Here is a 121896-nt window from a genome sequence, read left to right on the forward strand (position 1 = left end):
CTCAGGTACCAGTGAAACATCTGGAGTTTTCAACTTGCATACTATATCTGAACATTTCTGCCATGATTCATCAGACACATCCGTATACTCAAAGTTTCTGCCACTTTTTCCAGGTACTCAAGACAAATATTTTCTAATTCACAGATTTTAGCAAAGTAATGAAATATTATACTTAATTACCGGTATATCATTTAACTTTGGTTTTTCTCTGAGTTTCTCTTTTTTTTGTTGCCCATTTTGATTGGTGCACTATAGGATATGGATATACATGCAATTGGACTCTGGCATGCTTTGGGCTTTTTTGTAAAAAGAATCCTGTTCAATTCTAATAAGTAGGTGTTTTGGTTTGGCTTGGTGCTGCACAGCACAGCAACACAAGTAGGTTATTTAGTGCTGAAGCAATTGGTGCAATAGCGGACCCTGACTTGTCCGATTGCAGGATTTGAACATGCACCTTTTTGGTCATGAATCTGTCATGCTAACCATTGATCCTTGCAGTAATCATCATGTCACTTGTCACCTTGATCTGGTTATGTCTAATCTACCTATATATATCCTTATATTGGCAACATGTTTTATATACATATTTTTTCAAGCTTCGATTACCTGGGTCATTTTCATTCCTTTATTATGGGGGCGGCCTGAGTGGCCGAGTGGTCTAAAGTGCTCTCTGTTACGGATCACTGCCATGTCACCTCTGTGTAGGTTCGAGTCTCGGATTCGGCCAATGTGGATATGTGAGAAAGCTTGCCAGTAGCTTCTCGAGGGTCGGTGGTTCTTTCCGGGGTTTTCCTGGGTTCTTCCTCCACCATTAATACTGGCCGCCATGTATAGCCTATCGTGTGCTGAAAAATGGCGTTAAACCCTACAACAACAACAACAACTTTATTATGGTTGGTTATGAATCTGTCATTCATTTCAATTCAGTTTATTACTTTCAGCACAATGTAGGATATAGTTTTAACACTCATAAAACTCATTGATAAACATTGTTGTTGTGCATTTACTGACATTTTTCAACAGACAATAGGGGGTTATACATGGCAGCTAGCATAACTGTTGGAGGAAGAACCGTGGTAAGAACCACTTGAAGCCACTGGCAAGCTTTCTCACATACCCACATTGGCCAAGTCTGAAACTCAAACCCATGCAGATAGTGGTGAGATGCAGTGATTAGTAAAGGCGGGTGTATTAGACCACTCTGCAACCCATGACCCCTCCAAGATAAATGGTACATTCTGGAGCATAGAAATAAAACTGTTATGAATATTAATGTCACCCTAATTTTATGGCAGGCTGCATTCATCAAAGTTTTAGAGCAATATGCATTTGTAACAAAATAATTAGAGGAAGTTCAAATTTAAAAAGTCATACTAATTATCTGGAAAAATTAGTGATTTGGTTATTTCATAATTTTAGTGATTCTGGGGTCAACAAGAAAGCACAATTTTAAAGGTTTAAAATCCTGTAACATCCATCCCTTTACTTTTCAAATAAATCTAAGAGAACAATATAAAAATAGACAATCCAGGTACCAGTATTTGTTTCCTTGTGATTACCTATCTGTTTGAGAAACTTTGTTTGATGAATTTGTCAATAAAGATTTTTTTAAATCCAGATCTGAATAAAATATTTCTTGTTAAATGTACAAATTACTACAATACTGTATATACTTTTACCGTTTTTGTTTGATGAATTGTGCTGATATTATCTGTGACATAAAAATATCTAATTATTTATTAGACTATGAGTAAGATAATGATAAAATACAGAAAAATGAAGACATTTATAAAGGGGATAGATTTTACATAAAATGTTAATATTTCAATACAAACTTTCACTTTAATGTTTTAAAATCAATTTTTGTTCTTATTCATGCATAGTAGGTACATAAGTATAATAGGAACTGGTAAGATCATTGTCTTCACCTTGCTGAATAAAATACACATGCCGATTTTTTAATCACAGATTATTATTGTGCAATTTTGTGCATTTACTTTGCAATGAACTATGTGTAACAGTATTATTGCCCTTTGAATTATGGCTATATGCATGTAAAGGTTTGACAGCAAATAGTACAAAGTATGAAAACTAAAAAGTATAGAAAACAAAAGGCAAAACATAAAATACTTAAAATACATAATTCAAGTACTGACATAAACTAAAGTCCTAGACTTCAACTGGAACATCATCATGGTATGCATGCATTCCAAGTCAAAATGCTACTTCCATTAGTCACTTCTTAAAACATGAAGTATGGTTCATCAGGCCTATTCTACATCCTCCAAGCCCAGATAATTCAGGAAAGGCAGTAATATGTTTATATGAGTAAACTGTTATTCATTTTTATTTACTGCATATTACATAATATGATCATGTAACTGAATCATTACTTGGATGGCAAAATACAATAGTCTACTGAATGGGAAGATATTTACATATTTTCATCAAAACTTATTAACTTCTGACAACTTTCTAATGTAAATGATGCTAAAATCCTTTTGATTGACATATTGATCACAAATGCAATTCAGAATTATTCATTGTCCTTTGTATATGATCTCCCATATCATTTGCCATTTATCCACTTAATACTATGACATCATCCAGGACAACCATGAAAGACCTAACTTTAAATGCAATGAACAACTCTGAATATTGCTCAGGGCAATTAGGGTTAGAGAACTGAAAGAAGGATTAAAGAGAATCGAATGAAATAATCCGTTTCCCTGTAGACTTACCAAATAAGACGCTGACAAATAAAAAACTATATCTGAATTTGTTTCCTCCAAAATTTATTTTCCTCCACCATGCCACTGAATCGTCATTTTGCTGGACAGGAATCTCCTTGAATTTACTGTAAGCAAACTCCGCCATTACTGACCAGAAGAAGAGCTGGGACAGTCCAAAGATGGAAACAATCATTATGAATCTTGATTTGTCATACGAATAAAGCATAACATTGTTTGGGACATTAGTTTTAATTTCAAAAGGGTGAATGTCCGTTTTTCTTTGGGATCGAGCATAATCTGATGCATTCTGTGAACGAATTACTCTGATAAATTTTGTGGAACAAAAACGGATATCTCTCCATTTAGCAGTAAATAGTTGCTTTGTCAGGTAATTCCACAACATTCCTCTCTGACACCTAGCTCCAACAAATCTTAACGTATTTGGTAAAAATGAAATAAATATTACCCTTAAACTTTAAGAAATGTTTGTGGGTTTTTTCTGTCTTTCTTTCCCCCCAGCAGTCTACACTATGCTGATATTGGGCTCCAACTTGGAATACGCCATTTCTCGAGAAATTGCGCGCAACAACTTGGAATTTCTAATTGTTGCGCTCTTTCTCGAGAAATTGCGTGGTCGTTGGCTCCAACTGCCATGACAGTTGACTGCTTTTCACAGTTTGTAAAAGAATATATTCCACTTTCTCAAAATTGTAAACCAATCTGCTTATCGAAATCATAAAGCTGAAGCGAGAAAACTGTTTTCTTTTTCGTCATACGTGCCCTAACGGGCGAAAAAGACGTTAATCCAAATAGTCAGTCTGTTTTCTCTCAATGATTCGGAAGAAAGCTTAGCAAATATACTTGGTGGAACAAAGGATTCAAAATAATTATATATTCTAAATTTGTATTATAACACTGATTTATAGTATTTGTGAACTACGAATACATCTTCCCAACGAGAAGAAATTGCTGTTGAAATAACGCAGATTAAATGTATCGATACGTTTTAAATCAGCAGTACCATTGACTTTATTTTAGTCATTTGTCAATCTTGTGACACATCGACCAAAATTTAAATGATTCAGCATAGAGTTGTTGAGTGTATTTTACTAAAGCTATAGTAGAATTTATATGAATTCACTCTGTCTCGAACTGCCCATTTTACTGCTAAACTGTTAAATAGACCAGACCCTGAACATTTCAAGGCTGGTCTACAATCACTTCAACCTCCCAGTCTAATAGAATAACAAGAACTGAATGGGCACCAGAGAGAACAGGAGCGAAACACTGAATACAAATAGTTTTTGTTGTATTTTCCATTTATGAACTCAATCCAAATGAAAGATGTTTCTTATCTTTGACGCGTATAATTGGATACAAAATTGAAGATCACTGATGTGAATAAACCAACAGGAATCATATTCAGTGATGTGTCTCTCCTGCTTCGCTTGTGCAGTACGCAATCCAAAAACATGGCATTGCCATTCTAGCAAGAAATGTAGAATATTGCATGCAATGTTTAGTTGTTATGGGCATAAAAGATTTACTTAATTTGCGAAAAATATATGAATGCTGACCATACAAGCAACAATATCTAGGAAATTTAGTTACAAACAATGATACGTGTCTCGGTACTTTGCCAAAGTAATTATAATCCCTTGATATATCCAACTGTTATAACGAGAGAGAGAGAGTGAGAGAAAGAGAGAGAGAGAGAGAGGCCACATTTTTTTTTAAACAACAAACTACTCGCTTTATTTACTGCTCTAAAATAGCAGGTCGAAAATGCTTTATTCTTTGGAGAATACATTACTGTGCATTAAAACTAGTTCATCCCATCGGCATTTAACTTTCCTGTGGCCTGGGGGAGCAGCGGGCTGTGTTGTGGGGGAAAGAAACCCGTGTAAGGCAACTAATGTTGTTTATTCGGAAATGAAACGTCTGTTAAAAGAAACATGTAGGAATATTGTCTGGATATTACCTATCCAATAGTTTTCATTCTAAGATTATATATGAACTTAATTTATAAATGTATTATATTGGGTTACTTAAAGTGGTATTGGTGTGGGACAAAAACGCCTTTTCAAGCAATGATTTGGTTGGGATGAACCCGTTTTGAAGTATTGGGCCTACACTATTTTGCGGTTTTTCTACTTCTCAACCGTAAGTAGTGAATGGGGTCACCCTAGCGACAATGGGAATTAGCATTACAGACCCCCCCCCCCCCCCGTCACTCTAGCGACAATGGAAATTTAACATGGGGAAAAATCGTGGGTCACTCTAGCGACAAGGGAAATTAACATGGGAATAAATCGTGGGTCTGTCTAGCGACAAGGGAAATTAACATGGGGAAAATTGTTGGGTCACTCTAGCGACAGTAGTGAATGGGGATACTAGAGCCTCAATGGGAATTATCATTACAGAGACCCCTGGGACACTCTAGCCTCAATGGAAATTTAACATGGAGAAAAATCGTGGGACACTCTAGCCTCAAGGGGAATTTAACATGGGAAAAAGTCTTGGGTCACTCTAGCCTCAAGGGGAATTGAACATGGCGAAAAAATCGTGGGTCACTCTACGTACAAGGGGGAATTTAACATGGGGGAATAGAGTTTGGGCTTGTCTAGGGACAAGGGGAATTGAACATGGGAATAGAGTTTGGGTTTGTCTAGGGACAAGGGGAATTGAATATGGGATTTTTTTTTTAAATTTAAATTTAAATTTAAATTTAAATTTAAATTTAAAAAAGGGTAGGCAATGGAAAGGCTATCTCTTTTCGAGAAATATGGCTGGCCCTGAAAAAGTCTTGGGTCACTCTAGCCTCAAGGGGAATTGAACATGGCGAAAAAATCGTGGGTCACTCTACGTACAAGGGGGAATTTAACATGGGGGAATAGAGTTTGGGCTTGTCTAGGGACAAGGGGAATTGAACATGGGAATAGAGTTTGGGTTTGTCTAGGGACAAGGGGAATTGAATATGGGATTTTTTTTTTATAAAAAATTTAAATTTAAATTTAAATTTAAAAAAGGGTAGGCAATGGAAAGGCTATCTCTTTTCGAGAAATATGGCTGGCCCTGAAAAGGGCCTTTGGGTTTATGTTAATATTAATATTAACATAGATGGCATCTGTCACATCTACTTTTTCTTCTTCTTAAACTCCTTCTAACTGCCGGTCCATACACAAGTACCCTCTTGAGACATCCTTGTCTTTCTATGTAAACTCTCCTCATCCATTGACTAGTATCTGTCCTATCAACAACAGTCCACTTGGACCTGACATACATGAGCATGTCCGTCCTAAACATCATGGAAGACACAAGGGTGGATGACTCAACTGTGGTCCACATCTTGAAGCGACGAGAATAGGTGAATCAATGCAGTGAACTGCGCTTATTTATAGGTACAGGAAGGATTGAAACGGATTGAATTCATTCACCAATCCCGAACACGCGTTACAAAATTCAGTCAGCTCGCATCCAATCCGAAGAGAGCAGTCTGTGACGTCACGTGGTCTATATAGATTCGTTAGCGCTTGTGTGCAGTCAATCTATGCGACAGTGATTCAACATGACGGAAACTCAGAAAACGATCCATTGGGGTGCACCAGCAGGGGAGACTGCCCAAGGGAACCCGGACTTACTTTCAGAAGAGGTAAATTGGGATTTTGTGGATTTTCTTACCTCGCAAGAATTTGTTCCGGAACCTTCGTTGCCTTCTTCATTACCGCAAATGGAGAATTTTAGACAGAGACAGAAAGAAGAATTGGAGAAATTTATGCAACGACAAAAGGAAGCGGAACAAGCTTTTCTCCTACAGCAACAGCAACAGCAACAAGAAGAGGTAAGAAAAAAACAACAACAAGAAGAAGTAGCAGCAAAGAAACAAGAGGGTGAAAATCAAACGGCTACGGTACTGTTGGACATTTTAGCGGAGTTAAGAAGTCTGAAACAAATGTATCAGACTTCTTTATCACGACCGAAGAGAATACGACCTGCCCGAGCTAAACACGCCAACCCTGTGACTAAGCCTATCGTACCACCCTTAGTGATTTCAACCCAATCATCAGAAGTAGGCCTTGGCCGTGGCAAAGGCTTAAGGCAGTTAAAGTTGATTGGTTAAACTCACCCCTACACCACCCACTTCTCTCGAAAAGAGATAGCCTTTCAATTTGCCAATAACTCAGTGAACCAGAGTTTGAACCCTCTAAACCAAGTTCACCACCCTTAGTCAACCCTGAAAAGTACTATCACATTCGAGAGACGCTAAAGCGCTCCTCTAGAAAATTTAGAACCACGGCTTACAAATACACGGTGAAGTTTAAAGATTTCAAGGCCGACGTACCCTTAGAGAAAGCAGAAGGGTTTATCACCGAGATGTGGGATTCTTTGCTCACTGCACTCAAGCGACAATGTCAACCCAAAGAAGACGATCGCTTGACACTATCCATAGATCACAACGGTTTGAAATCCCCTGTTTGGATCGAGTTTAGCAGACCCGCAGAACTAACCCCTTCCAAAGTCATGGACAAGATTCAACACGTACAACAATCTAATGATCAGTTTGACATCACCGATGGTAAAGCCACACTGAAAATGGCCCACGTCTCTCCTCCTCAAGGGACTGGACGCAAAAAGATGTTATTGGTGAACGAGCTTCGCAGCATTAAGCGTAGCCTTGTCCAAATTCACAATCCTCAAGACCAGATGTGTTTAGCTCGAGCCATCGTGGTGGAACGAACCTATGCCAACAAGAACGACACGGCAGAATGGAAAAGAGCCTGGAAAACTATTCGACAATCGGACCGAGCCAAACAACGAAACGAAGCAGAACTCCTGTTGCAACAAGCTGGTCTGTCCATAGACACACCCTGTGGCATTCCTGAGATGCAAAAATTGCAAGATGCCCTAGCTCCACGATACACCTTGAAAGTGCACCCTCAAGAAGTGCGTGGGCCTCTGTTGTTTCGAGGCCAAGACTTTAAGGACGGAAAATACATTCACCTTTATCATCACGATGACCATTTCGATACCATTACCAGTATCACTGCATTCCTGCGATACGGTTATTATTGTGAGAAATGTGACTATGGTTATAACAATCGAGAGCAACACAAACATTGCGGATGGAAATGCCCAGGATGTTTGGCCTCTCCACCCTGTCTGAGCGAAGAACCAGTGCCTTGTTCAACTTGTTTGCGCACGTTTGTCAGCCCTACCTGTTACCGACAACATTTGAAGACGCAAGGTTCACAGAAGAAATGTGCTTGTCAACTCCTGAGATTGTGCCCTACCTGTGGACAAGATATACGTACCAATAGTACCAAGGCACACGTATGTCGGGGAAAGAAAAAAATGTCACATTTGTCACCACATCGTGGACTTGGAACACCAATGCTACGTGCAAAAATACCAACCCCCATCAGAGAAAGAGGACGGTCACAAGAAGAAAGGCAATTTCATCTTTTTCGATTTCGAATGGATGCAAGAGACTGGCATTCACATTCCTAATTTCTGCGTGGCTCATCGAGCGTGCGAGAAGTGCATTCAAGAACCTATCTTCAGTCATTGCCCTCACTGCAGCAAGATTCCTGGAGGGCGTGAAAAAATCTTTCGGGGACCGAACACGTTAGCCGATTTTGCCCGATGGGTCTTAGACCCCATCGACAAGACGTGGAGCCAAGAGGACATCGAACGTTACGGAGATTGTCATCGTCATGCCACGGTGATGGCTCACAATTTCTCCGGATACGATGGACAGTTTCTTTTGAGGTACTATACGGAACAAGGCACCGAGCGTCCTAAAGTGACTTTGAACGGAGCCAAAATCATTTTCATGCAAGTGGGACAAGTACAGTTTAAAGATTCGATGAGTTACTTGGCCATGCCTTTGAGTCGAATGCCTAAAACGTTTGGAATGACAGGAATGGCTAAAGGGTACTTTCCACACTTTTTCAATACGGAAGCCAATCAACACGCCGTTCTACCCCATTTACCTGAGGCTCACTATTACGACCCCGACAACATGCGTACCGATCAACGAGAAGCTTTCTACGCTTGGTACAAGGCTCACGCCTCGGACCCCTTCGACTTTCAGGAAGAAATGTTAAAGTATTGTCGTTCCGACGTGGACATTTTACGACGTTGCTGTGGAAAATTTCGAGAACTGTTCATGGAACACGGAGGGGTCGATCCTTTGAAAGAAGCTTGCACCATTGCCAAAGCGTGTTCCTTAGTGTACCGCCAACGATTCATGCCTGAAAACACCGTGGCTGTCATCAGTCCTCAAACGACCCACTATGTCAAGCGTCAATACTCGGTCAAAGCCCTACGTTGGTTACATTACTTGTGCGACAAAGAAGATAAATGGATTCAGCATGCCCGCAACGGAGGAGGCGAAAAGACCATCGGAACGTATTCGGTCGATGGCTGGGACTTAGAAAACCCCAAGATCGTGTACGAGTTTAACGGTTGCTTATTTCACGGATGTCCCGTCTGCTACCCTGACCGTGACACTAAAAATCAGTTTTTACAACGGACCATGGAAGACCTGTACCAGGACACTTGTCAGCGACGCCTAAAGTTAGAACAGGAAGGATACCAAGTGGTGGAAATGTGGGAACACGAGTACGATCACCGTATGAAAACCGATCCCGAGTTTAAACGCCTCGTGGAAAGTTACCAGTTCATGGACCCGCTGAACCCGAGGGATAGTTTGTACGGAGGAAGGACCAATGCCACCTGTTTGCTGTACCAAGCCGACGAAGAGAAAGGAGAAGAAATCAAATACTTGGACGTGTGTTCGCTGTATCCCTACGTGTGCAAATATTGTCGCTTTCCTCTAGGGCACCCGCAATTGCTGACGGAACACATCGACCTGAAAAACATTCGACAATACGAAGGCTTGATCAAGTGCAAAGTTTTGCCTCCCACGAACCTGTACCATCCCGTCTTACCTCACCATTGTCAAGGCAAACTGATGTTTCCCTTGTGCCGTACTTGTGCCGAAACGTGCAACCAAGATCAGCCTTGTCATCACAGCCAGGAAGAACGGGCCTTGACGGGAACCTGGGTCAGCGTAGAATTGTTCAAAGCTATGGACATGGGATACCAACTGTTAGAAGTGTACGAAATTTGCCACTTTCCCAAGACACAACAGTACCACAAGGGTGACCCTACTCAGAAAGGCATTTTCACCGACTACGTGGATGCCTTTTTGAAACTGAAGCAAGAAGCCAGCGGCTATCCTTCCTGGTGTCACACTCCCGAAGACCAAATACAATTCAAAGAGAAATACTATGAACAAGAAGGCATCTCTTTAGACCACATCGAGAAAAACGAAGGCAGGCGATCGTTTGCCAAAGTGATGTTAAATTGCTTGTGGGGTAAAATGGCACAACGACCGTGTTTACCCAAGACGGAATATTTGACAGAACCTTCCCGCTACTTCCAGATGATTCACGACAAAACCAAATACATGAAACACGTGGACGTCGTTCGAGAGGATTTGATCTTGGTCAATTACGAAGAAGATCTGGACTTTGTACAAGACGACCCTTTTGGAAATGTCATCATTACGGCTTACGTGACAGCTCATGCTCGCTTAAAATTGTACGAAGCTTTAGAACTGTTAGGGGAACGCGTCCTGTACTTTGACACGGACAGTTGCATTTACATCCATCACCCGATTCAACATCACCCTGACATCGAAGGAGACCGTTTAGGAGCCTGGACAGACGAGCATCCCGACGACAAGATTCTAAGTTTCGTCAGTGGCGGCCCCAAAAATTACGGCTACGAATACCGGGACAAACAAGGAGAAGTGCACACGACGTGCAAAGTGAAAGGACTGACTCTGAATCATCGTACCAGTCGAGTGGTCAACTTTGGGGTATTGAAAGAAGCCTTGCAATCGGGAGAGGATGGAAACTTGAAAGTGACCACCTATCAACCGAACAAGATTGTACGTTTACCCACTCACCACATCGTCAGTCGACCCTTGGAAAAAGTCTATCAAATCGTGTACCAGAAGCGAGTGAGACTTCCCAATCACTTTACGTTGCCGTACGGTCACGTTGGTATTGGTCTGTATATGAAAAGGAACCCTAGGCAAGATCGATAGTTCATTGTTCATTGAAGGAACTTACCATGTCGTTGACGAAGAAGAAACCAGATTGGTTAGGAGTCAAATGTTGGACATCACCGAGACCAGGGTTTTGAGGCTTGGACACAAGAGGTGGCCCAGTATGCACGAGAGTTATTCAAGGAAAAAAGTTACTTTTCAACCTGTGTTAGTGACGGTGCCAGAAGAACCCGTCACCCAGGACAGGACTGTCGTGGACAGGCCTGAAAGACCCTTTCGGGAGGACACTTGTGTGACCTTACCCCCAACTATAGAACTGGTTAGAACTTTACCCAAAACATGTGGTTGTTGTACAGACACTTGTTTTTATTCCACGTTCATGGTTATCATGTGCCTTTTATTCTTGTACTTAAGCCTTTGGCTTTTATGTATTTTTGTCTTTCGTATTCATGTTTGAAAAAAACATTCAATAAACGTGTTCTGAAAAAGTATATAAACTCTTGTCTTGTTTGTTTTTCGTGTCACAAGTGACATTCCTCACACTATGGCTACCTCTGCTGTCTCTGCTCCCTCTTCCTCTACTGTCAAAGTCATCGACGAACACTTAGATCGTGCCAGTTGGGAGGCTTTGTATCTTCGCCATCCCTTTAACATGCTCATTACTGGACCTAGCGGTTCTGGCAAAACCGAATTCGTCAAACGTTTGATCGAACAAAAACATCATTTGATCGATCGACCACCTCAATGAATCGTGTGGTGTTACAAAGAGTGGCAATCGGCGTACAGCCTCTTGCGAGAAAGTCAAGGCGATTCCATCGTGTTTGTGGAAGGCATTCCTAAAGAAGACGACGGCATCGTCTCTGACTCCCGTCAAACCCATTTGGTCATTTTTGACGACATGTTAGGAGAAGACGAAGAAGAAATTAAACTGTGGTTCACGCGCAAAGGGCATCACCGTAATGCCAGTGTCGTTTACATCACCCAAAATTTGTTTCAACAAAGTAAAGCCCATCGCACCATCAGTCTCAATGCGCATTACGTGGTCTTGTTTAAAAGCCCTCGAGATAAATCGCAAGTGCAAGTCTTAGCCAAACAGTTAGGAACGCCTTGGCTGACTCAGGCGTACGACGATGCCACTCAAACTCCACACGCCTATTTACTCGTCGATTTGAAACCTACGACTCCCGAGGATTTGCGATTTCGTACCCACTTGTTTCACCACTGGTGCCAAGACGGAGGGCCTGTCCTGTACACGTCTCCGTCCTCGACTTCATTTCACTCCACATAAAAAAAAATCTATAAAAACCTGAGACCCTTTTTCGTCTGTCTCACTCTCAGTGCGAACATGACGTCCCTTCAGTCGCATCTTCCCGTCAAATTGATTCGTGCCTTGTATGGCATCAGTCGAGAAAAAGATCCACAAACACGAGCTCGTGTCTTAGAAGCTAGTCTCAAAGAAGTCTTACGATGGTTCACGGTGACGGCACGTCAATTACTCCAAGGAATCATTCAGATTCCTCATCAAACCAAACGCATTTTCGATCGAAACAAAGTCGCTTTGGTCCAACTGGCCGATCCCCGCGTCGACACTCAAACCAAAAAACAAATCATTTTGAAACCTGGAGGGAGCGGTACTCTAGGAGGGGTCATCATTCGCTCACTTTTAAGATGGTATCCTAATGCCCCCAAAGTTATCCCCAAGACAAAAGTCCAACGAAGTCCCAAGAAGAAGAAAAACACCAGGTCCCCAAAGAGAAGAACTTCTCCAGTGGCAGGACCCTCCTCTGACCAGACACCACCACCCCGGAAAAAGAAAAGAAGCCCCCAGAAAAAGAAACAGAGAAAAAGTCCCCAGAAAAAGAAAAGCCGACAGAAGAAAACTAGTCGCAAGAGAGGCACTTCGGCCAGGACGCAACCTTACACTCGCAAACCACGATCTGCCACGGCAGTGACTGCGTCTCAGGCATCCTCACGTTCATCCACTTCTCCGTTAATGACACCCAGAACTGAAGAGTACTTGGAGACGTTGATCACACCAAGAACTTCTCCGTTGATGACCCCCAAAAGAACTTCCCCAGTGGCAGGACCCTCCAATTTAGTGGCAGTGGCTGCTGCTCACAAAGTACCTTCTCCCAAAATCAAAGTCCATGAAAGATCGGGCATGTTACAAAGTTTACTGGATTTGTCCAAGCAAGAACTGGCTCGATTTAGTCCGTTGCGTACCCCTGCACGACGTATCATGCCTGTCCTCAAACTGATACGACGTAAAGACAATCAGTGGCAACGCGTTCCAGTATAAAAAAGGTGTGTGACCGAGTAGGGTATCAGTGTTTTTTTGGTGCTCCTGAAGACTCAAAGATGTCACCCTCCAGAAATCCCCAAGGAAAGAAAAGGAAAGGACTGCCACCACGTTTAGCCAAACATGGGGACATGTTATCTGTCCTGTCCAAAGCTTCTCCACCTCTACGAAAAAAACTCATTCAAACAGCCTCCAAAGAGGTCATCGATACCGTGTGCGAATGTTGTTTGAACGTTTTGAAAGGCACGATCCCTTTGTCCAAACACCAGAAACAATGCTTAGGCAAACATCGTCACGTTCTTCGCCAAATGGTTCAAAAGAAAATTCCCATTCGTCAAAAAAAGAAGATGTTGGTCCAACGTGGAGACATTTTGCCTCTCTTGTTAGGCCCCATACTGAAAGGAGTCTTGGGAACCATGTTGGGAGGACTGGTGGGAGCAAGATAAAAAGGCCCTTGGAAGTCCCAAGATCTCAGAATCGACCCCTGACAACCCATGGAAGGACGAAAACTAGCTTTAGTGCCTTACAAACGATGGATGGAATACCATCGTTGGCAAGAACAACGCACCCCGCATTTACCTCCCAATCCCAATTTGAGCGAGATGTCCCAGTTACAACACGAATTGCAGTCCTTGATGGATCGCCAAGATTTGTCCGAAACAGAAAAATCGCAAAAGTACGGTCAACTCTTGCAACGACTGCAACTCTTTCACCAGAAAGCTTTAGACGAAACAGCTCTACCCACTCTGAAAGATTTTAAGACCTTGATGAAAAGTCCAGCACCATCACCAGTACCAGTACCAGTACCAGTGACCAAGACAGAAAAAGGAAAAGAAGAAGAAGGGTTTCAAACTCCACCAGAAAAAGTACGCAAGTTAACAACACCACCTACCTCCAGAATTGGATGGATTAAAAAGATGATGGCCACCCCTTCTTCATCACAAGAGAAAAAGAAAGTGAAGACAGAAGTGAAGACAGAAGTGAAACAAGAACCGATATCCCCCGCTCAGACATCCTCCTCCTCTTCAACACCTATTGCCGGTCGCACACGCAAAGCATTGCAATCCAAGAAAATACCCCAAGAGAAAAAGAGTAGCATCCTCCAAGAGTGGGTGCCTTATTAACACACCAACCAACACAAAAAAATGGAAAAAGTCTTAGCCAGCATTTACTACGATCCCTCCCATCCTGCAGGTTACGCAGGAGTTCAAAAATTGTATCGTGCTGCCAAAACGCGACTGAAAAGTCTCCGTTTACCTCAAGTGCAACGATGGTTACAAGAACAAGCTACCTACACTTTACACAAACCCATTCGACGCAAGTTTGCCAGAAGTCGCACCCGAGTGGAAGGCATCGATCATCAATGGCAAGCCGATTTAGCCGATGTCTCTCATTTGGCCAGCTACAATCGTGGATACAAATATTTGTTTTGTGTCATCGACGTCTTTTCCAAATTTGCTTGGGTGGTACCCTTGACTTCCAAATCGAGCAGCGAGTTAGTGCGAGCCCTGCAACGGGTGTTGAAACAAAGCGGTCGTCACCCTCTTCGATGGCAAACGGACAAAGGTACCGAATTTCTGAACCAAGCTTTCCAAAAGGAATTAAAGAAACGTGACATTCATTTTTTTACCACCGAGAATCCCGAAACCAAAGCCAGCATCGTGGAACGTTTTCAAAGCACTTTGAAAGAACGCATGTGGAAATATTTTACGCATCACCACACTCTGAAGTACATCGACATCTTACCGCACCTGGTGCAAGCGTACAACCAATCTTACCATCGAAGCATCGGACGTGCCCCGCAAGAAGTGACTCCCGACAACGAAGTGCTGGTGTTTGAGCGTCTGTTTGGTACGTCCCCGACGAGGGCTGTCCCCAAGAAAAGTGGAGAGTTGGCCGTAGGAGATTGGGTGCGCATTGGCAAAACCAAACGCACTTTTGACAAAGGTTACTTACCTAACTGGACGACCGAACTGTTTCGCGTCACTGGACGAGTGCATGGCCGTCATCCTGCCGTCTATAAATTGGAAGACATGAACGGAGAAGTGCTCAAAGGAACGTTTTATTTGCCCGAGTTACAACGTGTCACCAAAAAAGAAGACGACGTGTACGACATCGAAAGCATTCTCGAACGCAGAACCCGTAAAGTGGGCAAACGACGTGTCAAAGAAGTCAAAGTCCATTGGAAAGGATATCCGCCCAGTTTTGATTCTTGGATCGACGCTTCGCAAGTCATCGACTATAAAAAGAAGTGACCATCATGCCTTTTCACACAGACGCAGCTACGTCGACCACTCCTCCTTCACCCAGTTCTTCTGTGCAAGATTTACAAAAACAACCCTTGTGGGTGTGGTGTGGAGAACGTGTGCCTAAAACGCAAATCGTCTTTTTCTGCCAAATCTTCGTGGTGTATTGTGTCATCGGGGCAGCCATCGCCAATTTGAGTTTGCAACAAGGAGACAAACAATTGTGGACCATTTTATTGAGCAGTTGCATCGGTTACCTGCTTCCTAATCCCTCCCTGAAATTCACCTCGAACGGGAACCCCGGGAACCTTGTGTCCAGTCCCAGTGCCAGTCACCACTTCAACCACAACCAGAACCCCATTTTAGACGGAGACACGCCTCTGACGTCCAGTAACCCCTCGGACAGCCACAGAACTCTGGAATTATGAGTCACCAAAGCCAATTTTACTTAACTTTACCCAGTGACAGTTCCATGGAGGTGTTTCCCAAGAACACGTTGTGCTGTTACACGGCCAAATTACCTCAGGCCATCCCCTTAGATCACGAAGCCCATTGGGAAGTGGCTTTAGTAGAAATGATTCACCCGACCCAAGTCCTCAATGTCCTTCCCAATGAAAATTTTTTTGATGTGGAAGTTCATGACGAGCAAATGCAACAGTGGATGGATAGCAATGTCAAATATGACAAGAAAACCCGTACACAAAAGTACACCACCTATCACTTGTTCATTCCCGCAGGCTATTATTTTAGTGGTCAACATTTGGTCAGCACCATAGCCTCCAGGTTTAATGTCGTGTTTCTGAAAGCTTTGGAGCATGTCAACAAAAGTGTCACCATGGAGTACCACAAAGCAGCTCGTCGCTTCTTGATGAAATTTGAACGAAGTAAAATCATGTCCATTTTATTTTGTCCTGAATTGTTTGACATGTTGGGCGGAGACATGGACATGAGAATGGCCATGCTCAAGAAAAACGAATTACCCATCGTTTACGAGAACGAGTCTTTTAGCAAGTTATTTCGTGCCCCGGTAGAACTGAACCAAGGACTGAATTTGATGTTCGTGTATTCCGATGTGGTGGAGTACAACGTGGTGGGACACACCTCCGTACCGTTACTGCGTGTCATTCCTTTCAAAGTGGATTCTGCCACGAATGCTGACGAGGAAGGTGGAAACACTTACCATGTCCACCGCGAATTTGTCCATCCTCACTATTTGCCGGTCAGTAAGTCGTATTTGGACACGGTCAACATTGCTATAAAAGGAGATCTGGGACAAAATATTCCATTCACCAAAGGAAAAGTCACGGTGAAACTCCATTTTCGAAAACGGTTCTCTCACGACTCTTAAGTCATGTATCCAGTGTACCGAGGGGTTGCTCGACAGCGAGGACACGGCTTAGGAGATATGTTAAAATCGGCCTTTCGTTCGGTGGCCCCGGTGTTGAAACCGATGGTGACACGCGGATAGCACGCCTTGAAAGATGCGGCACTGACGCAAGGCAAAGAATTTCTCCAAAATGTCATCATCGACAAACAAAACCCTAAAGAAGCCTTCATGAGGGCAGGCAAAAATGTCTTGCTGCAAACAGGCAAAGACATTTTAGGCCAACGAGAAACACCTATAAATGCCCTGCACGCTACCGAGTCAGGCATTCAGCAAGGACAAGGCAGAAAGAGACGACGAAGAAAACACCCTTTCACCAGACTTCAAGCGAGAAAGGCCAAGAAAAGAAGAACCGTTCGAGACTTAGACGTTTTCGATTATTGAGAAAAGAGACAAAGAAATGATGCACCGAGAATCTCGCGCTTGTTCCAAGACGGAACTGGATCTGTTTGCCATGCCCCCCACGATGATGACGATGCAAGAATCCCAATGGGTGGAATTTCACCCCGTCTCCTCACTGACCTATTCGGCTCCCATCGAGTTTGAAATCAAAGGACAGCCCGAAGATTACATCGATCTGAATAGCAGTTACTTGTACCTGAAAGTCAAAATTCTAGATAAGACTGGAGGTGCTATAGACGATGAAGCAGTAGCTCCCGTCAACAATTTCATGCATTCCTTGTTCAGTGGAGTGGACTTGTACTTGAATAACAAACTGGTCAGTAGCAGCATGGATACTTACCCTTATCGTGCCTACCTGGAAAATCTCTTGACGTACGGAATAGATGCCAAGAACACTCATCTCAATGCCTGTGTGGTATGGGAAGCTGACGAACCTACCAAGTTTGAAATATTGGAAACTGATGAAAAGAAAGACAACAATGATGGATTTGTAGAACGAAGAAAGAGAATCACGGGAGCCGACACAAGTTTAGAACTGATGGATCGTTTGCATTTGGACATGTGGTTGCAAGAAAAATATTTGCTGAACGGGGTGGATGTCCGCCTGAGACTGAATCGTAGCAGTGCCGCTTTCCATTTGATGGCTGATAGTGACGGTTACAAAACCAAAATCCTAGAAGCCAGACTCTACGTACGCCGTGTGGAAGTGTTACCTAAAGTGGGAAACGACATCAGTCAGACGTTGAGCAGAACGACCGCCAAGTATCCCATACGACGCGTGGAAGTGAAAACCTTCACCATTCCCAAGGGACAGCGATCCATGATCGAAGATCATCTGTTCCAAGGACAGTTACCCAAACGTTTGATCGTTGGTATCGTCGAGAATACAGCCTTCAACGGAGCTGCCGAAAAAAATCCTTTCTACTTTCAACACTTTGGCGTGTCCAAAATCGAAGTCAGTCGCGATGGCAAGACCTTGTGTACCCGACCTTTCGAACCTGACTTTAAAAAGAAGAATTACTTGAGATCGTACTTGTCCCTGTACGAAGCCACCGGACAGTTAGGAACCAATACCAGTCACGGTATTACGTACGAGGATTATGCAGAAGGATACGCTTTGTGGGCTTTCGATTTCACTCCAGACCAAGGCAGCGACGAGGGACATTTCCACCCTAAATAATCCGGCCAGATTCGTGTGGAAATTCAGTTTAAAGACCGAGACCCTGATGAAACGGTGAACGTCATCCTGTATGCAGAATTCGATAATACCATAGAAATCAACAGTTTGAGAGAAGTCATCCTAGATTACTAGAAACCATGGAAGACTGTTATCCCTCTTTACCTAGTGGAGAAACTTTTAGTGTTGGATTATTGTTAAAAAATGTTAGAGTTGTTGTTGTTTAGTGTTAAGTGATTTTTGAATAAAAAAATGTTGTGTTTTGAAAAAATTGTTTGATGTTATATTGTTGGATTATTGTTAAAAATGTTAGAGTTGTTGTTTAGTGTTAAGTGATTTTTGAATAAAAAATGTTGTGTTTTGAAAAAAATGCCTTTGTCTTTTGTTTAGCTATAAGAATGTCGGATTGATGCTCTTTCATTTCTTACTATCCCTCTCATGACACTCACTAAACGTTGCGACTCAAAAACCGTGTGGGGGATGTTTTCCTTCACGTCCGCGCTTTGACTTTAAGAACCGGGGTTGTTTCCAGTCTAACCATCCATTGTCGACTCATCCTCCTACGAAGATGTGCTCCAAACTAGCTAAGCTCAACGAAGCCTACGTGAATTTGCATAGGGTCAGACACAGTCTGATACCGAAGCCAGAAGAAATAGAGAATGTGAGAATGTTAAAAATCACTGAAGACCTGATAGAAGAGCTCTTCAGAGAAGAAATGAACAGGGAAAAAGAAGAATGGACAGAGAAGTACAGACTTCAGAGACAGCAGCAACAGCAGCAACAACAACAACAGCAGCAGCAACCTGAAGCTGACAGAGGCTTTGTCGATTGTCGTATCGACACCAAAGAGTTCTTCTTCTCTTTTCGAAGAAGCAGACCTATCGCCAGAAAGTCTATCCTCAGAGGACATCGCATTCTTTGAAACTAAAAAAGAATGCCATAGCAAACAAAAAACAGCCCTTTTCAGGGCTACCCAATACTCTAGAAAAGAAATAACAGTCCATTTGCCAATGTGTGTAGGTAGAGTAGTGTGAAAATAAACACTAACTCTTTTTTAAAAAAATGTGAGGGTATGTGTTTGTGTGTTTGTGTTTGTAAGTGGTTAAGTAAGTTGGTATGGATAGTAGATTAAAATGATGTCTTTTTTTTGGTGTTTGAGGTGTAAATTTGGGGTTAGATTGGATTGCTTTGTGTATGTGGATAGTCTATTGAAGTGATTTATAAAAAAATTTAAAATAGTGATGGGTAGCATAAAAAGTGAGTGAGTGTTTCTTTTAGGTCCGCGCGTTGTTGTTTTTTGGTCATGATGTAGGTAAGATCAATTTTATGTTTTTAGGGGATGTTTTCCTTCACGTCCGCGCTTTCACTATAAATTGAAACTCGTTCGGCAGTCCAACTACCCTTGTTGATTGATCAACACCAAAAATGAACACGAGACTGGAGAAACTGTTGGAACTTCATGTGCATCTGGAATATGCCAGGCGCCTGTTGAATGAACTGGCCGCGGAAGCCATTGTGGAAGACGGAAGGATGAGAGAGGAGGAGGAAAGATACAAAGAGGAGGAGAGAAGATACAAAGAAGAGGAGGAGGAAAAGGAGAGAAGAAGAAAAAATTTCAGAATCCCAGAAACCGAAAATTGGGATTCTGAAGCCACATATCCTGCCTCTGCTCTCTCCCCCAAAAAGGTAAAAAGTAACTGGGGGACAAGATGTGTATGTGGCGCCAGGCCTGGAAGGTGTCACCATTAACCAGGTGTCCATGAAGTTCCAAAAAAAACAGCCCTTTTCAGGGCTACCCAATACTCTAGAAAAGAAATAACGATCGATTTGCCAATGTGTGTAGTAGAGTAGTGTGAATATAAACACTAACTCTTTATTAATAGTGGGAGTGTGTTTGTGTGATGCTGTTTGTACGAGCAAAGGTATGTTTGTGTGAATAGTAGATTATGGGTTTCTTTATTGCTTATTTTGTGTGTTTGTGTTCGTGTTTGTGTTTGTAACTGCTCACGTAAGTTTGTGTAAATAGTAGATTATGGGTTTGTTTATTGTTTCTTAGCGTATGTGGAGAGTATAGTTTTGGTTTTATTATATGAAATGAGAAAGTAGGGGGATGTTTTCCTTCACGTCCGCGCGTTGTTTGGTCATGATCTAGGTAAGATCAATTTTATGTTTTTCAGGGGATGTTTTCCATCACGTCCGCGCTTTCACTATAAGAACCCACAAAGTTTGATGTTGGAACCATTCTAAGGAATAACTGAGACAAAAATGACTCAAGTATCAGTTCTATTTAATTTATTGAGAGACATCTATTTCTGGATAATGGATGTAGAATATGTTTTAGGAAGAATAGAAGAGGAATGGAGGCATGGAGATATGAAAGACTTTGTAACGAGTCAAGTTCAAGGCCTAAAGACAGCAAGAGATATCATAGCAGGGATGATTGAAGAAGAAGTCAGTAAGTCAAGAGGCTTCATTAACCCACCTTACTTCAGAGTGGGAAGTTTGAAGGAAGCAATGGATCATGTCATCCAAGTCCGGTGCTTCCTAGAAAAAATATTGTACTGGACAGAGTGGAGAAATGTAAAATGGGGATTGGAAAAGGTGAAGAAAGGGGAAGATCTGATGAGAAAAGTAATGGAGGAAGAAGTAGAGAAGATTAAAGTGAAATGGAGGGAAGAAAGAAAAGATGTGGAAAGCAAAAAGAAACAGACAGAGTTTGAGAGGATGAATGAGAATTGGATCAAAGTCCAGGAAAAGTTTAGAGCCTTGGGCCATCCAGACTGGATGCCAGAGGAGAAAAAGAAGAAGAAAGGAATAATGGAAAAAGTGAGGACTTGGTGGAAGAAGGTAAGGAGTTAGAAGAAGAAGAAGAAACCCAAAGGCCCTTTTCAGGGCCAGCCATATTTCTCGAAAAGAGATAGCCTTTCCATTGCCTACCCTTTTTTAAATTTAAATTTAAATTTAAATTTAAATTTAAATTTAAATTTAAAAAAAAAAATCCCATATTCAATTCCCCTTGTCCCTAGACAAACCCAAACTCTATTCCCATGTTCAATTGCCCTTGTCCCTAGACAAGCCCAAACTCTATTCCCCCATGTTAAATTCCCCCTTGTACGTAGAGTGACCCACGATTTTTTCACCATGTTCAATTCCCCTTGAGGCTAGAGTGACCCAAGACTTTTTCCCATGTTAAATTCCCCTTGAGGCTAGAGTGTCCCACGATTTTTCTCCATGTTAAATTTCCATTGAGGCTAGAGTGTCCCAGGGGTCTCTGTAATGATAATTCCCATTGAGGCTCTAGTATCCCCATTCACTACTAGCGACAAGGGGAATTTAACATGGAACTATAGTGTGGGTCTATCTAGCGACAAGGGAAATTAACATGAGGAATAGAGTTTGGGTCTGCCTAGGGACAAGGGGAATTGAACATGGGAATTATTTTTTTTTTAAAATAAAAAATAATAAAATAAAAAAAAGGGTAGGCAATCGAAAGTCATTCTCTTTTCGAGAAATGTGGGTGGCCCTGAAAAGGGCCTTTGGGTTTCTTCTGCTTCTAATTTCTTCTTTTTCTCCACCAACTTCTTATTTTCTCTCCTACACTCTTTCTCTTCTTTTCTTCCTTTTTTTCTCTTCTTTCTTCTTCTCCTCCTCTTCTTTCTTCCTCTTCTTATTTTCTTCTTCTTTTTCAATTTTTTCATTCCATGCTCTTATCCTTATCCTTTCCTCTTCATCCTCCTTCTCCTCCTTTATTTCTTTCATCACACCACTTATCATGTCCTTTACTTTTCTTAAGTTATTAATCTCCATCTTTACTCGATGGGGACTATAAGAATAGTGGTCTTCATTTAGTCTCACTAGCATTTGTTCCATCATGCCCAAATTGTCCAGGACGTCTTGTAATGTTTGCATTTTATCGAGGTGGTTTGAAGCCATCTTCTCTGTAGAATGGTTTGAACGACGAATACTGTGGGTTCTTATACGAAAAGCGCGGACGTGATGGAAAACATCCCCTAAGACATAAAATTGATCTTACCTAGATCATGACCAAACAACGCGCGGACGTGAAGGAAAACATCCCCCTACTTTCTTATTTCATATAATAAAACCCGAACTATACTCTTCACATACGCTAAGAAACAATAAACAAACCCATAATCTACTATTCACACTAACTTACGTGAGCAGTTACAAACACAAACACACAATCACATACACTCACACTATGAAAAAAAAGAGTCAGTGTTTATATTCACACTACTCTACTACACACATTGGCAAATTGATGGTTATTTCTTTTCTAGAGTATGGGGTAGCCCTGAAAAGGGCTGTTTTTTTTGGAACTTCATGGACACCTGGTTAATGATGGCGCCTTCCAGGCCTGGCGCCACATACACATCTTGTTCTCCAGTTGCTTTTTACTTTTTTTGGGGAGAGAGCAGAGGCGGGATAAATAGCTTCAGAATCCCAATTTTCTGTCTCTGGGATTCTGAAATTTCTTCTCTCCTTTTCCTCCTCTTCTTTGTTTCTTCTCTCCTCTTCTTCTTATTTGTATCTTCTTTTTGCCTCTTCTTTGTATCTTCTCTCCTCCTCTTCTTTGTTTCTTCTCTCCACCTCCTCTCTCACCCTTCCCTCTTCCACAATGGCTTCCGCGGCCAGTTCGTTCAACAGGCGCCTGGCATATTCCAGATGCACATGAAGTTCCAACAGTTTCGCTAGTCTGGTGTTCATTCTGGTGTTGATCAATCAACAAGGGTAGCTAGACTACCCAGCGAGTTTCAATTTATAGTGAAAGCGCGGACGTGAAGGAAAACATCCCCCTAAAACAAAATTCATCTTACCTAGATCATGACCAAACAACGCGCGGACCTAAAAGAAACACTCACTCACTTTTTTATACTGCCCATTCCTATTCTAAAAATTTTTTTTTCATTAATCACTTCAATATACTATCCACATGCGCAAAGCAAAGCAATCAAACCCCAAATCTACTCTCCCCGCACTTCAAACACCAGAAAAAAAGACATGATCTTAATCTACTATCCATACCAACTTACGTGAGCACTTACAAACACACAATCCTATACACAAACACATACACTCACACTAGAAAAAAAGAGTGTTTATATTCACACTACTCTACCTACACACATTGGCAAATCGATTGTTATTTCTTTTCTAGAGTATTGGGTAGCCCTGAAAAGGGCTGTTTTCTTTGTTTTTTTGTTTGCTATGGCAATCTTTTAGTTTCTAAGAATGCGACGTCCTTTGAGGATAGACTTTCTGACGATAGGTCTGCTTCTTCGGAAAGAGAAGAAAAACTCTTTGGTGTCGATACGACAATCGACAAAGCCTCTGTCAGGTTCAGGTTCCTGCTGCTGCTGCTGCTGTTGTTGTTGTTGCTGTTGCTGCTGTCTCTGAAGTCTGTACTTCTCTGTCCATTCTTCTTTCTCCCGGTTCACTTCTTCTCTGAAGAGCTCTTCTATCAGGTCTTCAGTGACTTTTAACATTCTCACATTCTCTATCTCTTCAGCTTTCGGTATCAGACTGTGTCTGACCCTATGCAAATCCACGTAGGCTTCGTTTAGCTTAGTTAGTTTGGAGCACATCTTCGTAGGAGGATGAGTCGACAATGGATGGTTAGACTGGAAACTGCCCCGGTTCTTAAAGTCAAAGCGCGGACGTGAAGGAAAACATCCCTCCACGGTTTTCGAGCCGCAACGTTCAATGAGTGACATGAGAGGGATAGTAAGAAGTCAAAGAGTATGAATCAACATTCTTATAGCCAAACAAACGACAAAGGCATTTTTTTTTAAAACACAACATTTTTTATTCAAAAAACACTAACCAACAACTCTAACATTTTTTTTAACAATAATCCAACATTATAACATCAAACATTTTTTCAAATCACAAACATTTTTTTCAATTCACTCTCTACTTTAAACAGGGTGACAACGTTGTGAATGAAATTGTGATTTCCACTGTTGGAAGTCATTAGGCCATTGATGGACACTACGTTTCCTAGCTTGAGACAAAAGATAAGCATAATGGTCACAAAACCATCGATCTACTTTCACATCGTTTCTTGAAGAAGAACGAGGATCAAAATGAGTCACTAAATGTTCTAAGGAATAACCCAGGCTGCGATGATGCAGAAAATACACACAGTACTGTCCACACACCAAGGAATCTGTGCCTTGTAATTTCACATTACTGAATCGGGTGGTCTGAGCATTTCTTCTCATAAAGTCAATGATATCGTCTTCCAAAGGGGGCAATCCGTACGAATCGAAATATTCCACACATCCTTCTTGAGGTAAGTAGACAGCTACCCATTGGGTTCCTGGGAGATGACTGTCGTCCGTGTTGATGACATAAGCTAGATGGTCTTGAGGTTTGCGATGAGGGAGTTCATCTTTAGCACAGACGACAGGATTCCAAGAAGCCGTATACGAACTGTGGTTCAAAAGGTAATACAGTTCCCAGGTATCCATTTGTGTGTTGTTTTTTTTTTCTTCACAGGTAATAATAAGTCATCAATTCGATCCTGACGTTTTGCTTGAAAATGTCTGACAAATAAACGTTTCTTCGTTTCGTCTCCTCACTCTGATTCAGGAGAGCCTCGATACGATGGATCTCTTGAGTGGTTAATGGTGGACAAGAATGTTTACGCAAGTCTTTATACCACTGATGCAACACGTCTTCGTCCGAGATGAGACTCCAAGCATCGTCCAGATACTCGTCCATTTTTTCTTCTTGACTCAGCATCAGGCATTTATCGTGTTGAATTTGACTGGGATGATCGTTTTGACATCCATAGCAATCTTTCTTGATCAATTCCGTCATTTTTTCGACCAAGTGTTTGGCAAAACAGGAGACTAAATGGGCTTCTTGTTCTGGCCATTTTGACTTCATCATGATCACTTCTTCTTTTTCCACGGTCTCCTCACATTTCATCTCCAAAGTTTCTCCACTAGGTAAAGAGGGATAACAGTCTTCCATAGTCTAGAATGACTTCTCTCAAACTGTTAATTTCTATCGTATTGTCGAATTCTGCATACAGGATGACGTTCAACGTTGGATCAGCAGGGTCTCGGTTTGCAAACTGAATTTCCACACGAATCTGGCCGGATTTTATAGGGTGGAAATGTCCCTCGTCGCTGCCTTGGTCTGGAGTGAAATCAAAACCCCACAAAGCATAGCCTCCTGCATAATCGTCGTACAAAATACCGTGACTGGTGTTGGTTCCTAACTGTCCCGTGGCTTCGTACAGGGACAAGTACGATCTCAAGTAATTGTTCTGGGTAAACTTAGGCTCAAAGGGTCGGGTACACAAGGTCTTGCCGTCGCGACTGACTTCGATCTTGGACACGCCAAAGTGTCGAAACTCAAAAGGATTTTCGTTGTGAAGTCCATTGAAAGCTGAATTTCTGACAATACCAACAATCAAACGTTTGGGTAACTGTCCTTGGAACAGATGATCTTCGATCATGGATCGCTGTCCAACAGGAATCGTGAACGTTTTCACTTCCACGCGTCGGATCGGATACTTGGCGGTGGTTCTGCTCAACGTCTGACTGACGTCGTTTCCCACTTTGGGTAACACTTCCACACGTCGTACGTACAGCCTGGCTTCTTGGATAACAGTTTTGTATTCCTTGTTATGGGCCATCAAATGGAAAGCAGCAGTGCTACGATTCAGTCTCAGGCGGATATCCACCCCGTTCAGCAAATACTTTTCTTGTACTAAACTTCGCACCTTGCAGAATTTTATTTCTACGTGTGTTAAACCCCACATTGTGAGGATTGTCATCTTTTGTCAGGGCTGTGTCGTTAAACGTGCCTGCCGTGTCAGGTTTCCATACCACGCAAGCATCCAGATGAGTATTCTTGGCTTCTTTTCCGTAGGTCAAGAGATTTTCCAGGTAGGCACGATATGGGTAAGTATCCATGCTGCCGCTGACCAGTTTGTTATTCAAGTACAAGTCCACTTCACTGAACAAGGAATGCATGAAATTGTTAACAGGAGCTACCCTATCATTGGCTCCAGGATTGCTGTTGTCCGTTTTGCTCACTTTGACTTTCAAATACAGGTAACTGCTCTTTAGATCGATATAATCTTCGGGCTGTCCTTTGATTTCAAACTCGGTGGGAGCTGATTCCGTCAAAGAGAAGACGGGATGAAATTCGACCCACTGAGATTCTTGCATCGTCATCATGGTGGGGGGGGGGGCATGGCAAACAGATCCAGTTCCGACTTGGAACAAGCACAAGACTCTCGGTGCATCATTTTTTTCTCTTTCTCAATAATCGAAAACATCTAAGTCTCGAACGGTTCTTCTTTTCTTGGCCTTTCTCGCTTTAGAAGTGTGAAGTCTGGTGAAAGGGTGTTTTCTTCGTCGTCTCTTTCTGCCTTGTCCTTGCTGAATGCCTGACTCGGTAGCGTGCAGGGAATTTATAGGTGTTTCTCGGCGGCCCAAAAGGTCTTTGTCCGTTTGCAGCAAGACATTTTTGCCTGCCCTCATGAAGGCTTCTTTAGGATTTTGTTTGTCGATGATGACATTTTGGAGAAATTCTTTGCCTTGCGTCAGTGCCGCATCTTTCAAGGCGTGCAATCCGCGTGTCACCATCGGTTTCAACACCAGAGCCACCGAACGAAAAGCCGATTTTAACATATCTCCTAAACCGTGTCCTCGCTGTCGAGCAACCCCTCGGTACACTGGATACATGACTTAAGAGTCGTGAGAGAACCGTTTTCGAAAATGGAGTTTCACCGTGACTTTTCCTTTGGTGAATGAAATATTTTGTCCCAGATCTCCTTTTATAGCAATGTTGACCGTGTCCAAATAAGACTTGCTGACCGGTAAATAGTGAGGATGGACAAATTCGCGGTGGACGTGATAAGTGTTTCCACCTTCCTCGTCAGCATTCGTGGCAGAATCCACTTTGAAAGGAATGACACGCAGTAACGGTACGGAGGTGTGTCCCACCACGTTGTATTCCACCACATCGGAGTACACAAACATCAAATTCAGTCCTTGGTTCAGTTCTACCGGGGCACGAAATAACTTGCTAAAAGACTCGTTCTCGTAAATGACTGGTAATTCGTTTTTCTTGAGCATGGCCATTCTCATGTCCATGTCTCCGCCCAACATGTCAAACAATTCAGGACATAATAAAATGGACACGATTTTACTCCGGTCAAATTTCATCAAGAAGCGACGAGCTGCTTTGTGGTACTCCATGGTGACACTTTTTTGGGCACTTTCCAAAGCTTTCAGAAACACGACATTAAACCTGGAGGTAATGGTGCTGACCAAATGTTGACCACTAAAATAATAGCCTGGGGGAATAAACAAGTGGTAGGTCCACGTTTGAGTTTTGTCATTATAGGTTTTCTTGTCATATTTGACATTCTTATCCAAGTACTTTTGCACTTGCTCGTCATGAACTTCCACATCAAAAACATTTTGATTGGGAACGACATTGAGGACTTGGGTCGGGTGAATGATTTCTACCAAAGCCACTTCCCAATGGGCTTCGTGATCTAAGGGGATGGCCTGAGGTAATTTGGCCGTGTAACAGCACAACGTGTTATGGGGAAACACCTCCATGGAACTGTCACTGGGTAAGGTTAAGTAAAATTGGTTTTGGTGACTCATAATTCCAGAGTTCTGTGGCTGTCCGAGGGGTTACTGGACGTCAGAGGCGTGTCTCCGCCCAAAATGGGGTTCTGGTTGTTATTGGAGTGGTGACTGGCACTGGGACTGGACACAAGGTTCCCGTGGTTCCCGTTCGAGGAGAATTTCAGGGAGGGATTGGGAAGCAGGTAACCGATGCAACTGCTCAATAAAATGGTCCACAATTGTTTGTCTCCTTGTTGCAAACTCAAATTGGCAATGGCTGCTCCGATGACACAATACACCACGAAGATTTGACAGAAAAAGACGATTTGCGTTTTAGGCACACGTTCTCCACACCACACCCACAAGGGTTGTTTTTGTAAATCTTGCACAGAAGAACTAGGTGAAGGAGTGGTCGACGTAGCTGCGTCTGTGTGAAAGGGCATGATGGTCACTTCTTTTTATAGTCGATGACTTGCGAAGCGTCGATCCAAGAATCAAAACTGGGTGGATATCCTTTCCAACGTACTTTGACTTCTTTGACACGTCGTTTGCCCACTTTACGGGTTCTGCGTTCGAGAATGCTTTCGATGTCGTACACGTCGTCTTCTTTTTTAGTCACACGTTGTAACTCGGGCAAATAAAACGTTCCTTTGAGCACTTCTCCGTTCATGTCTTCCAATTTATAGACGGCAGGATGACGGCCATGCACTCGTCCAGTGACGCGAAACAGTTCGGTCGTCCAGTTAGGTAAGTAACCTTTGTCAAAAGTGCGTTTGGTTTTGCCAATGCGCACCCAATCTCCTACGGCCAACTCTCCACTTTTCTTGGGGACAGCCCTCGTCGGGGACGTACCAAACAGACGCTCAAACACCAGCACTTCGTTGTCGGGAGTCACTTCTTGCGGGGCACGTCCGATGCTTCGATGGTAAGATTGGTTGTACGCTTGCACCAGGTGCGGTAAGATGTCGATGTACTTCAGAGTGTGGTGATGCGTAAAATATTTAGACATGCGTTCTTTCAAAGTGCGTTGAAAACGTTCCACGATGCTGGCTTTGGTTTCGGGATTCTCGGTGGTAAAAAAATGAATGTTACGTTTCTTTAATTCTTTTTGGAAAGCTTGGTTCAGAAATTCGGTGCCTTTGTCCGTTTGCCATCGAAGAGGGTGACGACCGCTTTGTTTCAACACCCGTTGCAGGGCTCGCACTAACTCGCTGCTCGATTTGGAAGTCAAGGGCACGACCCAGGCAAATTTGGAAAAGACGTCGATGACACAAAACAAATATTTGTAGCCACGATTGTAGATGGCCAAATGAGAGACATCGGCTAAATCGGCTTGCCACTGATGATCGATGCCTTCCACTCGGGTGCGACTTCTGACAAACTTGCGTCGAATGAGTTTGTGTAAAGTGTAGGTAGCTTGTTCTTGTAACCATCGTTGCACTTGAGGTAAACGGAGACTTTTCAATCGAGTTTTGGCAGCACGATACAATTTTTGAACTCCTGCGTAACCTGCAGGATGAGAGGGATCGTAGTAAATGCTGGCTTTTTCCATTTTTTGTTTGTGTTGGTTGGTTTGTTAATAAGACACCCACTCTTGGAGGATGCTACTCTTTTTCTCTTGGGGTATTTTCTTGGATTGCAATGCTTTGCGTGTGCGACCGGCAATAGGTGTTGAAGAGGAGGATGTCTGAGCGGGGGATATCGGTTCTTGTTTCACTTCTGTCTTCACTTCTGTCTTCACTTTCTTTTTCTCTTGTGATGAAGAAGGGGTGGCCATCATCTTTTTAATCCATCCAATTCTGGAGGTAGGTGGTGTTGTTAACTTGCGTACTTTTTCTGGTGGAGTTTGAAACCCTTCTTCTTCTTCTCCTTTTTCTGTCTTGGTCACTGGTACTGGTACTGGTACTGGTACTGGTGATGGTGCTGGACTTTTCATCAAGGTCTTAAAATCTTTCAGAGTGGGTAGAGCTGTTTCGTCTAAAGCTTTCTGGTGAAAGAGTTGCAGTCGTTGCAAGAGTTGACCGTACTTTTGCGATTTTTCTGTTTCGGACAAATCTTGGCGATCCATCAAGGACTGCAATTCGTGTTGTAACTGGGACATTTCGCTCAAATGGGGATTGGGAGGTAAATGTGGGGTGCGTTGATCTTCCCAACGATGGTATTCCATCCATCGTTTGTAAGGCACTAAAGCTAGTTGTCGTCCTTCCATGGGGTTGTCAGGGGTCGATTCTGAGATCTTGGGACTTCCAAGGGCCTTTTTATCTTGCTCCCACCAGTCCTCCCAACATGGTTCCCAAGACTCCTTTCAGTAAGGGATCTAACAAGAGGGGTAAAATGCCTCCACGTTGGACCAACATCTTCTTCTTTTGACGAATGGGAATTTTCTTTTGAACCATTTGGCGAAGAACGTGACGATGTTTGCCTAAGCATTGTTTCTGGTGTTTGGACAAAGGGATCGTGCCTTTCAAGACGTTCAAACAACATTCGCACACGGTATCGATGACCTCTTTGGAGGCCGATTGAATGAGTTTTTTTCGTAGAGGTGGAGAAGCTTTGGACAGGACAGATAACATGTCCCCATTTTTGACTAAACGTGGTGGTAGTCCTTTCCTTTTCTTTCCTTGGGGTTTTCTGGAGGGTGACATCTTTGAGTCTTCAGGAGCACCAAAAAAACACTGATACCCTACTCGGTCACACACCTTTTTTATACTGGAACGCGTTGCCACTGATTGTCTTTACGTCGTATCAATTTGAGGACAGGCATGACACGTCGTGCAGGGGTACGCAACGGACTAAATCGAGCCAGTTCTTGCTTTAACAAATCCAGTAAACTTTGTAACATGCCCGATCTTTCTTGAACTTTGATTTTGGGAGAAGGTACTTTGTGAGCAGCAGCCACTGCCACTAAATTGGAGGGTCCTGCCACTGGGGAAGTCCTTTTTGGGGTCATCAACGGAGAAGTTCTTGGTGTGATCAACGTCTCCAAGTACTCTTCAGTTCTTGGTGTCATCAACGGAGAGGTGGATGAACGTGAGGCTGCCGGAGACGCGGTCACCGCCGTGGCAGATCGTGGTTTGCGAGTGTAAAGTTGCGTCCTGGCCGAAGTGCCTCTCTTGCGACTAGTTTTCTTCTGTGGACTTTTCTTTTTGTGGGGACTTTTTCTCTGTTTCTTTTTCTGGGGGCTTCTTTTCTTTTTCCGGGGTGGCGTCTGGTAAGAGGAGGGTCCCGCCACTGGAGAAGTTATTCTTGGGGACCTGGTCTTTTTCTTCTTCTTGGGGCTTCGTTTGACTTTTTTCTTGGGGAGAAGTTTGGGGGCATTAGGATCCCATCTTAAGAGAGAGCGAATGATGACCCCTCCTAGAGTACCGCTCCCTCCAGGTTTCAAAATGATTTGTTTTTTGGTTTGAGTGTCGATGCGGGGATCGGCCAGTTGGACCAAAGCGACTTGTTTCGATCAAAAAAGCGTTTGGTTTGATGAGGAATCTGAATTATTCCTTGGAGTAATTGACGTGCCGTCACCGTGAACCATCGTAAGACTTCTTTGAGACTAGCTTCTAAGACACGAGCTCGTATTTGTGGATTTTTTTCTCGACTGATGCCATACAAGGCACGAATCAATTTGACGGGTAGATGCGACTGAAGGGACGTCATGTTGACGTTGTGTGAGACAGACGAAAAGGGTCTGAGGTTTTTATAGATTTTTTTTGTGGAGTGAAATGAAGTCGAGGACGGAGACGTGTACAGGACAGGCCCTCCGTCTTGGCACCAGTGGTGAAACAAGTGGGTACGAAATCGCAAATCCTCGGGGGTTGTAGGTTTCAAATCGACGAGTAAATAGGCGTGTGGTGTTTGAGTGGCATCGTCGTACGCCTGAGTCAACCAAGGCGTTCCTAGCTGTTTGGCTAAGACTTGCACTTGCGATTTATCTCGAGGGCTTTTAAACAAGACCACGTAATGCGCATTGAGACTGATGGTGCGATGGGCTTACGATGATGCCCTTTGCGCGTGAACCACAGTTTAATTTCTTCTTCGTCTTCTCCTAACATGTCGTCAAAAATGACCAAATGGGTTTGACGGGAGTCAGAGACGATGCCGTCGTCTTCTTTAGGAATGCCTTCCACTAACACGATGGAATCGCCTTGACTTTCTCGCAAGAGGCTGTACGCCGATTGCCACTCTTTGTAACACCACACGATCCGTTGAGGTGGCCGATCGATCAAATGATGTTTATGTTCGATCAAACGTTTGACGAATTCGGTTTTGCCTGAACCGCTAGGTCCAGCAATGAGCATGTTAAAGGGATGGCGAAGATACAAAGCCTCCCAACTGGCACGATCTAAGTGTTCGTCGATGACTTTGACAGTAGAGGAAGAGGGAGCAGAGACAGCAGAGGTAGCCATAGTGTGAGAAATGTCACTTGTGACACGAAAACAAACAAGACAAGAGTTTATATACTTTTTTTCAGAACACGTTTATTAAATGTTTCAAATATGAACAACACGATAGACAAAAATACATAAAAGCCAAATAGTTATGTACAGGAATAAAAAACACATCAAAACGATCAAAGTGGAATATAAACAAGTCTCTGTACAACATGTTTTGGGTAACCAAGATGTCCTAGGGACAGTGTGTAATGTTCTTACAGTCTCTACATGAGGTATTGTCACACAAGTGTCCTCCCGGAATGACCTTTCAGGAATGTCCATGACAGTCCTGTCCTGAAGCGAGTGGTTGTTCTCGGTGACAGGTTCTTCTGGCACTGTCACTAACACAGGTTGAAAAGTAACTTTTTTCCTTGAACAACTCTTGTGCATACTGAGCCACTTCTTGGGTCCAAGCCTCAAAACCCCCCTTTTTCCAGTCGCGAACATCTGTCCAATGGGGGTGTAAGTCACAAGCGACACACACATCGTCATACACGTCTTCGGTAGCTAAAAGTTGACGAATCTTTTTTTCCTGTTGAGGTCGAGAAGTATCCAGATGAAAACGCAAGGCTTTGAGCAAAAGGAGTTTTTCGTGACCATTTAAGGCCATGGGGGTATGGTAAGTACTGATCGTAAAGAGTCCACAAGGAATCGGCTGGTAAACGAAATCCCAGAAAACAAGTCACTAAGACACACACCACTTGTCGACCCAAATTGAATGGATACAGTTCTTGTAATAATCGATGGTAATGATCCACGGTTTGAATATGGTCATTGAGTTCCTTCCACGGAATCTGTTCAATCACTTGTGACATAAGCCGTGGCATGGATTCCTGTTTTTATGCTCTCTTTTTTTCGGAAGCAATACACGTACATTCTACCCAGACATCTTCGTTCTACAGTAGGAAATCTAGAATACTGTAACCTACAGTTCAAACTTCGATTAGAAGTTTTCTCTTCTACTAACGTAACATATGTTGGTAATCCTTTAACTCGTCTTCCTCAATGCGTTGCTCTAGGTGAATCTCGAAGTAACCAAAATGATGAACATTTCGTTCATTCACTAACTCACTAACAAGGTCTGACCACTGAAAGAATTTCTGACGAATCAGTCCTCTTATACCATTCAGGTACCAGTGGTTAAAGATCTGGTGACGTAACGGATGCAATTGTTCTTTACGTTTGACTTGTATTTTCACCAGCTCTCGCTAAATCCTTTCTCTCAACTCCTCAGGCAAGCCCAAAATGTTCTCTTGTAAAGTATCCATAAGTATATACACTGTTTTTGGAATCCTTGGGTGGTGGCCAATATCCTCGTTTACCTTTGTGCCTGATGTAATATCCACTCTTAATCAGTCTTCTTATACTTTGGAACAGAGCATAATTTAAAAACGGTTGAATAACTTTGCGTTTGCGTTTCACTTGTATTTTGATCAGTTCTCGGTAAATGCGTTCTCTCAACTCCACAGGCAAAGCACGAATGTTCTCGTGTAAAGTATCCATGAACAGATTATGGTAAGTTACTTCAGTGTCTCGGTCCCACTAAGGGTAAGTAATGACAATTCGGTGACCATCGAGCATGTTCTACGTAGGCCGAATCTTGCGGTTCCCAGTGGTGAAGTGACACACCGCAACTGAAGCACTTGACTTTATCTCCTTCGCCCAAGTAGAAAAATCCGGCTCTGGCTAATTCTTCGGGGGTCGGTCCTCCCAGATACTTAGGCCATTTTCCTTTGAACGATTGAAGACGATTTTCAAAGTCGCAGTATTCCGACAAACGCACAGGAAACGAATATTCGTCTTTCACAGGTTCGTTTCCATGAGGGTTGGGTGACATGAACAGGAGTTTGCTCAGGGCTGGATGACATCCGTAGGGGGGTAGACATGAAGGTGAACATTCCCCTTTAAAACGAAACCCAGTAAAATGTCCAAGAGGACGAGCGGCATCACTTTCGCATCCCTCCGGTTTGACACGCACAGCATCACTTTCCATAATAGGGGTAGTGACACTAAAGTTCCCATGATGCTTTACGGCATCGCTAAGGCCACAACGTACAGCATCGTACCCATCGCAAGGCTCACAATCGCATTCCACTTCAGAAGCCCCACACTTGAATTGTGCCTTTCTAAACAACTTGTTTTGTGTTTCTCTGAAAATATTCATCTTGTTCGCTCGGTCTTGGTAGTCACAATGAACTATCGATCTTGCCTAGGGTTCCTTTTTATATACAGACCAATACCGACGTGTCCATACGGTAAGGTGAAATGATTGGGAAGTCGAACTCGCTTCTGGTACACGATTTGATAGACTTTTTCCAAGGGCCGACTGACGATGTGGTGAGTGGGTAAACGCACAATCTTGTTCGGTTGATAGGTGGTCACTTTAAAGTTTCCATCCTCTCCCAATTGCAAGGCTTCTTTCAATACCCCAAAGTTGACCACTCGACTGGTACGATAATTCAGAGTCAGTCCTTTCACTTTGCACGTCGTGTGCACTTCTCCTTGTGGGTCCCGGTATTCGTAGCCGTAATTTTTGGGACCGCCACTGACGAAACTTAGAATCTTGTCGTCGGGATACTCGTCTGTCCAGGCTCCTAAACGGTCTCCTTCGATGTCAGGGTGCTGTTGACTCGGGTGATGGATGTAAATGCAACTGTCCGTGTCAAAGTACAGGACGCGTTCCCCTAACAGTTCTAAAGCTTCGTACAATTTTAAGCGAGCATGAGCTGTCACGTAAGCCGCAATGATGACATTTCCAAAAGGGTCGTCTTGTACAAAGTCCAGATCTTCTTCGTAATTGACCAAGATCAAATCCTCGCGAACGACGTCCACGTGTTTCATGTATTTGGTTTTGTCGTGAATCATCTGGAAGTAGCGGGAAGGTTCTGTCAAATATTCCGTCTTGGGTAAACACGGTCGTTGTGCCATTTTACCCCACAAGCAATTTAACATCACTTTGGCAAACGATCGCCTGCCTTCGTTTTTCTCGATGTGGTCTAAAGAGATGCCTTCTTGTTCATAGTATTTCTCTTTGAATTGTATTTGGTCTTCGGGAGTGTGACACCAGGACGGATAGCCGCTGGCTTCTTGCTTCAGTTTCAAAAAGGCATCCACGTAGTCGGCGAAAATGCCTTTCTGAGTGGGGTCAGCCTTGTGGTATTGTTGTGTCTTGGGAAAGTGGCAAATTTCGTACACTTCTAACAGTTGGTATCCCATGTCTAGAGCTTTGAACAATTCTACGCTAACCCACGTCCCCGTCAAGGCCCGTTCTTCTTGGGTGTGATGGCAAGGCTGGTCTTGGTTGCACGTTTCGGCACAAGTACGGCACAAAGGAAACATCAGTTTGCCTTGACAATGGTGAGGTAACACGGGATGGTACAAGTCCGTGGGCGGTAAAACTTTACACTTGATCAGACCTTCGTATTGTCGAATGTTTTTCAGGTCGATGTGTTCCGTCAGCAATTGTGGGTGCCCTAGAGGAAAGCGACAATATTTGCACACGTAGGGATACAGCGAACACACGTCCAAGTATTTGATTTCTTCTCCTTTCTCTTCTTCGGCTTGGTACAGCAAACAGGTGGCATTGGTCCTTCCTCCGTACAAACTATCCCTCGGGTTCAGCGGGTCCATGAACTGGTAACTTTCCACGAGGCGGTTAAATTCGGGATCGGTTTTCAAACGGTGATCGTACTCGTGTTCCCACATTTCCACCACTTGGTATCCTTGCTGTTCTAACTTTAGGCGTCGCTGGCAAGTGTCCTGGTACAAGTATTCCATGGTTCGTTGTAAAAACTGATTTTTAGTGCTACGATCAGGGTAACAGACGGGACATCCGTGAAATAAGCAACCGTTAAACTCGTACACGATCTTGGGGTTTTCTAAGTCCCAGCCATCGACCGAATACGTTCCGATGGTCTTTTCACCCCCTCCGTTGCGGGCATGCTGAATCCATTTGTCTTCCTTGTCGCACAAGTAATGTAACCAACGTAGGGCTTTGACCGAGTATTGACGTTTGACATAGTGGGTCGATTGAGGGCTGATGACAGCCACGGTGTTTTCAGGCATGAATTGTTGTCTGTACACTAAGGAACACGCTTTGGCAATGGTGCAAGCTTCTTTCAAAGGATCGACCCCTCCGTGTTCCATGAACAGTTCTCGAAATTTTCCACAGCAACGTCGTAAAATGTCCACGTCGGAACGACAATACTTTAGCATTTCTTCCTGAAAGTCGAAAGGGTCGGAGGCGTGAGCCTGGTACCAAGCGTAGAAAGCTTCTCGTTGTTCGGTACGCATGTTGTCGGGGTCGTAATAGTGAGCCTCAGGTAAATGGGGTAGAACGGCGTGTTGATTGGCTTCCGTATTGAAAAAGTGTGGAAAGTACCCTTTAGCCATTTCTGTCATTCCAAACGTTTTAGGCATTCGACTCAAAGGCATGGCCAAACAGCTCATCGAATCTTTAAACTGTACTTGTCCCACTTGCATGAAAATGATTTTGGCTCCGTTCAAAGTCACTTTAGGACTCTCGGTGCCTTGTTCCGTATAGTATCTCAAACGAAACTGTCCATAGTATCCGGAGAAATTGTGAGCCATCACCGTAGCATGACGATGACAATCTCCGTAACGTTCGATGTCCTCTTGGCTCCACGTCTTGTCGATGGGGTCTAAGACCCATTGGGCAAAATCGGCTAACGTGTTCGGTCCTCGAAAGATTTTTTCACGCCCTCCAGGAATTTTGCTGCAGTGAGGGCAATGACTGAAGATAGGTTCTTGAATGCACTTTTCGCACGCTCGATGAGCCACGCAGAAATTAGGAATGTGAATGCCAGTCTCTTGCATCCATTCGAAATCGAAAAAGATGAAATTGCCTTTCTTTTTGTGACCGTCCTCTTTCTCTGATGGGGGTTGGTATTTTTGCACGTAGCATTGATTTTCCAAGTCCACGATGTGGTGACAAATGTGACATTTTTTCTTTCCTGAACATACGTGTGCCTTGGTACTGTTGGTACGTAGGCCTTGTCCACACGTAGGGCACAATCTCAGGAGTTGACAAGCACATTTCTTCTGTGAACCTTGCGTCTTCAAATGTTGTTGGTAACAGGTAGGGCTGACAAACGTGCGCAGACAAGTTGAACAAGGCACTGGTCCTTCGCTCAGACAGGGTTGAGAGGCCAAACATCCTGAGCATTTCAATCCACAATGCTTGTGTTGCTCTCGATTATTATAACCATGGTCACATTTCTCACAATAATAAACATATCCCAGGAATCCGGTGATACTGGTAATGGTATCGAAATGGTCATCGTAATAATAGACATGAATGTATTTTCCGTCCTTAAAGTCTTTCCCTCGAAACAACAGAGGCCCGCGCATTTCTTGAGGGTGCACTTTCAAGGTGTATCGTGGAGCTAGGACATCTTGCAATTTTTGCAACTCAGGAATGCCACAGGGTGTGTCTTTGGACAGTCCGGCTTGTTGTAACAGGAGTTCTGCTTCATTTCGTTGTTTGGCTCGATCGGATCGTTGAATAGTTTTCCAGGTTCTTTTCCATTCTGCCGTGTCGTTCCTGTTCGCATAGGTTCGTCCCACCACGATGGCACGGGCTAAACACATCTGGTCTTGAGGGTTGTGAATTCGGACGAGACTTGTTTTGGTGTTGCGAAGCTCGTTCACCAATAACATCTTTTTGCGTCCAGTCCCTTGAGGAGGAGAGACGTGGGTCATGTCCAGTGTGGCTTTTCCATCGGTGATGTCAAACTGATCATTAGATTGTTGTACGTGTTGAATTTTGTCCATGACTTTGGAAGTGGTCAATTCTGCAGGGGTGCTAAACTCGATCCAAACAGGGGATTTCAAACCGTCGTGTTGTATGGAAAGTCTCAAGCGATCGTCTTCTTTGGGTTGACATTGTCGCTTGAGTGTGGTGAGCAAAGAATCCCACACTCCGATGATGAACCCTTCTGCTTTCTCTAACGGTACTTCAGCCTTGAAATCTTTAAACTTCACCGTGTATTTGTAAGCCGTGGTTCTAAATTTTCTAGAGGAGCGCTTTTCCGTCTCTCGAATGGAATAGTATTTTTCAGGGTTGACTAAGGGTGGCGAACTTGGTTTAGAGGGTTCGGATTCTGGTTCACTCATGTCCTCTTCAAAATCACTGGCGTGAATTTGTGCCAAGACTTCAGCTCTGGTACGAGGCGATATATCACGTTTCTGCCTCTTACTTTCTTCTTCTTTCTTCTCGAATGAATAGGATCGTTTCATCTTGAGTGCAAAACGTCAAATGACTCAAGTTCAAACACCATAGACTAATTTATAGTCATGGCAGACCAGCGTATATAAAAGGGTGTGTGTCTTGTCCTTTTACTATTCATTTCACTCTCAAACCGAGCACAACGATGGAAGAGACTACCCAGATGGAACGTTTCATCAGAGCTTTGCGAGGGGTCATTAGAAAATTCTCTTCAGACCAGCCGACGGACTACTCTCCTGCCTTTCGAGATAAAAGTCAAGATACTTGCTATATCTGTCAGAAGAAAGGGCATTGGTCTTCAGAGTGTCCAGACCGTCAAAAAAGAAAACAAACAGGGGCTAAAAAAGACAAAAGTCAAGATACCTGTTATTATTGTCAAGAAAAAGGACATTGGTCTCCAGATTGCCCAAAAAGAAACAATAGGAGTCAGAAGAAAAGAGGGATTCTTCAGAAGAAGAGAGGGATTCTTCAGAGGAAGAAAGCAGCCAGGTAAATAAAGAGAAACAGGAGAAGAAAAGAAGAAGGGAAGAAAGTGAAGAGGAATAAGAGGAAAAGCCTGTAAGGGTAAAGAAATTTAAAAAACAGAGAGAGTAAACAAGGAGACAGAAGAAGTGTATGAACTTTTTAAAGTGCTCTGTTGTGAATTGTGAATTGGATTATAACTATGGATAAAAGAATACATTAATTGTATAAGGTAAGTGTCTTTGTGTTTTGATTTTAAAATAAGAAGCTACACTCACGCACTCATACACAGACACGTACTATAAGGGTAAAATGGTTTGTATGTTTTTGTTGATTTTTGAGTTATTGGCAATTGAAAGTGTATTTCTTTTCGAGAAATGTGGGTGGCCCTGAAAAGGGCCTTTTTTGGTGTAGGGGTGAGTTTAAGCAATCAACCTTAACTGCCTTAAGCCTTTGCCACGGCCGAGGCCTACTTCTGATGATGATGATTTGGTTGAAATCACTAAGGGTGGTACGGTAGGCTTAGTCACAGGGTTGGCGTGTTTAGCTCGGGAAGGTCGTATTCTCTTCGGTCGTGATAAAGAAGTCTGATACATTTGTTTCAGACTCCTTAACTCCGCTAAAATGTCCAACAGTTAGGACTGGTCGGCCTGGTGTCAGGATAATGTGACTGGGTGGCACATCATGCAACATGTCTGTAGCATGATGCACCAGTGCTAGACATCACTATAAACTGCCACACTGCAGACATCGTAACGATATGACTGAAAAATTGTTAAAGCTGCGTTAAAATCCAAATCTCACACACGCAGAAGGATGTTCTTGTATAGCTTGCTGGCCAAGCTAATACAATCATATTGAATAACATTGAAAGCGTTTGAAATGTTTCGCAGTACCGCCCATTTAAAGGACAAAGTTACATTCCAAATGCCAAAATGTATACCACGGCAGTCTATTATTAATGTGAAAATCACCGATAATCGCAGTTTCTTTTGGGCTATTCCGTCAGTTATATACCATTGCAAATTGTTAATGTTAATAAGCCAAGAAAGTACCTTCAGGACCTTGATGAACCTAATTTTACTAGTGTTGACTATCCCGTTAAGATTAGTCATATTGCAAAGTTTGAGCGCCACAACGAAACTATCGCAGTTAATGTCTTTGGATGGAAAAATCGCCTCTTCCAGCTGCATGAGGAAATCAGGACACACTCTCTGGCCCTATAGCAGCCTTCAGCTGTGACGTCACGCTGAAGCGGCCGATAAGAAGGCATAAATGACTCAATATGTCTGGGTAAAAGACCTAAACAGTACGGTACACATCTACAACAAGACCCGAATATTGGTGCCTGAGCGTCTTCAGCCAGACTGAAATATTGGGATGCCACGATAAAGGCTTCCGCTGCATAGGTGAAAAGTTAAAGCGCGTACCCCTACTGGGGGAAATGTAAAAACCTCGTAACGTTTGAGAACCACAACTGCCAAATGCGTGTTCCATACATCATCTATGTGATCTCGGAAACGCGCAATATTTTTGTGGAGCCTTACTAACAATCCAGATAAGAGCAGCATTAGAGAAAGTCGCTGACCGACTTCCATGTAATTATGGTCATCCACTGTCATGGGATATCAAAGAACATGGTGTTATACCGTGGTAATGAGGTTCTGACCACTTGTACCAGAGCCTCGAGTGTCAGAAGAAAGTAGAGGAATTCACTGAAGTCCATCGGCCATGATCTTCAACAAAGACAACCCAAAGGCTTTTAAGAATGTCAATCATGTGATTCGAGTCGAGCGTTCTTGGATTCGTAGTGTGCCTGTCACGTGCACGTAGGAAAGCAAGCATCTGTATATATATATATATATATATATATATATATATATATATATATATATATATATATATATATATATATATATATATATATATATATATATATAGGTACAAAATATTTTATATTACCCGTTATAGCGTATTTATCGTACAATTCACTTAACACCGCGGAGTATTGAGTACTCTTTCAGGATGGAGAGGGGCGCTATTTAATATGCTTTTAGAACGACAATGTATTATTTGGCAAATAACCTTTGACAAAATCCTTGTCGGCAATAACCTTTCGTTCTTGGTATTTAAGGATCTCTATTAATCTGCTCACCAGACCCTCACCCACACCCACACCCCAAACAAAATATGCGATCTTCAAAAGAGATCAAATTTGTCGCAGTACATTATTCGGTCAAACAAAGTCCCGAAAAGGGTGCTTACCCACATGCCATTTAGACCCAGACCATCAACTACCGATCAAGCCGATTAAAGTTTTATATCACGCTCTTCATAAAGGAGTTATATTGTACATAAAGCTCTACGATATGCTAATTTGATGATAAACTGCTTGCTGAAATTGACGGACGACATAGTACCCAAACAAGTGCCAGTGAGTTGTTTACATTATCGATAGAATGAACGAAACTCTGATCTCCATGTGTACTGCCTCGGAATCGGTTTAACCTACATCAGCAGCTGATGAACCATCGATACTGGTAGAAGCGTTTGTCACTGACAAAATCAAACTGCAATGATAATAAGTGTTGTAACCATTAATACTGATAGCGGGATAAAAGCGTCAATAATAAAGTAATCCATATACCTTTAGCTTTGTTGGTGTTAAATACGTAACAATTCTAAATCATTACTAGTGGCAGAGTCAGTAACAACCTAGTCACACTGCATGGAAGCCCCCTGGAAGACGTGGAGTCCTTCACGTACTTGGGCAGCATTATCAACCAGCAGAGTGGCACAGACGCAGACGTCAAGGCAAGGATCGGAAAGGCGATAGCAGCTTTCATATACCTCAAGAAAATCTGGAGCGCCAAAGAAATTTACTTGACTACCAAGATCAGACTGTTCAACTCCAACGTGAACTCAGTCCTACTGTATGGAGCAGAGACGTGGAGAACCACCAAGTCGACCGTAAAGAGAGTTCAGACCTTCATCAACAGCTGCCTAAGAAGAATTCTTCAGATCCGCAGGACAGACACCATAAGCAACACCAGCCTGTGGCAGAGAACATACCAGCTTCCGGTAGAGGACGAGATGAAGAAGAGAAGGTGATGTTGGATAGGACACACCCTACGTAAGCCGCCAACCAACATTACCAGACAGGCATTGAGTTGGAACCCTCAAAGCGAGCGGAGAAGGGGCCGACCAAGAAACACCTAGCGACGCGACCTTGGGGCGGACATCACTAAGCTGGGTCACACCTGGAGTCAGCTCGAGAGAATGGCACAGGACAGAAGTCTCTGGCGATATTTTGTGGGCGGCCTATACCCCGGCAGGGGTGAGGGGCAAAACTAAACTAGTGGCAGAGCTCTGTAATCGCCCCACATTCAATTCGCTAAGCAAACGTCTAAGTCCTAACAATCATGTACAAACTAACTGTAGTTTTAGTCGTACATTACTGAACTTGATTTAATTCATGTTTTTAGAGCGAACGAAAAGACATATTTGATTATGTCTCGATATAATGGATACACATTCCAAATCTTGACAGTTGTAAACGCTCATTAACGCTCACCTTGCGTGCCTGCAAGCATCACAGTTAGATGACCAGTGCCTGTCTGCGTTGTATTTTAGTGTGTTATGTTTCAACACCCGCCGTGAAACGGATTTATTGGGTCACAGTTCTGGTCAACTTGTCAACCATGAGGCAAAAGCGTACCAGTAACAAGCAGTTTTTCACACGCACGCACACGCACACGCACACAGACAGTCACTCTCTCTCTCTCTCTCTCTCTCTCTCTCTCTCAGCACTACTTCCATGGTACCAACATTTTAGAAACTTGACTGACCAATATGACTAATGCATTTGACGAAATCCCATTATGACTGATGCATTTGACGAAATCCCAGTATGACTTATGCATTTGACAAAATCCCAGTATGACTAATGCATTTGACGAAATCTCAGAATGACTAATGTATTTTACGAAATCCCAGTAAGACTAACGCATTTGACAAATCTCAGTATGACTGATGCATTTTACGAAATCCCAGTATGACTAATGCATTCGACAAAAGCCCATTATGACTAATGCATTTGACAAAATCCCAGTATGACTGATACATTTGACGAAATCCCAGTATGAATGATGCATCTGAGAAAATCCCAGTATGACTAATGCATTTGACGAAATCCCAGTATGACTGATGCATTTGACAAAATCCCAGTATGACTAATGCATTTGTCGAAAACCCAGTATGACTAATGCATTTGAGAAAATCCCAGTATGACTGATACATTTGACGAAATCCCAGTATGAATGATGCATTTGAGAAAATCCCAGTATGACTAATGGATTTGACGAAATCCCAGTATGACTGATGCATTTAACAAAATCCCAGTATGAGTAATGCGCTTGAAGAAATCCCAGTATGACTGATGCATTTAACTAAATCCCAGTATGACAGATGCATTTGACTAAATCCCAGTATGACTAATGCATTTGACGAAATCCCAGTATGACTGATGCATTTTACGAAAGCCCAGTATGACTAATACATTTGACAAAAGCCCAGTATGACTAATGCATGTGTCGAGATCTCAGTATGACTAATGCATTTGACAAAAGCCCAGTATGTCTAATGCATGTGACGAAAGCCCAGTATGACTAATACATTTGACACAAGCCCAGTATGAATAATGAATTGTGCTGCACAAAAAATAGTTGTCTCAGTTTAAAGATGGCGACAGGCCTTGGTCAAAATTCCAATGGTACAATGTTGAGCACATTGAACCATCGTGGTTTATTAGACAAAAATTTAATAGTATCGCGTATTATATTTTTGGAAGACGGATTTATTACTCTCCAATTTGACCGCAACCGCACCGGCCGACCACCTGAAGACGGTAAAGAGAGATTTGATGAATCCATATTTTCCTGGTTACACTTGGATCAGAACTGCAGTCGTGTTTGTCTTCATGCCGACCAGAAAGCGTTCCACCTGGAGGAAGAGTGTAAAGATGATCTGACACTTCAGAATTAGTTATCAGAGCTCATTGAACAAAAACATTGATTTGCAGTCTGTCAAACGTCAACTTTAATATGGGAGAGGATGATTATAACTGCTTTGGAGGGACAAAAGAGCTCAAGGCGATGACTAGTTATTTAGAATTCGAGCCTCGTCCATGCAAACAACTTTCCAAGAAAAGATTTTTTTTTAAAAATCCCAGAAGAGGGTGCTTTGTTACTTTAGTTTATGTTTTACCATCTCACCTGTGTGGGCCATACGACTTGGAAACTCGAAGTAATGCATATGGAAATGTTAGAATGACTAACCATTGGTCGTCAGAAGGTGTCAACATTCAAAATATTTAACACATGGCCAGAAAGGGATGGAAACTAAAATCAAACTTTTGAAGAAACTTGGTCAATCGAGATGGATCTGTTGTGATATTGACTGTGCTTTGGTGACGCATGCTCTTATTCGTCTCGGTGTCATTTCCATGAAAATGTCGATCCGTATTAGTTTCATAACATGGCAACATAGTAGGCATTGACCGAACAAATGAGGACAAATAACGCTATATATTTACTTAATATCAGACATTGTGTGAATTATATCCCTTATAATTACTTATTTCTGTAATACTAACACTAATACTAACACTACTAATACTAATAGTAGTAGTAGTAGTAATACTAATTTCTTTCCTGGTTTCTGAATACCAGTTGTAGTTGTGTCCAACTGCGGTTAGAATACTGTTACTGAGTGTATGGACATGGGGAAACAAGTGTTCTGCTACTGAAAGTGTGTCTATAGCTTCAATAGCATCCAGTCTAACCTGCCAAGATTTGTTTATTCTTCTATGTAGTTTTCAGGTTTCTCTGATGCAGTGAAGGCCCTACAAAATTATAAAAGATGAAATAAATGACATTCTGTTTTGCACGATATGTCTGGACCATGTATATAAAATTGCTTCGCTAGTCGCTGTGTTAGAGAATGTGTCGGTCTCTATCATATGATGTCAGGCTTTACATAGGACCCAGTTATGCAATTATGGTCTTGGACTGTGATTGGCGATAGCATCGCTCTGACTAGGATGTCTCTGAGGATTTCCCGCCTGCAGTAGGTTACTGGTTTGATCAGGAAGATTGATTATTTAACATAGCGTGTGATACGATATCCACAACAAATATGACTTCCATATATGAGAGACAGAAAGAGAGAGTTTCTCCACCTCCACCTCCACCACCTCACCCCACCCCAACCCCAAAATTAAAATTACTTGTATATTAATTCTGTAATTTGTATATATAATTAGCATTTTATAAACTACGATGAACGATATACACTCAAAACACACATACATACTAGCTAAAAGTAGATCGGAGTCAAAGGTAGACTTATTTGGGACTCTGATATCTAACAATGTGTATTTAGGGACATATCGATCCAAACCACGAGTTCCTAATTTTAACAATGATTCAAGGTCGTAATCCACCTGGCCACAACCAGCATGGCAATACGTTCGTGTCGATAGCTACATATATATATATATATATGTGTGTGTATATTACCTGTCTATAGTTCACATGGATAGTGTGGTACCCAGCATAGATGATAACAGAGGATGTAAGTAATAGTAAAATTTATAAATACACACACACACACACACACACACACACACACACACACACACACACACACAGGGTAGTTATTGTACTTAGAATATTGACGTGACGTGTTCAGAAATACAGTCAGTATATTGTTTGACCCGGCAGGTCAGATTTCAGGTAATTTGACTTAAAGATTTTCGACAATCCAGCGTATGATGAACATATTTTGACTAATACAGGAAAGCATGAAATAACGCAGGGAATTGAAAAAGCAGTGGATATCCGTACGATTATATAGCTGGTTCAGAGCATACAACGAACTCTCGCCACCAGTGACTCTTCATAAGAACCGTCTGTTGATAAATGACCAAGAAAATATGAGACCCTTTGTAAAATATTGGTTAAGGCAAAACAGAATAAAATTATTTCGCTTGGAAAGCTTGGTTCTGAAATGAAAGATTTCTATTTTTTATTTGTGCCACTTTAGTTCTTAACGTTTTCGACTTAACTGAAATTCTTTTAACGAATTTAAAATAGGAATGTTTTAAAAATCAAGATAAAAATCTGATTCTTCACTTTATTACATTTTGATGTAGAAAATTACCCATCGAGATCAAATATGTTTACCGTTATTTGATTAATTTTATGATCTAAAATGTCTTTAAAGTATTCAAAAACAATATAGCTTCAAATTTTAGAATACCGAAAGAATTATGAAAAAGACTTTACCGTGCATGCTGTTTGACAAATTTAAGATACAATAAAGCAGAGAAAAGAGGGGAATATTTCAATGGTATGTGCCACATTGTTGGAACATTTATCAGAATTAATATCCATTTCAAAATTAATTTAACATTTTAATAAACAACTATATGTAAATTTCATAATATTTGAACATGCAGCACCAAATTTCAGCTTTTTTTAAAGATCTTATATTGATTTTAATAGCTAACTTTAACATATGCACGTTTCCCAACAGTTACACCTTTATATGATGTCAGTAATTATTTTGATTTAAACAAAAATGTGCAAAAACAATTATGTATGTGATATATTATTGATCAAAGCTTTGCTATCCTAATATTTATTTTATTTTAAATTTATTATTAAAAAAAGAAGCTAAATGTAATTTTTCGAAATATTTGATAAACCTCCATATTGTAACTTTTTCTTGTCAGGTACCGTCTTAAATAGTCACTTTTTAACATTTTAAAGTTTGCACTCTTTTACGCCTTTCTCTTTTGCCGGTAATTTATTTTCTTATACTTTTAAAAAAGTAAATGTATTATGCCGAACTGCCGCAAGCCATAGCCAGCCCAGGTAATTTTGGAAAAGGCTTCGTCATGCTTAATGTCCTACCAGTAAAAATGTGCTTCAGAAAATGAGATACATGTGTTGTATGCTACTTTTTATCGCACATTTTTATCATTAATATTGATTTTATTATGGAAATTTAAATTTTTGTAAAATGTTTATTAAAGAACTAATGTTAATTTTGATAAACTTTAAATATATACTCTCAAATAACACCTTTTCAAAATTATGAATTTATTTACATAGCAACTTGATAACATCAGGGCGTTTCCACACATTTAGTAATTTCTTTTTTGGCAGTAATTGGATTTTTATTTTTTTTAAAGCAAGGAAAAAATAAATCAGAAATAAAACTATATTCACCCCAAACTGCCGCAACGCAAGGACAACCCAGAGATATCAAACAATACTTTAGCAGTCTAAGTTTTTGGTAAGCAAATAAGTATTTAGAAAAGAAGAAACGTTGATATTATGGCGTGTTGTACCTTTTTGGCAAATGTTTGACAAAGAGAACTGATCTTATTTAATTAAAATGTATAAATATAAAGAAACAGTTATTGTTGTCAAAATTGTTTACCATATACGCACACGTTTACATTTTCTACCATAATATAATATAGCCACGTTTTAATATCGGAAAGTTTCCCACACTCCTCCTTTCCAAGTTGTCATAGATATAATTTTTAATTCCTTTGAATTATGTTCAATTGTTTATAACGTTAAATGTTCGATCCCCACCAACCCAAAATTGACTTACAAAGCCAGATCTTTTTAGCGTGTGCTACTTCGTCAAATTTTCTAATAATAATGTTTATTTTATATATATCCAATTTATGAAATTTTTCAATAAAGAACTAAATATTACTTTCCTAATACTCTACTATATTTATCTCAAATTTCAACTTTTTAAATCATTTTATCTTATATATTTACCTTTACTACCGTAATATGGAAGTTTCCCCTCATTTATTCCACTCTTTGTTGTCAGCTTAACTGGATTAAAATATATCAAACAAACAAGCATAAAATAACGTTATTTCTAGTGAATTATAAACCGTCCAGAATTGTTAAAAAGCCTTCCGCATGCTTAAAATATTAGGTAATAAAAAATTATTAAAAAAGCAGAAGGCCAATATGTGGCATATCTTCCATTGTTTTGGGAAATTTATGACGAACGATGCTAATTTTAGTCATTTCAGATGTATTCATTTGCTTTCAAGGTACAATTTTTAATTTTCATCTTGTTTAATTTGATACTTGTTACGTATATTTGATTTAATTTATATTTGATTTAATTTATTTGTTTGTAAGTTTCAAAATCTTTATTGCTAATTTTCTTATATATCAAAATAATGTAGTTTTGTTTACTAGGAACTCGATACATTTCCAGAAAACAGTTTGACCTTGACTGTTCATTTGTAAACACTTAAAGCTGACATAGTTTCCGATCTTTATTTAGAAATCAGTGAGAGAAATAAACAACTTTTTATTTTTATCCTATTCTTAGAGTAAAATGATAGGTTTGTGTCACGGTCATACTGGGACTACATGCTTTTATACGCAAATACTTCTCGAAGATTCTGGAAAACTGACCCTCATCCGGGAATTTGTTTTGCGTCTCAAGTTACATTATAATTATTGTTTATAGAGATTTTTCTCAGTCTGGGCTTCAAACACTTGATGTCAAGGTGTTCTTTTGTTGTGTCAGTTTGGAGTTATTTTTAATGTTTATTCAAAATATTTGGATTCTAAAGGATAATTCTTTTTCCTGGAAAAATTTGAGTGCTCATACAGAATTCTAGGATATAGACATTTCATTAAATTTTATGGAGAAATTCAAACACCGGATTATTGTTTGTGAATAACACAGATCTGTAGACATTCCAATACCACAAAGGATATATTATACGCCATCGCCTTCCATTTTGGATTCTTCATCTGGACTCGAACTCGAATTCATTAGAATCTTTCATTACTAGGACTTCTAAAATTCAATTCGTGGATTATCCTTTGATTATTTTGGGATTTGATTCTTAAAACCGTACGTTCTTATTTTTTATTTTTACAGTATTTTTCCAGGAAAATAAATTATTTGTCGAAACTTTCAAAGCTTGTTATTGTCACTCTTTCTTGTGTTACCGTTTGTTCGAGCCTAAACAAGTAAAATAAGATACACAACACATTAAACTTTTTTTCTCATATTGTGTCAACCTAACTAGTCATCTTACAAAAATTAGCCACGATTTTTTTTGTTGCTTCTTTGTCGCTTGTGATTGCAATAATTCATTCATGCCAAACGACTGCAAGTTACAGTCAGCCCAGATAATTCTGTAAAATTTCTTTGCATGTTTAATGATACGTCAACAAAGTAACGTTATTTAAATAGCAAACGTATAGCTCTATGCTATTATTGTGTGGATTGTATTAAAATGCATTTTATATTATATATAAATAGATTTAATGAAATTTAAAAGCTTTGTTTATCTACTGATCTAAAAATGTTTTATGTTTGCTTACTATCCAGTTTGTTGTACACCCTATCAATTTTAAAACGAAGTGCATGAATGAAAAAAACAAAAATGCACAAAACGTAGTCATTTAATTGGCCAATTTGTAATTCGTAACATGAATGTCATCAGGGGATCGATAACACTGGCGTCCTCTCAGCATTTCAAACCAAACGGAAGTTTCTTTACTTACATGGCACCGTATATGCGTGGCCAAGTCCATATTTTTTCAGGCAACATATGTGATGTAATTAGTCTTCGATAAATTCTGAACAATTCTTTAAATTGATGTAACATTGGAACTTACATCCTGTAGAACACGTGTGTAAGAGTTCAACTTTTTTTTTTATATTTGAAAAATTCTTTTTAGAAATATTAAAACTAGACATTGCAAGTATTGTATTGGTTGCATGAGAAAGACGACAATGTTAGAGGCGACAATTAAGTTGAAATTATAAATTGACGAACGAAATGATTAAGTTTTATCCTTTTTTTATATCCTTGACGCTTTTCGTTTTTAAAGTCAGTAAGGGGAAAGTACAAACAAACGGAAGGGTAAATGAATAATATATTTCAAATTCGGGACGATTTCACATTTACTCGTATCTCTGTTGCTGGTAGTTAGCTATTTTTAAATTTAAAAATGTTTTTAACAATATCTTCGAGAAGTCAAAAAAAAAAAAAAAAAGACAGAGGGACAATGTTAGAACATTAAATACTCAGCTTTAGGGCGGACGTAACAAAACACTAAGATGGCTTGAAAGCTTAAATATTGAGTGAATCTATTTTTATTGCAGAAAATGATTACCGATACGAACTTGAAAGAGCTCGAAGAGAAAGGCTACACAGTGGTTCCCAATGTTGTGACCCCAGATGACTGTGGCCAATGCGTAGCGCAGTACAAGGAATGGTTGTCCCAGTTCAAAAATGGTGACTGGCCATTGTCATCCTACTCCTTAATCCGCAATTATAATGTAGGACACATGGAACCTACATGGTTTATTAGACTGAAATCCAAAACAGTATTTGAGCAGCTCTGGAAGACGGAGAAGCTGCTATCCAGTTTTGACGCCATAGCCATCGGCCGACCACCTGAAGATGGTGAAGAGAGATTTGATGAGCCTGGACGCTCATGGCTGCACTTGGATCAAAACCATAACCGAGTGGGTCTGCATGCCTTCCAGGGTGCCGTCTATCTGGAGGAGGCGTGTGAAGACGATTGGACACTTCAGGTCCTGGAAAGTTCACACAAATATTTCACTGAGTTCTTTGAGCAAAACCACAAAGCTTCTTTGAGGTCTAATCTGAACGCTCTGTACCGATTGCGAGACGATGACTTTAATTTCTTTGAAAAGAAAAATTGTCAGGTCAAACGAGTCCCGGTAACTAAAGGAGGAATGGTTTTGTGGGATTCGCGCCTTGTTCATGCAAATGCCAACCCCCAAAAAGATAGGAAACATCCTGGCAGATGGCGCTATGTTGTCTTTGTTTCCATGACACCTGCTCATTGGGCGGGTCCGGATGATTTGAAAACTCGAAAATTCGCGTATGCAAATGTCAAAATGACTACACATTGGTCATCAGATGGAGTCAGATTTTCCAGCACGGCGCCAACAAATAATGTCCTCTACCCAGAAATGCTACCGGATATAGCAAAAACAACAGAAGCAAAACAGCTATCTGGAGTGTTGCCTTATTCTAAAATCGACAGGAAACCCATAGGTCCTCTGAAACCAAAGTGGATGCATGATGTCATTCCCAAAAGCCCGAAAATTTGGTCAAGTAAAACAGGACTGATCTTTGGTGCAATTGCGATATGTGTGCTTTCATATTTTGCATATAGAACAATGCTCAAGTCATAAATAAATTTTACTGTGATCAATTGTGCCTGTTCAGAAGTACTAAATGTTTAAGGCATCATGTCGGATTCAAAATACATGTTTAAACCATGGGAGTTTATTTATTAATATATAAAATTCCATTTGTTATTATTTGACTGTATTTTATGCCATGTGATTGGTAGTAAACTGCCACATAATGCTGAAATGTTGGTATATTTTGGGAACTACTTTCGGTTTCCAATATGCATCCAATATACTTTCGGTCAAGCTTTGTCTAAACCTACCCTAACCCCCCCCCCCCCCGAACTCCCTCCTCCATGACTTTAGACCTAAATTTGCAACCTCACATAAGTCCTCGAATCAGAAGAAAAGAAGAAACGATGGCTAGTGCTGGCGGAATGGTGCTAGCTCTAGAAATTGTACTACTCCTAAATTTGAATGCCAGTACCAATGCCAGTTGTTTCTTTGGCCCACACGTCATACAGAAACGGCTATATATTCCATAGGATTCGAACTGTGCACTGCACATGACCAAATTATCTTAATATTCTCTTTTTACCAATGTGAACTAAAAGGCGAAAAAAAAATACACATCCACTTTCTGAGGCCATGTAAATAAACTCGAAACGGCCCTTGTGTTCCAATTAGACGAGCATACTTTCATTTCTGCTCCTTTCTGGTGATGTTGACACCAACTCCGGACCCGCCAAATACCCTTGCGGAACTTGCTCAAATTATGTTAAGCTACAGTATAGAAAGTCTAAATCTTGTGCCAGTTACCTCATTGTTTAAACAAATTTAAGTCGATTTTTAAATTAAAAACACACGCTAAAACATTCTTGTAAGGCACTTTACGACAAAAACTATAAATTTTACCCTAATTTCAAAATGATGAAACGTCTTAGACACCAAATAAAATCCAGTTTAACTCTTCCAACAGACATTATTACACGAATATTTAGTTTCTATCTAATTCTTATATATAATCCACTTTTTGCTAAATTTTTTCTCAACTACAACTTTCATATGCAATATATTTGTCCACTTTCCACGTTGAAACTATCTTCTTAGAACCAACAAGTGTGCCTTTTTTGTATTTTTTAGATCAATGCCGAAAAATATATTGTTTAGCGAGATTAATAAAATTATGACTTTGTCAACTTGGGTCTAATCTTTCATTCCCAAAATGATGTTACTTTTTGAGAACGTCACACTTACTTTAATAAACTAAAAAAAAATTTTCTTTTAAAAAATACGTAAAGTTTGCTAATCTTTGAAAATATGGCTTATATTTTCAAACTTGGCATATAAATCGAACAAAGATTATTGGAAATGATTCCAAATAATTTAAGGAAGATATCCGCAATTATAATTCCGTGTAAAACCATTATCTGCATTCATCTGCGATTTGGACAGTTCAATAAATTCTATATGGAAAAAAGAATTGCTGTAACACGTTTTCTTTTAAATTATCAAATTTAACTTTCTTCTGGAAGATGGTTTCTTGTTTTCTTTCAATCAATTTATCATCTGTCTCCCTATATTCCTTTTACAATATATACACCGATTTATAAAATGCTGTTGTATATTGCCGTCATAGTCCATATCTAATTCTTTTTAAAGGTTCTCGCTGCAGACAGCAGACGACGAAAATATAAAAAATTAGGTTTAAGTATATATTTCATTTACAAAAATCAAGCGTATTCTTGAACCATCTTCATTCATGAAATCATTTACACGTCTTGTAATCTTTCTTATCCCATTTTACACATTGCACAAAACAGTACTTTTACTTTGTATCCTAATGTTTGGGTTGTACCATACATGAGCTTGGATGTACAATGCATGAGTTTTGGTTGTACCATACATGAGTTTGTGTTGTACCATGTATGCGTTTGGGTTGTATCATACATGAGCTGGATTGTATCATGCAGGAGTTTTGGCTGTAGCATACACGAGTTTGGATTGTACCATGCATGAGTTTAGAATGCACCATGCACGAGTTTGGATTGTACCATACATGAGTAAGGGTTGTACCATACCTGAGTGTGGATTGTATCACACATGAGATTGGGTTGCACCATAAATGAGTTTGGGTTGTATCATGCATGATTTGGGTTGTACTACGCATGAATTTTGATTGTACCATGCATTAATTTGGATTGTACCATGCATGACTTTGGGTTGTCCCATACTTGGATTTGATTTGTATCATATACAAGTTTGGGTTGTATCATGCATGAGTTTGAATTGCACAATAAATTAGTTTGGGTTTTACCATAAATAAGTTTGGATTGTACCATGCATACATTTGCAGAAAGTACGCAGTTGCATGTATTATTCAAATAAAAAGAACGTACATGTATAAATATATGGAACTTAAATCAGTAATCTTATTTGGTCAGTTTGATTCCAACTGTAAAATTCTTCTTAAAGTAAGTTCCAGGGCTGCACAAAACTTCGAATATCTATCCTTTTTAATGAACCTGTGGCGTTTGGTAGGGTTGGAGAGGGGTGCTCCCAATATATTATTTAAATTACCATAGAAGTCCCACCCCGGGCTCGATTTTGTAGTGAGTGAAATTAGTGATAGAGAAGGGGAAGGCTCAGAGCCCCCAGTCAGCAATACCGACAGTTAAATTATTGAGAACACAAAAGGTGAAATTCAAAAGAATAACAATTTAATACAATTCAATAGTCAAATGATAATAATTTCCCAATCAGTCTTCTTCCTCTCGACCAAGTGATAGCCTATTGCATCCTTTGATGTATAGTGTGAGATCGCATTTCCACCTGTCCTTGTTTTCTACTCATCTGTGTCTCTCCTATCCCGCCAATTTCTTCTCTCCTTCCGACTTCTCTCCTAACTCCTTCTCCTAGACTGCTCCTTCTCCAATTCCTCCTCCTCGACTCCTTTTCCTCCTCCTCATTGACTCTGATCTCCAACTAGCCTTCGATTCACAATCGACGTCTCCACTAGTCTCTATTCCGTCTCTCTCCCAGAGAATCGGGACTAAACCACACCGGAAGTCTGTCACCTAAAAGCTTCCTATGAAAATACAAGGACGTTAGCATATTTCCTTAGCCATCTGGTCTCACACTAAACCAACAATCGATCATCAGATAAAGGCTGTTACATGAACAAAGCTTTCAACGTCCACATGTGATTTGTGACACACAACAAAGCTGGCTCTCGTAACAATTACGAACAGGACCACTGTACCCGAGGGGTCTAACATATATACATCGCTTCTAACCAGTTCCTCTGTTCTTGATTTACGTAATCGCGGGCAGGTAACGTGACAGAACCAGATTTGTTTTCTTTAACTGGAACGTAATCCATTTATCCGTTATAAATAAAATTGTGTAATATAATTCCTTTATACATTACAAATAAATTTGTGGAAAATAGGCTCCTCCTAAACTGCTTTGATAGTTTGAGCAAAGATAGGAAGACGTGGACAATGTAGAGGCTAACTTTAACAGTACTTTGTTCCCCAAGAAGTGTGAGATCTTTTTGACGACTGAATCAGTAAATGGTTATGTCCCAAATTGTACAAGGGTAATTAAGAGTACCATTTCTTTCCAAATTAAATTACACCCCCATCCACCAGCTAAAAAGAAATACATTTACAAGAAGATCAATGCCTGCACGTAGAACCACAATCAAAGAATCGTTATAAATCTTATAACTCTAATTCAGGTTGAGCAAACATATCATTGAATGAAACGCTACAGCTTCAGAATTATTTTTCAAGAATATGAAAAAAATCTATCATGGGGTTCAGGAAATATGAGTAAATGAAAAATCTTTTGAAACATTAACGTAAATTTTATATGACTGTGACCTTGAACCCAGGGCGATAGATCGTATGGCAGAATACATTGTTTATGCTTCATAGTGATTCATCATCAAATATGACGAAAATACACCCTGGGGTTTAAGAAATATAAGCAACTGAAAAATTATTTAACCAAGGAATGTGGCTTTGACCCCAAGGTCAAAGGATCGAGAGGGCTTGTTGCGAAACGAATTATCGTAGTTTCATAGTCACACATCCATAGTGTCACAAAATCCATGATGAGATTTAGGAAACAAACAAATGAAAACAACTTCAAACTAACCTTAACGCAAATTACCAATGACTGTAACGTTGACTTCAAGGTCATGGGGGCGAGCGCACATGTCATAGAATGAATTGCTTTACCTTTATAATGCTCCATGCCATGCATGATGTGAATCTATCGTCGAGTTATCAAATATAAACAAATGTTATTTACATAAAAAGTAAACTAAAGAAACTTTAATTAAAGCTTTAGCGCAAATTTTCCATGACAAAGCAAAAATAAAACGGGTGAATGAACATGTAGAATGAATTGTTTTTGCCTAATAATTATTCATACCAATGCATGTAGAAAACCTCTCCGGAGGGGTTTAAGAAATACATGCAAATTAAAACATTAAACCGAAACCTTGACCAGCAGTTCACGACGCCGCAATGGTTCGTTTCACATTAACGTGGGCTTGACAATAAACTGTCGATATAAAAAGCAGTTTATTCTTGTTGTTTGGAAAACTTGCCAAAAATAGCCAAGTCCAAGATATTCACCTTTACGTTTGAATAGACCCATTAAACATCTAGATGTAAAGTTGCGGTTAACCACTCTAACATCAGTGACCAAATGACAGCAATAAGCGAAAAGACGTGCAAATGATCATTGTACATATGTAGGGGTTCTTTCAAAATAGTGTTGAAATGTTTTGAACTTTGTAGATTTTTAGTGAAATTTGAGAAATTAACGAAACTAAATTGTTTGTTCTAGTCGCATTTCATTAAATAAAAATCGAAATGTGAGAAACTAACAAAAATAAATTGTTTGTTGTAGTGGCATTTCATTGAATATTTTTACTAATTAGCAATTACCATAATGCAATATGGGTACTACAAGCAGCTGGAGTTAATTACAATGTATAGTTTATGCTGTGCCCAATGGCGGATCCAGGAATACGGTTTGTTTTGGTTATTTATTTTTATTTATCCTTGCCTATGTTTTAATTTCTCTTCTCTGTTTTTTAGAGGATGGGCGTACACAAGTGGACAATGGATATGTGGAATGGAACCCCTAGTGGTAACCAGTGGACAAACTCATACAAGCTCCTGCATTTTAATCGTTTCCGGTGTATAATTTCAACCAACTGTAAAGAACACTTAATCTTGGACACATTCCGATTGTTGTGAGCTCACTTTTGTGTGGGTCGGGGTAAGGGGTTACAGGTGTCCATTTAAAATCATGTGGTCAAATGCTAGTGTTATGACCAAAGTGTGGACATCAACGTTCAATCTGATTAAAATTATATCTCTTTATGGCTATATGCTACACCTAGCACAGTTCTCCAGTCCTACATGTGTGAAGAGGGAATACTACCATTCTTCTATGCATGTTCGTTTATTTTATGCATATATTTTCTATTATTATATGCTGTGTATTCTATTATGCATTATTCTATTTTTATTTTCTAATAATTCTATGCTGAATATTATAATTTCTGTTATGCTATTTTGCATTTTTCTATGTGTGGTGCTGGCGACATCTTTTAAGGTGAATTTGTAAGCATGCTCACGTACCCGATCATGTGCATGAAACGAAAGAACAGCCTGATGAATTTCGTTGGTGTTTTCCAATGAAATCGTCCACGGGAAATATTTCTTGGCATGGGTTGATAAATTTTCCGTAACGATTATTTGGCCAACAATAATCAAGCAATAGAGTGGGCGACTTTTGACGCTCTCCCCAACTTTCAACTGCAGCTTCACCCATCCAATAAGCGCTCAGACTGTAGTAGATTGTATCCATGTTTATTTATATCAATGCATTTACCTGAAATGATAACCTCAACCTTCGTGCTTTCTTTGATGATCCTTCTAGCAATTCATTTTCCGGGTGTTAGGTTAGTAGTTTAATTATGTCATGGAAGAGATCATGTCGGTATTATGCAGCATCGACACGAGGTGCTTCTCCAGGCTTTGGTTGATTGTTGGAATCAAGTCGTGTTCTTGGCCCGCAGTAATTGTATCCGGGAATATGTTTTTCAGAAAAATATTTACTCCGCAGTGTCCCCTGTAGTTTAGTTATTTTTAAGACCTGGGTTTGCGTTTACCGGTGGATCTGGAAGGTATCAAAAATGTAAACTACTGTTCCACATTGAACGCATGTTTATGAGATTCCAGATTGGCCAGTACGATTTACAACTCGGGATGGATTCGCAGGATGTGTTTTGTGCAACATCACACGCAGTATAAAGGCATGAATGAGTTATACAACAATTGCTATTTAACACGGCATCGCAAAAGAAAAAAAGCTGCGCTTGGACCGCCATTCACTTCTTTGCGAAAGCAAACCCTATACTACCCAAGCATGGTGGCATGTTTTTCAAACTCTGTTCGTGGGTTAATATCAACCCGGCTGGATCCTGGAAAATTCAAACTGTTATTGAATCTGATAATAAAAGATATAACATGGGACCACCCGCGCATGATTGCGAAGCCAGTGAAGGATCAGCCATATTATGATATAATCAAAAATTTTACCGATGAGCTTCAGTCATCGCAATTAAGCAAATCGTAGGCATTGATTTCTTTTCCACAGTTGATAAAGCCTCCTGCCATTGACGACATTGATCCGAGAGAGAATAACTGTGTCGTGTTCCACGATGAATTCATGAATACCAAACCCCGCGAGAATTTTCCCCTCAAATTCGATACAAAATCACTGACGTGATATGTGACACAAAGATATGCACACTGGCATCAATTTGTCAGAGACAACTGCAATATGTTTATGATATTTCGTGGCACTGATCGCGCAAGCATTCATTGGATTTGGTGTATCGTCGACCACTCGTGGGATGAATTTCTGAATATGCTTGCGAAAGTCACCTAGGACAGATATAATAACATCGAGCCTTTTTTGGACACAAGTGTCTTACGCTACAATTTAACGACTTTGATAAATATAATGTCAAAACCTGCCAGTAATACCATGTGTTGCCTACTTATAATGTGTTGACAATGGCGTTAAACCCATTCCAACCAACCAACCAACCGTTCACGGGTCTTTCCGCGAATAACTCGTTTTTATTTTCCTTTGATGATGGCGAAACCTGGCAAGTTATTGAATCGATCAACAAAGGGAATCGAGGAAGGACTTCACTAATGACTAGCAAAGACTCTACAATTTATACGAGAAAAAGAGCCCATGCTTGGCTCTGACAATCGCTTAAATCAAAGCCGTACGTGATTGACATTACTGTCGTCAATAAGATGTTTCGGAGATATTTTCTAAACCAACCAATTCTGGATGTCGGACCTGGAGGGTCTGGATACGATATCGCGCTTGACGTTGTCAAGATTAACTTAACGATTGAGATGAATGTAACCTGTGACATTATGAGCGGCAGTTAGAACATCGGAGCTTCCCAAAAATGTGGTCTCTCAGGATTATATATTGTTTGGGTTTTCCCCAGCTGTGGAACCGGATAATCTGGTGTCGATTACACCAACGGCGCCTATGCAACTTCCATGCCCCACTGGCCGATTGGCACATGTTCACTTTACCCTTGTGGACCTAGACGGGCACACATTAGATCTCGAGAAGTTCTTGACAATACAAGTGCACATTATAGATTGACCTGATTTTCAAACATAATGACGGTGGACCGTGGACGTGTGATATCAGTGCGTGTCGTTAACGCTGAAAAACACGTCTACATGTTATATTGTGGAAATAATCTTCATGTTGTCAAAGGATTGTCCACGGGTGCGCTAGAGGTGCTCGAGGCCCTGATCTCGCACGCCGCACTGATCGCTAAACAAGTCGCATTGCGAGTCGTTGATAGCATTAAACACGTTGCTGCTGAAAGATTGAAAAATCAGGGATTGTGAGCAGTTAAATCGATTCGAGATAGATTAGAGACTGACTCGAGCACCACCAAAAGTGGTTCCAGTTACTTCCATCGACAGTAACAATGCCTCCTCTGCTTAGTAAAATCATCAATTAAACTGCTCAACAACGTATAGTTAATTCGCTATTACAAATCTGGCCCCCCAAAAAGCGGATGATGGTTGTAGACGGCAAGAAAGCCATCGCATAAGATTATAAGACGAGTCCTATACATATAACTAAAAATAATGATAAAATTGAAGAAGTATCTGATGCCACGATTGACATGGACGCGTATCTGAAATTAGATCTAAACAAAAATGATTTTCAGTATCATTGATATCAAATTATGTATCGGAATCAACAAAAAATCTAATTACAAGTGTTGTTGTTGTTGTTGTTGTGGGGTTTAATGCCATTTTTCAGCACACGATAGGCTATACATGGCGGCCAGTATTGATGGTGGAGGAAGAACCCGGGAAAACCCCCGGAAAGAACCACAGACCCACGAGAAGCTACTGGTAGACTTTCTCACATACCCACATTGGCCGAATCCAAGACTCGAACCCACGCAGACAGAGGTGAGATGGCAGTGATCGGTAACGGAGAGCGCTTTAGACCACTCGGGACCCTAATTACAAGTGCAGGACATGTATGTGTGTTTTCTTCCGCGTGGCCTTTTTAGAAACTGAGGGAAAAATGACGCACGACGATTATAACGATTACCCAGACTTTTCCAAGATTTGATTTGTTAACAATGGTGTCACGGAGTTGTTCAACGTGGGATCAGTTCTTAGCCTCAACCACAACAAATCAAGTTGAGGCTACGACATCGTAGCTAGCACACTGCTAACTAAAATGACTGCTCCCTTGTCCTAAAAAAATCAGCCTGAATTAGTATAAAAGTACAGCATCTTTAGCACCTATTAAAATAGGGGAAACGAATTTTGTCCAACTAGACAATACCAGCTTCTGGAAGTACAATGGATGAATTACTACCAAAAAAAAAGTTATCAGCTCTTTTTTTAACAATTTACAAATTGAAGTCCAGGAAGTGAAAATGACAAAGAGGAGCAAATATGGTTGAAATTCAATATTTCTTACTAAACTAAAGCAGAAACATGCTGAAGAAAAAAAAAGCTAGACGGACAATTATGGTCAACAACTCCGTTAAATGATACAGAAGACTGGACATCGACCTCTCATCAATGTAAACGATGCATATACATTTTTTGTCAAAATCAAAACAGTTCCCACTTGTTTTGTGGACACCTAATTGGTGAAGGCCGACCTGTCGTACACGATTGCGATAGGCCTATTTCATCGAGCGGGTCCCTAATTAAAAACTTGGACAAAATACTCCAGCATATATAATCCGAATAAATACGGCATCAGCTGGCCAGTCAATGACTTGTGAAAAAAGTTATCTTTTAACTTACTTCCATGCAGGGGTGTCCGGTCCATATTGGAGAACTAGGCGAAGACAGTTGAGGATGGCCTGGTGCCACTTGATAATTTCGACATACGCATCCCACTATGCTTGACGCCCAGTTCCGCTAGGGGAAAACATGGTTTACTCAAGTCTTAACCTTCATCTTGCTTTACAAGTGTCTAATTTCGTCTTCACTGAGTTTCTCAAAATAAATCTTGGACAATCTTGCGAGTAGATTTCAGCATGTTACTGGTTTTAAATATTTAGTTTTAAAACAAAAATCGCAAGCTGGAAGGATTTTTTTCGCGCTATTAAATACAAAGGACTAAAAGGGGTAAAAAAAAAACGGAGCCCATCATCTACTCGAAGTAGTCAGTGTTGTTTTATTTCTTGAATGCTCGGTATGATGTCATGTCGAAATTATAAAATGCATGGTTCGCCTAGGGCACCAGTTGCTGGCAAACAGCCTAGGGCGGCCACTGCCGCCATATTTTAATGTTATGCTCATTTTATTTTCTCTCATCGATTTCAAAATTGGCCGTTAGAACGAATGGGTAGGTGGGTAGATGTATTCACAAAGAGATTAGTTATATGATCTAAAAAAGAAAATCATTTGATCTCAGGCATACAATTTTCTTTTGGCACTTCAGTCACACTCGTCATGGTTATAACTTGGCCCCCAAGGTCAGATATGTCTGAAAGTCTGTTTGTCTTTATATAAGAATGTCTCTCGTGGGGATGCGTCTTATTTAAAACGTAACGATCAAAGTAGGGTACATTCATAATTAATCTGCATTTATCAAATGCTTGTAAATCCGGTTACTACTGACAAATAATTTCAGAATCTCTCTATTAGTATTTATAAAACGCATGCAAAATCAGCTACTATTGGAATGGGAGTGCAGGTTCAGAATTTTGGAATTCACACACACACACCGCGTTGCAATTTATATGTTCAAATTAAAGTGACTGTTTTTGTTTGTTATGCTGGAAATGTTTCGGGATCGTTACAATAGGACCCAAATTTAATGAGGTAATGTGGGGTGTGGGGTGTGTGTGTGTCATGCGAACAAGACGCCATCAAGTCTGTCATTGTACATGCAAATGCTCAAAAAGCTGTTCACTTCGTCTTGCATTGATTTCGTACCATACCCACCCCCTCAACTATCACCTACGTTTCACTACAATGCATAAATAATAAAAGTATAAATTTGACTTCTTTGTCCATTTTCCCATGGAAGCGGAAGGTATAAAGTTAGAAGACGATTTTTAATGTGGGTTTCTTTTGTGCTTGTTGTAAATCTGATGATCACTGAATCCAGAAATTCCATTATTATTTTGGGCATTGTCACCGAAATTTAACATGATCCTTGAAAAACTAGTGAAAAATTAATTGCTCTAGGCCATATGGGAACGAGTTAGGGATCGTTTGATGTTAGACGACCACTATTAATAAAATTAATCATTTTATCCAATATTTCGTCCCTGAAACATGAAAATACATATATAAAACTAACTTCTGCTACTGAAACCATTACCTTGTTTGGGATTGTAACTGATTTCGAGCTTCCCATAACTGTATAATACAACAACTGTTGCGAAACAAATTAATAAACGTTAAACATTTGTAGAACGTTTTACAGGATCCCAAGACATGAACAAATGCAAAAACAAGAGTCAAAAGTGACCATTAAAACGTTATGCATTTTAAACGTTCTACACACACTTCTTCCTATTTTGACTAGAAAGAAGTCACTTTGCTTAAATTTTAATGTCCAGCATGGACCCTGATGTATACCTTGGCCAAACAAATTTAAAAATAGAAAAGAAAAGAAGTTTGTATTGGATACGTTGGAATCATATCAATTGGAGAGAACTTTACCACAACAACAACAAAAAACACAACCTTTCACTGGCTTTGAAACTGTCGCGGTTGGTGGAACAGTTTTGCGTATGACAGTCAACATGGCGGAGTAGCTAAAGAAAGGTTATGCATGAAAGGTCGTCCTACATTGCAATTGTCAAGGTTTAGTTGTCTTGATTCCCAAGAGTCTGAAGTGAACTGAGGCAAAGATAACAAACTTCAAGTTTCAAATGCTGACAAGAAAATAATAAGTGCAGGAAAATTTGTGCATTGATAAATTGTCACAAATGCCATTCTGAACAATTTGTGTGTTAATTTTGTGGCGTTTACAATTTTCCTGCAATTTAACTCACTGTATGATTTAATTTTAACAATCTTTTATTGGTGATAAAAATTAAGAAAATTAAACCAAATGGAATCCACTCCCTTTTTTAATACAACATTTGTTTGCTAAAGGTGATCAGTATCATGTACTTAAAATACACAAAACAGGGACCTTCCACATAAATACAATTTCAAATTTTTTTCTCCAAAATTTAACTAGACTGGTCAGTCAATGAATGCTTGCAGAAAACCCCTCACTCCACTAGTAATAATCTAATGAAACCATTCGTACATGTGACAAACTCTTGTCAACAATCAAACAAATGCATAACACATTTCATGAAGATATCTCAGATGGTTTGGAATATATTACCTGTCCCGTGTTTAAGGGGAAAACAGATGGATATCAATACTCTCTTAATAGCCAGAACGTAATCAACAATTGCACTTCTTGCCTCTAAGAAGCTTTAACAGTCTACTCCAGACTTTATAAACATTAATTATCATGCAGGAAATAATCAGATTAAACGATACCTAACAATATAAAAAAAATTCTCTTTTTGTAATTAAAGTGCATTTTTTATCGTTGCCTTTATAGAACTTTACTTATATTGAGTTATAAGTGCCTGAACTCCCATTTAAACAGACGTTATTCCCTCCCGGCTGTAGAGTATGTAATTGGTATATCCAAAATAAGTTCTGTATCTTTCCTATACAACTGCTAATGGAGAGCTCTTAATCAGATTTAATAATTTCTATTATCTGATCTTTACCAAAATCTATGTTGTGGTCAGATAAATTAAAATGCTTAGACATCAGGGAATCTTTATAATAAGAGATCCCTCAAGTGTTCTTTTACTATCACTTGTAATTCCCATTTAGTCTAAAAATACGTATTAGTGCAGGTGAATAAATAGATGACATTATTAGCAGTACAATGTCCTTTTAGCCATTTTTTTTAATTTTAAAAATTTGTAAAAGAGTTCTCTCTCTTCTTTATAAAGCCAATAGATTGGGGAGGTAGTATCAGACGCGTTGCTTCTGGACGTCTGTAAATGGTTCTTCCAGTTTTCTCTTTTTGTTCAAAATCTCATTTCTACTGTAGTAAAGATGTTTACTTTAAATTCAAGGCCTAACTTTATTTACAAACTCAAAACGTTCTCGAAGTAAACTCCATTTAAAATGACCCATATCTTCTTTATTGTGTCTTAGGTCAAGTTCGTGTGGGTGTGATTTAGGTTTCTAATGTAGCTTTAACAATTTTTCAGTCATATCGCTACAATGTCTGCAGTGTGACAGTTTATAGTAATGTCTAGCACCGAGGCATCATGTCGCAGACATGGAGCATGATGTCCCACCCAGTCACATTATTCCGACACCAGGCTGACCAGTCCTAACACTAACCTCTTAACGCTGAGCGCCTACCAAGGCAGCTGTTAGTACCATTTTTTAAGGTCTTTGGTATGACTCGGCCGGGGATCGAACCTGCGACCTCCCACATCCGAGGCGGATGCTCTAATCACTAAACCACTGGAACGGTTCTTAGGTCAAGTGAAATTTGTATATTGGACGAGGTAAACAATTATTCATTCCTGTTTAAGTTCAGTCTGTGGAATCATTTACTGCTGTGTTCAGATTTAATTTGTGAGGAGACATTTAAATTATTCACTGGAGTTACAAAGTATTCATTAACATTTTGGACTAAATCACTATTTTGGAATTATTATGAATTCATTCAAAGACATTCTATGAATTCTATTCGTACATCAGCTCATTCAAGAATATCCGTACATCAACAAATTAAAGATTATTTTAATACATTCAAAACTTCTGGTCTTGAGATAGAACATTTGGGGTTTTGGGGGATTTAAGTCACAATACTCTAAGTTCCTCTTAAATCTTCTCTGTGTAACTTCGAGAAATAAATTATGCTTTAATTTTAATAAATTTATGCTACTACTTTCTTTCTGTTACGTTGTTAAAGACCATACAGTAAAATTGCTATTATTATTAACATCTGTTTCAGAAGTCTCATCACTGAAAACCTCAAGAAGCCACATTGTACTAGGTACATGTAACAGGCTTAGGGTACCTTATATACCCGTTATAAGATGAGTCCGACTGCAAACTTCACAAACCCAGATCTGCTGGTATTTAACTACTTTGCAGTTTGACATGACTTATAAGCAAGTATAGATGGTAATCTTAGGCTGACAGCTGATATTAGAATTGGAAATATAAATGAATGGTGGACGGCTCAGTAAGGGAGAAAGTCATATGCACATTTCTTGTGAATACTGGTAGAAACAGCTAGAGTAACTTATTGTGTAAATAACATGACGATCCTCTTCCTCCAATCTGCATGAATACTTACTTCACACAGTGTATACACAAGTAATGCAAAGGTGCAAAGTGTACAAAAACTTGTACATTTGAATAGGTCTAAAGACAGTTGTAAATTAAGATATGCAATGGAATGTTTACATTGACAAAGATTATTTGGCACCTCAGAAAATAAATCTTTACAGATTATTTTAACATGTTGCTGCCCTCAAACAAACAATTTGAAAACAAAGAATTCTCTCAGAAAATTATACCACTGATTTGTAAACAAATACAAAAGTTGTATCTTTATTCAGAAAAAGGAACTTGAGTAAATGCCAAAATATGATAAAGTCTATTTCAACAACAGCCTCCATAAAACATCACCAACTTTCATGTTAAGGAATTTCTGTAAATACTATAAAACCATTAAATGGCTACTAGTTATGTTAACTCTTTAAATTAAAATAAATATAGTCAGCAGAAAATCAATTATTTTAACAGTTCATTTATTATACATTTCTTTAAATTGTCATAAAGACTTTATTTACATGTTAACACTGAATTAACTCCCTTTTTGCACAACAGTGTCAAAAGTAGCAAAATATAATATTTTAGCAAGTTTTTTTTTTTAAATGTGGATTAAAATGCAAGTGAATGCTATATCTAAACTGTCTTACAGTGGTTGCTAAACAGAAAAAAGAAAATTCACATTGCATTTAGATATGCACCGATGGGGGTGGGGGAGACAACTAGAGAAAAAGCAGACTTAATCTGGTTTTCTCTGCAATAAGAAGCCTATTGTGCCTAAACTGTTTCCTAAAGTGGGGCCTGGTATGCATATAGCATGCCACAACTCATGATTATGAGATAAATGGAAAAACTTTAACTATAGCCAGTAATAGACAAAATACTGGTTACAAGGAGCTTCTTTTTGTCGAAGGGAATGGTACTAACAGTCATGCATACCATCTGAAATTTCATGATTCTAGTATAAACAGTACTTCAGAAATGAACATGAAAGTCATTGAAGTATATATACAGGCCATAATGACCTACTTCTACAATACTGGAAGAAACCTGTGCCCCATGGCTAATGCAAAAACTTATCACAAAGCATTAAAATTTAAGTCATAGTGACCTTTTCAGTGTGGCTGTGGCACCAATAGATACATACAGTAAGTCAGTTCAATGATTCAGATATCAACAGCAAAAGCACAAAATGTATCCAAAATTGGTTAAGCATTAAATATGGTCAGTGACCTAATTTTGTGACAAGGATGTACTAAGCAAGATTCATCCCCTTAGCAAACTTCATGATGACTGGTATAACAGTATGTATCCAGGATGGAAGTCAGTGTAATCACATGCTAAATGCAAAAATAATTATGTAAACTGACATTTTATGTACCTGTTTTCCTATACTGATCCAAATATGGGGATTTGTTAAATTTAAAGGACAATAGAGAATGTACCCTTTCATTCAATCAATGTTCAACACTGAATAGATCATAGTGGCCTACCTTTGTGAAAAGGGTATAGTACTCACCAATATGCATTTAATTACCAAGTTTCAGGATGCAATAAACCTATATGGTCATCAGCTAAATGTAAAACCTTAACACAATGCCATAAATATGTCACCTTCTTATGTTGTAAGGATGCTGTACTAATAGAGATGCACAAAATCATCTAGTTTGAAGATTCTAACATGAACAGTACTTAAGAATAAACTTAAAACACACAATTTAAGTCTGTGAAGTATGAAATATAGGTCATAGTGACCTACTTTAATGATAATGGTTTAATGCTTGCAAAGATGCATCCCCTCAACAAGTTTCATGATCCCAGGAAGAAGAATATCTATAATGGGTGCAAAGTATATGGGGTATAATGTACAGATAATGCAAATAAATGCATGTACAAAGTTAACCCCCTACCTTCAAGGGGCTGGTCTTATAAAACTTACTCCAGACTGATGCCTATTTAGAACGAAAGAATGAGATACAGTGAAACAGATGGATGAATGTTCACTCAAGGCAAAGTAAAACTGTAAAACGAATGCAGCTGACACACTGAAAAAGAGAGTAGGGATACCTATTCCTTGAGTGACTTTGAACAGGCACGATTTTAACAAAATACATTTAATTATGACATTATAGCTGGATGCAGAAACAGGTATTAGCCAATGTAGGTATCCAGGGAGACATTTGTTTTTCATAATAAATATAAATTTTCACGCTTTTTGTTCAACTCCAGTCTTTGAATATCTCTGAATATAAGTGATGAATCTATTAAAGCAAGGAGGTGTTAAAATCTCATTTCATAATTATTATATACATTACATATCTTCATAAAGTCACTGATTATTTCTCTACACCAAAATATTCTCTGAATGATATGAAATGATCCTAAAAGAAATGCACCAGTTACATCAAATGAAGCAAACAAAATCTTTGTTTGTAAGCTTAACCAGATTAAAACCATAAATGGAACAAAACAAGAAACAGACATTGCATTTTTATGCACAACAGTGGATCTAGTTAGAAATGTTGGAGTGACTTCCGCTATAAACCATTTTACGCAGTTGTACCAAGGAATAGTGTTTCTAAAGAATCAAATACATCACAAATAAAGTAACTGTATTTAATCAATCATCTAACAGACTCACAATGGAAAAACATGGCTAAAAAGGCTGCTGAAAATTTCCATTTAAAAACCTTATATACATGTATGGGTTTTCTGGAAAAATGTAATGCCTTTAATAGGACATTTACCATCCAAGTGTATTCTTTGCAGTAGCGTTGGGGAATTCATAAAATACATAGGATGCATTTGAAATTTAGAATTTATCTGAGCCAAGTGTACATGCTTCAAGAAAGGTATAGGCTGACACCAGTCACTATCCAATACATAGGTAAGAATTACAATATGCATAATTACCCCAAAAATTGAAAGAATGGATTTGACCAGCTGATCCCAAATCAAAGTTTTGTGGCATGCAATTACAATCTTGGTTACTTCCTACCATCAACATGGAATAACCAAAATTATAAACAGGCTAAAAACAATATTTGCCAAAGCTGATCTCATTTATGCATCATCTGTTCAGTCCATATTTTTTCTCGTGACAATTGTTTGGTAACTTTTCCAATTACATGTACGGCTTTTATGATTCTGCAAGGTAATCTTCCAGAATGAGGGGCAAGACCAAATTTCTAGAATGTATCTAGTTCATTTTTCTTCCACTCTAGGATTAAGGAACAATATCAATGGAAACATTTATGTAAACCTCATTATATAGCATTTCAGCTTCCTTGTTATTCATTTATTTCATGGTTCCCCCACTTTTTAAAAAACAAATTTCCTGGTCTTTTCCGAGGCTTTTTCTATGATGAAATTCATTTGTTCAAGGTTCACTTGTGACCATCAATGAATGGAATTAAAAAACATTTTAGTTTAGAAAAAGTGCAGTTTTCATATCAAACGGTTTGGCTCTCCTATAACATCTGAATCGGACATATCTATAAAACTGTAATCCTTTTATAATACAGTAATATCTGTATATACTACAAATTCACATAAAATTTGCATGTTATGTTGTTTCAATTTACAGTTTCGAAATGTTAACTTTACTTTGTTGAGTTTCATTATGGTGGTATGAGGAAACATTAACAGAATGAACTGAAATTAATTTAGTTTCCCTTCAAACTTTTTTAATTCTTAAGAAATAAGAATAATCACTTCTAAATCAAGATTTCAATGTCCTGAGTAGAGTATATATTGACTGACATAGCATTTAATTACATAAAACAAAATGTTACAAGAGTCAGCCAATTCAAAACCATACATGAAGATTTAGTGCATGTGCCATTTGAAATTTACATGCATAATATACTAGGTAAACATTTCCTTATCACAGTAAGAAAAAAACAAAAAACAAATGAACATTATTATAATTTTATCTAACAAAAAAGTTTTAACTTGGAAATAATCTGTGCTAATATAACCAAGAACAACATTCTTCAAATTGAACAGCTCAAGACAATTTGGTTGAAAGTCCATCACTTTTTACTACTTAATTACAAAAGAGTGGGTTTAAATTTTGACAAAAAAGACCTTCAGAATTAAATACAGATATATTACTGTATAAAACAAAAATTGAATTTTCTGTATGCTTGTAATATGATAAACCAGTCCCCAAACCTGTACTGGTACTCACAGGAGCTCATACTGTTTCTTAAAATTTACAGAATATATAACACAAAGGAGGACATTTCTCAAATTTCTCCTGTAACCTATTTAAGAATCAACACCAATATTTCAAGCTACACATTACATGGCCATAATTTAGTAGCAATGTTCAGCTCAGAGATTCAACATTTAAAACTACACAAAATTAGACTTACTACTCTTTCTGTAAGGAATGGTGCCAATTGTCTAATCTGACTTTCCTCTGACACTTAACCCCATTTTTGATATTTGGTTATTTAGGTTGGGGTGTGGGGTCAGAGTTTATTGCCTATCTAAAAGCTTAAATTGGATGCCACAGTGCAATGGTAGCTGCTTACCACTGGTCACACTTGCATGAAATCAATAGAAAATTGACGATATACACCAACATAAATGTCCAAACAACAATGGGGTGCAAAGGATCAGGGGAAATCGTATTATACATTTTCCAAATAATACTGTTGGATTTGGCCATGATTGCACTAAAAATATGCAAGTGCAATGCAATGCAATACTGCCCTTTCAATGGTTCACAAAAATAAGATCATCAGCTGGTGCAGTCTGTTATTTCATTCAACCAAAATATTCGTAGATTTCTAAATATTTAGCAATGTTAGGTTCTAAAATTTACCAAAAGGCGAGTTGTGGCTGAGGTTACTATTGACAATGTTTAAAACCATGTTCCCTTTATCAACTACAAAATGAAAGCTTTATCACAATATATTTTTTGATAACTTAGATATCAAAACAAACTGGTGATGATAAGTTGTATAATTTAATTTTTGAACTCTCTGAGAGCACACGTTTGCAGGCATGTTGGTTTGATGTGACATGTGACTGGTTTTCATACCTTCCACATACGAAAAGATAGATATTGAGCTGTTGTTAGACTAACCAGTCTACCTGACAAATCTACTCATCCAAGTGTTCGGATAGACTATACAAATATGTTTACGCATGCACCCAAATGATCTATACTGCAACCACTTGATATTCTGGTCAGAACTTGGTAAATCTAACTGACAATTGTTTCAGCGCCAACTCAATTACGTGATTGGTTTTGTCATCAAGTTGTGGTGAAAAATTCCAGGGTTCCCCCCACCCCACATTCAGTGATATCTACAAAATTCAAGGACACTTCATGGTCTGGAAAAAATATAATCTTCTCCAAACTTTTTTCGCTAGATTTCACTGTAGCATGGGGATCCGGTGGTTTACAGAAATAGCATAGGTGTGAAAATAATTTGTTATTTATAGGCATGACAAGACCAATTATTTTTGTTTTATAGTCTGTACCTCTCATACTGAAGATTCATACTTTATTTTCATAGGTATATCTGGTATTTGCAAAACAAAACTGCTAAATACCAGAAATGTGTTCATAAAACAGATTCCTCAAACACTGTGCCCAAAAAACTTAAACACAAAACTTTATGGGATACACAGGTGGCTGGTTGGGCATGAAAAAGACATTTCTGCATGTACTTATATATTCACGAATACACATCAGGTGGGGGAGTCTATCTTTTCCCACCAAAACTGATCATTTGTTTGCGTGTGTGTGTTTGTGTGTGTCTGTGTGTATGCTTGTGGATTGTAACAATCATGATAAAAAAAGCATGTTCATAGTACTTAAAATTTAGCTGTATGCATGTTCATTGTGAACTTCTGTGCAAGAAATTTCACTAAATATTAACACGATAGTCTGTAGGACTTTATCTTTTTATTCTTTTCATGCTGCATAATATTAAATAAATGTATATGTAACTTTCAAGTTTATGTGAAAATCCTGCAATTTTTAAATGTATCTTTACTACTCTTATGTTGTGGATTGGTCAGATACAACATAAAGTATTGATATTTATACAGAATCTAAATAAAGTTACACTTTATAAGAATGCGGCTGAAAAATAGATATTAATGTCAAAGACAAGTCTGGCTATTCTAAAGCTGGCACAATGAGACAAGGAGTCAGAGGGACAAAAGAAGGATCCACAACAGAAATGTCAAACTTGGCTCCTTCCCAGTCACATTCCTTTTGTTTGAGTGAATCAGTTAAATAAAAATTATATTGGTGGTGTATTACTTAAAATACATAAACTAACAACCTATCTCCCCCAAAGTCCTATGTTTAACACATAAATTACCAATGCTTTAGTACCGAATTACTTTCTTTACAGAGTGAAAACTAAGATGCAATGTTCTGAGGATCAGAACACAGTTGCATAGAGAATTTGAAGTAAAAACTAATCACTGCTCAAGATTAGTTTCCTCCATGGGTTCTGTGATGAACTGAGTTTCTCCATCCATTGCCAACAAGGCCTGCACTGTCTCTAGGGGCACTCCATTTCCATCACTGTCTTGAAGCTGCAGAATCTCTCCATCTGGGTTTTGAATGAGAATTATACCATCTTCAGTCTGGTAGATATTAGTGGTAGGAATGGTAATAGATTCAACTTGATCATCATCTGTATTTGTGCCTTCAGCATACTGTACAAACTGAGTATGTTGTTCCTCTTCAAGAAGTTGCCCTTGAATGACAGCTGCTGTACTTCCTGTCTGATCCATGTTTACATCAGGGGAGATAACCATGTCCATACCATTGATTATCTCCCCTGACTGTTCATGGATCCCCTGAGAACATAAAATACTGGAATCTACACTATTTGTCTCTGCCATGCTCTGAATCACAAATCCTTGTCTCTCTGGAGAATTCTGAGAAACAGCTGCATCAGAAACTGAAATAAATGTGACTCCATTCTGAGAAAATGAAAATGAATTATTGCCATTGTTTGTAACAGAGTCCTCTGTTTTAATATCCACTTGTCGGGGTTCTGATTTCATACTGGCAGCACTCTGAGGTTTAAGGGTGTATGTCAATGACTTTGAAGTAGTATTTTCTGATTTGGCAAGCATGGATGAGGCGAGTGTAGGTTTGGACCCAGCTAAAATGTATGTAGTCCTACCACTTGTTTGACTGGATGCAGCCGTTGTTTGTACAGTGTTTGGTAAAACTTTTCCACTTATTAAAGAAACACTATTAGTAGAACCTGTGTGATTCACAAGAGAACTGTTCACAGTGGAAGTGGTTAAAACATGATTACTGGCTGCAATGGAAGAGGCCATGTTGTTTAATAAGCTCATACTGGAAGTTGGTCTGATGTTTGAAGTAGCACTAGAAACTGGTAAAGATGGATTTGTAACTGTTGTGTTTGGTAATGAGTTAGCTGGTAGAACACTAGTCCTGGAGGCAGTGTTTGCAATAATGTATGTTTGAGATTTCAATGGATTTGCTTGTGATTTAACTGCTGAAGTTAAAACTTTCATAGGAGATGGTGACACTACACTGGAATTTGTGGTCACTGAAGATGCCACAACTTTTACTGGAGAAGGCACAACTTTATTGGAATATGTAGTCAATGCTGAGCCTGAACCAAGTGTTACCAATGTAGAAGAGGCACTAGAATTTATAATGTTTTGCATATTTCTGCTAGTTGAACTAGTAGAAACAGGGATAGCAATAGGTTTGGGTATTTTGAGTGGTACAAGTTGTTCCTTCTGTACCACCTCCACAGTTCGCTTTTCTGGAGCCACATGGGCCTGACTCACTGACAGTAGAGGATTGGTAGTCAGGAACTTGTAGTGGTAGGATGTATCCTGATCTTGAATGTCCTTTACAATGTAGCAGCCAACTTTCAGTCCCAATGCATCAGCTAAACTGCTGTTTTGGATCTAGAAAAAAATTTGCATAATAAAGTTCAAGAAATTTCAATAACTAAATCTAAGGCATTACTGTCACTACAGTTTTCAGAGTGAATATGTGAACAATATCATACTGTTCTGTTCCAAAAGTAAACTGGAGGCCAAATTTCCACAAATATCTCATACTTGGCAGCCCATATTAACACTGTTACACAGCTTTGAGTTTAATTGCTTTATTCATACTATACTGATTCTAATGCCATTTTCCTTTGCAAAGTAAATCCAGGCACAATCTAGTGGTTGAGCTTTTTAAACTGTATTGATTGCCATTTCAGTCGTTTTTAGAGCATTGGTACCCAAGGAATGCTGAAGTCTTTTTAATGAAATGAATACATCTTAAATTCAGCCAAATGTGAAAAGACATATCTGTTTAGTTCAAGAAAAATTAATGTGCAGTTCAACCAATTTTAGCATTTGTTGGCTACCATTGCTTTTCAACTAACCGAAATGGTGGTCCACAATGGCAATATAGGAGAGGGGCAAAATGGGTAATTTTTTTACATTACTGGGAAATAAGGTGAATATGATTTATGAAAGTTTGTATCAAATACTTTTTTTGCATGATTATGCCACACAGATTCAAAACTTTTGTGAAATTTTCAATTTCAGTTTGATTTTCACATAACATTCCAAGTCCAAGGGTGAGAGATGCAGAGGCAAGCAGAGAACAGTCTTCTCTCACGTTTGCTACAAGAGACAGGTTAGATCCTGTCTTTGGAATCCACTGTCCCTTGATAAGTGCAAAAATTCATCTTTATGTACATCAAAATATTGCAAGGCACTTGTAGCAAATCAACCCTCCCAATTGCATCTCTGCATCTTGCAATGTGGCACTCTGGTGTCTCCAAAGAACATACAAGTATTACCAATTTCATTTAGGATCAACCTGACCTTGCAATGAATGGGTGTAAGTTTCATGGCAATCCTCCAAGAAGTTTAGGAAAAGCAACACTCTAACTAAAACACTTCAAATGGGATTCCAATTTTTGTGGTTTTCATTGGTGAGCTACATCATGAATTTAATGTCAGAATTTAATGTCCTAATGAAATATCAATCAGGCTGACATTCATCCCCACCACACCATCATATCCACTGGAAGGCATACCATGCTACCTATAGTGCAAAGAATGTGAAACATCCATTATGCTAAGTCAATGAATGATGAAAACAGTGAAAATGCAAAATTTCATGAGCACGAAAAAATGTACAAGGTTTTAATGACCCCACCTGATGTAAATAAATAAATGCAAATTTGCTCACTGTCAGAGTGGTCTTTTATTTCCCAAAGCACATATTATTCCCACTTATCTACTTATATTCCATAATTAATGCCTTGGGGTTGTTTCATTTACATGGAAATCACCTGCTCCCACAAGGATGGGATCAATGACATTACCTGGGGGGAAGGAAATTAACATTTCCCTTGAGGGGAAGGGATCCTATACACTTGCCACTGGAGGAAGTTACCAACATCCAGTACTGAATAGTGACAATACAAAATGTTTCCACTCCATGAGTGAAATAATTCCATTAACCTACTAAAAATAAATGAAGATTTTCTTTTTATTATATATATTTTAAAGACAAAAGCCCTCAATTTGAATGGGTTTTCTACATTCTGTGCCACTGTGACTAACAGCTGCATTACTACATTGATAAAAAGAAGTTCCTAAATTTTACAATAATTTTGGAGCATAGTATGTACAAACTAAATCTGTACATCACAACTGCTCCAGTGGTTAGAGCATATGCCTCGGATGCAGGAGGTCGCAGGTTTGAATGCCAATTCATGCCAAAGACATACAAATTTAACTGCTCAATAACAGATCATGCATCCAATTTTTGATTGTCACTTAATATCCATTTGCAATCAACAGAAATCAATGCCTGATTGATCCATCATTTTCAGACTGTTAATACAAACTGTTAGTTAAAACTGCTACTTAAAAAAAGGTACTATATTTAATCATAAGATTCTTTTTGAAAAATGTCTACCACATGTCATGTAAGTTCAGTTCCCATGGTTCATGTTGAAAACTTTAAAAAAAAAGTTAATATGTAAAGTCTACTTTTGCTGTTTGCTTTTAGGCATTTCCTGATGGCACCTCATTGACTGAATCAATGTACATTAGAGGGTCTTCAGCCTATATTTTAATATCTGTACATCCTGATGCAGAGAGTGAGTGGATGTGGGAGGGAGGGAGGGAGGAAGGGTAAGAGAGAAATGGAAGAAGAAAAATGAAATAGGCCTAAATATCACACATATGGACTGATATACTTCTTGAATGGAAAAAGATATTAGTTCCAAAACTGATATCGCCACTTTAGCAATATCATTTTTCTCCCACTGATATATTTCAATATCTCACTATGAGATATATATTTAAAAAACAGAAGTAAAGAATTTGCATGAAAGTGCATGAAGACAGTTCATCTTGGTGTCAATATGCATGCAGTTTATATGCAACCATGTTTATGAACAACTGTTTCACTAAATTACAGACTTCCAAGGCCACTTAAAATTCCTGCAATAAAGTGCATGAAGTTAATTTATCCTAGTGGCCATATGTAAAGGCAACAATGTTTTGGAACAACTGTTTCATGATAATTTCAGACCAGCAATGCCATTCTACTTTTATTGTTTTTGTGGGCATCACAATCTTGCAAAAGGATATTTAAAGGATTCATTACCTGCCATTATTCATTATTTTTGGACTTAGTCCCATGCACAAAAGAATGGAAAGTAAACAATTTTGGCCAATATGTAGTTCTAAGGACCATATGTGTGATTACTTTTGAAAAGAAACATGTATTAACAGTATCACATGACCCAAACATGGACCCAGCTCTTGATGATAATCTAAATCTGGTTAGAAATAGAGTGACTAATGGCAGGGGCTGGCAAAAATATGGATCTGGCCCTTGACCTGGTTTTATCCATTAATTTACAACATAGTGTGTGGCTTTAAAATCACTTATCCAGCCAGTGCCCTGATGGAAGTTGCCCATGCCTCGACATCCGAGAATTAGATGATACAAACCTATTTACCAAGTCTGAAAATTCCATATCAAAATGCTGTCTCAAGAGCAGAAACAAACTCAGCATATCAGAGGAAAGATTACCTCATTAATATGCATAGTTCTCTTTCATGATAAAACTCCTTCAACAACCTAATGATATTAGGCTTACAAAGTCTGATTTCAAATCCGATTAGAAAAAAAAAACATCACTCCAATAGCAAAAAGCTCAGCCAATCAGACAAAAATTCATCTTGATATTCTCTGAAGATGTGACCTAAATGAAAAATCACTGGACATTATGATGGTATTACAAAGTTTGATTAAGAAACATTGAAATACAAACTGACAACAAGCTCAGCCAATCAGATGCAAGATCACTCATTGAAATTCCTGCATCTCACTCATTGTGGAATTCATCCAAGATTTGATAACGCAGGTCAGAACTGTAAGTTAGATAACACTTGGAAAAACAGTATTATAAGTGGTTCAATGTTTGACCATTCGAAAGCATAAATCATCTCATTTATTAATTTATTAATCTTGTTCGTTATCAAACTTGTCTCAGATCTTCATGATAAGCATATATTCCAAGTTTGATCAAAATTGGTTCGAAATATGGTCTTCAGAGTGGTACATTCAGCCTATCAGATGTGAAATCACCTCACTAATAAGCCTGGATATTGTTTGTTCCTTAACTTATCCAGGATCTGAATACTGCTTGTTCCTTAACTTGTCAGGATCTCGGTCATGTAAGCTTTTATTCCAAGAATGATTAAAATGGGATCAATAAATGTGGCCCTCAGAGTGGTAACAAGCAATTGTTGTGGTAAAAGAATTTCTCAAAATATTTCATTAACAGGTGAAATGAGGTTGGCATCACTTCTACAGCACAGTAACAAACCTGCAGCTGCTTCTCCACATTTGGGATGTCTGTTTCTAAATCTGTGGTGGGTTTTAAGTACTCTCTGCACATTTTTTGGATCTGTTTGTGAAGAGACTCAAACTCTTGTATTATGTCCTCCATGTGAGGCTTACACGGCTTCCCCTTTTCCACCTTCATCAGTAAAAACTCCCAAAGGGTGATAACTTTTGCAAGACGTGGAAGTAATTCCTCTATTAGCTCATCATTGTCACATTCTCTGATTATCTGTAAGAAAATTACTGACAATATTAAAACAAAAGCAATCTGCTGACTCGACAGTTATTATAAAAACAAAAATGTTGACAGTAAAAATTACCTAATTTTGATCAAGTGAATTGTTCTTTTCCAAATTTATTATGCGACTCTTCTAACACCAGTTGTAATTAATTACAAACTGAGACCAGTCTGCTCTCCATCTGTTAAACATTTACTAATACTGAATTGTGAAAGGGAAGAGCTTGGATAAGACTGACAAAATTAAATGGAAAACAAACTTCTGATAATAAGTAGGGACTTTCAAAGAACAAAGCTGGCAATTATTCCTGACAGCCAGGAATTAACATTTGCCTGAACAGACAAGTAATCAGGTAATTCACTTGACTGCCAGAAATGTTCAATTGCCATTTCAAGCCGGGTAAGTGGATTTTCATCTGCTGCAGATGGACAACATAAGGACAAGTAATGCACCAAGTCAGGTGACTTTCCTTCCAGTGGCTTAGATAAAAGAGTTAAGACACAGAAGGTGAAACAGATAGGATGTATCCCAATATTTTTAACATTGTTATCAACAAGCTTTATTTTAAAGCATTTCTGGAGATATACATTTTTTAAATTAAATGTTCCTTCATGAATACTTATCCAATCATAATACCTTAGGGGTACTACTAGCTCACAAATTCCTCCCTCCCAGATAAAACTTTTAGCTCAAAAGAGCTAAAAGTTATCTGCCCATCTAGGTGTGGCTGGACAGAGTGATCACCTCTTGATATAGGAATTGGTGCCAAAAACCCATGAATATCTCAGTTACTACTGCAGTGTAAGGCATTCTCTCTATATGGATATAACTGCATGGAGGATGGGATGGTGTGTGCATTATAATTGGGTAAGTATTCGTGAAAAAACATATTTTACAAGAAAAGTTAGTTTCTTCTCTAAATAAGTTACCTAGTCATAATACCTTAGGAGAATAGGTTAGAGGTGGAGGGAGGTACATCCCCTTAACCCAGAGATGCATCTACAGTCCCCTAAAGTATGTGAGACAGCTTCTAGGTAACCTGACTGGAGAATACTCCATCTGTCTGGAAGCAGCTTCAGAAAGGGAAAATAAAAATATTCCCTCCCATGAACTGAGCATAAATCGTGAAGCCGTATCTTGTTAAGCTGCCAAATGACCTGGAAAGGTGACCTGTTGAGCCATGGCTATAGGTCCCACCATATGGCGTTGAGCACTGTGGGATAAAAAATCTCTTAAGTATAAACTAGAGATTGTAGACTCAGACCTCCATCCCACAGCATGGAAGATAGAGAACAGTTCCAGTCAAAGACAATGTTTGTGGTAATTGTTCTAACCTCGTGAGCCGAAATGTATCACAAATTCATCTGAGATATTTCTCATACGCAAAGTGAATAAGCCACTTAATCCAGGATGAAAGAGTCTGTTCTGTTATATTGTCCTATCCCTGTTTGGGCTGTAAAAATGGGCATGATCTCCCTTGACACAATGGCTTTGTCGTGTCCCCCGAATAAGCAATGATTTCAGTACAAAGGTCTTGTTGCTCATGGATGGAAGCCTGTTCTTGGTGATGAAAGAGGGAACTCTAATAAGTGAAAAACTGACCCATCTTGTCTAAACTGTATGTAATTTGGGTCCCCTGATAGGGCATGTATTTCAATGATTCTTCCTGACATCACTAATGTGATAAGGAAGCAGGTCTTGTATGAGAAGTCAGCCAAAGATGTCCTTGAAAGAAATTAAAACGGTGCTTTGTTAACCAGATTAATACCCACAAAAGGTTCCACTTTGGGCACAGAGCAACATTTTTGGCCATGTATAATCAAAAGCTCTAGAGGAGATTGGACAAGTCTTTTTTTTATATCGTCTTTTCCATGATGATGAAAGGTGTCATCAATTCTGGGACAATAACCTTTGATTGTTCTTGGTCCTAACTTTTTCTTGTTGAAGAGCCAGTGGAGGAAGTTAACTATTTCAGGTATAGATGCCTGTAGTGGTAGAATGTGTTTTGACGCCATGTAAAAAAATTTCCATTTGCTTTCATATGTTTTCAGATAGAGGCCTTCTTACTTTTGTGATTCTCTCCATGACTGGTTCTGAGAACTATTTATTTCCGAGTGCCTGTTTAATATGTAATCTAGACATACAGGTTCAGTAGCTCTGGGTAGGGGTGAAACAACTACCATCTTGGTTGTTTGAGTAGATGAGTGAAATTCTCTATTTTCTGGGGAATTTCCCGTGTGAGATTGAGGAGGCAGTTGATCCATGACTTCTCCCATCTGAGTGGTGCAATTAGAATCAGACAACACTTCAACTCTCATGCCTTTTTGCATCAACTTTGGAATCAGAGACATTTGGAAGGGAAGCAGGCCATTCTAATCTATGGATAGCGCATCGAATGCCCAGTTTTGGGGATCTGGGACAGGTGAGAAAAAGGTTGGGAGCTTGGTATTCCAAGTTGTCACAAACAGGTCCACCAATGGTTGGTCCCATCGGGTGCATATCTGAGTGAAAACCAAGGGATGGAGATACCATTCCATCTGTATAAGCTGGTTGTTCCATAACAAAGAATATGCTATTACGATTAGATATCAAGGAATATTATGCATTTGGATGTGCATTTGTTGCTGCCAACACCACTTTATCACGTCCCACACCAGTATGCAAAGGTCTGGGGATTTGGTTCTGCCTTGCCGTCGGATATAAGTCACCACTGTAGAGTTGTAAGAATGAGGATTCCCATTCCAGTTAAAAATTCCAGCTGAAACTGGCTTTGCAAGGACTCTCATGGTGACAGCGTGCTTCTTGGCACATGCGGAAGCAGTAATTGAAACATTCATGTGTTTTGCCACTAATCCCTGTATCAAGAGAAGATCACTCTGCCTGGCTGATCTAGGTGGGCAGATGACTTTTAGCTCTTTGTATCTAAAAGTTATATCTGAAAGGGCTTGATTTGCAAGGAAGTAGTTCTCCAATTATATTTTCATCAATACATCTGTCTGTAGTCACCATATCTCCTCCTAAACCATTGGGCGATTCTTGAAACTTTGACCTTACATTTTACACGTGGTGACCATTTGCTAGAGGTGTTGTTGAACAACCTGTGACATAGTTCAATGCACAACAATTTCATACAATGATTTTCAAACATTTTCTGAGCAAACTTCATATATACAGTCAGGGCAGGAAGTCGCATCATATATGTGACGAGTTTTGCAATAGAATCATTGGTCACTATCTTGGTGTGAGGAGGAGATGGAAGTCAGTATCTGGGGTGGAATATGAAGTGAAAAGTTGAGGGAATTTGTGGTTGTGAGCAAATACAGTTATTCTAGGGCTCCCCCCAACCCCGGTCATAAAATTTATTATGGGACATAACCTTGGCACCTATGAGTTTATGAATGGTTTTACCCATATTTTTATTGAACCATTCTTCTTGCAACATTTGTTTTTTGGATAGCAACTGTTCCACATCTGGGTTCTTCAAGCATGACATGAATGGCTGTGGAAGTATATTGGACTAGCACAATGTGCCCAGGAATAAGCATTATGGTGTAGCTTGAAACCATTCATAAAAATGTTTTATAAATGCGTGTTTAAAATAGGTGCTACTTAGAAAACCTAAGCATGGTTCATTATGATTTTGTCCAGCAAATATTTGCAGTTGATAGTGATGATGACAATAATTTTTAAAGTTATGAAGTTTATCAGATTACTGTAGCTGGGAAAGTGTTAATGGAGATACCAGTAAGTGATTCTGAGCCTGAAATGGTATTAAATATGAGTCAGATGTACATGCTGGATGGACAAAACAACAGACAGCATGACCCTTTCAGTGGTATTTCAAAACTGAAATTAAATGTACAAAGGGCAGAATACTGAGCCTAATTAAAATACAGACAATTAAAAGTATAATGCAATTTTCTTTTTTTAAAAATCAATCAATTTCACCCGGCAGATTATATGCTACAAAACCATTATCAGGGTTACAATAAATAAAATCAGGATAAAAAATGAAATAACGAAGTGTGTGTGTGTGTGTGTGTGTGTGTGTGTATGTAAATAGGATTTTTAACATAGCTTTAACAATTTTTCAGTCATATCACTATGATGTCAGCAGTGTGGCAGTTTATAGTGATGTCTAGCACTGGGGCATCATGCCGCAAACATGTAGCATGATGTCCCACCTAGTCATTATCCTGACACCAGGCCGACCAGTCGTAATAATGCTGAGCGCCTAGCGAGGCAGCTGTTAGTACCATTTTTGTAAGTCTTTGGTATGACTTGGCCGGGCTTTGAACCCACAACCTCTCAAGAAGTAAAGACATTTATTTTAATATCTCTGTCTGTACAAACATTGATGAACTAAATACCCTTATTCACCATTATGGAACAGATAAGAAATTTGGCATATTAGTCAGTAAACTACTGATTTAACAAAGGAATTCGAAGTTAGTGAAAAATCCTATTTTGAAGCAGATGTGTCTAGAAGATAAGATCTGTGAGCTCTGGAAAACTGTACAACACAGTCACAAAGATCAGTCTCCCAACATATTCAAGCTGACAAATCTAGCTATGTATATGCCCCTTCAGAAAAAAGCACAGAACAAAATTGATACAAAGAAAAAGAGCAGAGTATACTCAGAAATAATGTGTGTGTGTGTGTGTGTGTGTGTGATTTTGCATTTTCATTCATATCGCTATGATGTCTGCAGTGTGGCAGTTTATAGCAATGCCAAGCACTGGGGCATCATGTCAGAGACATGTAGCATGATGTCCAACCCAGTCATATTATCCTGACAGCAGGCTGACCAGTTCTAACACTAATCTCTTAATGCTGAGTGCTATGCCAGGCAGCTGTTAGTAACATTTTTCTAAGTCTTTGGTATGATTCTGCTGGGGATTGAACACACAACCTCCTACATCCAAGGCAGATGCTATCACCATTAGGCCACCGGAGCGGTCCTCAGAAATAATTGATAGATTAAAGCATATACAACTAGAGGTGAGATCTGTCAAAGATGTTGATTTCAGTAGAGATCTAAGAAAGTTGAGCAGGAAGAAAGAGAGACATATATTGAAGTTTAATATGAAACTACAACTGCTTCTTCCTCCCCCTCCTTTTTCTTTGATAAAGAGGAAGGTCTCCCTTAAGATAAAATCCTGTCATCAAACTGAACACAAGGAACAAAAATGGAATTTTTCTTTTTATGCAGAGGCATGTAAACAGTGAATGAATGTGCTGATGGAATAAATGAAATTAGCATAGAATGAGCTGTGGGGCAGATTTCAAACTGTTAAAGTTTATCACCTTGTGTAAGTTAAAAAAACTGTAGAACAGGACTCGGTGGAGTCAGCAGTTTTTCTTCTTCACTAGCAAATACAAGTACCCGTGGCTGCAGCAGTGTTTTGCATCTGCAGGAAATAAAATGTGATAGATTTTGTTGCTATTCAACTATATTCCCATGCCCGAATTTGTTCTAGATGAGATTTCTTTGCATGAGGAAATTGCAATATTTCTTCTGTTTTGAAGATAACATCGTAATGACTTCCACATGTAACTGAGACACGAAATTTTTAATAAGATGCTTTCAAATCATTCATGTTGTGCAAAACAATGAAAGTTAAATGGAGCCACCATTAAATGGCCTAAAATGTTGGATAAAATTCACTGCAACCAAAAGGTAGTCTGTCAGAAAGTATTGTTATCTTCTCATCAATGAGAATTGCATATAAATATATGATAACTATATGTCCATCATAGTGTGCATACTGGAAATAGGAACAGAATGTCAACATACATGAAAGGGCACCAATTACTGTACCTTACAAAGATGGAAAGAACAAGTGCATATGTGTATCGACATGTTTTGTATCGCAGGCTGCATTATCATGAATCATATCGATATGTGGCACAGGTTATCATTTCACCCCTACACATTAGTATTGTTCATTTGTTTAAAAAAAAGTTTAAACATTTAAATCACCTATGTAATAATTGTCTTGTAAGGCAATCACAGAAAAATTACTTGGGGCATTCAAAATAAATATCATTGCGATGTCTATACAGCCCAAGGGGTTGATTGCCCCATACAATTACAATAAGTGGTTGGAGCAATAGAACAAAACATTACCATAATTTGACACTTTAGTCAGCTTCCAATGATCAAACTAAAGTCCTCTGACTTGGACTGAGACTAAAAGGACAACAGAGCAGTGAGGGAGGAGGGAATTGAGCAGTGATAGCTGTATTATGTAACTAAAATTACTTAACAACTGTAATTCTTGGGACACTAAAGACTTGGGACACCCTTAATTATTTTCAACAGTAATATTTTTATGACCCATAAATGTTGGGACACAAAATAATAGTAATTTTTTTCATGTACTGTGTGTCTTGGAGCACCACTGACATTTTTTGCTACTAACTGATCCATGTATTTTATCAACTGTAATGACATTTTTAAAAGAAGAAAAAAATGACTTCATTGTGTTAAGGGATTATCATCATGATGTATTACACGGAAAGGTTATAAATTAATATAATTTGTTTGCAAAGTTAATAAAAATATTTAATTTTCCTGTGTTTTCTTTTTATATCTACCACATTCAAATATGTATAATTTGATTGATGACAAATGATCATTAGTGGGTTGCCGTATGCATTTATAACAGTAATCACTCCTTTTTGTCTCATGTTTATTATCGTTTTTTTCATGCATTACTGCACTATAATACTGTATCAATGCACCAGTAATTACGCTTTTATTTGCCATTAAAGTGTAAATACCTAACTCATTAAAATCTGATTAAATACTTAACTCATTAAAATGTGATCCCAGTAGGACGACAATGAACAATAATAGTGTTTTATTCAATGCTCACATTTAGTGAGTATATTTACATCATGGCAATACTGCATGTACACTAAGATTCGATTTGTGTTGAACAAAGAAGATCACTGCAGTAAACTTAACATTTCCGAACTAAAATAAGTTTCAGAAATATCCCAAATTTAAAAGCATCCTGTCCTTACCAAAGAATAAAATGAATACCATCTTTAACTGTTGTCCCCTTCAGTCTATATACATGTAATTTTACTGCAGAAGGAAATCATGAAGTCAGCATAAGAGTCCTGCTTCAAGTACGTCAAATCTCAGGTCTAGTATCTTTAGCCAGGTTATCAAAATTGTATTATCTATACTGGACTCAATGATTTTGAAGAAATGTAGACCTTGACTTCCATTTTCATAATCCTACCAAGAGCACTGTACACCACATTTATCAGTCAAGCTAACAGAAAGAGAAGGGCAAAAAGGTCAAATTCAGGGTCATCTTACAGAATTTTCTGTATCCGATTCTTGCCTAATCCATATCAGTTCATTTATATGAGGTCAATGGTGAACAAACTTATGGACATGTCCATTAAAAGGATGAACAAATGAACTATCATCTTATCGAATTGGGGTTTCTCTCATTCTTATATATGTGTCAACCAATATACACATGTAAGAAAATCCCACTGACACAGTAGTAGATCATTGTTAAAATTTATGACATTCTATAATGTTTCTTGTGGTTTTAGTATTAAATGGACATATTTTAACACTTACAAACCATAATTATCTATTATTTTCTTGTTCTTTCTAATAAGATAAAAACTTGCAGAAAATACTGCATTTTTGGGGGGCTAAATTCATACTGATGATCAGTGAGGCTATTGTGAACCTAAAGCTGTATCACGAAATCAACTTTTTAAAAAACAAATATTGCCACAATAAGATCAAATTATTATCACTATTTCAGATAAATAAAATTAATGAGTAATTTTCAACAAAGTACACTGGATACAAGTAACAGTGCCAAAGTTACAGATTATGCAGCATCTAGCTGAGCAAATTATTACCTCTTTTAATTTTGCTTTCCTCCTCTCTGGAGTCATGTGGTAACCAGCCCTACCCCTACCCCTATATACTGGCCGACCTCTTCCTCTGCCCCTTTGAAAAGGTCTTGGGGTGTAGGGGAGACTAGATGTGGAATCTCTGCTGTCCTCAGAGAAACTTATCATACTGTTTGAACCATTTGGAGTCTCTGGAATGAGCAAGTTATAAAACTATTGAATAATCTAGACAAACAGTCAAGAATCCTTTTTACAAACATTCCAAACTTTGTAACTAAAGGAATGGTGAACAATTTGCACACATAAATATATCTCCATCTCCTATAATCTGCCCCTACTCCAGGATGAAGATCAATCTATAGTCAAAACAAGAGGCCCAATTGAAGATGATACTGCTCAACTGGATATTTGACATACATAAATGCAAATTTACACACATACCGAAACTGTAGTGGTGAAGCTTGGAGCATATAGTTACTACATTGTCAATAAATGGTCATATCATTTATCCTCTTTCCTATATCATATACTGGAATACATGCTCAGCAAAATAAATGACAAATCAATTATACAACCAGAATTCTTCCCTGATCTCTCCCTGTCCCTGGTGATTTGGCCCAGATTCATAACTTCCAAACCTTTTGTAGCTTCACCCTTAAAGGACACATTAAACTTACTATTCATTATAAAGGTAATTAATCTGTGCAGTCAGCATGGATTATTGAGTCTGTCCTTATTCCCTCCCCCAAACCATTCCAGGGATCCCACCCTTGGAATTATAACTAGGAAACTCCCCAAGGAATCTGCAGTGGATGAGAGGTTAAAGAGTTGGCCTGGTGACCAGGCAAGATGCCCATCATCTGCTGCTCATTCTGGATCTTCATTATAGGTGTGGATCCCACTCATGCACCGATAATTAATCTCACCTGAGATTTTGAGGATACAAGCTTACATACATAATCCAACCATAATCTGATCATAAATATGGTTTCTAGATTGTTCACAAACCAAGCACAGCAGACACAAGATAACCTCATTATCATATCTTGATGTCACTCATAATCAAACTCATTTGAGATCCTGACCATATTAAAACTAACCAGAAATATGGCCTCCAGACTGTTCATAAGCTCAGGCAACCCAATGCTAGTTATCTCAATTATCTCATTACCCCCAAATGGACCCTACCTATGAAGTCATAACTTTGAAATCATTGAGATCCCCACCCAACTGATCTGCAGTGGTTCAGAGACCTGCCAACCCTGACCTGACTGTCTCAGTAAGGCAGTTGATTTTTTTCCATAAGTCTGACCAATTTCCAGTAAGGTGTAACAAAATATAAACTGCTTTGTAAATTGATCGAAAACATATTTTTAAAATAGTTCAGTTTTCAAAACATGCAGTGACGGTAAACACATACAAATGAAAAGTACAAATGAAAAGTCTGTTGTTGTTGTTGTGGGATTTAACGCCATTTTTCAGCACACGATAGGCTATACATGGCGACCAGTATTAATGGTGCAGGAAGAACCCGGGAAAACCTCGGAAAGAACCACTGACCCACAAGAAGCTACTAGCAAACTTTCTCACATACCCACTTTGGCTGAATCTGAGACTCGAACCTGCGCAGACAGAGGTGAGATGGCAGTTATCCGTAAATGGAGAACGCTTTAGACCACTCGGCCACTCGGGGCCCCTGAAAAGTTTGTAAAGTAGACCTTATTTACCACTAGTACAGTTGCACAAACTTCAGTTCCAAACCAAATGCAACCTAATGGGCTGTTGCTATCTCTCAACTTGAAGTAATTCTTGGAACAGGTTGTTCCATTTCACATGATGCTGGCAATCACATCTCCTGCCACGAGATACACTCAAATTGACATGTAATGTCCAATAAACGTAATTGTGTCCTTCCTGCTTTTAGTCAGAAGAATCTGAATATTCCTTTGTATTCTTCTGTTCAGATTATTAAAACTATTTAAGAGGCTTAATTTCTGTTTCATCTTTAACATGCATTGCTTGCTGGACGCCATTTTAAAAAAATTCTATAATCAACAGTTTGATCATCCAAACACTTTACATTTTAAAAAATATGTGCAGTTTAAAGCGTCCGAGGTACTGCTGTAAAGTTGTCTGGTTCTCTGACCGATTCTACTAATTCTAATATGAAACCCCGTTCCAAATAAAACGATGAACCAATTATCTGGACTTTTGGCAACAATAATTTTTCTGTAGTTTTTGCTTTTATTCTGTAAGTCCACATTTTGTGGGTCATTTTCGTAAGAATTTGGGCAAAATTGTAAGGATTGGTGAGTCTGGGTTCAGAGTTTAAGTCATTAGTTTCATGACCAGAAGGTACCCAATCACCTAATTAGTGTATGTGGCCCTTAAGCAGATAAACAAGATCTGAACAGAAATATGGCCTCTACAATATTCACAAGCTCAATCAATCAGATGCAATATCAGCTTATTAGTATGTGTGTGTGCCACTCACAGATGAACTTACCTTAGCTTTTGACTCTATAAGCATACCTACCGAAACTGATTAAGATTTGGTCAGAAATATGCCCCCTGGATAGTTCACAAGCTCAAACAACTGGATCTAGATCATCATCATTAATAGATGTGGATGTCAGTCACTCATAATCTTACTAATCTAAGATCTTGCTGATATTAGCTTACATACAAAACCTGATCAGAAATGTGACCTCCAGTGACCCTGAGCTAGGTAACTCCGATGGAAGATCACCTCATTCCTATGTGTGGATGTTGTTTTATAACCTGATTCATGGTCTTGACAACACAAGCTTGCCAAATTGCACCAGAAATAAAGCAGACATGCATTGCATTAAGCCACAAGACAAAATGAGCAATAGCCATAACAAAAATTATTGCAGCAAAGTGATTTGTTGATACACGTATCTTCAGGGTTTGTCCAAAATACGGAGCAACTTTCAAGGTAATCCATCACAAACTGCATGACCAGTTGCATTAAAGAATGCCTAACAAACAAATGATAATTATATACCCAAGAGTGACCAAGCAGTTTGACCTTCACTGGAATATTTTTTGATGCCCAAACTAGGTTACTTGTAGTGTCCATGCACTGTGCATGACTGATGCAAGATAATTTCGTATAAAAATATGTGCAAAAAGTTATCACAATATATTTCAAGTGAATCCACCCCAACATATATCCTACTATTGAGAGTACCAATTTTTAAGAACAATATACAGTGTAATGTAGTTTATATGAATCACAACTTTAAAATGCACATTGGCTGGTATTTTCTAAAATCATGTGTGTGTGTGTGTAGCAGTGCAACAGCAGTTAAAATACGTAACTAGGATATTATTTATAAACATCTGCATGTGCGGTAAGGGTATAACCTATACAAGTTTAACTCAAACAAAAGAAAGTTAATCACGCAAAATGTCAATGCCATGTCAAATCTTCGATTCTGTTACCAGAATCTCATTTCTAATATGCGGATATTAGCAACTGGCTTCACAATGTGACATCATCTTTTAGCCTGTAAAAGGTATTAGAATTCTTTAATTACTTCTTTGCGAGATACAATCTTAGTAATGCCAAGAATATTGATTTTTCTACTATGAAATTGAAATTTAACTTCATACTGCCTTTCACATCTCCAACAAGAGCTAAACTTGAATCTTCAAACTAAATATTAATCAGATTTCTGTTGGTGCAGAATCAAAATAATTTTTAAAAAATATTTTCACACATTTCAAGAAGTATTCTGTTCTTGTTTTATATCATCTGGCTCAAAGGTTTAGTGAAAAGACTATTTTATGTGACTTTTTGAACATTTTAAAGTTTCATCTCTCTACACTCATGACTATTTTTCCACCACTTTGCTCAACTCTGGTGTGGGAAGTCAGTTCATCCTAAAATTGTAGTCTAATGTGGACCATGCTGAAAGTCGTGAAAGCATTCCCATACCCTGACTCGTACTCAACTCCAAATTCTGTTCACCAAAGACACGGCCAAGTTAACCCTCATTTTATACTCCAAACCGTATCTTTAAATGATACACATGCACATACTCTAGTTTTATACAATTAACACTCATAACAAACATCTTTACCATTCATAATTATGATTAGTGTATGGATAATTTACAAGGTCAATTATGATGGTTTTTCCATATGATATTTGTGATGTACATTTTTGTATTTAAAAAAATGGAACATGTTTTCATCTCTTTTTTGAAATTTTTATTCATGGCTATAAATTTTACAGACTATCATAAGTTAAATTTTGCTTCCATGACTAGGATCTATAACTAGATGTTTACTTATTTCTTTACAGTTACTAATAATATAATTATTAGTAAACACGTTTACAAGATTCAGCCTTTATCACACTGGAGAGATGAATAGGATGGTTCGAAAAATTTAAGTTAATTCTTATTGGATGAATTTGGTCACATGAATAGGTATTTTGAAATATCAGAATGAGTAGCATGACCCATTTTGTGGGGGTATGGTATCAAATATAACGTCATAATAAAAAGGGTATAGGAGAAAACTGAGCGATCAGATTTGATTCCTAATTTGGAGTCATTTTCTTTCTTGTGTTCTTTCTGGAACAAGTCTGCAGACATGTTTTATTTTGGACTTATCTGGACTGTTTGGTAGAAAAAGAAAATGCTCATTTTTTGGACTATAATATTCTGGAATTATTTTAAATTATTCAAAAGAGTTCTGGACAACACCATTTTGAGGTGAAGGTTTTTGACATTCTTTTGGACATTCATATAATTTTATCAGAATTATTCGGGATTCACTTTATAATACTGCAAGTTCTCCTATGTTTCATTTATAACTTTGATAATGAAATTACCTGTCAAGTTATACAAAACTAAGTTAAGTTTTATTTGATATTTTTAGTGGAGATGGTTAATATTGAACTAGTCAAACCAGACCATGTTTTGTTTCAATATGGGTCAGTGGAATGAAGTCACACCTGGATTTTGTTCTTGCTCAGGTTCCAGTTTTCCATGTGAAGGAAACATTCTGTAATGTCGACCAAGCCCTGCTTGCCCTATGTAAGCTTTACCACAGATCTCACATCTGTAGTTTCTTTGTTTTCTTGAACTGAGGCCTGAAAATGAAATAGACTTCATAAACTTAAAAGGAATTTTCATGTTAAACATGTCAAAATTGAACAGAAATAAAATGAAGAATAAGTCAACATGCTACAAAAAATAGAAAGTCATCATTAAATCATTACTGGATGGTACACAACAAATACACAGGGTTTGCTCAAACAGCCGAAAAAAATAATGCCTACCATAACCTATGAACATTTTAAGTCTCTGCTATAATTTATTATCAGGAAATCATATTTACGATATTTATGGATCAAAATCAACCAGCAATTTCACTGAATTACCTACCTTTGGAAAAAATCCATGGAAAATGCTGTTAGATGACCTATTTACAAGCTGAGGATGACAGAAGGATTTAAATCAAGGAATTTAAACAGCTGCTCAATCAAATGTAGTAGACAAGCTTTAAAAAAGCAGTAATATTTTTTTTGCAGGCTTTAATGGCATGTCAAGACAATACTCGCTATATGGTGCTGATTAAAAGTAACATAATGAAATGTAAATATAAAAAATTGCAAAACAACTCGAGGAAGACAAAGCCTTCCAAAAGAAACAAAAACATAAAGTCCTAAAGAAAAATGTTAAAAGGTAAATATGTTAAATTCCAGTTAAAGGCATTAAAAAAAAGTTAAAAAATGTAAAGTCATTTTTTTTAAAATCAATAAATGGTTATCTACATCATAATGCTCTTAATGTTTTTCCCAATTTGCAACAGTATCTTTTCTGACACACACCCGTTATTACTCCCTAATAACCTATGAATGACTATGTGCCTAGACATTAATGACACCATTAAACAAGACAATGAATAAACACGGAAAACATCCACTTAAATGTATTATTAAAAAGCGAATTAGAGTCTAACCTTCGAATCCAAGACATTTCTCCACAATCCAGTTATACACTAAGTTATTTCACACACATGTCATTTCACTCCTAGTCTGTCAAGTCCTCAAAACAAAGTATTTAAAGATTTTTGGGGCATTAGGTAAGGTACTGTTTATGGTCAGAACTGAACACTCAGTCCCATTTTGCAACCTAAGTCATTTCACATGTCATTATATTTTGATATATTAGGGGCAGTAATGTTTATGGTCAGAACTCCTGAACACTCAATTTAAAGAAAGGTGATCAATAAAATTAAAAACACAATGAGACATGGACACCAAGATATTTAAAATATTTTGAATGAATACCAGTACAAACAGCAACAAGAGTTTCTTGCAGCAACCTGTGCTCTACTGTCTTAAAACAACTTCCAAGAATTCAAGATACGATCATTTCTTCCTTTTAATACCCAAGTGCTGAAACTGTCTCTGATATTCTTCAGTGATAACAAGTTTTCAAATTATCTGCTGTGTTGGACATATAGGATAACTGATTAGCAGAATAATCATTTTACACCAAGAAGCCATCACAAGAAGTCTTGTATTCATGCTGATATGACTGTTTGCAACAATAACTAGGTTTGTAAGATGGCTGCCATTATCGCCATATTAGGTAACAGATTGGTGAAAGCACAGTGTTAATATGACCTGGCATATAGAAGGAGCAGCAATAACAAGGTTTCCAAGGTCTCCACAACAACGATGACTATAGTGGTCATACCAGCATCGTTTTCATTTAGGACCAACTATACATTACAATACTTTCTGTTAAAACCCCATGCTGATACGACAATTTGTTCAGGAGAACTAGTGATATCAACAAGACCTGCAATATGTCCACTGTGGCTGCAATACTGAATGTCTGAGCAACATCAACTTTAATGAGGACCAACTTGATATCATAAGCAGTAATTTAGCAAGAAACCCATACTAAAATGACCCCTCATTCAGGAGATGTAACAATAAGACTTTAAAGATGCTGCTGTGGTTTTATATTGGAAGGGAAAGTGGCACCATTTTCATTTAGGACCAACTAAACATCACAAGAAGTCTTTTGGTGAAAACCCTATATCAGTATGACCTTCTGTTCAGGAATGGTAGCAATAAAATAAATGTCAAGATGGCTGCTGTAGTGGCCATATTGGAGACCAGATCAGCACCATTTTCATTTAGACCCAACTAGATATCATAAGAAGTTTTTCAGTGAAAACCCTATGTTGATATGACCATCCATTGTGTTATGAACTGTCAGGAGAAATCATCTGTCGTGGGTGACCATGATTTTAATGCCGATGTTTGTCTTTCAAGATATGTTCTATGAAAACACCATTTATAAGAAGCAATAACAAGCTTTTTTCGATGGCTATTGTGCTGTGTAACCGTTATAAGTACACCATTTTCATTCAGAACCAGCTACATAGTGCTATATAAATGTTTTTGTGAAAACCACATGCTGATAATACCATCAATTAAGAAATGATCATCAAAATTACCATCAATGCAGTCATTTTGTAGGTTACATCATAGTTCATACATATACAGGAATAACAACATACTGCAGGAAACAAGTGGATTTTTCCCCTCAAAATGTCAGCATGTCATCCATGTAGATGATGCTACATGATTTAACAAATTCTGCATTGTCATATTAGTATAATTTTCATTTAGAACCAAGTACATAAGGTGACTAGTATTCTCATGAAAACCCCATGTCAATATGACCATCTTCATTTAGAACCAAGTACATAAGGTGACTAGTATTCTCATGAAAACCCCATGTCAATATGACCATCTCTTCAACAGCAGGGATTCTATCACTAATAACAACTATAATATATGACAAATTTCTGTGAAAATCCAATGTGACAAAAAAATCTGATTAAGAGAAGCATCATTAAGCAATTTTCTATATGGTTACCATGATGGACATATTGTACAGAAGGTCTGATCGGCAACAGTTCCATTTAGAATCAACTACACATCATAAGAAGTCTGAACAAGAATCTCTAAAAGGGACTCAGTTTATATTGGCCAAAAGAATTTCTAGGGATTCAAGATAAAACCATTTCTTCCTTTTTAACTACATGTAAATTTCAATGTGTTGAAACCACTTCTGATACTTTTCAGCAAAATCAAGATTTACACATTAGATGCTGTATAGGATATAGGAAGTCAGACTGGCACCATTTTCATTTAGAACCAACAAGACATCAGATGGGTACCATTTTCATTTAGAACCAACAAGACATCATAAGAAGTCTTCTAGTGAAAACTCCATTGGACATCACATGGGTACCATTTTCATTTAGAACCAACAAAACATCATAAGAAGTCTTCTAGTGAAAACTCCATCGGACATCAGATGGGTACCATTTTCATTTTGAACCAACTAAACTTCATAAAATCTCTTATTGTGAAAATCCTATCACAGTCTGACTTTCTGTTCAGAAGAAATAGAGATAAGATTTGTAAGACTGCTGCAATTGGATGTCACATCAGCACCATTCTGTTTAGGTCCAACTAAACCATGGGATGAATGTCTGAAGTGCCATGACAATCTTCTAAGTAGAGATGCTAAGAGATGGACACATAACAGAAAGGACAACAGACCATCTGATAAGCTCTTCTGGTCTATGACCAATATAGCTATAAATCCTTGGGACTATAAATTCTGGATACAGCCAGTCAAAAGAGCAGTAAAGGTCACAATGACCTTCTTTTGTTGTAAGAGCATGTTAGTAACAGATATCATCATTAATTTCATGATTACAGCATGAACAGTCTTGAAAAAGCAGTGATCAAATTTTGTGATGAGGGTGAAGTATTCATCAAAATACTTTACATCCCCCTCACCATATGTCATGAATCTTAGAAACAGTACTGTGCAAAAAAAAACAGCACCCAGTTTTGAGCTAAAGCCCAGAAACTTAACCTATGCCAGTAAAATATAACATCTTGATCAGTGACATTTCTTTTGCGGCTAGGATGTGGTATGAAGATGCAGATTCATCCAGTCTGATAATTCTAGCATAAACTGGGCTCGAGAAATAAATTTGAACAATTTTACCAAAGTCAGTTCAGAATGAAATTTAGGTCAGTGACCTACTGCTGTGAATGATAAGGGTGTAATACTCATGAAGACGCATCTCATCACCAACTTTCACATATCTAGGCATAACAATACTAAAACCTATTTCGTCATGAGGTAAATACAAAAACAAAACCCCAAGTCACTAAAATGTGAAATGTAGACAGTGATATTCCTTTTATGGTAAGGGTATGGTGCAAATAGAGATGAATATATTCATTTATACTAATGATTCTTGCATCAACAAACCTTGAGAAAAACAATTAAACACAACATCTAAGAAGCAAGTTGAGCATGAAATAGCGGTCAGTGAGCTACTTTTGTGTTGAGTGTATAGTACTCATCAAGATGCATTCCCTCACCAAGTATTAAGAAACTAGATATAACAGTAGCTACAACAAGTGCTAGGTCCTTTTTTTGATCATGTCAGCTACATGCAAAAACTTAACATAAGCTAGTAAACTGTTAAATGTAGTTCACAGTGGTGGTAAAGCTGTGGTGCTATAAAAGATACATACAATGTTATAGTTCATTATTCTATTATGAACAGAGCTTGAGAAATAAATGTACACTACAAAATTAAATCAAAGTCAATTAAGTATGAAATGTAGTTCACCTAAATGCACCAACTTAACAAAAAATGTACAATCAATGTACATGTTTGCACCAATTTAGCCCCCATTGATCCCTTTTCTAGGGTAAGGTACAATGAAACCCATTCAAAATTACTGCCTAGTACCTAGGAAGATAGTGTCACGTTATAAGTACAGAACAATAGCCAGATTGCAACATGTATATACTAGACCCTGAGGCTAATTATTCGCTTCATAAATGTTGCGAGTGTGCCAACATAAAAAAGACGGGAGGAAGCCAGTTGCATATAACATGGCCATAGGAACTTGTTACTGGCGCCTTATTCGGCGGTGTGCAATTCACAGGTAAGTGGCATAAATTGCCAGTGTTGGTTCAAAGGAAATCAAGTGGGGCTCGTAAATCCACCCTTGACAGACTGCTAGGGACAGGGCAATGTCTGCTAATTATGTAGACCATGGGTGAATCGACATCCACTCAGAATTGAGCAAGGTGTGGCCACCATTGGAATCACAAGTTTAAATCTAGTGTCTTGAAACTAAATGTCATTAGTCGCTAAACCATCTTGCAGGAATTACTTAAGGAAGTTACAAGCTACTCCGATGTCATTCGAAATTGGTGAGAAACACTGTTATTCTGGGAATTACAAAGGAGCTTCGGAAAGGTCAGTGACTTATTTGCTCGATTGTCGCAATCTATTATGGCAAGGTAATTGTACTTTAATTATGTGCATTATGTATACTTCATTACTAGAATCGTTAGTACGTAGAATTACCATTTGTAGGATTTGATTCATTTGTAGTGTTTTACATGCATATTTTGAGATATGAGCAATGTTTATGTAAAGAATTAATATTGAATTTCGCTATTTGGTTAATTCTTAGTAACCTCGTGCATTTATTCATGTGATATTCTAGATTTGCAAATGTTGAGTTGAATTATAACTTTGTATAATGGTTGCAGTGTGCAACATTAGTTACTATGAGTATTTGACTATTTGTGTATACTTTGTAGGAGTATAATGTGTAAGGATATATCAGCTCATGGATATGTGGATATCTGTGTACACTTTGTAGAAGTGTAATGTACAGAAATGCGTCTGATTATGTGATATTGTTCTGTATAATAAGATTGAGAATCTATATATACCGATGTGATGAAATCTATTGATATATGCATGATAAGCAGTTGATACCGTGTATACCATACCAGAAAGTATGGGTATTTTGATGTGCATGAATGCGTGACCAAAGAAGGTAATGGCTTATCTGATGATAGATTGTTGCTTAGTGTGAGGCTAGATAGCTAGAGGAAAGTACTAATGTCTTTGTGTGTGTTCGGACAGGAAGCTTTAAGGGACCGGAGGAACTGTAGGAGACAGAGAAGGGAAATACCCTGGTACAGTTGGTCCCGAGTCTCTGGGAGACAAGAAAAGGAGAGAACGGAAGTGGAGGAAGTGAAGGGTGAAGGACATGGTTGTTGGACTGAAGGTGTACTGGATACCAGTCAAGAAATACTACAGATCAAGAGATGAGTAGAAACACAGGACAGGAGGAAAATCTATCACACTAAGTCAGATGATGAAATAGGCCATCACTTGGTTGAGTGAAAGATGAGGGATAGGGCTTTGAATATTGAATTTCATTTGAGGAAGGATTATCTGTAATTGAATGGCATTAAATTTGTTGTTTATTTAAATTTCACCATTTGTGTATTCAGTAATTTAAATGTCGGCATCACTGACTGGGGGCTCAGAGAGAGCTTTGCATCTCTATCAATACTTCAATTTCTAACAAAAATGAGCCAGGGTGGGTCTTCTGTAATAATTAAAGATAATACTGGGAGCACCCCACCCTAACCTAAGGTAGTCAACGAAAGCCCCTTAACAGAAAAAATGGTAGATATTCAGGACTCATGGTACTAATTCAATTCCCATAGTAAACCTATGCAAACACCATGATATTAAAAATTCAATAACTTACAATTTTTGAGTGCTCATGATCAAACCTGGATGTCAGCTTCTGTGTAGAGGAACGGATATAAGCCGCGGCATTTTCTGGACCTGCATGTGTTTGAAACATGTACTTTCAATTCCGCACCAAAGAGTCAATTGCTAATTTTAGTAATGAGTATTCCAAACACAAGACTGTTAAAGGACTGAAATTCCATCAATAAAACAGTGTCTCTTATTTTATTTCACTTTTAACTAGGATAAGCTCTCAAAAGATTCTTTTTCCTGCAACATAACTTAAATTATTAACCAATCCTGGTCAGCCTAACCCATATATACTCTATTTTATCTTCACCCATTTCCAGGCTGGTTCCCATTTTTCCATACCATTAGTACCGTGTGTCCTATAACAAATGTATACAAGTGCATTTTTTTATCTGTGCAGACACCAACACTGGGGCTAGTGTAACAGCTTACCTCTATCACTAGAGGTGAGCAAAAAAGCATTGTCAGCCTCTACAGTTCTCTCATTATTTAATTAACAGGTGCTTAACTGATCACCTGTACATCATCTTGTAATTATGTGACTTTCCACATGGACATTTAGTCTGAAAGTGCACACATATACATCATCAAAACAATTATAATACTGCTTAGGTGCACAATGAGTTAATACAAACAACAAATGCACAATAGCATCATACACTGGCCATTACTGTAACAGAATGATTTTAAGTTTGCCAAGAGCTGATTTTTCATTTCTTCAACTCTAAAGTAGCAATAACCAGTAGCATATCATTTTAATTAATTCTCTACATGTACATTGTATATGTCTTGCAATTAAATATATTCTTTATCAAAATTTAAGTCCTGAATGAAAGAAAAAGAAAGTAAATTTCACATCATTTTATGATTCAACATGTACTTTAAACAATGAATACGGCTAACTTATGGACTGATGGATGCACTGACACAAGTACAGATAGATGTACAAGTCACAACGTTTTAAGTCTTATTTTATAAAGTGTTCAGTACAAATTCTGTAATTTAAAATAATAATTGTTCTAAAATAATTAGGTATATATTTTAACACATCTTTGCTAGCCAAGGTTCCAATGTGTTAACCCTATCTAAACCTTGGCTGATCAATCAGATAGTTGAGTGCTTTGTCCTAGCGACATCTACTGGATTTCATGACTTGACTTCCCTAGTATGTAATGCCAACTAACAGTGTAACCGGTACATTGATACTTTGTACATCAGCTGAAAATGGTAGAGGCAATTGACTACAAAACTATACTTTGTATGTTGAACATTGAAAGTATGACTATGTACCAGAGAGAAGCAATTACATGTGCATTTGAAGGGAGAGCATGTATTTGCACAAACACTGACTGGCAGTGGAAAATTGCTTATTTATCAGTCCATTACTGTTGTGTTCTCCCCAGGGTAACAGTTATGTAGAATTATTGTTCAAATTTAATGAAGCTGATTTTGATTGGATGGTGTGGGTTGCCACCACATCCAATGACATTCGCAAACCCTGATAGATCCGCAAAGGTGTAGATAGGGTTAACATACTGGAACCTTGGCTAGCAAAGATGATTTTAACAATAGTCTTATTCATATGTAATCCATATGCTCTAGATAGAGCACTGGTAATTTACATGGTGTGTGGTATAAAAATCTGAACACAAAATTCCATAGTGGGTTTTTCTGGTTGTCCTATCAATGACTTGAGCAACATTATTTTGCTGCTGAATTAAAATGAATAGCACCCGAATATTAAGAGATCACTCAATTTGCTGACATTCTAACACAGCTGGCCTGGAAATCTAGATAAATATGTTTTCTAGAAGTTCTAGATACAAATTGATAAACTGGGTATTTACCCTGGCTTAGAACTAATACTTTTCTTTAAAATTTGGTAGGGTATTTTGTAATTATCACAAAACAAAGTTATGATACCAGCCCATGACTAAATCATCAAGACAATAATCATGCCTTTAGAATGTGTTGCACAGTTTGGTGACCAAGTCAGGGTGTGCTTGGAATTTTATCACTCAGTTTGAGCATCTTCAATGTTGTCAAGTACTTTACTAGCATTTCAAATAGGCACAGAACATTCAGAATTTATCAGAAAAGCAGTTTATGGTGACTGAAAGCACAATCATTCAAAATGGACTATACAGCAACTTTGGACTAAATCCTTAGCACATTTTATCTTGCATAATTTGAATACAATGAAAACTGTATGCATTTCAAGTAAAATTGAGTAACATCGAAGCATTACTAACACATCATACCTATGGACCATCAATCAATACTAACCCTGGCAAATTTTTTATTATCACATAATTACAGGTGTACTGGCAACTTGTCAGTCATTCAGGACTAATGTCAGTCACCTTTATGACTGCAACCATACATCTTGTACAAATTCAAATTGTCATAATTTAAATATATTTCAATGGTTTAAAAAAATTCATCATGCCCTAAAAAACTAACACTAATTCAAAAGGGATAACTACTGATATACTTCAAACTTGTACTATGTCAAGTGCTGTGCTAATGAATAAATGAATAGGGCTGGAGCAATGCTGCATGGTTATATTTGTCCAATGCTAATGATTACATATCTTACGAAAACAATTGTTTAAGGTTTAATTTGTACATCTCCATCCATATTCGTTGGCACATCAGAATCAGTTATCCTATATAAAAAGCCCTCAATGCAAGGAAACTTTGTGTTGTTCAGATTCTGTAAAGTGACTTGCTGAGACAATGTTCAGTGTATATTTTTATATTTTTAATAATGCTGGCCATTCATGATAATGGACTGACATTGTTCAACAAATATAAAAAGTCTTTACACAAGGAACATACTTGTCAAATTGTGTTCAATTGCGTTTATAAGTTATTAAAAAAAAAATTCCATTCTATGTTGCACCAGTTATATTCAATGGCCAGCATGCATCAATGTAAAAGGAAATTTTCAAGCCATTCATGTCAAGATGCTTTTGTCAAAACTGATCAAATTCTGTTGTGAGATTTTTATAAGACATCAATTTCTTATTTTTAGCAAAAAAATGACCATATCTGAAAACATATCGGCACCATCTGTATAAATCTGAGAGGTAAATGCAAGAATACTGTGGTTCATTAGACCAAAATTCTGCTCATTAGTTTTTAGTAAGTTATTTAAAGGTTGTTTTTTTTTGTAACAGACGTTATTGTCATAATTAGTAAATAAATTTCAAAGGCAGGATTCTAACTGCCATATTTGAGTGGTGTTTGAAAAGCTGCTGCTTAAAGAATTTTCTATTTGTAATAATGGCAGCCAATATTTATTGCAGACTGGCCCAATTTCTATAAAATTTAAAGCCCTCTATGCTTTCTTGTGAATCTGATCAAATAAAAAGTTCATAAAAATTTACCAATTTAATGGATTTACTGTAAAATTACCTGTGAATACATCTATATGGGACATATTTCATATTGGTAAACTAAATAAAGGCAGTTTCAAGACAACTAAGATAATAATTTTTTTTGTCCAAAAGATATATCTATCAATCCATCCATCTATCTGTACATACAGTATTTTACAGTTTCAACATTTAACTCATTAACCCCTGGTGCTGCATTTACATGGCAGGAGGTAGTAGCCTACTGCTGAGCTCTGTAGCGTTAAGGTCATATATGATACACTAAAGTGGTTGGTATTATGTAGAAAGGTAGACAGATGTAGCTCTACAATGATACCAAATAATCTAGTTGCACTACAAGATACAGAGGGGAAAACATAATTTTTTGGACCCGATTTTTTTCCACCCAAAATTGGCCTGTGGTCAGAATCCAATTTTTTGTCCTATTTTTAGACTTTTTGGCCTCAGATCTAAGGCAGACCAGTCTGAAGTGCACACAGACCAGATGAACCTTTGCAAAAAGTAGGATAAGATGGGCATTTGGAACAAAGATTGGTCTCAATATGAAAATGATGGGTCCGTTGGGCAAAAAAAAAAAAAAAAAAACTTTTACCCTTCTGCACATGCATGAGCAAAATAGCCAATGAAAACAATGTTTTTATCACAACTAGGCATTACGTTAATGGGAAATCACTTGGAAGTCGATGTATTAGGATGTATTCATAAATAGCCCACAACATGTTTTTCCTACTTGCATTTCAGGCAAAAACGACAAAAACCTCCAGGGGTTTATGAGTTATGGGTACATTACTTTTAGAGACACCAAAGAATATCCCACTAGTAACCAACTACAATGTACAGTACATCCCCTAAAGGGATGTAAAAAATTTGAAAACTGATGGTTACCCATGAGAAGCTTTTAACTCATTAACCCCTGGTGCCCCATTTACATGGCAGGAGGTAGTAGCCTACTGCCGAGCTCTGTAGCGTCAAGGTCATGTATGATACACTTAAATGGGTGGTATTATAATAGAAAGGTAGACAGATGTAGCTCTATAATGATACCAAATAATCTGGATGTTTTTGTTGCACAACAAAATACAGTAAATACAGTGGGAAAAACCTAATATTTTGGACCTGGGTTTTTTTCCCCACCTATATTCGCCCATAGTTGGAATCCAATTTTATATCAGGATTTTGGACTTTCTGGCTTCAGATCTAAGGCAGACGGGTCTGAACTGCACATAGATGAACCTTTGCAAAAAGCAGGATAAGGTGGATATTTGGAATAAAGAGTGGTCTCCATACAAATAGCCAAAAAAAACCCCAAAACAAACAAAAGAACTCCAACTTTTACCCTTCTGCTCATGCACGAGCAAAAGAAAAATTGGAAAATGATGTTTCTAACACAATTAGGCATTAGGCTAACGGAAAATCTCTTGGAAGTCGATGTATTAGGATGTATTCAGAAATAGCCCACAAAATGTGTTTCCTACTCGCATTTCAGGCAAAAACGACAAAAACCTCCAGGGGTTAACGAGTTAAAATTTGGTTCCCAAGCAGATTTCACTGGTTGTCCAGTAAATTACTGTAGTTCATTCAAGATAGCTGTAATCAAAACTATTCAACAACTATTGTACAGGAGCATGTAGAACTGCTCAAGTCTTTGTCAGAAGAGAAAACCTCAAGTAGAAATCTCCACACAAAAACTGTGTTTGAAATTTGACTGGAACAGAAGGAGTAATACATCCATAACCTGGCCTCTGGTCCTGGTATTTAAAATCATTTAACACCTATAAAACAAAATGTCTACAGGAACAATGAAATTAATGTATTACTCATAAAAAGATCATTAGTCCTGATAATGGCAAATGTGTTACAAAAATACACAGCAAGTCATTTGAGCTCTTTAGTGCAATGGTAATAACAGGAATAATGCAAGGTAGTTGGGATACATGTACTACATAATGGTTGTAACTCATCATCAGGCATGCTACATGCTTTTTTCCCAACAGACAGACCGCTACAATGCATACATATTTTATGTTTGTATGAATAAACCCCATTTGTGATCGTATTTTTTCTCAGTGTAATAAATTTATCCAGTGTCTAAAGCTGGGGTCTCAAACACAAGGCCCATGGGCCGCATGCGGCCTGCCAAACAGTATCCTGTGGCATGCAAAATGATTGGCGTCACAAGGTGTCATGAGAGATAACAAAAGCGGAGTGCCCTTGGGGCATCAAAATTGCCATCATGTGGCCCTCATGGTGGTTTAAGTTTAAGACCCCTGGTCTGAAAGGGCCTGGTACCGTATACAATCACTTATAAGTTGAATCGAATTAAAGCAATAAAAAGTCCCGATCTGCTGTAGTATAATGCATCTGCAGACCAGGATCTAATCTGTTTGTTCTAATGATTACTCCATACAAACTGCACAGACCCAGATCTGCTGGTGCATTATGTAATGGCAGATCTGGGCCTGTGCAATTTGTAGTTGGACTAATCTTATAAGCGAGTATAGACGGTACCTAAGCTTTCTGGATGTGAATTCAATTCTTTAAACTTGCCATATTCCTTTACATAGTCAGCCAACTGAGACAAATGTCACATGTAGCCTGAGATTTAGAAGAAAAAAAGGTTTTATTTTGCTCTGTTCTACAGTGAAAAGCATATTCTTCAACAGAACAAAGAGAAAGTGTAATACTAGAACACAGCATACAATGTGTCATGTAATGATGAAAGAGAAATGTTATGATGTTGGTGTGTTGACTATAGACTTGAATCTTGCTTCTCCTGGGATTCAACCGTTCAGATTTGTGGTACGGAACATGATCACATGATCAGATAATGAGTAACCGACACCCATGTATTAGTGTAGCTTCTTACCGATAACAATCACCCCAAACTCAATTATGGGCATTATACTTGGAATGGACATAATTCAGGCAACATCCCTTGATTAACCCAATGAACAATTGAACAATCAAATGTTTGTCAATGAAAAATATAAATTTAATTATAATGCTTAAGAAGTTGGTTGCCTGACCATTGGAAAATCATATTTAGTTGTCCTGGGCACAGGATTTTCTACTCTTGTACATTTAGAATTACCTAAAGTTATAATAATAATAATAATAATAATAATAATAATAATAATGACCTTATTTAAAGAGGGTGACACAATTAGCTAAGAACTAATCTGCCTTGAGGCCCTCATACAAAGGAACTTATTTATTTTAGCTGCATCTCTGAAGCCACTGGGTATATTGGGTTAGTAAGAAGGAAACAGAGTGGGCATTTCTGATCTCAACTGAAATACTATTCCAGAGCAGAGTTCCAGAGTACTGGAAACTTTTTAAAAATAATTCCTTATTTGGTTTGGGAATTTTATACTGTTTGGTAGACATGGATCGCAGGTAGCCTATACCAGGTAGCCTATATTGGAATAGTGATTGTAAATATTCAGGCGCACTATTATGGGATATCCTGTACATTAATTTGACTTTTCTCAAACAGATTCGGTCTTTAATAGGTAATATTTTAAACTTATCAGCTAAATTCTCCTTGCTTTCTTTCTGGATTGATATTAGCCCTAATCCTCTTTTCTGAAGATGTGCCAGCTTTGCCATGTTTTTATCATTTGAATTACCTCATACTGTATTACAGTAGTCTAAATAAGATTGTATAAGATAGTTTTCTGTGCCTTTCAGGGAGAAAATGTCTTATCCTACTGAGAAGCCATAAACTTGAATTGACTTTTGTTTACTGACATGCTTGATATGTTCAGTTCATGATAGGTTATTTTCTACCAAAACACCAAGTAGTCTATCATGACAGACCATTTGCAAATTTTTATCCTTCCATGTCAGACATAGTTCATCACAGTCAAGATTTGTCCTTTTTTGCCATCTTGAGATAAGTAATAATTCAGTTTACCAGTATTTTACCACCATGCCATTGCATGTGCACCAGTTTTCCAGTTCGTTTAGGGCATCCTGTAAAGAAATTTCAAGTTCATGCTTTGTGTTTTGGTTGTCTGATAACGTTGTCATCTGCATAGAGATCCGCAGATGATACTGAGTCGCTTAGTAAAAGTGGTAGATCATTAATAAATAAAATAAATAGTAATGGACCTAGAATTGAGCCTTGTGGTACTCCATATCTAATTGTTCCAGGTTCAGACAGAACATTATTTATGTAAACATGTTGTGTTTTCTCACTTAAGTATGAATTAAAATGCTTGAAAATTTGAGAGACCACTTGCAGTTTTTATTCTTGTGGAGGGAAGGATTAGCATCATTCCAAAGGATATGATGGTTAGGGAAAATTATGTCTCATGCTTACAATTTACAATGAAAGCTTCACCATGAAATAGACCAAGTCTCATCAATGAACCAGTGCTCTACAGCCTGAAAAGAATTTCCAGGAATTCATGCTCAGACAATTTCTTCTTAATTACTGAGTGCTGAAACCTCTGATACTCTTGCCAAGATTTTTTAAAATAGCCACCATGGCAGCCACATTGGCACTATTTTCATTTAGGACAATCTAAACATCATTAGAAGACTTTTGGTGACAACTCCATGTTCATAATGACAATCAATTTAGGAGAATCACAGATTAGAGTTTCAATATGTACCTCTGATATGAGATCTGCACATTTTTCTTTCAGGTCCAATTAGTCATTTGGTGAAAACCCCATGTCGATAAGACTTTCTTTTTAAAAGGAGTGGCAATAACAAGATTTTCAACATGGCACCCATTGTGGCCATACTGGATGTCAGACTGACACCATTTTTATTTAGTACCAACTATCCATCAAAAGAAGTCTTCAGGTGAAATCCACTGCTGTTATCATATTCCATCTACAGTAAATTTGGGCAATTTTTTGATTCTCCATGCATCTTGGTGAGGGTGGAGCATGGATAGGACTAAAAAAAGTCCCTCCATCAAACATACCACCACCGCCACACATCCTAACAGACATGCATTGGCTACTCATGGTAAATAGCCATGTACAGCATGCTTTCTCAGAGTCCCACCTGACCAGAATCATAGAGTGGACATGATCTCAATGAAATGGTCATGCTTTACTATTTATGAACACAGCAAGCATGCAATAAGGAGTTTCAGAGAGACAAACAGGTGGCACTGAATTATGTCACATACCATATTTTAAAAAAAAGACAATTGTGTTTTTTTTATTCTGACAAATCAAATTGTGCAACACATCTGCATTATTAACTAAAAATCAAATGAAAATACAATGTATCAATTCATCCCATTCTTTTGTGTGTGTGTGAGAGAGAGAGCATGCAAAATTGTTTCAAAAAAGTGAAAAAATGTAATATAAATAAAAGAATAATGATACATATTTTTACACAGCAATCTTTATTTAAAAAAGTTATAACAACATGATTTAATGTCAATCTCATTTTTCTTTAAATTTAAATATTCTTTGTTTCTTCACTTCCCCATATATTTAGATTGCCACATTAAAATGTAAGTATTTTTCGCGAAGTATGTTATTACTAATTGTCGTAAGATAATACAGCATCTTCTGAGTCAGACTGTTCCTAAACATACTCCTGATCATGTTCATTGCAGTGAACAACTTTTCACAGCCTGAAAAAAAATGTATAAATAAATGCACATAAAAATATAAAAACTTTCAAGGTTCTGACTGAAACTATCCAAGACATAATTATTCCAAATGTCAAAGACATAATGTGTTTAAATGTTCATCTGTGGCAATTATGAAGCTTGCAGATAATAGCTTGAGGTTATTTTATTAGCAGAACTGACAAATAAATAGATGTGTTTTAATGTAGCAATGAACTGGTTAGATAATACCACATCATTTATCATGTAATACATTCCGACTGCAAGCTAGCTGTTTACTGTTGGAGAAATATTTTAAATACAAACTTAAGGAATTTTCCAATAATTTGTATTGACATGTTTTCAAAACTGCATGATAAAAACTACTCAATTTCTTATTGGATAGAAAGAAAAGAGAAATGAGATATTAATAGGACAGCCCCACTTAAGTTTAAAGATCAAACTATTTTCTCTTGCTCCAAGAATACTATCTTTAAAAAAAAGAGCATCTCATTGATAAAATGCAACTTTCAACTTGAACACACACAAGTCTAAGCAGTTGGTAACTAAACAGATCTAAACAAAAAAATTAGTAATTTGGAAAACTTACCATCCAATCCAGCAATGTCCACCAAAGGATATGAAATCTTCCATTCAGTGCTGACTCCCATCCATCCTTCATTACTTAGCTCAAAATCATCTCGTAACACCAATATCTGGTCTTCATAGCCCGACCAACATGGAGCTGGCCAGGTGCTGGCTAATTTTATGTTTTTTTTAAAGGTTGTGTGCCCTTTTCTCATAAGAATCTTTTTAATGTAAAATGCGAACTGTTTAACTTTTCAGTTGGTAGTGGAAATGAAATGATGCTAACTCTTCCCTACAAATGCACATCAAATGTTGCACACCAGCAGCCAGGCAATCCAGGTACAAAAGATATGGGTTATGTTGTTAATTGTACTGTCTCTTAATTAAATCTCCAAGAAGAGGTAAGAACATGGTCACTTTGTTTTTAATTAGGTGAAAGGATGTTTATTTAAAAGATTAATTTATATGGATAGCACAATACATAAAAGCATAGACACCCAAGCACATAGCGTATCTGGGGGTTCTAAAGCATCACAGTCTGAAATAATCGTGTAGCAGAATGGATACACTGGAGAGAAGTGATGCAATCATGACTGCTTAACAAAGGGTTTTGGTAATTTCTTACAAATTGTCATGGAATGGCTAATTTTGAAATTTATATGCATTGTTGACGCACAAATGATTAAATATGCAAGGAATATTCAAATTTAGTGGCATCATCAAACTTCACCCATTAAGATATGCAAATCCATATTCATATTTTCACAATACACATATCATTTCCCAAATAACGATATAAGTAATGCCATATATCTGATGATGAAGTTTTATAAACAGCCACTTTTTAATATAAAAAAGTGATCAAACAGGTAAAACATGGTTCTCTTCAAAAGCAAGTCTCAAAAGCAGATGCACTGACATTAAAGTGTCATTGTTGGTTAGATTGTTCTTAGCTACATGTGAATTAATATATTTACATGGTTATCATTTTCTTTAATGAAGAAAATAAATTCCAAGCTCAATTCACAAATGGATGGGAGGGGGGAGATGAGAGTAGGTTTTAAGTGGTCACTGATCAATGCATTGCAGGACATCGTTTTATATTAAAAACATCATTTTCAATTAGTCATGATTGGGAAAAGATTTGAAATTAAATTATGATAAAAACGAATGAAAGGATTAAAATTAAGAGGCTAATATATTGGATGTGCATTGTCTAAAATCACAAAAATAGAATATCAAAAGCACAATCTCATTATCAGCTGAAAGTCAACTGAAAATACCATTTACAGAATCAAATTTCCTGAGAGAGAGAGACCAGTATGCAGAACTCCACAAGTCAGACAACTACATGACTGGGCTCATTTTCACAAAAACTGAATCAAAGGTACAAAGCCCAACCCCAACCCCACTGATAATATAAGGGTGCTGAGGCGACTAGGCATAATTTGCCTACTATGGTATGTCCCTGCACATTACACATTTCAAATTAAAATACTGACACGGATCTACAATTCAGTATCTTGTACAGATACTCTATAAAAAATTCAAGTCTCACTAAAGAGAGAGATTTGTATCTTGAATTCTAAGATCTGATAGTTTCAAACACTGTATAATTTATGCCCAGACAAGAAAATACAAGCAATCAACCTATAGTGGATGGTGTGATGTTTCTCCTTTGAAGGAATTTTTGTTTGTAGAAAATTGTTAATTGCAGAAAAAAAAGTGAGGTATTAAATGTGTAATCATGACAACTTTCCCCATTGTTCCTTTCTGCAATAAATTTATTAAATTTAATTGTGGACAAGTAACAAATGTCTGCTGTTATTTGCTAGGTTATGTTTGGGGTTGATAACACTGATGGTCCAAGTTAGACAGCTTCATGTTAACAGGAATGAAATCTTCTTGTGCAAAACTTGACAATATTTGTTTCACTAATGATGTCCCATTCTTTCCATACGTCAATTTCATGCACTGACTCAAATGTTAATCACTAACCTTGACCACTGCAGTGTAGCACAAGATGTGCATGCCCAGTCACAATGGTGTTTGTACCTATTTACCCTGCTCTGTAGAGTTTCATCATGGAGGGGTTTATTTGCACCACTGCAACACTTATAGAAACAAAAAATTTTGAGCTGTACTGTATAAGTAGAAATAAGATTTTCAAAATGGCTGCCATGTTGGTCACAATGGATATCAGATATGCACAGCTTTTATTTGACCGATTCGGCCCCAAACCCTATTTCCAAGCTCTGAAGCATTAAGGTCATACACCAACGTGGGCGGTGTTACAAAAAAGCAGACAAATATAGATCTAAAATGTTACCAAATAATCTGGAAGTTCTAGTTGCACTACAAAATACAGAGGGAAACCTCATTTCTTGGACCGTTTTTTTCTCTCACCCAAAATTCGCTCGTGGTCGGAATCTGATTCCGTGTCCAGATTTGAGACCTTTTGGACTCAAATCTAAGGCAGACTGGTCTGAATTGCACACAGACAGGTGATCCTTTGCAAAAACTAGGATAAGGTGGGCATTTGGAATAAAGAGCGGTCTCCATACGAAAATGATGGGTCCATTAAGCAAAAAGAAAAAGAACTCCAACTTTTACCCTTCTGCTCATGCGCATGCAAAATACCCAATAGAAAATGATGTTTCTGATACAACTAGGCATTAGTCTCATGGAAAATCTGTTGAAAGCAGATGTATTACGATGTATTCAAAAACAGCCCCCCAAATGTCTTTCCTACGCACATTTCAGGCGAAAATGACAAAAACCTCTGGGGCCGAATGAGTTAAAACCAACTAGATACCATAAGGAGTCTTCTGCTGAAAAACACATGCTGACAGGATTTTCTGTTTAGCAGGAAAAACAATAAAAATATTTTCAAGATGACTGCTCTGTTGGCAAAGCCAGCACCATTTAGGACCAACAAGGCATTGTAAGAAGTCTTTTAGTGAAAACCAGACTACTAGCACAATTTTCTAGAGGGTCAGTTTCAGGACAATCAATATGGTGGCCATACTGGATGTCCAGACAGACCATTTCCATTTTATCAACTAGACTTCATCAGTCCTCTCCTATAAACCCACAGCTGCCAACCCTCCAGGCTCACAATTAGTGAAAATAGGGATAACAATTTGTGAATTTTGACATGAATTCATGAAGTGATCTTCAAGTCCTGGAATATTTGTTGGAACAAATGTTTAATGGTCTCCAACTGATAAGGGTAGATTGTGTTCAACAAGAAAACTCACAAACAATGCTTCGGCGTTGGTAGCTTGCAGGTCTTTCATCGATGGCTTAAAATATTCCAGAAATGAAATCTTCTGCGAGTTCTTAATCTATATGCTTTTTGCTACCAATGTGCTTCCTCACATATCTCTGCCACCATGCCAAATGCTAAAACTTGTGGCACACTGAGTGCAAAAAGCATGATGTATATCAGTGTTTAATGGCTGAATGCACGGCCAATGTTTGGTATATTCCAAACTAAACATTCACTTTTTGTGCAATACATTTATTTCTCCTTGTTCGTGGAGACATTTTCAAGATGTGATGCCAAATGGTAATTCAAATCAGTGTTTGCGGCGCATGCACTGAGAAAAATTCCAGTTGGGCTCCAGTTTCTCTCAAAAGCATTTGTAAAACTACTCTTATACATATAGATTAAAATACGCTAAAATGCCTGCTACCAAGCCAACTGTACCAATCAGCTATAGTACCACTAATATCGCGACCAGCAGTACTGGACTGTTTTGGCAACTGCTGACATCACAACTAGCGCTTAACAGGAAATCGGTTATTTTATAAAAGATTAAAAATAATTGAGACCTGGGAGATCGCACAATTTTTTTTGCATGTGGCACAAATCCATGAATTGCTGAAAAAGTCATGAAATTCATGCCAAAATTGTGAGGGTTGGCAGCTATGAAAACCCAATGTCAAAATTACTTTCCCTTCAGGAATAGCTAGAAGATTTTAAAGATGGCTGTCATAATAGTTATACTGGTCACATGCTGGGCTTTCCTTATCAGCTGGGAGCTGGATGATTTACCTGGCCACTTTGACTTTACACCTGGCTACTTTAAAACAAAAGCTGTGTCAAAGTTGAAGGAGATCCAGGAAACCCCATGCCTACTCTGGCATCTCAGCAACCAACTTTAAATCTAATGGAAAGCCCTGGGCACCATTTTCATTTAGGACCTGGGTCACCAACTACACAAAACAAAAACTCCTTTAATGAAGCCCTATGTTTACAATACCATCCATTCAGGAGCAGAAATAACAAAATCTTCAAGTTGATCATTGTGATAGCCATATATGATGACCTCCTAGTAAAACCATTTTCATTTAAAACCATCTAGCCATAATAAAAAGTCTTCTGGTGAAAACTACATGTTGATATGACTGTTCAGGAGCGGCAATGACAACAACATTTTCAAGATGGCTGCCATGGTGGTCATATTAGACATCAGACTGGCACCAGTACATTTCGGACCAAAAAGACATTATAAAAAGTCTTTCAGTGAAAACCCCATAGGACTGTCTGTCATGATGAGTAGCAACAAGATTTTCAAGATGGCCACTGTGGTAGTCATACTGACTATTTGAGAAGCACCATTTTCAACTTGACCTTGGGATAAATGTGTATGCAAAATTTCTTGGTAATCATCGAAGTATTTTAGGAACAATAATAAAAAACAAATGGATGGACATATGTCATGAATCATAAGAAAGGTCTGTCTTTCTGTATTTCTTTTCCACCTAACAATTTGAAAAACAAAATTTGTTCTGAAAAAAGGTTTTCATAAAGTAATGAAACTTCTTTCAACAGATTCATTGAAAACTGAAATTAATGTTCAGGCCAAATAAAACAGAGTGTGGTTCTGGTTACCCAACCAATCCTGATTTTAACTGCTGACCTTACATGAAAAAAAGAACTTTAAAAATTTTGGGGGCAAAAAAAAAAGTAACTAAGGGATGTAACTAAATCAAAGTTAATTTCAAGATGCAAACAATGTTTTTTTTTTCTTCAAGTTTATGCTTCATTTCAATCCATCTGGACCAAAAAGAAAAAATGTTTGTACTGATCTGCCCTACATTTTTTCAATTGTAAACAGAACTGTGCATATTGTTATAATTAGCCTCATCAACAATGGTTACTAACAATGTTACATCTTCTTGACACATCAGGCAATTGCTTTAATTTTCCCAATTCCTTTGAAAAAAAAAATTAATTCATCTTTGATGGCCATCTAGGAACAATGTTCTTATTGATTATCTACCCATGAAATTCGTTCAATACTAACCACCTGTATAATATTTGAAGCCTTGAATAGATAATATGGATTTCCTAACAATAGTATATTCTTTTCAAGTTTTCTCAAAAACAAATGGGTGAAATAAGGTTTTAAGATTTGCTTTTATGGATGTTCAACAAATCAATCAAGCATCCTGACACTAAAGTCTGTATAAGAGACATTTAAAACGATGTCATATTATTTACATAGTTCTCTCTAAGGGCGAAATGATACACCTGTGCGGCAGTGCCGCATATTGATACAAATTACAATACACAGAGACATTTAAAACGATGTCATATTATTTACATAGTTCTCTCTAGGGTTGAAATGATACACCTGTGCCGCATATTGATACGAATCACAATACACAACCTGTGGTAAGATACACACTGATACACATATGAAATTGGTGGTCTTTCCATCTTTGGAAAGTAGGTGATGCCCTTTTATGTATGCTGACATTCTTGGTTGTATTTCCAATATGCATATTACAGATAGATATAGTTATTATATATGTATATGCTACTCTCATTGATGACAAGATATATGTTCGGACAGACTACCTGTTGATTGTCAACAAGTTTTATTCAACATTTTAGTCCATTTAATGGTGGCTCCACTTAACTAACTTTAGCCACCAGGCCCTATGTTTTGCACTGTGTGAATGTTTTGAAAACATCTTATTACCAGTTTCATGTCTCACTTTAACTTAAGACATTATGATATTATCTTCAAAACAAAAGTAATTTCCTCATGCAAAGAAAATCTCATTTAGAACAAGGCATGGGAATGAGGATGAATACCAACAAATTTTATCACACTGTACCTCCTGCAGACGCAAAAGGCTGCTGCGGCCACAGGTACTTGTATTTGTTAGTTAAGAAGTAAAATATTGACAACACCCAGTCCTATAATGTTTTATAATTATACAAGGTGATAAACTGAAGTGCTTTGAAACCTGACCTGTCACTATTATGTGATAATTTTATTTAATCCATCGATACCTTCATTCACTGGTTAAATATATCTGCATAAACAGAGAAATTCAAAACAATTTCCCCATGTAAGGAGAGATACTGCCAGGACTTATCTTAAGGGAGACCTCACACTGTGTCAAAGAAATAATGGGGAGTGGAAGAAACAGCCACAGTTCAATATGTACCTAACACTTCAATATCTGTATCTTTCTTCCTGCTCCCCTTTCTCAGAGTTTCTAATGAAATAATGTTTAAAAGATGTCACCTCTATTTTTAAAAGCATTAACAGGGGTCAACCTAGACTAAGTCGCATAACAATGTAAATTTCACCTTCTGTTAGGAAAGCAGAAACGACTTCCCCTGTGATTTTTTTTAGAGGTACAGTGTCTGAAAACATTATATATATATATATATATATATATCGCATTTGTTGCTTCGCGTACACTTCTCCCTGTTGAGCTCACTTCTTCCTTTCTGTCCAAAGGTAAAGTCACTTCTCCCTAAAATTCAAGTCTAGTTTGACCAATATTTAAATATCTTTAAAATATGCTGAACATGAAAAAATTATGATAAGACTTGGTAAATTAAACCTTGATACATTGCTCGTTTTATCATTGAATATGGTTATTAATGCCAGTAAAGACAGAATCCATATTGTGAAATTTGCAAGTTCTAAATAAGATATATATATTAAATAAGTTTTTTTTAAAATGATAAATAGTTGTTAATACACTGTAAATAAACAGTCGTGTGAAATATCGATCAATGAAAACTTCTGGCAAATGGTAACAGGTAGCAACAGAGAATGAAATAAACACCAAGTAAATGTCCTGCTATGTGAAACTCACGTTCTAATCCTTTAATTCCATTTCAGTGTAAAACATTATAATCGCAACATATTCTATTCTATGAAAACATGTGAGAGTCAATCGACCATCACATTGAAACCAGTCAGTATTACTTCTGTGAGAACCTAATTACATGCCGGCTTTGTTTTGATCAACAACTTAGGAAAGTGTTTGTTGCATTAAAAAATCAATCAAATGAGACATGTGTTGTTTTATCACTTTGAATATGTCTTTTGTATCAAATCAAGCAATGGAGGTACAAAGAAAAAGGCATGCAAATCTGAGCATAAATTCTTGTGGTCACTACCATTGTCAAAATTCATTTTATTTGACCACTCGAAAATGGTTTCACATTTTTATGTACTTAGCATCATTAAAGTATATATTACCAATCAGTAATGTGTCTTAATCATTTGTAAATATGACCATGGAGTAAAGGAATTAAGCGAAAGGCGTACTCAGTGACTGAAAAGCGGTGCATCATAGATCAGGTTCATAATGGTGAAGCGAGAGCCAAAGTTTGCAATGAGCTAAAAATTGCTGAGCCGACACTTCAAGGTTGGTTTAATGACGAGCAGAAACTTCAGGATTACTTATATGATGTTGATTCATATGATGGGATCAAACGAAAACAAGCACGGACTGCACAAGATACCAAATTAGATGATGCTGTACACATGGTTCACAAAGCAACGTGAACAAGGTTTTATCATCTCTGGAACAAATCTCAAGGCCAAAGTGGAGAAAATTATAAACAATGAATCTCATTTTAGGGCAAGCCAAGGATGGATTTGGAGATTCCAGCGCCGACATGGAATTTAACAAAATTCGTTGTCGGGAGAAATACGCTCAGCGAATCAGGAAACCGCATGTAATTATCCTAACAAGCTCAGAGAGATAATCATCTGTGAACAATACACAGAAGACCAAATTTACAACTGTGATGAGGCTGGTCTTTGATACAGAATGATGCCAGGCAAAACTCTTGCTACCAGACATGACCCACACAAAAAGGATGGCTTCAAGCTGAACAAAGAGAGATCAACACTTTTGTTTTGTGTGAACAAAACTGGTACACAGAAACAGTGGAAACGCGTGGATGACTGCGACCATATTTACAGAGTGGTTTTTCAAGTTGTTTGTCCCAGACATCAGAAACCACCAGCGATCCAAGGGCTTAGAGGAGAAAGCTCTACTTTTATTGGATAACTGCCCAGCCCACCCCCTTGCTAATTCACTCGTAACAAGCAATGGAAAGATCCGTGTGAAATATCTCCCTAAAAATACAACATCTATAATCCAGCCACTGGATCAAGGAATTATCAGCACTTTTAAACAGAATTACCATCGAGTGTTATTACAGTCAATGCTGGACAGTGGACAAGGTGTTACGACCTTTCTCAAGAGTGTGAATTTAAGAGGCTGTATTCATGGGTGGTCAGGATTGGAAAGCAATCACTCCTATGATCACAGAGGGGTGCTGGATTAAGGGTCTTGGAGCTGCCTTTAACGTAAATCAAAACAGTGATAGAGACAGTGACGATGATAGTGACTTTGAAGGTTTCAGTGAAACTGATGTCATTAATGCAGAGGCTTTTTGGGAGAAATTTGTACAGACTCATGGTCCTGAGATGGGTGTTTCGATTGATCATACGGAGGAGTGGATTTGTGCTGACAATGATTGCCCCACAACCAAATACATGTCTGATGAAAAAATCATTAATTCTGTAACGAACAAATTTGCAGTAGAAGATGATTCCAACATGAGTACCAACAGTGTTGAATGTGATGCAGACGCAGATGTGGCACCACCTCCCCCTTCTGCACAGGAAGCAATCAAATCTTTTAATATTGCCTTACGGTGGCTGGCGACCCAAAATGTTGACTATGTAAAGATCATATAGTCGAGAAATCTGCGGAATTTTGCTCGACAGCATAGAACTTCTACCACAATCAAATCTATCATTCGTTCGACAATGTTTCTCAAAAAGAGTGTCAATCTTTTGTATTAAAAAAACCTAAGTTGGATTGAACAATAAAACTAGAATGTATCCAATTCAACACACAAATCAGCGACATAGTACAGAACGTCTGAAGTGGTAAGCAAACGGAAACCACGTGGAATGTTTTTGATGATATCCTCATTATACCATAATTAATCCTGAAATTAATGTTGCTCTATGAGGAAAAAATAAATAAAGTACACTGTTATGAAGAGATATCTATTCACAGTTAATCTCAGCACGATTATAAATTGAGTATTTAACAATATAACCCCCCAACCCACCCTTTTGGCCATTAAGTTGATCCCTTTATTGGTTTGGGCTTTTTTTAAATATAGGTCCCTTTATAACTCGCGCCTAACGTATAGTGCAGTCAAGGGATATATATATATATATATATATATATATATATATATATATATATATATATATATATATATATGTGTGTGTGTGTGTGTGTGTGCATATTATTTTTGAATTATGCCCTTTATTTTCCAGTACAGTGAAACCTGTCTTGACAGACCACTGCTATACGAGACCACCTGTCTTGAGAGACCATATTCTCAATGCACAAATGTATTGATTATATAGCATTGTGACCCGTTATGAGACCACCTGCCTTGAGAGACCATACCTTTTTGGCAGACAGGCTGGTTTTTCAAGACAGGTTTTATTGTATTCATATTTGCATTTAACACTGGATTTAAGCAGTACTTTATTTTCAAGTTATTTTGGCCATATGACTCCAAAAGAGAATAGAAACTACACTGTAACAAATTTTAACTGAGTAACCAGATTACATTATTGTTATAGCAAGTTAGTAAAAATGCTTAATCAACTACAGTTACTCATTTTTTTATATATATTTATTTTTATACACTTTTTAAAAGTTTACAATAATGGCACTTTTAAAGTTTTCTAAATGCCTTTGAAACAACCTCTGTACCATGTACATGGGGGCAAATGCACACTGGTCTTCCTAATTTCTTTGATGCTGATAAAACATTATCGTAACTATTCATAATTAACACACTAAAATGCATAAAATTACAGACATGGCTCCTTTAGTGTCAGTAAATGAACTAAACCCTTCTTTCCAAACGAATAAACACAAACATGCGAGTGCATCTATTTTTCTAAGGAAGGGTTTTCGTATAGCAATCACTGACTCATTTCATTAAAACAATACACTCATGGGTTGTAAATTTATTGGTATTTTTATTTGTCCACATATTTGTAGTAAACTGGTTAAATAGTATCTGCTTCACTGAATTTTACAGTAATTTCACAAATACGAGTTAAGTCAGAAAACAACTTTTACCTTACAGTGCATCTCACAAATTCCACAACATAGCATTGTCCATTACATTTCTGACCTACAAAATTGCATTTTAAAGTTAAATCTTAAATAACACAATACTCAGGCTTTGCTTTCTATGAACTGAACTGTTACTTCCCAGAGAGTGATGTCCGTCATTAGGGATTTCAAATTAATTTTATGATGAAGTAGTGTATAAGAGGCAATTAAAATATCCTGATCACCAATTCTGTTCTTAAAGCACAAACTGATATTTACATAATATTGTTAAAATTTCGAAACACAAGTTTGTATGTTTTTATTGTCAAGGGATAACATGTGGAAATCAGGCAATGATTGTTGGTAACTAACTTGAGAAAGGGTTAATAATCAATCATCTATCTGTGAATGTCCAAGAGTTTGTCAGCACAACTGATATCAAAACCTGGGCTAGCTATTGATGGCTTGATGAATACATTTTGCTACAACAAAACATTAGAATTAACCTGGATAAGGCAATGGGGGGGGGGGTCCTCAAAATGTATGGTTAGTCAAACATACTTCGAAAATAAAATCACAGGGTGAAGCCGTTTTCACCTCCCTAACAGAAGAAAGCGAAGTTTACATCTTTCAGGCAACTTAGTTGCCAGCTTCACCTGGAAGCGTGACTCCTAATTAATCTGTTAATTATTTCTGGGCATACTTTGTTCCTTATCTGTGTATGAATATTGTTTTGTGCTTCCTTTTGAAGGGGCATATACACAGCTAGCTTTGTCAGCTTGAATATGTTGGGGAACTGATCTTTGTGGCTGTTATTTACAATTTTCCAGAGCTCACAGATATTATCTTTTGGATACATCTGCTCCAAAACAGGATTTTTCACTAAGATAAACTTTGATGCATCAGTGGTACATCGACTACTATGTTATTTTCTTATCTGTTCCATAATGCTGTAATAGGATTTTTTATGAAAGTCCATCAATGCCATAGTCTACATGTGCAGAGGTAGAATCATATATCTATATCTTTACTTATTATTTTCATTCATTCTTATTTATTCAGTTTATCTTAACCCTGATATGGATATATGGTTTTGTAGCATATGATCCACATGGCTAAACTGACTGATAACAAAATGAAAATTGCTTTATACTTTTAAATTGTCTGTATTTTAACTATTCTGCCCTTTCAACATTTAATTTTTAAATAACGCTGAAAGTGAGATAGACCGTCATGCACAACATGTATATCTAACTCACATTTAAAACCATTTTCAGGCTCAAAATCACCCCCTGATATCTCTGTTAACACTTTCCCAGCTCCAATAATCCAATATACTTCATAACTTTGAAAATTATTGTCATTATAACTACCATCAGCTAGTATTTGCTGAGCAAAATCATAATGAACCACGCTGGGAATCAGACATTTTGGTTTTCTTAGGTAGCCCATATTTTGAACATGCAATTGTAAAACTACCTTCATGGAAGGTTCAAACTATGCCATAATAATGCTTATTCCTGGGCACTATGCGTCAATTAAATTTAGTTAAACAACCAATCATGACATGCTTCACGGGCCCAGATGTGTAAACAGTTACCTATTCGAAAAACAGATGTCACAACAAGAACAGTTAAATAAAAAAGTTGTACTTTGCCTCGCACATTTTCATATGTGGGGCATTCAACTACTTTGTGGGAGTTCTCGTGCATCACTGTTAAAAAGTTCCCACATTTGTACAAATTTTGCATGATTCACGCAATCGCACACTCCGACAGCAGCTCTATTTATTTGTGGACACACCTTGATCTCTGTTTAAGTACTTTACATATCAATTAATAACATCTGTGCTAAGTTTCTCTGATGCTTTGCCAATACTTCCTGTTAGCCACACAGGGAACAGGCTACGTTAGTTTCAACTTGGTGGTCATTGTTTAACCTGGACCAGAACAAGCAATAACCACTAATGAGAATACAGTGCAACATTTCACAGTGCGAGGCACCAGTAGTGTAGCTATCAAACTGACACAAGCAGACATGATACAATTCAAGGTAGAAACTGCACGTAAAAGTAGCAATTAAATGACTTCTTTTATAAACACATGGAACACGTTTGAAATATATAACATACGCTGAATATGCTGCTGGGTTAACATAATTAGGATGGAATGGGTGGGGTGGGATGGCAAATTACGAACCATGTGTTAATTTATCAATGGTGAGTTAGTACTCTCAATAGTCTTTTTCGTTTGTTTTCTAATAAAAATGAGTTCCTATTTCAAATGAATTCTAATTGTAAAGAATAATAAGGCAAACTGATAATTATTCAAGAATGTTGAAGACTAAAATAATTAGCATACGGTATTTGTTTTGTATCGATTCTCCGTCTCTTTATCGATATGTGTATTATTAAAGCCATTACAGCAAAAGTATTGATGCATTGCTATATAGATGAGTCATTTCACCCTTGGTTCTCTCCCCTGAAAACACTCAGCTACACTTTCAATGATTTATACAAAATCTGTTCTTTTGGGAGAAGTGGGTACTACAACTATATTTTCTCCATTAATAGAAAGTATTGTTGGGCTGAAAGGGACTTGAGGAGAAATGACTCAGGGTGAATGGTTAGGAAACCAAAAATAATTTATACTCAGAAAATATGGCAAGAAGCATAAAGGCTGAATTCAAATAATAATAATAATAATGAGGACTTTGTATAGCGCCTAATCTTTAGAAGCTCTAAGCGCTTTACAACATTAGACAACACCTATAAGATAAAAAACATATAATGATATGATTACAAAAACAAACAAATATGCTGAGAATATTTAAGGTAGGAAACATTATTAGATCGTTAAGTTTGTTCTTGCAGTCAAAATAAGTGAGTTTTGAGAGCACTCTTGACTGGGATCACTGTGTCTTTGTGTCTAAGTTCAGTGGGCAATTCATTCCACGCTGCTGGGCCCTGGCATGCAAAAGAAATAATATATCAATAATGCTTACTCCTTAAACAGTTAAGATGCAACAAAAAATAAAATCTCTGAATCAGGTAAAACTAGAGGCAATTTGACATATGAATAAAACAGTTTTCAATATCCCCCGACCTTCAACCATTTCCAGACTGGTGGAAAGAAAATGTTACAGTCTTTTATTCAACAGGTGGAAATTCAACAGTAACTGACCAACTTTTGACAGCCACAAGCAGTATAATTTGCAGCTGATTGAGGGATAGGAGATAATCTAAACTTATACTATATCATTTCATCACTGGATTACTACCTGGATGAACACTGGAGTCTTTATCTTGGTCCTCGTCAACATCCTCTTCTTCACTTACTTTAAAATCTGAGTAACCACCATCTGAATCATCATAATCTTCATCCCAGTCCAACACATGGATATGTTTGTAATCTTTCACCATGTGTTTCGGTGGCTTTGAAACACGACCCGACCTGGTCTTAAGTTTTTGTTTCTTTCTGGCTTCCTTTTCTTCTTTTGATAATTCTGGGCCATCGAATTTCTCCTCTTCTTCTCTATTCCTCTTTCTGTACGTCCTTTTTGCTTGTGGTGTGAACAAAACTGTTTGCTGTCCTTGTGTTTGTTTATGAGATGTATCTTTGTGAAGCTCAGAAGGATAAATAACCCGGTATACAATGCGCGTATTGGTTGCAGAATTATACAAAATACTTGATCCCCCCTGTTCGGCAGCTTTTTGCACATGTTGCTGCTGAACAACTTGCATAATCTGTTGCAACTGTTCTGTAGTGAGCTGCTGTACAGGAGTATACTGGTTACCTTGCTGTATGATACGAATTGGATTCTGACTTGATCCAAGAGGAGCAGTGCTTGCTGTGTTCACAGGTACCAAACTAACACTCAAACTGCCTGATACATTTCTAATATTTTCTACATTTGACATGTCCATATTTTCATCTGTTTGCATAGACTCATTTTGATTCTTTGAACCGTCATTGCTGTGTATATGATTAGCGGTATCCATTTGATCAGAATGAATTTGTTCGTCCTGAGATGGATCATTGACAAAATCTTTGTCGGTTTCCTGATCAATAGTAATGTTAATTGTTTCACAAGCTTGCAGGGTTCCACCAACAACTCCAGTCCCATTAGTGTCATACTCGCTTACCAACATACCGTCTGTCTGTGATACTAAATTTTCTGAAGAAACGAATGTCATAACCCCTGCATGTACATTGTTGACATTATGTGTAAGTGAGACATCGGAATCATTTTGTGTATATTCTACACCATCTACAGAGGAAAATGTCTCTGATGCTTCATCTAAAGCCTGCTGTAAAATATCCTCCTCACAAACGCCATCCTCGCCAAGCTCACCCTCAGCCACAATTATTGTGTCTCCACCTGGGTTTAACGCATGGGATGCCACTGCTGCGAGTATCCCATTCTGTTCACCGTCCGCCATGTTTATTTTGACACAGTGCAAGTTGGTAGAAAATTTTGTATCATTATTTTTTTGTTGAAAAGGTCTCAAATTTCAAATACTACCTGGTGAATGAAAGCATATTCATTTAACGATAAAAAGAATAAAATCTACATTTTGCTTCAAATTGTGAACGTATATTATTCTTAGTTCCCGTTGGCGCGAATACTTCTCAGTCACTAGCGAAGTAGATTATCTCCAGATGGCGTTACTTAACAAACTAAAGCCTGGTTCTAATCGGAGTTGTCGTACTTTTTCGTGATAGCCCAATCTCTTTTCCAGTCAACCATATTGATAATTACACCTTTATAACAGACTGGACTTTAAGTACAGCCTGTCATTACATGAAAGCATCAGTAACTTTATTACCATTTGTCAATATGTTATTGTCTATCCTTTACATCAAGTTTCCTACTGGGTT

At 38.1% G+C, this 121896-nt stretch overlaps 3 protein-coding genes across 3 annotated transcripts in view; 1 reads left to right on the plus strand and 2 right to left on the minus strand.

Annotated features, from left to right (window-relative positions):
• The window catches only part of LOC149804741 (transmembrane protein 223-like), a 5418-nt gene extending 2030 nt beyond the window's left edge, over positions 1–3388 (minus strand). Inside the window, exon 1 of the mRNA XM_089943771.1 lies at positions 2742–3388. Coding sequence (XP_089799897.1) covers positions 2742–3135 — 394 coding nt within the window. The 5' untranslated portion in view covers positions 3136–3388. The remainder of the gene's footprint in view (positions 1–2741) is intronic.
• A 42239-nt stretch (positions 3389–45627) lies between these two features.
• Positions 45628–51382, plus strand: LOC149804742 (uncharacterized). Its single transcript, XM_089933268.1, has 2 exons — positions 45628–45715; positions 50318–51382. Exons 1-2 carry the CDS (start codon positions 45701–45703, stop codon positions 51380–51382), a joined length of 1080 nt encoding a protein of 359 aa, XP_089789394.1. The 5' UTR covers positions 45628–45700.
• Positions 51383–67876: 16494 nt separating this feature from the next.
• On the minus strand, positions 67877–121667 carry LOC149804743 (uncharacterized). The gene is made up of 5 exons (XM_089943782.1): positions 120296–121667; positions 90306–90443; positions 85322–85506; positions 77163–77408; positions 67877–73209 (listed from the first exon to the last, which is right to left on the minus strand). The coding sequence occupies exons 1-5, from the start codon at positions 121455–121457 to the stop codon at positions 71728–71730; spliced, it is 3213 nt and encodes a 1070-aa protein (XP_089799908.1). The 5' UTR covers positions 121458–121667; the 3' UTR covers positions 67877–71727.
• Positions 121668–121896: the final 229 nt, after the last annotated feature.

The sequence above is a fragment of the Sinohyriopsis cumingii genome, chromosome 2 (assembly GCF_028554795.1).
Source record: "Sinohyriopsis cumingii isolate HCF-2022 chromosome 2, ASM2855479v2, whole genome shotgun sequence".
Lineage (NCBI taxonomy): Eukaryota > Metazoa > Mollusca > Bivalvia > Unionida > Unionidae > Sinohyriopsis > Sinohyriopsis cumingii.

What these genes read in the sequence shown, in the direction of transcription:
- LOC149804743 (XM_089943782.1), bottom strand. Translation starts at nt 121,457, where the DNA reads ATGGCGGACGGTGAACAGAATGGGATACTCGCAGCAGTGGCATCCCAT. An exon ending in AGACTCCAGTGTTCATCCAG is followed by an intron (nt 90,444 to 120,295) that starts GTAGTAATCCAG and finishes TTTCATTTTCAG; the next exon opens with GCCTCAGTTCAAGAAAACAA. An exon ending in TGAGCAAGAACAAAATCCAG is followed by an intron (nt 85,507 to 90,305) that starts GTGTGACTTCAT and finishes TGCTCATTCCAG; the next exon opens with AGACTCCAAATGGTTCAAAC.